This window comes from Sorghum bicolor, chromosome 3 (assembly GCF_000003195.3).
Source record: "Sorghum bicolor cultivar BTx623 chromosome 3, Sorghum_bicolor_NCBIv3, whole genome shotgun sequence".
NCBI classification, from domain to species: Eukaryota; Viridiplantae; Streptophyta; class Magnoliopsida; order Poales; family Poaceae; genus Sorghum; species Sorghum bicolor.
The window spans coordinates 63,230,299-63,351,868 of NC_012872.2; the positions used below are offsets into that span (position 1 = coordinate 63,230,299).

At 44.6% G+C, this 121,570-nt stretch overlaps 12 protein-coding genes across 16 annotated transcripts; 3 read left to right on the forward strand and 9 right to left on the reverse strand.

Annotated features, from left to right (window-relative positions):
- LOC8075605 (heavy metal-associated isoprenylated plant protein 28) lies at nucleotides 6,246-7,077 on the reverse strand. The gene is made up of 2 exons (XM_002458473.2): nucleotides 6,945-7,077; nucleotides 6,246-6,854 (listed from the first exon to the last, which is right to left on the reverse strand). The coding sequence occupies exons 1-2, from the start codon at nucleotides 6,948-6,950 to the stop codon at nucleotides 6,375-6,377; spliced, it is 486 nt and encodes a 161-aa protein (XP_002458518.1). The 5' UTR covers nucleotides 6,951-7,077; the 3' UTR covers nucleotides 6,246-6,374.
- Nucleotides 12,905-14,549, reverse strand: LOC8075606. Its single transcript, XM_002458474.2, has one exon. It carries the CDS (start codon nucleotides 14,077-14,079, stop codon nucleotides 13,297-13,299), a length of 783 nt encoding a protein of 260 aa, XP_002458519.2. The 5' UTR covers nucleotides 14,080-14,549; the 3' UTR covers nucleotides 12,905-13,296.
- LOC8079221 (phosphoenolpyruvate carboxylase, housekeeping isozyme) lies at nucleotides 22,468-29,969 on the reverse strand. Of its 2 annotated transcripts, none has more exons than XM_002458476.2 (11): nucleotides 29,800-29,969; nucleotides 29,267-29,473; nucleotides 28,089-28,480; nucleotides 27,645-27,729; nucleotides 27,258-27,480; nucleotides 27,037-27,140; nucleotides 26,868-26,958; nucleotides 25,613-25,767; nucleotides 24,422-25,420; nucleotides 23,670-24,056; nucleotides 22,468-23,089 (listed from the first exon to the last, which is right to left on the reverse strand). In XM_002458476.2, the coding sequence occupies exons 2-11, from the start codon at nucleotides 29,432-29,434 to the stop codon at nucleotides 22,793-22,795; spliced, it is 2,901 nt and encodes a 966-aa protein (XP_002458521.2). In that variant the 5' UTR covers nucleotides 29,435-29,473; nucleotides 29,800-29,969; the 3' UTR covers nucleotides 22,468-22,792. The 2 variants fall into 2 exon arrangements, with proteins under 2 accessions (XP_002458521.2, XP_021312776.1); XM_021457101.1 differs by having other exon boundaries at nucleotides 22,616-23,089; nucleotides 29,795-29,969.
- LOC8079222 (phosphatidate cytidylyltransferase 1) lies at nucleotides 34,032-42,537 on the reverse strand. 2 transcript variants are annotated; one of them, XM_021456871.1, is made up of 12 exons: nucleotides 42,259-42,537; nucleotides 41,136-41,232; nucleotides 40,769-41,022; nucleotides 40,493-40,644; nucleotides 39,054-39,195; nucleotides 37,752-37,908; nucleotides 36,814-36,861; nucleotides 36,645-36,731; nucleotides 35,191-35,319; nucleotides 35,053-35,109; nucleotides 34,580-34,663; nucleotides 34,032-34,472 (listed from the first exon to the last, which is right to left on the reverse strand). In XM_021456871.1, exons 2-12 carry the CDS (start codon nucleotides 41,211-41,213, stop codon nucleotides 34,383-34,385), a joined length of 1,278 nt encoding a protein of 425 aa, XP_021312546.1. In that variant the 5' UTR covers nucleotides 41,214-41,232; nucleotides 42,259-42,537; the 3' UTR covers nucleotides 34,032-34,382. The 2 variants fall into 2 exon arrangements, with proteins under 2 accessions (XP_021312546.1, XP_002458522.1); XM_002458477.2 differs by lacking the exon at nucleotides 42,259-42,537 and adding an exon at nucleotides 41,322-41,843 and having other exon boundaries at nucleotides 34,076-34,472.
- Nucleotides 53,479-55,091, reverse strand: LOC8079223. Its single transcript, XM_002458478.2, has one exon. The coding sequence runs from the start codon at nucleotides 54,571-54,573 to the stop codon at nucleotides 53,947-53,949; it is 627 nt and encodes a 208-aa protein (XP_002458523.1). The 5' UTR covers nucleotides 54,574-55,091; the 3' UTR covers nucleotides 53,479-53,946.
- LOC8079224 lies at nucleotides 71,347-75,012 on the forward strand. The gene is made up of 3 exons (XM_002456336.2): nucleotides 71,347-72,866; nucleotides 72,978-73,859; nucleotides 73,980-75,012. Exons 1-3 carry the CDS (start codon nucleotides 71,721-71,723, stop codon nucleotides 74,016-74,018), a joined length of 2,067 nt encoding a protein of 688 aa, XP_002456381.1. The 5' UTR covers nucleotides 71,347-71,720; the 3' UTR covers nucleotides 74,019-75,012.
- On the reverse strand, nucleotides 76,787-83,918 carry LOC110433909 (plant cysteine oxidase 5). Of its 3 annotated transcripts, XM_021456972.1 has the most exons (7): nucleotides 83,509-83,918; nucleotides 83,344-83,432; nucleotides 81,230-81,469; nucleotides 80,368-80,531; nucleotides 80,093-80,243; nucleotides 77,529-77,729; nucleotides 76,787-77,442 (listed from the first exon to the last, which is right to left on the reverse strand). In XM_021456972.1, exons 3-7 carry the CDS (start codon nucleotides 81,327-81,329, stop codon nucleotides 77,318-77,320), a joined length of 741 nt encoding a protein of 246 aa, XP_021312647.1. In that variant the 5' UTR covers nucleotides 81,330-81,469; nucleotides 83,344-83,432; nucleotides 83,509-83,918; the 3' UTR covers nucleotides 76,787-77,317. The 3 variants fall into 3 exon arrangements, with proteins under 3 accessions (XP_021312647.1, XP_021312648.1, XP_021312646.1); XM_021456973.1 differs by lacking the exon at nucleotides 83,344-83,432 and having other exon boundaries at nucleotides 83,614-83,918; XM_021456971.1 differs by having other exon boundaries at nucleotides 83,344-83,918.
- Nucleotides 88,438-89,780, forward strand: LOC8072098. Its single transcript, XM_021455540.1, has 2 exons — nucleotides 88,438-89,348; nucleotides 89,454-89,780. Exons 1-2 carry the CDS (start codon nucleotides 88,509-88,511, stop codon nucleotides 89,514-89,516), a joined length of 903 nt encoding a protein of 300 aa, XP_021311215.1. The 5' UTR covers nucleotides 88,438-88,508; the 3' UTR covers nucleotides 89,517-89,780.
- On the forward strand, nucleotides 92,892-94,804 carry LOC8072099 (protein DOG1-like 3). The gene has a single exon (XM_002456338.2). It carries the CDS (start codon nucleotides 93,658-93,660, stop codon nucleotides 94,582-94,584), a length of 927 nt encoding a protein of 308 aa, XP_002456383.1. The 5' UTR covers nucleotides 92,892-93,657; the 3' UTR covers nucleotides 94,585-94,804.
- Nucleotides 98,325-99,990, reverse strand: LOC8072100 (CBL-interacting protein kinase 30). The gene has a single exon (XM_002458479.2). The coding sequence runs from the start codon at nucleotides 99,904-99,906 to the stop codon at nucleotides 98,443-98,445; it is 1,464 nt and encodes a 487-aa protein (XP_002458524.2). The 5' UTR covers nucleotides 99,907-99,990; the 3' UTR covers nucleotides 98,325-98,442.
- LOC8079225 (PP2A regulatory subunit TAP46) lies at nucleotides 102,649-107,857 on the reverse strand. The gene is made up of 7 exons (XM_021456306.1): nucleotides 107,847-107,857; nucleotides 107,652-107,739; nucleotides 104,189-104,350; nucleotides 103,548-103,583; nucleotides 103,354-103,425; nucleotides 102,969-103,112; nucleotides 102,649-102,821 (listed from the first exon to the last, which is right to left on the reverse strand). Exons 1-6 carry the CDS (start codon nucleotides 107,855-107,857, stop codon nucleotides 102,999-103,001), a joined length of 483 nt encoding a protein of 160 aa, XP_021311981.1. The 3' UTR covers nucleotides 102,649-102,821; nucleotides 102,969-102,998.
- Nucleotides 107,310-111,457, reverse strand: LOC8079226 (CBL-interacting protein kinase 19). Its single transcript, XM_002458481.2, has 2 exons — nucleotides 109,678-111,457; nucleotides 107,310-107,690 (listed from the first exon to the last, which is right to left on the reverse strand). Exon 1 carries the CDS (start codon nucleotides 111,243-111,245, stop codon nucleotides 109,686-109,688), a length of 1,560 nt encoding a protein of 519 aa, XP_002458526.1. The 5' UTR covers nucleotides 111,246-111,457; the 3' UTR covers nucleotides 107,310-107,690; nucleotides 109,678-109,685.

A 121,570-nucleotide genomic window follows, 5' to 3' on the forward strand; every position in this document is an offset into this window, starting at 1 on the left:
AAGCCACCCAGCGGCCCACCTCCAAGCCACGCGGCCCAGGCAGAGGCCCAAGCCACCCCCTAGCCCTAAGCCGCGCGCGCTCCTGGCTCCCAGACGCCGCCGCCGCCGCCTCGATGGTAAGCCGCACCCTGCGCACCTGCCCTCTTCCCTCGGCGTGCGTGCCCGCGATTCACGCCGCGTGTCCGGCTGCGGACACAGACGTCGAGGATCGACGCCCTACCCTAGGAGCCCTAGTCTCGACGCCTATAAAACGCCGACGCCGCCTTCTGCTCTCCCTTGGCGCCGCCACCCCGTCTCCTCTTCCCTTGCTGCCCGCCGAGCCGAGCCTCCTTCGCGTTGCCTCTCTCCTCGACGTCGCACGCCGAGCCGCCGTCGCGACGCCCCGACGCGTCCCCGACCACGCCCCGGAGCTCTGCAACGCCGACCTTCGTCCCAGCGAACCGCGGGCACGCCATGGTCGCCACGTCCAGGACTGACGCACCCGCGACCCCATCGCCGAGCAGGAGCTTCGCCAAGCCTCGACGCCGTCCTCGTCGTGCCACCGCGAGCACGTCGCTCTCCCGCGTCGTCCTCGCCCTGAAGCTCTGCCACCACCGTCGTGCGCCCTCGCCCTCGACCCCGCGACGCCGTCGATAGAGCCACCGATGCCGCGCGCCGGGCACCAGCGCGAGCCCCTTCGCCGAGCACATCGCCCCCGGAGCCCGTGGACGCCCCGACGTCGAGCTCACCAAGCGCCGGAGCCGCCCGCCGCGTCAAGCTCCTCGTCCACGACGCCGTGCTGCCCACGGCGGCGCTCTACACCGAGCTCCACCCTGCCACGTCAAGCTTCGCCCTCGCGCACCCGTCGCCGCCGAGCCGAGCGCCGACGCCGAGCGTTCCGCACCGAGCAGAAGCCAGCCAAGAGCATCAGCAGCAGCACTTCCCCTTGCCGGAGCCGAGAACGCAGCGAACCACCATGCCGCCCCACTCCAACGAGCTATAGCCACGAGCAGCAACAGCGGCGCCCTGCCTCGACAGCACGTCATCGAGCATCGTCCTCGCCATCAAGGTCGAACCCTAGTCGACGCCGACGAAAACCCCTTTCGCTTTTGTACATCTTTCTATCATCGTTCATACTTGTCGTACACCTTTCATATGATCTATCTTTATCCATGCCTGTGCCGTGCCTTCGTGCCGGTCTATTTACCTATCTATCCATTTCTATCTCTTGTGCTATGGACGTATGTGCTACTCTGTGTCGTCTTGCGTCGATCGTGTTGCTAGTCGTTGTGTTGAGGTTCTTCATGCGTTGTTCTGGTGGTTGTGTGTTGTTTGTCGTTGTTGTGGACCGAGCCTTCGAGCCGGTCAGGGATCGTAGTAGGTTCGACCATTCGGTCGTGGGATCGTTCCACGGTGGCCGTAATGCCAAACCTAGCACGTTTCCCTCGTTTTAGTTGACTCTCTAGTGCTATGAATAATAGCGACCCTATTCTACCCACAAGCGTGGTCACCATGGACTTGCTGTCGGTGCGCCTCCTACCCACACCTGGCGAGCCACTCGTGACCTAGTTTAGTGGGAGACTAGCGGACGACAATCGTGGGACTTATGAAAGCCAACTCGTTAGGTGGAGCTCATGGCTGCGAGTCGCCTCGCCCTAGCCATCGGGCTTTACCTTGTTTTCGCGTGTTTATCCTAACCACCTCGTATGCTTGTACCACTTCGACTATAGCATTCCCTCGGACCTAGCGGTGACAACCGCATCACTATGGGCCTTAGGAATAGCCTTGTGTTGATTTAGATGCACAGTCGTGGTGCCCTACGAGTGAGTTTGGATCGTAGAGTCGTATCACTTTTTATCCAACCGTCGTTTGTTCCATGATGAGTTGGGTCGAAAGAACGTGGACTCCATTCTTCTTCTCTCTTATTCTCAATCCCCGTCGATCCAGTAAGATGTGGATTGAGCACCTTTTTGCTTGTTTGATGTTTTGTTTCCAATCCCATGATTCTCGCCATTGCTATGGCGAGCGGATCAATGGAAAGTGAAACTCGTGTCTTTTTCCGCCTTTTTGGTTCTTTGTGCTTAAACTCTTGTATGCTTGTATCTAATCGACCATAGCATTTCCTTGGTTCTCGCGGTGACAACCGCACTGCTATGAACCCTAGGGATGTCTCAGTGCATTTAGTGCACCTAGGTCGTGGTGCCCTACAAGTAGTTTAAGCACTCTTGTTCGTGTGTGTCACTCTTTTTGATTCCCCATCTCTTACCATGGCATAAGTATTGGAAGGAGTAGACCACTCGTCTCTTTTTCTCATGTTCCACCCTCTCTTGGCTCTCGCCAACTACAATGGCGTATGGATTGAGAGAGACCGGGACTTCTCGTGCTCATAGTCTTTTCGATTCCTGTCGATCTCTATGACACTTGGATCGAAAGACCGTAAGCTGTGGTGTTTGCTTAGAATGAGTAAGAGTCTAAGCCATTTATTGAAGCCGTACAGGTTGACTCAGTTGACCCGGGAAGTACCGGCTAGGCTAAGACTCTGACTTGTACTTAGTGAACAGCCATTCCCATTTCTTTAGCCTAGGGATCGGACATCCGCCGAGAGGGCTAAGTTGTTTTCCTTTCGGTGCTCTTTTAGTGTAATTGTTCTTCAGTGTTTTGTCGTCTCTTTTCGCAGTCCTTCTAAGTCTAGTGGTATGATTGTTTCGCCTTGTTTGTCGCTTTCGAGGTAGTTGCTTCGGGGTTAGCGTTGATCGGATCAGGACCCGTTGGAGGAAGGACATGCGGAAAGGAGGATCTCGGATGAGAACAACTACAAGTACACTGTGGATCTTGGAAATGTCATTCAACAGGTGCCACGTCCCACCCAACCTCGTAGAATCCTATTAGACATGCAATAATGTAGATGCTAGTGCTTTACTTTTATGCAAGTGAGCTGTGATAGGTTGCATGGTAGAAATGCTTGTGAGCCATTGCCTTGTTGCAACCTATGACCCTCGCACACCCGCTGTTAGGTTAGATGCTTGCATACTACTCGCTACTGCTTCTGCTACGCATTATATCTGTGATGTGATGCATTGTGGAGGATTGGATGTGAGTGGATAAGGCACGTGGTGCCAATGACTGGATAAGGAGATGATAATGGATTTGGGGAGATCTTGGCGTGTGTCTTGGGTGTGTGGTGAGGGTCGAGTCGACCGAGCAGGATCTACGACGAGTCTTGGGACAAGTCTTGCCGGGGAACGCTACCTGGGCGTTCTCCACGAGAGATACCTGTGGCGGGTACATGTGACAGGGAGAGGTCCCGGAGTGGAGTGTCTTCGTGGGACGAAGCGACGTGATGGGAGGTGCTGTTTAGCACGGGGTAATCGGGTGTCCCGTCGAGCGGGGCATCGGTTGGCCCCTAGTGAAGATGTCCTGTTCGGTCGCCCTAAGGACTGAGATGTTCTGAGAACCGGTTCGTAGGAAGCCTTGCACCCCACTCGCTCTTATGGGGAGGAGACGGATGTACGACCAGTTAGGGCGGTGCCACTACTACTAGGTTGTTGGTAGACAGTGTAGGGAGGTACGGGCATGAGGACCCACACCCTCCTAAGACAGCGTAGTGACCTTTGGGGGCCCGGTACTACGCCTCACAGTCTCAGCGTACCGGTGGTACTCCGGTATGGTCCCAGTTCTGAGTGGTAGGGTGGCATCGTACTTAGTTGGAAGGCAGCCCGGCATCAGCCTAGGTGGGGCGCTCCACCGATGATGGTGATCTTGTGGTTAGTGCAAACCTCTGCAGAGTTTCTGGTTGATCGATCGATACATATGCCGTCTTTTTGGCTATGGACCTTTCCTATGTTTCCGCTTCACTTGACTAGTGAGAGGAGTCCCTTCTATCTTTCTCTGGGTTTGTGTTGGATCCGGCGTTGGCCGCTGAGGCAAGGCACGAGCAGGAGTCGTCCTTGCCGCCTAGAGAGTGAGAGTGTGGTGAGATGTGTGTGATGGGATGGATGGATGGATGTGTGGATGAGATGGATTAAAACTTGATGAATTATTATTATTAAATACTGATGAACTTGCATAGGAAAAACTACAGCCATATATACAGGCCTCTTGATCTACCTTTGCATTCCACTTACCACAAAGCTTACGCAAAAGCATAGGGTGGGAGCCAGTGGCCAGTACAAATCGTACTGAAAATTGTTTAGCAGGTTTTGAACGTGGTCTATGACGATAACTACGGAGAATAGAAGGATTAGGTGGTCTCGTTCCTGCACTCAAGTTTGGTTCGGAGATGAAGGCTACGCCCGCTGATAAACTACGCCGACTCTGATGATTGTCCGTGAAGGAGGAGCCTTCACCGCTGACGCGCTACATCAACTCTGATAAAGACCCGTGTGTGTTTCCGCTAGAAAAACGATGTAATAGGATTGTTGACCAAGAGTTGTAAAGTAAATGTGTTGTAATTTTGTTCCTCACGATGTATGACTATGATAACAGCTGATATATGATAATGAGATGGTTCAATTTTTGAATTATCACATTATAATTCGAATCTGTGGATTTTTCCTTTTTGGAAAAATCTAGGTCGTTTCACTTGCTATGGTGTTACCTCTATGAGATAAATTTCTTCAGTCCCTTCACCATTTTATTGTGGTTAGATTTGGCCATGACGAAGGACTAGAGAGAATAAATTTTAGATCAATCTTCCTCATTTTCGGTAACAGAATGAAGAAGTAAGACACTAGAAAGAAGAAGTTTCTCAACTCCGTCTACATAAATGTTGTCTATCGTTCGTTGGGCATATGTTCTTAGGCCTTTTGATGTGTGTTTATTTGTGCGGTCATCCATACTATAAAGTGTCGAGATCTATAGCTATTCACAATGTGGGTACAATTTAGATGAAAATCAGTTTTAGATATTTGTGTAATTCAGAGTAATTGTAACGTGTTGATGTACCCAGCTGTTATCAATATAATTCTTCTTTTTATCGCAAAAATAAAAACTATCCAGTCCGAGAGAATGCAGATTGTGTAGTCTGGACGGTAGGAGCACTTTTCGCAATGTTCTCTCCTTTGGTTTGGGCCAAAAATACCACTAAGCGTCTTCCTTGTTCCTTTTGGCCATGAGTTTAGTGAAGTGGAGTATGAAGCTCAAGGAGAGAAGAATGTGAGGATCAAGTGTGAGATGTAGTGTTAGGGATATGTGTTCCTGTTGCCATTAGATACTTACATACAAGAGTGATCCCACTGTTTGTAGATGTGAGGCAGTAGGCAGCCATGAGAGTTGAAGTTCATGAGCCCGAGCACTTGAGATCATGTGTGGTCTTCCGATGAAGGCGGCCGGTGGCCTTGTTAAAGAACACGATTGTCAATAAAATTACTAGAAATTAACTTTGTTCCTTCATGAAATCGATCAAGTCGCACATGGATTTACCAATACATTAGCAGTGAGACAATCAGAGAACTTCTAGCATATAATTTCAACCTAAATCAGCTGTGATCGAGAGGGGGCTGTTAGAATAAAAGGTAATTGTAACAGATCTTTTCCGATGTAATGATACGGCTTGTTAGTTTTTCTTCTTCTGTTGTTGTATTTGACAGTTGAGATTTGCTCTTGTCATGAGCATCTCCAACGGTTTGCCATTCTAGTTTGGCATTTGTGTTATTTGGTAAAAAGGTAAAAATTACTCCTCCAACGGTTTTGCAAATGGGTTTGCTATTTTAGTAAACTTGGCATTTGAGAGGCCCCCCTTGGCATATTTGGGAGTTGGCTTTTGGATTGGCAAACGCTTGCGGCCGGTTTTTCTGCGTCAATTCCGTGTGCGGCCTGGTCTGTTTGGCGCCGTTTCCTTCGTCGGAGGGAGTCCTCGCGCCAAATAGAGTCTGCGCCGCCATTGGTTTACCGCGACTCAAAGACGCAGATCGAGTCTGCTACGTCGTTCCTCCCTGAACGCGATTGAAATATGCCGATCGAGTCTGCTACTTCCACCAGGAACGGTGTGCATCACGAGAAAGATGAAGGCGACGACGGACACGAAACTGCGATTGCGAGCGGCGGTGCCTCCGTTCGCGCGAAGGGAAACATGCGCGAAGAAACACGCGCGTGTGACAGAAAGACGCGCGCAAAGAATTGGCTGGGTCCACTAGGTAATTGCTAAGTCCAGAATGCCAAACCATTGGGGATGACCATATTTTTTCCTTTGCATTTGCAATTGGGAGTTGGCAAACAACAACAAATGCCAAACCAAAATTGCCAAAGCATTGGAGGTGAGAAAAGTCTGTCGTCAATCACATGTATATTGCATACTATATACGATAGCTTGTAATTCCAAGGCTTCCACACCGATTCCAAATTTCCAATTATACCTCTGAAATTTACATGTCTGACATGGGGATCCTGTCTGTGAATCACATGACGGAGCACCCCTGCGCGTTCTCGTCGCTGAAGTAGTCGGTGGCCCTGGTGCCGGCGACGGCCGAGTTGGCACCGTGGTGGTAGTATGCGCCGTACATGCGCGAGTCGTCGTAGCCATGCTTGTAGTAGTTGTACGAGGACGCGGGCCGCGCCGCGTGGCTGGCGTGCGCCGCCAGGCCTGCGGCGCCGGGCTGGTACATGAGCTGCTGGTGCGCCAGGACGTGCGCCGCGCCGGCGCCGGCCCCGCCGGCGGCCGCGCCCGCCGGAGCGTACGGGAGCGGCCACAGGACGGCGCGGCGGCCCGTCCGCCGCACCGCCTTGAGCACCTTCTTCTGCTCCACGTCCCCGTTCACCGTCACCTTCTGCTGCGCCATGTCGATCTCCACGTCGTGCACGCCTTCCAGCCGCTGCACCGCCTTCCGGATCTTCTTCTCGCACCCGGGGCAGTCCATGTGCACGCACATCTCCACGAGCTGTAGGTGATGTACGTAATTAAGACACATCAGGGATCCCAGTAGACTATTACTACAAGGAAAATGCATGAATATAGCGCGGAAACTCACCGTCATTCTCGTCTCTGGAGTTGTATGGATCGATCACTCCGGCAGTTCTGGTATCTTATCAGGCTGTGTTGACAATAGCGACGATGCTAGTACGTTGAGCTAGTGGTGAATTTGGTGATGAAATACAGGGTTGTTTCTGTGCCAACACGTTGTGCATCCCCCCGTATATACTCATCATCTTGTAACAGGTTACCGCTCCGGGAGGCATGTGCCATAGCTAATGGTCGGCAGGCCAAGGAGTTGACGAACAATTTTCTGTACTCAACATGCATGCACCGACTGCTTCCTTCGCGCTCCACCTCCGCATTCAATTCCGGTGCATAAAAAACGACACGCTGATGCCGACATGGAAACTCATGCAGGGGCGTCATGGGCCGGGAGCCCGGGAGCACGCACGCTACCACAGCCGCCCGCCGCCCGCCGCCCGCTGGCATGCGCGTTCCAGGACGAAACGATCGCTGCTGTGCGAGGACGAGGAGCCGACCGGCTTCGGATCCGGTGGCGTTTTTCATCTCGTGAGAGCAAAGCGCGGCGAAAATAATGGAGTCGGCCAGAAGGAGACGGCAGTTTTTTTTTTTCGTGAGAAACAGACCGGCACTTTTTTTTTTTTTTTGAGAAACAGACCAGCAGCGATGCGCCTGGCTGGCCAACACAGGACGGCGCCCGGCGGTGGCCCAACAAAGTTGGCTATATTTGTTTGCGGGCCTCCCATCCTAATAAACATGTTTATGGGCTGGGTTACAGCTCTGGACCTACTACACTCCACTCCCGTCCTTCAGCTCACTTAGCCTCGATTTGTGTTATACTGTAGTTATGTTCATCGGTTATTTATTTATTTATTTATTTATTTATTTATTTATTTATGGTGAGGTTTACAGATGGTCCTTTCGATGAATGGTAGGAGTATTATCGTTATAGCCTTTAGCTGCCTGACGTCTCATGTCGGATCAAATGAATCACACATTCACACTTGACAAGTTGACAGCTGACCACATTTGTGCAATGATGTTCCGTTCGGATCTGTTGGACTTCTCTACTTAGAGTTCTAGTTCCACGTGGCTTCAACATCATTCATATATTTGTTAGATTATTGTTTAACTTAACGTGAAATTATTCACATACATGTGACCGGGAATATTTGACATGGAATTTAATTTACTAAGTAGTACTTAAGGTGGCAAGGACATCCATATACTAAAATAACAGAATACAGTGGAGGAATAATTGAGACTTGACGCTGTGGAATGTCTATTATTATGTATGTACTATACATATTTGATTTAGGTAGTTGGATTTGTTTTGTAATAAATTTGGTCATGATAGATTAGGAATGAAATAAACGGATGGAGATGGGCTGGAAAACCCCTCTTCCGTTTCCGTTTTCTAGCCAATTAATCCAACGTGGAAACAAATTAAAAGAAACACGTGCTACTACCATGTAAGGACAACTTCAACGTAGGCTAACAATAATATTAGCCTCAGAATAAAATGACGTACTATATATAGCCTCAAAATAAAATGACAAGCCGTATAGATACATGAGTTTTGATTTTTGAAGCAACCAATCTTACATCGCATGCTACTCTTATTGTATCATAGTCACGTAATAGGCATGGTAGGTTTATAGTTTTTGTTTGGAACTTTAGCCTGTTTCTTTTTTCTAGTATGGTTTGCTTTTTTGTCACAACGCGCTTTTGAGTGATGGTTCTATCTTTTTGTCAAAGCAAGCAATTTAGATAACTGTTGCAAACGTAGAGGATAGGACCTCTACTGAAGCTATAATTTGGATAACTGTTGCAAACGTAGAGGATGGGACTACTAGCCAACTTAGCATTGGGAAGGCTAAGTATTTTCATGGACAGTCCTAGACAGTTTTCACTAGAGAAACGGATAAGAGCATTCCTTATACATGCAGTGCTGCACATTTGTGCCGACAATGCTACGCAAGGTGCGAAAGGAGTCCGCTCCCACGTCAGAATTGCACACATGTACGCAATTTCAAGTGGATTGCCAAAATGCCATCGGAAAAGCCAAGCTTTTCGTGTACTACATAAAGATCAATCAAAGTACTCTAAAGTGCACTTTTCCCCCAAATCTTCTAGTAGCTTTAGTTCAGGGTTAGCTTTCAATTTTTCCTCCAAGACGGCTCACTCCTGGTCGAAAAGAGGGGAAAGAAGCAATCACACAGTTGAGTACTTGACTAGTTGTACGAGCGGCTAATGTCTTGTTTGATCTCTAAAAATATAAGAATGGTGAGATCTAAACATTTGGATTATTGAATAAGATTATTTTAGAATCCAAATAGGTCTTGTTATCAATGTTCACCAAGACGTTACATGGTAATTTGTCAGACACATATCGTTTAGCGTTTATTTAGGTTATACACGGCTACTTAAATGGCCTGCACTGTCAATTAAACAAGATAGAATGGTCGAATAAATGGACACAAATGGTCACCGAGTTAATAGGACATTCTCACTATACAAAGACAATAATCACTGGTACGAGAATAAGATCCAAACATTCTCATCCCTTTTTCTTCAGAATTCAGATTCTATATTACTACTATCTACTTGAATCATTACGAGAATGAGATGTGAACAGAGTCCAATGCTTTTGCTAACTGTGTTGAGCATTATATTTCGCTGGTTTCACTATTCATAAAAGTGACAGACAAACCGTAGCCACATGCCGCCGCCGATAAGTTCTCTCTCTCTCTCTCTCTCTGAGCTGGTCAAGTTTCTTCTTCCCTAAACGATTGGCCAGCATTAATAATTGACATGTATCGACAGTAGCTAACCAGAGGATGACCAGCACAGATCGTTTTCTTGAGGGCTACATGTATCTTCCCTTCCTTGGGCTCTTCCCCTTGATTGCAGCGGAAAGCAACCCGTCTCCTGCATTAACGAAAACGGCCGATTTAATGGCCTCATCATAGTACCGGGTCCTCATCCCTAGCTTAACAAACCACCAGATCAAAGCAGAGAGTAGCAGACCCCGTGGCGTCCGTCCACGTCACGGGCGGTAGTGGTACTAGTGCGGCAGCATGGATATCCATCCAATCCCAGCCATGTCCCATCTCGATCGATGAGACATGAGACGAGACGGCCGGGGGGCATGCCGCCGTTTTCTTTTCTCGACGGGCGGGGCGCCGCGCGCGAGTAGCGTCGGACGCGAGCGAGCGCGTAGTTTCTCCTGTGCTTTTGCGTCGTTGCCGAGGAAAGGCAACACGCTAGCGCGACGCTACGCTTCCGAATGAAGCAACCGGGACGACCGAGTGACCGTAATATATAAAGAAAAAGGTTGTCGATTTCAGGCCTTGTTTAGTTCCCAACAAAAACTAATTTTTTTTTAAGATTGTCCGTCACATTTAATCTTACGACATATGCATAAAACACTAAATATAAATAAAAATAAAAACTAATTAAATAGTTTATCGATAAATCGTGAAATAAATTGTTTAATTCTAATTAGTTTATAATTAAATAATGTTTATTACAAATAAACGAAAATGCTAAGCAGTGCACATCTAAACAAGACAGTCTGCTGCTGCTGAACTGCGGAAGTCCGCCAGCATCACCAACTTTTGGGTTCAGAGTCGTCGGGCCCTTTTTACAGCCGGAAAGAGAAGGAAAGGAACCCAGTGCACGTCATGGCCATGGGATGAGCTTTTTGCCCCAGTCCAAGCTGCAGTGCAGGCGGAGTTGGGAAAAGAAAACTTTTTAGATACTACAGTATATTTATAATTATAACAATTAGTATCTAATATAAACTAATTAAATTTAAAAAAATTGTTTACAAAATATATGAAAATTATATAATTAGTTATATTTTATCTATATTTAATATCATATATATATATATATAAATATTCGATGAGATGTAAAGAAAAAATTTTGAATAGAAACTAAATAAGTCTTTACTTTAGTTATAGTACCTACGTGACACAAAAATCCACTCATCAATGTACTTGTACTAGCCGTCAGCATAAGACCACTTTTAATGGAGTCTCATCATAGTTTTATAAATATTAATTATGTTGATGTAGCATTATATTAATTAAGAGAGGATGACGAGAGTTTATAGGAGTAGAGAGAGTTTCATAAGAATAGCACTTTTTCTGCACTGTTTCTAAAATCTAGATACGTTGAAAACTGTAAAATGAAATTTCCATTGAGACTGATCTAATACCTAGTGTTTTTGGGGGGCTTCAGCTCTATAAACAGCTCTGACGATGGAGCTAGAGTCGTTTTGGTAAATCGTTTGGCAAAATAGCTCCACATATAGAGTTTCTTAAAATATGCTCTCACATGATGCCATGTGGGATGAGGTGAAGCCGAGAAAAGCCACTATTTTTGGCTCTTTCCCACCTAAAATTTTTGTGAGAGCATGTTTTTAGAGGCTTCATTAGTAAAGCCGTTTATTTTACCCATTTAACAGAAAATAGCTACAAACAGCTTCGGGAGCCGCTGGAGAAGCTCTACCAAACGGAACCTTATTAAACGATGATTCATTAAGTATGTAGCCCCAAATACAATAATCCATACTATGGTCTTGTTTAGATGTATTTTTTTTTAAATTTTGACATTGTTGTACTTCCGTTTGTATTTGATAAATATTGTCCAATCATAGACTAACTAGGTTTAAAAAAAAGATATGTCTCGTGATTTACAGTAAACTATGTAATTAGTTATTTTTTTTATCTATATTTAATGTTCTATATTTGTGTCGTAAGATTTGATTTAATAGAAGATTTTGTAAACTTTTAGATTATTTGTGTCGTAAGATTTGATGTAATAGAAGATTTTGTAAACTTTTAGGTTTTTGATCGCATGTAATGACATCGAAAGCCGGAGGAGGTTAGGCCCACCCGCATCACCGGTTTGTGTTGTGTGGGCGAGCTGTCAGCAGAGCAGGCCGCGCGAGCGAAAAGGTCCCCGCCCCGGGGCCGCGCCGCAGTCCGTCGCGCAACTCCCAACCACACGCGACGACGCGCGCGGGAGAGCAGTAAACCCGCGGCAAAGTAACTTTGCGAGCAATTAAGACTTTGTTTAAGTTCGCAAAAATTTTCAAGATTCCCCATCACATTGAATCTTTGGTCGCATGCATAGAGCATTAAATATAGACGAAAATAAAAACTAATTGCACAGTTTACCTGTAATTTATGAGATGAATCTTTTAAACCTAGTTACTCCGTGATTGGACAATATTTGTCAGATTAAAACGAAAGTGCTACGTTAGTCAAAAACTACAAATTTTGCGAACTAAACAAGGACTAAAGCCCGCAAAGCGCAGCAGCTAGAGGACGATGAGAAAGAGGAGCCTACAGCAACAGTAGTAGGCGTAGGGCTATCTTCTCCTCTTGTGGTTCCGTTCCAGCGTCGCGTTCCTTGACTCCTGACAAGTTGACGGTTGGAATATTTATCTCCCGGCGCTTTTTAGTAATGGCCGCGCGGATCTTTCGTCGGGGCGGGCATTGATGGCCGGTAAAAGCCCACCCGGCGGCCAGGTGCCCTGTCCCCCATGCCCCATGCCCATGCCCATTGTGATGAAACTTCCCAAAAGGGTGGTGAAAAGCGCTGGGCCAACCACACACGGAAATGTGACCGTGGCCATGTAGCAACTGCCGCCTTTTCGTTGTCTAGCCCATCGTCTTCTGCGCGCGCGGTCAACAGCATCATCGCCTTTTTTAACACACCGGTCTGTATGGATACGGGGTCTTTTCCTTCCATTCACTCACACAGTCACACTCTGATCCGTGCTGGTGCTGTGCAGTCTGCTAGCGCGAAGAGAATGCATGCCGAGCTCCATCTGCAGAGCATCAGCACTCCGTCGTCACCTTTTCCCAGACGCGGGTCGTGCGAGCAGCGAGCTGAAGCTCAGCACTTTGAGCAGTGAGCACCGACTCCCGGGGATCCGAGTTAAGCACCGGACTGGACAGGAGTGCATGGGATCGCTGATCGCATCACATTTGAGCACGCACGCTGGGTGTTTGCAACCTTCCCCTGCTGTTACATTTACACTTTTTTACACACATTTGCAACTGCAAGGTAAGGTACTACTAGCTAAAGCCAAGCTTTAGTAGCAAAGACAACAAAAGAAGGAAACAGACGAGCTAGACACAGAGAAAAAGAGATGAAAACAGAAGCCATTTCCATGTCGTCGTCCTCCATCCATCCATCAATCCATACCCTCTTTGGTTTGGTGTTTGTGTAAGCCTCACGCACGTACAAACAAGGCAGCCTTCCCAACCTCATCACCAGCAAATTATGCAAAGTCAAACCACCCCACTAGCTCTCCTATCCGATTCCGAGGGGTCTGCCTGCGCTCGATCAATCACGTCAGAACGACATCAGAACCGGCGGTCGGGGCAGACCGGCCACCGCTCCGCGTAGACGGCCGTCGACGGCGACGTCGTCGGGGAGGAAGGGTGCTGGCCGGGGAAGCCGAGCACGAAGCCCGCCGCCGCAGCGGGGTGCAGGTGGGCCGGCACGGGCACGGGCACGGGCACGGGGACAGGGACGGCGCCGACGGGGCCGAGGGGCCGGTTCTTGCGGCGGCCGGCGCCGACGGGGACGTTGCGGAGCGCGCCGCCCGCGGTCCAGTAGCGGTGGCAGTCCTTGCAGAAGTGGCGCGGCTGGTTGACGTTGTAGTTGTTGAAGTAGCAGAACTTGGTGTTCCGGCTCCGGCACCGCGGGCACGGCAGCGGCGGCGCCGACGACGCGGCCGCCGCGGCGCGGGCCTCCACGGTGTCCTGATGCTGCTGCTGGTGGTGTTGCCGCGGGCGCGGGTGCTGCTGCTGGCCTTTGCTGTCGTCGCTCTCGGACGCCGGCGCCGGCCCGCCCGCGGCGGCGGAGTGCTGCTGCTGCTGCTTGTCCGCGACGACGACGAAGTCGTGGTCCGACGCCGCCGCGGCCGCCGCCTCCCGCTTCACCATCGGCTGGTCGCGCTCGTCCGGATCGTCCCTCTCCCGCGCGAAGGCGGCCGTGCTCCTCGACGCCGCCGCGGCAGGCTCCTGCTCCTGCGTCGGCACCGCCGGCGGGGCAGTCTCGGCGGCGCACTGCGTGCGCGTGATGACCTTGCCGAAGAGCTTGAACCCGCCGGCCGCGGGGGCCATCTCGACGTGGGACAACATCTGGTGCTTCGTCAAAGCAAGGAAACACCAGTAAATGGAAGTGCTAGTAGTAGTAGTAGCAGCTAGAGAGGACAGGGAAGGGCTCTGGAGCGAGAGGCTCGGCGGTGACACAACAGGGAGCTAGGTGGCGGGGACGAAGGGGTCGTTGCTACTTAAATGCCCAGGCCCGTCCGTCACAAGACAGACCGCAGATGCATGGACGGATACACACATGGCTGTGCTGTACTGTACTGTGGGAGTGTGAGTTGAGTCGGGTCGGGTCGGCCGGCGTGGTGGTGAAACTGAATGGAAAAAAAAACAAAAGGTTACGGTGCGGGTGGCGCGGGCGAGGGTTCGAAGCTCTTGTGATGAAGTCAGTTCTTCGTGTGTGATTTGGGCGGATGGAGGCGTCGAGGGTGCGTGCATGTGGAGCTACAAGTGATTCGAGGAGAATCTGCCGGTTTTTATAAAAAGCGCTGTTGCGCGCGTGTGGGGTTGGGACGGGACGGCGAGGAGGGAGTGGACCGGGAGTAATCTGTTGCGGAAAAGCGAAGGCATGGGGGCGCTTCGCCCGAGCGTGGGTCGCGTGCCCTGCCTGATTCTCTACGCGCAGCTGCAAAGCCATGTAGGAGGACAGGACGAGGCTACGGTGGCTCCTTTCTGTACCTTACTCGTATGTGTGTAGATGGCTGTGTAGCACGGTAGCAGGGAGGAAAAAAATCGACCTAGAGGGCTCCTGGATCGATCATTTCCTTTGAGTATTGAGGAGAAATTTATTTAAGTTCATCTTCAATCAACTGCAATCCCTAAGAGGAATGGTTGAATCTAAACTAGTCCTCGGAGGAAAAAAAAAATCACCTACATGACTCTTGTTACTAGATACTCCCTCCATTATCATTTGTTAGGCGCAGAGGCTAGTATTGCACATACCAAGGAAACTCAGGTATCAAGGTTGAGTAGTAATAGTAGGGAACAATCGACCCTCGGGGCTCTTTGGATTAATCATTCTCTTTGTGTATTTAGGAAGAATTTAGTTCAATTCCTCCTTCAATCTACTCCAATCCCTAAAAAGAATGGTTGAATCCAAACTAAATCCCAGAGAAAAAATCGCATGCATGGCTCTTGTTACTAGATACTATATAGCCAAGCATTGCAAACAAGGTCTCAACATTTTTTGAATTGAAGCTCGTTAATTGAACGTGGACACATAAATTCCGAGGACTTCGTATTGGAATCATATAAGATATGGACATGTAAGCTTTGAGTGGAGTATAATTCGAATCAGACACGAACACATGAGTAGAGATCAAGATTTAATATCATCGCCTAGATGAGAGATTGAGATAGAGATCAACAAACAACTTCAGTAATGGGGGACCCGGCCCCTCTTATTTCCTCCTCTTTTGTTTAGGAGCTCCATTGATATCAAAAGAGAAAGAAGAAAATGCATGATAATATTAAACAATGAACTTTTGGACCTTTAAGATAGTGTACCTTTGTTTATTATACAATTTGTTGCAGGCATTCCCATTCTTTGGTTGTTCGTCTGCCTCTTCCCTTTATCAATTGGCGACCTACTGTATCTTTCTTGCCAACCTGATCTACAAGCTGTCTGAGGAATTGCAGCCTTGCAGGGGAGCTAAGGCACACTGAAAGTGATATGTTTGACAAATGCACGTCGAAATATGAAGTGACCATATGTGTCTAACTGGCCGGCCAAGTGATATATGGATCACTCCGTACCGCATTGATCGCGCTGCAACAAATTTCCCCAGCAACGGCGCCTAAACCCCTGCCCAAAACCCGCTCCCAAAAGCATCAGAGGAAACGTACGTGTAACCAACCCAAAAGGAACGGATGGTGGGCACTCCTGCGAGTACATGCTGTTTCCTTGCTTTTAACAAAGACTCTCATCTCTCTGGGCGATGCAGTGATGATCATATGCAAAAGGCTGCCACACCTCGGCTCGGCTTAAGAAATCTGCAGGGACAGTGCAGGAAAAGCAAATCCGAAAAGTGCTTTAGAGAAAGCCCTTGTTCTGGAAAAAAAAGGAACTTTTGAGTTGAAAGTCCCCAACTAATGGCAAATGGCAACTTAAAAAGGCTGTGGCCATATCACCTTTTGGCTCGGAAAGTGAAGTTGAAGCATATTAGATTCTCTACAACAGGCAACAGCCAGCACACATGAACCGTGACTCTCGCCGTTCTGGTGAAACGCAGCCTGCAGCTTTTCATCACTGAAGCCCTGGTGAAGGAGTTTTTCATGCCAGCATTCATTTCAATCATTCATTTGGGCAGTACAAAACTTTTTGACACTCTCCTTCTCTCCTGCTCCCTCTATTTAACAAGCTCAAATTTAACCAAATTCTATATAATAAATAGTATTTGTATTTATATCTTCAAATATAATTATCTAGTAATACATACTACTTTCTTGTTCCAAAATTTAAGATACTTTAAAATTTCTAGATTCATAACTTTTATTATGTATCTAGGCATAATAATATATATCTAGATGTATGCAAAAGTTGTGAATCTAAAAAAATCTAAAACGTCTTATAATTTATAGTACAGTAACTATTAATTAGCTAATTATTAGCAGAGGCTATTTAAAACCACCTACTAATATATTGGTAATTGCTAATAGGTGGCTGGCACATCATCTATTAGCAATCTCAAAGTTGCTAGTGCAACCAAATAATGCATATTCCCTCCGTCCTAAAAAAAATATTATTTTTTATTTTTAATATCTTATTTGACTATCCGTCTTATTTAATTTTTTATCTAAATATTATATATTTTATTATGACATATATTATCATTAAGTATACTTTAATATTTATTTATTTATTTTATATTTTATAGAATTTTTTGAATAAGACGAATGGTGAAATATGATGTCTGAAAGTAAAAATATCACTTTTTTGGGATAGAGGGAGTACTAGTTAGGGTCTATTTAAATTTGTTCCGTGGGCTCTACTTCACAAATTTTACCGTGAAACAATCCACAAAAGACCTTAAGTTTGTAGAGCACTACTTTAAGTGCTCTCGCAACTTTATCTTTTTTACCAGAACAAAGTTATGTGGAGCTGAATCTGTTTAGTAAAAAATATGGAGCAGTCCCAAATATCTCCTTAGTCTAATAACATGCGTGTCTACTACTATTAATTTTAGTTGCTAATTGTTAACATCAATAGGTTCAAAGAGACCCTTAAACTAGTCTCCTGGTTAGAATAAAGCAAAAGAGCGAGCACGGCAGTGGGCTTTCCCTGTCCCTTTTCTTTCTTTCTTTTTTTCTAGGTTCGTCGATCCCACTTCCACCGCATCCAAGCATGTGCCATTATTTTACCCAAAAGTCCATGGATGCCCATCCAACTTTTTGGTCTTCTTTAAGCTTTTGGAATAATCTCAATGCGGGTGCATGTTTAGCAAGGTTTGTCCACGACTTATCTATCATCTTATCATCAGGGCATGTGTGATGCATCAATTTTTCTTCTTTTGGTACTTTCCTATAAGCCCCTAGTTGAGAAACATTTTTTTCTAAAATGGCTCCATTTAACTAATTGAATGTTTCAACAAAGTCTAGCGTTAATTCTCAGGAGAAACACTAGAGAAAATGATAAATCCTAAGTTTTTTAAAAAATAAAAAATCTAACCGTCAATTCGATAGACTCCGGCCATCATTGATAATAATTGCTACCATGTCTATTTTGATTTTCTAAAAATTACTCACCTCAGACAACATAAAGTAACCTCCAAATCCGTAGTCAAATTACCTGCTCATGCCATTATAAAACATATACATATAAACTATGCAGAGGAGAAAAACTAATATAGGATCTACGGGCTTATTTGGTTTGAACGACCTTGGAAAAGCTACCTGAGCCCGATAGCAATCCCATGCGTCCAATTTTGCTTGCCTTTTGCTGGATGTTTTTGTTGCCTGGGCAAGGTATGTTACCTAGAACACCAATGAAACAAGCCCTGTATTCATATTTTTAGAAAATAAAAAAGAGAGAAATAAAGAACACGAGCATAATTAATTTCTATTAGTTATGGGTTCAAACATAGCGCAAAATTATAGACTAGTATGTACATCTTTGAAGCATCCGGTAAAATTCTAAATGTATATATCACCAATTGTTTGACGAGCCTATTTGCTTGAGCTTATGTGCTAAATTTGTCAATCATTCAATAGTGTTTTTCTCTCACAATAAATCAATAAACAGTACTTTTAGTCATGGCTCATCAGCCAAGCGAACAGATTAATCTACCAAAGTTTGTCACGGCCCTTTTATATGGGTTCACGAGGTTTTTTCTTTGGCAAGTATCCAAACATATATTTTTCTCGAATACACAAAAGGTTTGCGCATCTATGTATTAAGTAGAAGCAAGTTTTTTTACAAAAGCGCCAAGGCGCTGGCGGCGGAGGTTTGACAGGTGGTACAAGGATAATGCCCTCCCCGCAACACGACATGCTAACTACTCCCGAACTGAGATCTCCAGAGATCTTGATGGTCGACAGAAGTTGACCGACTGTGGCCGGGGAGCCCCTGAAGCAGCGCGCATTGCGTTCTTTCCATATCTCCCATGCTACCAAGGCGAATAAAGTGTCCGCTCCTTTACGTTTATCTCCGTGCCATCTGTGTCTCCAGCTCTCCCACCATGCTAGCCACTTATCAGCTCCGATCTGAGACGCGTCGGAACCAAGAGTGGCCAACATGGTCCACCAAATTTGCCGCGAGAAAGAACAGGTGGCGATGATGTGGTCGATGGTCTCGGGCTCCTGGTCACAAAGGTAGCACCGGTCTGCTGCCTCCAGTCCGTGCCGGCGTTTTTTGTCGGCTGTCCAGTGGCGTCTTCTGATGGCGAGCCATAGGAAGATTTTGACGCGTAGAGGTGCCCAAGTTCTCCATATCAGCGGGCAGTCGTAGACCGGGCTAGAGGCCGCGAGTAGCGCACGGTAGGCTGATTTGGAAGAATAGAACCCATATGCTGTCCAGCGCCAAATAAGCTTGTTTATGTGGTATATTCAGTACCATTTCCACAAAGTACTCCAAAGGAATACTTTATCTGGTTTATATATGTTTTCTTCTAACTAAAATGTAATATATTCCGTTTTTGCCAGAACGTTGGCTTCAAGTGTCAACGCGAACGTGGCTTGTTTACTAAGAAACCGACCTACTAAGAAAATGCAAAGGCACCTTCCACACTTTCCAATGGATGGCTGCCTTTACGACATAAAACAATCCAAGGCCTTGTTTAGTTTATCATGAAAACAAAAAAGTTTTCAAGATTCCTCGTCACATCAAATCTTGTGGCACATGCATGAAACATTAAATATAGACAAAAAAAAAACTAATTACACATTTTAGCTGTAAATCACGAGACGAATCTTTTGATCCTAGTTAGTCTATGATTGGATAATATTTGTCACAAACAAACGAAAGTGCTACAGTACCGAAAACTTTTCACTTTTCGAAACTAAACAAGCCCCAAAACAAGAATATATATCCTTTTCTTTCTCGTGAAAAGAGATAAGCTTTTGCCGTGCATTTTGCACCTTTGGCCCTATAAACACGGAAGTGTATGGTGAGGACAAAAGAAGGTGTTGCTTAGGTTGGAAAAGCCAAACCATGTTTGCCTTTTTCTTGTTAGTCCAAAAGGCAAAAAAACGATGCTTTAGGATTTTGCATAGTAGACCCCTGTTTGCTTAAACTTATCGACATTATTTTTAGTCATGAAATATTGTATTTTTTATAACAAATAAGCTTAAATATTAGTAGCACCTTTTTTTTCAGCCGGCGAACAGGTGGCAGTTGTGTAGATCTTTTTTTTCCCCTTTCAACCATGGACATGTTCCTTGCGTTCAAAAACCTTGGACTAAACTCGTGGGATGCAGTTTGTGTATATTATGGTATAAATAAATGGAGTTAGATGCTAACATTCTCATTTTAGGAACTTCCCCGTCCGTGTAAGCTTCTGCTTGTATGTAAGACTAGAGTCCACAACAACCCGAAGTTAAAAAGAAACATACTGTTATTTTTTGAAAACAATTCAACATGTCACATACAGATGTAACAGTACTAGTACTTCTTTTGATCAGTCGTCGCACATGTCATTTTGGACCACGCGGGAAGATTCATCAATGTGGAGTAGTAAGACCTGGGTAGTTTTTTTTGCCTTTGCCTAGTGTAGCATTTTCGTTTGTATTTGGTAATTATTGTTTAATCATGGACTAACTAGGTTTAAAAAATTCGTCTCTCAAATTACAGACAAATTGTGTAATTAGTTATTTCTTTTATTAATATTTAATGCTTTATAATACGTCCAAAGATTCGATGTGACGAGAAATCTTGAAATTTTTTTGAAAACTAAACCTGTCTAACTCTCAGTCAGTGCTTCTTTTGATCAGTCGTCCCATCCAGCATGCAGTGCACACAGATGAGTAGTGTACGTGCTCTTTCCTTTTCCTGAACAGCGGACTTGATTCGGCCAAGAGAAAATGTTGTTGAAATAATGTATGTACTACTGCTGGTTCATCATACAGAAACACTCGTCCAAATTAAACCTTGCTGTACAGTTGTACTCCTTTGTACCGTCAGAGTCACACTGTTTAGGACATTAAACGCTGTTATTCGTAGCCCGACCCGCAATCTGCATAGGCAGTGACATTGATTAGACGCTAGAGAGTGGATCCAGAGCAGTACGTGCGCGGTGGGCATTTCATGCTGGCGGTCCAACAGTGCTCCCGTGCAAGCAGAGCTGTGATATCTGTGAGTGAGCCTGCGTTATCTCCGTCTCATGTCTCATGCAGCGGTGCCAGTAGAGCCCTTTGTTTTCTTTCTCCGGCTCCAAACAAAAACCAACTGCGGCGTGGGGCCGTCGTCGTCGCCTCGGGTGCGTCCGTCCATGGGAATCGGATGGATCCATTGATGCGGGTGCGGGCAAGGCAAGGGCAAGAGAACGTGGGCGCGTCACCGCCAATAAATGGAGATCTCCGCCGCGGGTACGGCCGGCCCGGCGTCGGAGCTAGCGCGCGGAGAGCAGAGGCCAGAGGCCAGAGGCAGAGAGCATGGCCCGGTCCGGCGGTCCCCCCGCCGCTGCCGCTGCCACTGCCACGCTCTGGCCGTCCGGCTGTCTCTTTTTGCCGTGCGCGACTGCGCGTCAGTGGCAGCCGCGCGCCCGTCAGGCTCATCGCAGCGGCGGGGTGTCACAGTGATGAATGAACGCTGAGGCGGCCGGGGACACGTAGTCAACATCTGCGAGCAGATACGGTGCAGTGCAGTGCTCCGGAATCCGGTCGCGGCCCCGTCGTCGGTCTCACGCTTCACGATGACACGCTACGGTCCATTCCGCTCGCCGGGCGGTCTGCCGGCTGCCGCTGCCTCGTCGGCTCGGCTGCGGCTGCGCGGGCGCAACAGTCCGGCCGCCCGCCCGCCCCCAGGCGGGCCTGGCTGGCTGGCCTCCAGGGCATCGGCTGCCGCGATGCGCCGGTCCTGCCGGCTCGGGGCCGCCACCACCAGGGCCAGGATATCCATCAGCGATTCGGAGGGAGCGGAGTGGTACAGTACCTGTGTGAGAACGGTCGTCGGATCTCCCCATCTCCTTTTCGTGTGCTGCTGCTGTGGTTCGGGCACGAATGGACTGACCTGCTACTGCTACTGCTAGTAGACGTGTGCATCGACGGCACGGTTTGGTCATGCTCACCGTCGGCACCTACCTACCTCGCGCTCGCCAATGATTTGGCCGTGCTCACCGCGGTCCGCCGACCGCCGGCCCGGTACTGTGCAAGTGCGACCGAACATGAGCGAGTTATGCTAGTGTGGCAAGTACGAGCGGGAGCGCCGGGGACCCCTGAGACATGGAGCCATGCGACAAGGGACCAAGAGGGCAGGCCGCATAAATTCGAGCGCAACGGAAATGCACTACATTATCATTCGTAGACTAGAAGATACGGGCACTCAAACCGTATAAAGTACAATGATCGACTTTGGAATAACACCAGTACTACGCCACGACCGTTTTTGTTTTTTGTTTTTTTTGTTTTTAAAATAACACTGAGGATATAGAAGCAATCGGGCTTCTCCCTCCGTTGATCCGTTTTAAATTATATACACATCACTTTCTTTTATGCTAAACCAAATTTGATATATTTCTTTTTATAATACATATTAACATCTACAGGTTTAAATAAATACATTATTAGCTCTAGGTGACTTTTTTTTTCTTGATCGGAGCTCTAGGTGACTTGATGTTGTAGATGCTCCGGCCACGGGCTCCGGCCCTTCGCAGCTTCCAGGGGCGGCCGCTGCGCGTGCGTGATACACGCCGCGCTCCTCTCTACAGCCTGTCCGTTTGTCCACGACACAGTAGTAGTATTCAACAAGATACCGCACGACAGAGAAGATACAATACAATGATCCAAGCATTCAGTAGACTCCTCGGCACAAATAAGCCAGCATCCCAGCACCAAACGGCACAGCTCAAGAGTTATTTGGCCGCAACAAGATGACCTACGCATAACCTAACAAGTTATGATCCAAAAGCTAAGTGCAGGCTCAAGCAACATGGATATGCATACATAGGAGTTCGATATAGCAAATAGCATATAGTAATCCCATATCCAGGTGTGCACCCCGTACGTCTTGTTAACCGGCTCACGCCATGATCCCCTACGCTACGATAGATACATCAACTCAGAATAAAGAAAGGCACTCTGGATTCTTGTTCTTTCAGCCGGTGTTCTGCATTCCGGCAGCGATGCCCTTCATGGTGAGGATGAGGGTGTCCTCCAGCCCCGGGGCGTACTCGCTTGTGGTGTTGAGCTTCACGAGCTCTGAAGCCGGCTTGCCAATGTCCATGACGTCCTTCGACAGGTGAGGCCCCGGGTTCACCTGGAAGCCAGGGTCCCTGATGCGCTTCAGCGTGTAAGCTTGGCAAACGTTCAGCGCGGTGATGTAAGAGTCACGGATGCGCAGCCTCTGCTTCAGGTAAGGGTCGCCCTCCAGAAGGTCTTTGTGCCCAGCAACCTGAAATTCACAAGGTCACAATGCACTGGTGAGACAAGAAAAGGGTGTGGTAAATGAACATCCTGTATTCCTATTGCCAGAACCATTTTCTCCTTACCTAAACATTCCCTGCATGTAGTTGGGCAAGATGTGGCTATGGATTATGAATTAACTTAATTATCTACTCATTCAGATGCCAATGTTCAAGCCTGGTAGAGGCATCACATAGTCTACATGCAACTCTAGGAGCTGTATCTAAACATTCTCTGGAAGTAGTTGGGCATGATGTGGCTATAGATTACGAATTAACAAGGGCCTGTTTGGTTCCCCTTGCTGAATTTTAGCCAGCTAAACTTTAACACTTTAGTAGCTAAACTTCCAAACACACTGACTAAAAAGAAGCTAAAATAGTTTAGTCCCACTAGTCACCCAAGAGTAGCTAAAATAATTTTAGCTGGCTAAAATTAGCATGGAGAACCAAACAGGCCCTTAATTATCTACTCATTCAGACACACAATGTTCAAGCCAGGTAGAGGCATCACATAGTCTACATGCAACTCTAGCAGTCCATAACAGATGCAAGAAGATCTTAGACCATCACCTGTAGAAGAAGTTGCTTTGTTTCTTCATAGTTGGCTCTAAGACGCTTGCCAAATGACCACAAATCCTCTGAAACTAGAAGCTTGTCATACAGAGCCGCTATACCAGGATCACCTTTGGCAAACACCATCTCAACCAAGTCTATTGTAACCCTGAAAAATGGCCACTGATTGTACATCTCTTGAAGGGTTTGAAGATTCCGTATGTCCTTATCCAAGACATGTTTGAATGCTGCGCCAAAACCAAGCCACACTGGTAGGTGGAACCGAGTCTGCGTCCAAGCAAAGATCCAAGGGATTGCACGCAGTGATTCAATGCCTGCACTCGGCTTTCTTTTCGATGGTCTGCTTCCGATATTCATCCTACCATATTCCATCTCTGGTGTTGCCTATTTGAAAGAAATACACAAATGTCAGGATTGGTTACACAGAAAAATTGACCCATTACCAAAAAATAAATAAATAAATTTATAGGGTATACTACAAGGAGTAATGACATGACATGACAGTAAAACTACGTTAAAAAATGACATGACAGTAAAAAGACGATAATGAAACAACAGTAAAAAAACGATAATGAAACAGTATATTAACCTTCAGGTCTAGCAAGATGAATTCCCAGCTAACAAAAACAAGAGTGAAATGCCAAGGACTAAATAAAAGCTAGAATTAATCTCATAGTGGAATAACAACATAAAGACAAGTGAAGGTGTGTAGGAAAGGAAAACACAAGCAAAGAAAACTGAAGACTTACAAGGCGGAAATACTCAACAAAGCGTGGTTCTTCAAACACAATTGATCGGTATTCCTTTGTGGCAACAATAGCCATTTCGTCCATTAAAGCACGCCATTCTGGTTTTGGCGAAATTGGAGGATGCATACCATGTTCAAGAGTAGCAGCTGTGAAACGTTGCAGGGTTCTAAAGCACAAATGCTCCTCTCCAAAAGATTGTTCAATGACTTCACCTTGAACAGTTACCCTAAGCGATCCATGAATAGTTTCTGGAGGTTGTGACAGTATAGCAAGATGGGTAGGGCCCCCACCTCTTCCCACAGTCCCACCTCGTCCGTGGAACATAGTTAACTTAACCCCATACATCTTAGCAACATTAATGAGCTCCTCTTGAGCCTTGTACAGTTGCCAAGCAGCAGAGAAACGACCAGCATCCTTGCCAGAATCAGAATACCCAATCATCACTTCTTGCTTGCCATTGATCCTGTTTCTGTACCATTCAACAGAGAACAGCCGAGCTAAAGCTGCAGGTGCTGCCTCAAGATCTGCCAGTTTTTCGAACAATGGCACAACTCTCAGTGGTTTTTTCACATGACATTCACGCTGCAAGAGCTCGACAGCAAGAACATCCGAGGGAGCTGTCGCCATAGATATTACATATGCACCAAAGCTGTCTGAAGGAAGTTCAGCTAATACGTGGAAAGTATCTAGAACATCAGCAATCTCATCGGACTTGGGAAGGTCAGGACCAAATAACGGCCTCTTTCCATTAAGTTCTGAGAGTAGCCATTCTTGGCGTTTCTCCTCTGTCCATTTACGGTATGATCCGATGCCAAGGTATTCAGTTATAGCATCCATAACATCAGTATGTCGGTCAGATTCTTGCCTGATATCAAGTCTAACAAGGGATAGTCCAAATGTAGACACTTGCCGTAAGAAGTCAAGAAGGCTTCCATCTGCAATAGATTGATCACCACAGGCACAGAGAGATCTGTAACAGAGCTCAAGAGGCTCCAAGAACTGTAAGAGAAAAAAAGATTCAATCGAGACAGAATCCATAAAACATAAAATATCCTGAAACAGTTACAAAGATCCTTTATCTTGGAAATGATAGGATCCAATCTTAATATAGCACTAAAAGTATATGGTCAGATTAATTTTTTATCCTTGCCAGGAACATCAAAAGAACACTACTGTTTTCACTTTACATACCTGTTCAACATCGGTGAAGGTTGCTTCCTCTGGAATTTCAGAAAACCCACTAGCTAATAAATGGCGTGCTCGTTCACGCGTGTTGTAGAGTTTATCTCTGACATCACTCAGAATCACTCGGTAAGGTTCACTGGGGGGAACTTGTTTCCAGAACTCTGCATCCAGGAAAAGCATGTCAGCATGTATTAACTTCACCTAGTTTTGTCTAATTGGCTGCATTAATATAAAGGAATAGACAAAAATAGCATGCATCATATCATGCCTGTTGCTGCCAAAAATGTCATCCTAAATATCAAAATCTGCATGAAAACAGCAAGAATTTGTCTTTAAAAAATATAACTCCATAGTGATATGGTTCTTTCCAATATTAAACATAGTACAGCGACAGAAATAGATATCCACATGTCTCAGAAACAAATCCAGAGAGCAAAACATGATTCAAATGCAACCATGGCAAGAAAGCACATATATCAATGCAACTTCTGAGTCCCGATGACAGCTGTTTCTTAATATTACATTGCTTCATGATCATATTTATTAAGCTAACAGCTAAATACATTTGTTTTATTGCATGTTTCAAATCCTTCAATGCCTTTTTTTGCAAGGTAACTGTTTCTGATTCTTACAGTCCAACCCTTTTGGACTATGGATTTGCCATGCCTATTTTTCCTCAATTGCTGACGTGGGTTAGAATCACTTAGATTAGAATCCTGATCTGCATGTCTCAGATTAGTCTTCAGCAGCATAGATTCATGCAGTTTATTGTAATCCGAGAATAAACTATCAAACTGGAACCACATTTATGGTTACAATGAGGATCCATATTAATCATAAGCAATATGATACTCCCTCCATCCGGAAAAGAATGCAATTCTAGCATAGTACCAAGTCAAACCATCTCAAGTTTGACTAACTTTGTGCCAAAAAAATATCAATATTTATGATACCAAATAAGTATCATTAGATTTGTCATGAAATGTATTTTCAATTTTTCATAGTGTACCTACTTGGTGTCATAATTATTGATACTCTTTTCTATAAACTTCATCAACCTTTAGATTGTTTGACTAAGATTAGAACTAGAACTGCATTCTTTTCTGGATGGAGGTACTTTATAAAATGTATAACTATTTCATCCATTGGAAAGAACAGGTTGGCGACTAGTTTGGTTAAATATTTTGCAACAGATGGTAGGCAAGGATGTTGAAGATATAATATATAAGTTTAACAAAAAATATCATAATATAATCTGCACCTATATAGTGTTTTGTTCTATCTTTCTTGGAGGAACATTGTAACTCATCGACCTTTACACGTAACTCGTCACTGCAGCGCCACATAGATAACTGCATGCGACAAAAAAGAATTCTTGTGAGACTAATATCACTACATTATTCAAATAAAAAATGTGTCCTTATATTTACCTCAAACATCAGATCTTCTATCTGGGCATTATACAAATTAGCAGCCATCATTCTAGCCAACAAGCACACATCCCTTGTAACCTCTGGTGTGACTCTTGGATTCCCTGTCATGGACATCAGTTTAGAGCTATATATATACATCTTTCTTGTGAACTACAGTTGCATGATTCAGCACATCATCAAATATACTATCCAAAAAAGGGAGAGAGAATGCCATGTACCATCACGATCACCACCCATCCATGAAGAAAACTGAATGATAGGGGCATTATATGGCAGCCGCTCATTTATGCCAATGTTCTTAAGAGCAGTGTCGACCCTGCGTAAGAACTTGGGTACACCCTTCCATATGGTCTCATGAAAATAACTCATTCCAGCACGCATTTCATCCTGCGGAGTAGGAGGCGCCCGCCTGATTTCATCGGTTCTAAAGGCAGCTTGAATCTGTAGATAAGAAATGGAACAGGATATTAGAATCATATAAACATATACTCATCTGTAAATAAGATATGGAACAGGAGTATTTAGTGAAGGTGACAGTTTTCCATATTAACTACTACACAGATAGTATTATACAACACTAATACCAAAATATCTAAGCAAATTACCTCTCTTTGAAGTGCTTCATCAAGTTCCTGTTTCTCATCTGGAGTGATGTCCTTTGCATAAAGTTGAGTTAAACAGTTTCTTATCCTGCACATTGAAAGGTGAAGAATCTAAGGCATCGAAAGGCACATATAACATATGATTCAAGATGCCTCGAGATTTTTTTTTCTATTGCTATTGTTTCTTGTAAAAGGCAGACTACTGCAAAACCATGCAAGGAATGCTTACATGCTTACACTTAAAAAAAAAAGGCAGAAAATAAACATCAGGTTTTCTATGAAAGGGGTATGTGAAATTCAGTGTGAACAAACTGCATTGCCCTGGTGCTGTGGTGCATAGTGCATATAAAGAACGAACTGAACCAACATTTCTATATTGCATATATTCAACTCCATCGAATAAATCTCATCCTGAGATCTAACAATTCAGAAAGCTTCAAGACTAACCTGCCATGCTTTTGGAGCAGTGATCTCCGGACAGACTGAGTTGGATGTGCAGTCAGGACAAGGTCAACAGTTTGATTCTTGAGAGCATCTAATACCTCCAGAGGGGACTTCTTAAGCTGATGCATAAGCCTCTTTAATGTCTCCTCGATGTCTGATTCAGTTGTTGCTGAGTTCTCATCAACAAAGTCACCCTTCTTCAGTTTTATTCTCCTGCGGTATGCAATTTGTACCTCCTCAGCCAAGTTTGCCAGGATAAGCATGTGTGAGAATGACTTGGTTATGACAATGGAGTCTCCAGGATCCAAGCTGGTCAGCACATTCCCAATCTCATCCAGCATTTTGGGGTCAAGCTTATTTTCATACTCAGCAGCTAACTCATAGCATTCTTGCACCTATTCACAAGAAAGGGAAACTTTACAGCATTGCAAAAAGTATAAATTTTATCGAATGTAGAGTGAGTTGGTGAACAGACTGGAATTGCTGTGTAACGAATGAGCACAGAAATCAAGCCACCTATCAGAATGTTAAGCAAAGATTGGCTTGCAGATATCCAAAAAATGGGCAAGGAGATAGACTTACTTGAGTGGTAAAATGATAATGTAAAATAGTAGGTCTATGCATTGTAAAAAAAACGTGGCTTTTTACCATTTTATCATACTATTTATGCATAGAAAAGATAATAAATATGATCTGCAAACTACCTCCTATCAGCAACAACAATAGTTCAAAGGGCATAATAACTCAAGAGTATCAAAAGGCCATGATTATAGTGCAAGTGCTATACACATCATGATAACCCCACCAGTTTTGAACATCATGGTGATCTACCAATTTGATAAGCTAGAAAACACAAAGTGAGAACTAGCACAATATTGATCATCAACTGTAGAACAAATGGGTGGACCCCCAGTGCTACTACGATTTGTTAAATGCAGCACTAATTTCCATCACCAGAGTGCAATACCAAAACAGATGAGAAAAATATCACCATATAGAAACACACAACGGACAAGGCCCAGATGCTCTGTATGATTCTCCTGCTATCGCGACCCATGCATGCATGACAGTATAAACAGATTTTCAAGCATGATCGAGCTATCTACCACCTAAATCAATTGCCAGAATCGAAAAGGAACAAATAGCACCACGGGCAGGAATCGATTGGAGCATTTACATACCGTCTCCCTGATGTCCTCGCCGTGCAGGTCCTGTAGGATGTCGAGGAACCGGTCGAGGAGCAGGGCGTCGTACTCGACAAGCTTGTCGTCGTCGGAGAGCTTCTGCGGGGCCAGCAGCCGCAGCTGCGCGTCGATGGACGTCGCCTTGTCCACCGCATTGCGCGCCATCTCCCTCTCCCCAAAGGACTCCCCTTTCCTTCTCGCCCCCTGCAACAGAATCCACACAGATCAACACCCACAATTCCTATCAAAAGAGAAGAGAAAACCCCCCACAAATCCCTCCAATCCCACGGATTTCGACATGTTCTTGATGCGAGAAGAGGATCCACGCAGCCCTAAGCACACGGATTCCAACAAAGCACGGGGCTTTCTCGAATGCACAAAAAAAAAGTATGATCAAAACCCCACAACAATCACCCGTTGTAGGAGGCTAGGGACTGTGCCACTCCAAGATGGACAAATGCCTAAACAAGATCTAGGAACTAGAGTGCAAACCTACTGGATCGAAGGGAGAGGAGAGGAAAGCACCTCACCTGGCACAGGCTTTACTCCTTTCTTTCTTTTTTTCTGGGGGTGAGGCCCGGAGGCAGGACGGGGCGAAAGGGGAGGGAGGAGATCAATCAACACGACAAAAAACGTTCCTTTGATGCTATACCGGGTTTCCTGGGACGGAGCGGAGAGGGACACCCTCTCCCTCTCTCTGTTGTGGTCTGCTATTTATAGGACGGGACGGGACTGTCGCTTGTGCTGGGTGGATTCGTCGTATATCCCTTCCAACTTGGACTGTGGTGGCGAAGAAAGCCCATCCAAGTGGAGCGTTACTCCTCGGCTCTCGCCCACAGGTCTCATCATGGTGGAGGCCCGTTGGGGGAGCAAGAGCTTTGTTTTCCGAAATTGAGTGAATTTTCGTTTTTCCATTGCCAGCGAGCGACATGAATAATCTTTGCAGGAGGTTAGCTCTAGGGAGATATGTTCGATTTTTATTATGGGCAGGCTATGATAGACTTGGCAAAGAAGTTACCGTACACGAGCATCTTCAAGAGTTTGGCAAAACAACTTAAAATCCATATAATTTTGGTAAAATAAGAAATTTTTTCTTCTAACAGTTCGGCAAATCAACTTGGCAAAAATAGCAACTTGGCATATCATGACTTCCGACACTCAAAAATAGTAACTTGGCATATCAACTTGTCATCACGATTTCTAGTGTCGTGTTTCCTTCCCCCGCGCGCACGAAGCCTTTGCGCCTTTCCTTCCCCCAAGCGCACAAAGAAAAGGGTGTGTCTCTCCTTCGTCCGCGTGAAAAAAAGGTCACGCCACCGCCGTTCTTGATTTCTCCTCAATGCGAAGCTAGGCCGTCCAACATTCAGGTATGTGGTTCCCTCTTTTTCCCATTGTTGATCTTTATGACCAGCTAGGGTAGTCGACGTCTGCTAGGGGCTAGGGCAAGGCCGGCACTGTGGGTAGTCATTGTCCTTTTAGGATTCACGCTAGGTCCGACACCAAGAAATCGATCAATGAACTTATGATGCGCCAGCGGCATTGTTTGCGTGAAGGGGAGGATGGGAAGCATATAGAATTAGTAGCGCCGGAAAAAACCATCTTATGGGCCTTCTTTTTTTCCATTTTGTCAAGTCCAAAATAGCAAACTCTTAGAGATGGATTATTTTTTTACTTCCCATATTGTTTGGAAGTTGGCAAATCACAATATTTGCCAAGTTGATTTGGAGTCCAAAATAGCAAACTCTTAGAGATGGATTATTTTTTTACTTCCCATATTGTTTGGAAGTTGGCAAATCACAATATTTGCCAAGTTGATTTGGATATTAAATTTTATCTGTGGGTATTCGATGGGTATCCGCAAATGAGAATACATTTGAATATATGTCAAGTATATCATATACATATCATGTCGACTAGCTTATTTAACATTTAATCTGTAGCATTTGCATAGCATGTTGAACTACAAAGACGATATTTTTTGGATTACTGAATAAAAAGATCAAAACTATTAACTTGTTACTTCAGTTTGTGTAAGTTGTTTTATGTTATTTGTATGAGCATGAATGATTGAATGGTTAATCTATGATGCATTGTGGCTTGTGAGCTACTCTATATTGTCCTAGTGAACTCTAGGTAAGTGAGATTGATATATTTGCGTATTGTTTAACTATGAATTTATTATTTTATATCATAATAATTTTGTTATTTGATCTCTCTTGAACATACTGTATACCCAATAAGTACTTGATACCCGTCGGGTACCCATCGGGCGCGCATATGGAATCTCACGGGTATGCTCGGTGACGGGTAAATGCTTTACCCGCATCTTACTTGGCCCGCTGCCATTCCTATGCATAGGGTTTAGGGTCACGGCGGAAGAGCAAGTGTGGTTATCGAGAGTTCGAGACTCAGCAGGGAGCACGAAAGGAGTGATGCACGACAGCACGGAGAAGAACAAGGGTGATTGTTGGATGGATATATCGTCATATGACAGTTTGGTATGCTCCAGCTCCTTCCTTCTTACTGTTTTTTTTTCTTTAAGTTGCATGCGTGATTTCCAATCCAGAACTATGAAATTGAGTAATGGATACCCTCTTTCGCAAAAAAAAAATAAAGTAATGGATACCCTTTATCTAAATCTAAATCAGACAAATTTGGTTCTCTGACTGATTCTAAATGTGGTTTTCCATTTTATGGAAATAATAAGAACCTTGTTTGATCTTTAAAAATTCGCAATTAATTTATTTGAAGTTATAAAATTATGTAACTACTCCCTCCATTCTGAAATACAATATATCCAAAATTTCAAATTTTATCTTAAAAATTGTAACGTACGAGTATTCTTGATTACTTAACCATGTCCATACATGATTTCCATGCATACATTCGTGATTCGTGCATGCCTTTTAAATATCATATTGTCCAAACTGACTAAAGTAATTGGTAACCGAAATAAATGACATGCATACATGTCTTCTAAATCTGTCTTATTAGGAGAGATCACACCATTTTTTTATTATTTTATAAAATATACAAAACAACTAACAAAGCAGTCAGTGGAGCAAATGTTTTACCCGATTTCATGGTTACTTTACTCTTTAGCATATGTTTCCACATATGGACTCTCACAACAGTATATATGTTGTCCAAAATGCAACTATTGATATATTTCCATTTTAGAATAATGATCTACATACTACATACTTGTGTTTCCTCAAACTAGAATTATTTGCCTTAAGTGTACGTACGAATATGATCTACAGCAACAAATTTGTAGTACATTTTATGGTTATCAGAAAGCATCTTCCATATATGCTCAGCATAATCGGGTGCGTATCATGCGACAAGATATCATGGGCAATTCTCACGATTGTAAGATATGCTTTACAGATAAGCAGAAGCCATCCTTGAGATAGTAACAACGCTTTGCCCGGAGCGGATATCCAATGGTAGAACCGTTGCGTGTTGATTATTGTTGATTCGGATTCTTTTGACAACTGCTCACCACGAGAATTGACTTTCCAAAAAAAAAGGAAAGAAAAAGAATGAAGCAAGTCTGTGATTCAAAGTTCCCATTATCTGATAGTCAAGACGACGGATTTTCCACCTCCTTCGGAAGGCGCATGCATGGATGATTATATAAGTTGCACTTAGAAAATATGTAAAGAAGGCAAACATACTCCCTCTATCCTAAAATAGAAATAATTCTCGATTTTTTTAACTTTGACTAAATATAAATAAAAAATATTAAATATTTATAATACATAATTAGTATTATTAGATAAATTATTAAATATATAATCATAAATTTATAATACATTTATTTGGAGATATAAATGTTACACTATTTTCTATATAAATCTAATCAAAGTTGAAAAATTTTGTCCTGTGATGTAGCACGTGGATGCATGAAAGGGAGAGCAGAACATTTTCAATCAACCAACACAAGATTTTCTCTTTCTTTGTTCGCACAAAAAAAAAGATTTCCTTTTTCGTGGTAAGGCCGTCCCCAACACGGTGTCTAATTCCCTAGCTGATACGGAGGTGTGAGCATAAAAGAAAAATAAAAGGCATGAATTAGTCATTTATTATATGAAAGAGCCATGCTTCCTTATCACAATAAGAAAATTTAAACTTATTATAAAAATGTACTCAACAATTATAAGAAACTAGGTGAATTCCCCGCGCGTTGCCGCGGAATTTTCTTAAAAATCAATCATTATATACATAGCATTTCTATATGGTATTTAGTCTATTATGTATGTACACATATGAAGTTGACTTGCATGTATTTTATTGTATTAGATCTAGTAAAAAAATTGCTAAGCTAATAAAACAAAAACTAATATTTGATTACATTATAGAGAAATTAATTGATGATGAAACAAATAGCGTACGTACATGACTTATATGTGAATATATTAAAAATTTAAAGTATTTCACATAATATAATGACATGGTTAATTTTTATAATTAATATGGAATGACATGTACTTAATGGAGAATGATGTGGACATCTTACATGAAGAGATAAAAGATTTAGTGGGTCACTTAGTGGAAAATAATGTGGACACCTTGCATGAAGAGAGAATTCATCTAGTAGAGTTTAGCTTTATAAGAGTTATATATGAAAGGGCTAGCTCCCGAACAGAAGCTCTAACATCAGTTGCGACTTTATGGAGTGACATTAACTGGGCAATTGGAGACCCTAACCACGATGATAAATATGCCGTGAAGAGCCTGATGGCCGACAAAAGAAAGATAAGGAAACAAGAACTAGCCCTGCTTCATCTTATATTCTGTGAATACTCGAATATTTAATCTGAGGCCAGCACCACGAAGTGATAAGAAAGAATAAAACTTTCCAGCCCCCCTTTTACAAAGAGTGCAGAAATGATGACAAGGGGAGTGAATCAGGCAGCGTCAGTGGAGAATGAATAAAGCACCTAAAACCCATTCATTCTCTCCATTCTACCATTCTATACATTGGTTTGGGCAAGGACTCCGTACCACGGTACATTCATGCCATGCTGCTATACATGAGCTAGAGCTACAGAATGAGCCGAAGCCTTAAATACACAACATATCATGCATTTCACAAGCACGCTAACTCTCAGCTTTGCGCCAGTTGCCTGTCATGGAACATTTCCCCAAGTTGTTCGTATAGGTATTTTTGCTCCTCATAGGTTAGGTTTCTTATAATCTGAATGGAAAAAGAAGATAGAAATTGGTTAGAATGACAAAAGATAAATTGCTTAAAAAGGGGAGAATCACTCAAGATAAAGAAAATTAAGTAATAATGATCCTCACCTGATCCAAGATTATCTCAACAGAAAAGTTCTGAGGTGCAATGAACGATTGGTGGTATATGTATGCAAACACTGCCATAACCATCTGGGGAAATCAAGCAGAAATCTATGTTAAGCTAGTGTACAGACCAGACTGGTAGTTAAGTATGGGGTTTCTTCAGCTTGGCAGGATTTTTTTCCCCCAGCAAGTATTTCACAAACATCAAACACATTTATACTCAATAAAAGGTAACATGTATGCATAAAAGGAGAAATACCAAAACAATCCACAGAAATGAGGTTGCTACTGCTGCCATCATTAGGCTTAGACATTTGGTTCAATTGATTGTTCTGTAGCTCATGGTTAGATTAGCCACAGCACAAAGGCCGCCTCTTAAATTATTTCAATAGAATGAGAATGTTAAAAGCTTGCATAACCATAGGCCAGTAACATTTCCCTATCCCTATAGCTAAAATGTTTCGTGAGATACTTACTTGACAATCCATTCTATCAGTAATTCCACCATGCCCAGGTATGCTGTCACCAAAATCCTACATTTTTTATATAAAAAAAAAGATGTATCATTTTGAGTAAAACAATTTTATTGATGCAAACAATGAAGTGGTGTATACCTTTATTTTGAATGCCCTCTTGAAGCCACTCGCAAAAAATCCTCCAAATGGTGCTATTATCGATGCAAATAAACCTAGGGCTAAAGCATGCCACTGCACAGGCATAATGGCTAGTTCTTTCCATGGGAACTGTGAAGAGACGCATGTAATCAAACAGAGTACAAAATCAAACATCTAGAAACTCTAGAAAGATAACGCAAAACCAATGATGATGCAGTAGAGTAAATATCAGTAATTGTAGTATATATAAGTAACACTAATAAATAAAATAAAATAAACATGAGATGATATTAGCTGGTAAAATGAATCAAGCAAAACTCAATCTGCCTTTTCAGTTGAGAACATCAGAGTAATTATTAAAATCAACCAACTAGGAGGAACTAGGTGGCATTGCATATAAGAAGAAATAAGCACCAAAGTTCGAGTTTGAAGAAATTTGAACCCGGTTGGTGAATATGTACACCTACACCTCCCATCGAGTTAGATTTAGTTCTTTATTAGAATTTAGAAACAAGCTAGGGGCATGATTATGATTGTTTGACCATGGTGCAGGCATATCCAAGTATTTTCTCCATTGATCTATCATCAAGAACCAAAGTTCAAGAAGGTGCTAGGCGCTGACCCATAGCCTAGCGCTTAGGCTAGCCTAGGCGAGCCTAGGTGTTTCAAGGTGTTTCCATATCCATGCATATTTACTTCAAAGTCTAAAAAGAAAAGGAGAAATAGGAGACCAGTGGGCCAAGAATTATACAAGAAGGCCCATAAAAGCAGCCCAAGCCCAAGCCCAAGTCTGAACAGCAAACCTTATCCCTAACCTCACCTCCCAACCTTATCTATTCCCTGCTCACCACACGACTCGCAAGTCGTGACTGGCCGCACCACGCGACACCCCTCTGCCTCCGTGCCGCCCGCCGCCCCCGTCCCTGTCTCCTCAGTGCTCACCCCCCGTCCCTGCCTCCTCCGAGCTGCTCACAAGCCCCAGCCCCAGCCTCCTCCACGCTGCTCGCCGGCCCCAGTCCCTGTCTCCTCCGCCGCCGCCTGCATACACCCATGCCCGTCGTCCGACTCCGTTTGAGGTTGTTCCTCCCTCACCAGCGACCTCCGGACGCCTAGGGGTCCGCCTACCCCCATAGGCCAGGCGGAACCCCCTCGCCTCCCACTTAGTCGCGCCTAGGCAAAGCATTGTCTACTAGTGTTCTTAAAATATGCACTACTCAGACCATGTGCCACCCATCACAACTCACTGTATTATTCAATTGTTTATAATAAGATGCGTAATGTGTTCCATTGCAAGATGGTTATCTTTTATCCAATTGCAAGTTATTTAAACTGTGTTCTACACAGCAACATTAATAGAAGAGGGGTTATTTTGAGGAACATTTATGATTGGGATTGCATAGATGCCATCTTAGAGTACAGGATATAAACATTGAGCAAAAAACGTTTTCCCTCACCCAATGTGGCACCCACTCTCCCAATGAGTAATGCTCTGGCTTAAACATTGGACCAGGATCACAATAAAGCCACCCAGTTGACAGATCCTGAAATTATTTGCATAAAAAAATTAGCAACACAACAGCAACTTAGCCATACAACAATCATATTCTGAAGAAAATCTACAACCTTTCTTGGGCATGTCAACCATTGGGAATGGCCCATTACATTTGCTAACTGCCACATAAAAAAGGAAGTAAGCAACACATCTTGAACTAAAAACAAATAGCAACTTTTTTTTACGGACAGAAATTAATAGTGGATTGTTATTTAAAAAATCAACCCCTTAAGGGTTGTATTCAGGTGTATTCCCAGGAGAACATAAACCATGAGTAGCCAAATAAATCTTCACCTTGCAACATGTTTAAAACTTGTAAGGTTGATAATGAATTGGTTTTGTCCCACAAGTCATCTTTGGATCAAAGGCAGGTCTAGATTAATTGAAATGTCACCAGACGTTCATTATCAGACTGCAATAGTTCGAGTGTCTCTGACTTTCAGTGTTTCTACCTTTAACGGTTTGGTAAATATGGAGGCATGAATGCAACATTGAGTCACAGAAAATGCGCCGAGGGTTTTCTGTTTTTTATCTATGTAATGGACAAAAAATATCAAAGGCTTCAATACATATCAAAAGCTTCTGTGAGTTTCGAAAGGGAAAAGCACCTAGTACACGAGAAATACATGAGTAACATAATTGAAGTGCAAGTGATCAATGAGAAGGGAGATCAGAGTTTTGCTGGTGACTGATAGCTAACAAAAGAAAAGGTGGGTGCTTAGTAACCTGTAATTCAGTAACTGACCACACGTGCATATACAGGAAAAACATAAGTGGGAATACTATAACACACCAGGGACCAGGGAAACATTAGCATTAGAAGATAGAAGTAAAGCCTCTAATTTAGACATGTTTCCAAGTAGGCCTATACTTCAAGACAACGCGCCATTACACGTGCATAAAAACAAAGGCGTAAGGCTATAAACAAATGTCATCATTTCAAAAAAATAAAATAAACGTTGCTATAAAATTATCCTGATGAGAAATCGAGAATTGAACTAAATCTCACCAGAAATGCAGAGATGATAGTTGTCACTGATGCACCAATAAAACCTTCCCAAGTTTTCTTTGGGGACAACTTGATTAATGGTGTTCTCCCAAGAAAGAACCCAAATAAATAAGCAAAAATATCGTTGATCACAATAAGTGAAGCAGGCAAAAGAAACCTGAGTAAACATAAGATTGTAAGTGCACGGAGTTCATTAATTGTAGCATAATACAAATTACTTATGTAAGTTAAACAATCAGGACAAATATCTTCCACAATATATATTTAGAGATATGCATCACTGACATAGTCCCATAGAATAACCCAAACTCAACTCAAATTGAAAAAATAAAAGAGAAGAATACTTCCCATGAAGAAGTGCAAAAAAGAAAATATCAAGGCACAGAACTCAGACAGGGGCAGGGCTACAAAAGATATTCTGCAACATCTAAAGTGTTTACTAAGTCGTCCGACGAATCTCCGTTAGTCACAATTAGTCAGGTTTATTGGTCCATGGACCACAAAAATCCACAAATAGGCACTCCAACCTCCAAGGCAACTAGTGCAATTACAAATTTGATCGTTGAATTAATCATGATTAGTCATCTTATTAGCTTAGGGACAACTAGCCAGGAGAGAAAGTTGTGAGCTCGTCAGCTGGTCTTGGGGTTCGGCACTGGGATATTTTTGTTTTGGCCCACAAGTAAATGACCATGTTTGATGCTTGCTTTGTTTACCAATTTATGATAGTGTATCCCTGTGCAGTTTGCAGTTGTGCACTGGTGCTATAGTCTAGTAGCAGTACTTAACTACTTAACACTTGGCAAATACCAAATAGACTGCTCAACTAGCCGACTAGCCACCGACTAACCGGACCTGATCGATTAATTGGGATTAGTCAGCTGATCAGTGTACCCATATGGCTAAGAAATTAGAAAATGCTGGATGAAATTATAAGCCTTTGCTATCACACAAGCTCTTTCAGGCCAATACAGCCAACCGAGAGCGTGGTACCAATGTTGCTGAAGTAACAAATGCAGACTGTAAATGATGTAAAGAAGCTCAAGGTTACTATATTTTTTACAGCTGTAGAAAAAATAAGGCAATTAAGTCCAAAATTCTAATGAATCTGCAAGTTTAGAGCCGATGAAAGACAAAATTGCACAATTCCTTTTCCGTAAGACAATGAAATTTTCAGATGATGGTGGAAATACCAGATAAATACATGTCTAACCTAAACTGAACAAAAACAGCTAATCACTCCATGTATCCCAAAAAGTTGAAACTCTAAACAGGATATTCATAAAGAAATGAATCACTTACCAGAATATCCCTTCAAATATGTTTGCGACAGTGAAAGCAGACTGTCCAAAAACCGTTAAAAGTATCATGTGCGTCCAGGCATACTGTTTGAACTGATACTTGTATGTCTTTTTCTTGAGAGTCAAAATAAACCATACAAACCCTGGATCAATGGAGCCATAAATACTAACTTTTTGCAAGATACGAACCAGAAATTCATGATAAGCAGGTTAGTTGCCAACACATGCAATCAAGTGAAATTCATGACAACCAGAAATACATTATACTTTGAAGATAACTAGTATGTATGCAAGTATGTAACAGTAATCACTTAGGCCTCGTTTGGAAGCTAGTGTATTGAGGTGTATCGGGCCTCAAACCTGCCTCCCGTGCATCACAGCCCACGTCGGGGTGAGCTCCCACGCTCGGCCGAAACTCGCATTTGGCTGTGCAAGTATTGGAATGGGTCACCCCGTGATCCATGTCAATCCACGCGTGAGAGAAAAATCTCCACCCCAGGTGTGGAATCACGACCACCGAGTCGCGACCTCGGGTGCTCCTCGTCGCCTGTACACGGTGCTCTGGTTTAAATTATTTTCACGTAGTTGTGAACTCGACATGGATTGGGTGAGTGGGAGGGATTAACCCAATCCACGAGTGGGGCAGGTTACATGTGTATAGAATACACGATCAGCCAAACGAACCCTTAGGCAGGCATGTATGATCACTTAGTCACTTAGGCAACCATGTATGAGGGACGGAGTGGGGGGGTGGGGGGGGGGATTGGGGGTTCGGGGAGGTTTCCAGAAATATGTAAAATGAGGTGATATGTCCAATAATCAAATCTAATGGACATAAAATTTCCATCCGCTAATGTTCATATGAAGAATAACACAAAACACAACCGTGAATTCTCCCATTAAAATAAAATGGACAACTACTGACCAAACAACTAGCACAATTTGCGGAAAAACATTGAATCAATTATGGGATTCCTTGAAATAAATCTAGCATAGTTACTATAATATGTTAAATACTATTGATAGGAAAGGATAGGATATAGTCTGTTTTGTCCCCATCCACTCCAAACTGTAGGTTGTTTTGGTAATGTCCTAAGTCAAATTTCTCTAACTTTAACAAAATTTTTAGAAAAATATATTAACATCAGCAATACCATATACTTGAAAGATCAAGAACATTTCATGGTGAATTTTACAAAACTAATTTCACTTTGTAGATATTGGTGTATTTTCCTATAAACTTGGTCAACAATAGAGAGAATTGACTTAAGACAAAACAAAAATGGCCTACATTTTGGAAGTGGGGGAGTATAAGAACTTTTAACACAAGATCAAACTGGAAAAACAGAATCACTTTGAATATTCCAAATTGAATATGAAGTTTTTGTAACAGATTTACTAGAGGAAACTATTGCATGTTCCATGGGATACTGAGCCTACCTGCAATATAAAGAAAATAGCAGATAAACATCTGATACTTTATTAGGCCACTGACAACCTTATAAAGCAAGTGATCTGAAGTTACTGTATTCACAAGCTGCCGACTAAGAAAGCGTCCATAAGTGTACAGCATTGCCGTGAAAAAGAAGTGCCTACAATAGGAAATAACACTTGTGCATAAATGACACAAGAAAAAAACTGTTGAAAAGCATGGCAACTTTGAGATTGACAAATTTCTGTTTAAACTTAGTAGAATCAAAATAACCCATAGCTTACCAATTCAGTAGCCTGAACCCTGGCAGTTGTTTCTCTTCACTGGATTTTCTAAGTAGGTTGAAAAGCTCTCTTGCCATGTATATTTGAATCACAACCACCATAGCCCAGATATATAGATGACCCATATAAATAGTAAAGGCAAAGCCTCCAATCATCCATATTGTAGAATATGTACGGATAAGCATTGATTTATACTTGCTCTGATCATTAACAAGCAATGGCTGTCCATTAGCTCTATTCCCATCTGCGGTAGCCTGAAGAAAATGATCATGATTAATTACGAGAAAAGAGCACCTGAAACAGGCTGCTGCTCTAGCTTGAACCAGAGTGCAATAATAATGAGCAAAAGGAAGAAAAAATTACTAACTTCAGTTGGATGTTTGCGGCGTCTTAAGCGCCCTACATGAGAAGCAGAAACATCGCTAGAGCTAGTGTCCCCTTGCATCACTGGTACTCCAAAGTTACTAAAAAGAAAAAAGAAAAGGTAAACAGTCAATCAGACCAGATTTGATTACAAGATGAATAAAAATAGTGTAGAAATCAATGCACATACAGATAAATCAATGAGCATAGGATCAATTAAAATTCCTTGGAACAGAACGCTTGATGCTCTGCTAAAATCCAGGGGTACACTGACTGAACACCGGGCAACCAAATTTCACTGTAACACTAAATCCGAAGAGGTCTCAAACACAGAACGTGTGGACAGCCGTTTCAGCTGAAACAGAACCCCAGGCAGTTTCGGGAAAAAAAACACAAACAAGTACCCAAAAGGCAAACTACTTCAGATAATTGGAGCACTGATCCCAGGAAGGAATGTTTGGATTTCAGGGACAGCAAAGAAACTAACAAAACAAGCAATCATCCATCCAACTCCAACCAATCTAGGGTTCCTCACCCCACCAGCAAAGGTGGGGTGTTTTAAACGGAGGAGACGTGCAAAGGCGGGCTAAGCGCGGCCCCGCGAGCCATGGTACGGGGAGAGGAATGGAGGAAGGGGATTGGTGAGGACTGAGGAGGGACTTTGCCAAGGCGGGGAGTACTTTTTCCTCAGTACAGTCTCCCGCCGCAACCCAGAAAAATACGTATTGCTTCCTTCCCTGTGGCACGGGAAGTGCTTTGTCAAGCCTACGGGCCTTGCTTGCCTTGTCCCCGCACCCGCGCAACAGACAAGCACATCGCTCTCGCGATTATTAATGGCTGCGCGCAACCGCTCATCTAGAGCCGTCCCAAATCGTCTCAATTAACAACCGAGGCACCACCCTCCAGCTAACATAATTCGACGGGCGGACAGCTGACAGTTGCAAGTCCGTGATGAGATATTCCCCCAAAAGCAACGAGTCGCCGCCGGCGCAAACAACACCGCCGTGAACTAACCACCTTGGCGCCAACAATCCAGAGCAAGCACGCCATAAGCTGAAGTGCTAAACCGACGCAGGAATCTTGCCGGCGCAACAGCGAAAAGTAGCGTCACTGGGGGACGGAGATACCTCGAGGTCGCGGAGCAGGAGAGGGTGGCTCCGGAGGGGGAGACCAGGGGAGTACGCAGCAGCACCGCCGCCACGCCGGCGATGGGGGCGGCGCGCGTGGAGCGGGATTCTCTGGAGAGAGAGAGAGAGAGAGAGAGAGAGAGAGAGAGAGAGAGAGAGAGAGCAGGCGTGCTTCGGGAAGGGCGGAGAGGGGAAGAGACGCCTGCGAGAGAGTTGTGGCGCTCGGTCTCCCCAGCTGCTGCTCGTCTGTCGCCGCGGGAATTGGAATTCCTTTCTTTGGCCCCTCTTTGGCACATGGTTCTCCACGGCGGCTTGTGAAGCCAAAAATGCTTAAGCCCCAAAAAATTTTACAAAACAGATACAGTAGCACTTTCGTTTGTTTGTGACAAATATTATCCAATCATGGACTAACTAGACTCAAAAGATTCATCTCATCAATTCCGACCAAACTATATAATTAGTTTTTATTTTTGTCTATATTTAATACTCCATGCATGCGTCTAAAGATTCGATGTGACGGGGAATCTGAAAAAATTTGCAAAATTTTTTTGGAAGTAAACAAGGCCTTATTATTCGTTGATTAGGATGTCAATTAAATAAAAAAAGTTGATAGGGCAATCTAATTAAAAAGAGAGAGAAAATGTTTTCCAAAATAGAAACCATGCTTACACAATAATCAAGACATGAAGAGATGTGATAGGTAAATGATATAGAGAGAAGACATGTGATTACACAAAAGATATTTCGTAGAAACTATTCATTAAGAATATACTCCCTTCATTCCAAATTATAAGTCATTCCAATTTTATTAGGGAGTCAATACCTCAAGTTTGATAAAAATTTATCATTGGATTCTTCGTAATGATATAAAAAATTTTATTAGTAAGTATCATTGGATTCTTCATTAGTTATACTTTTATACTTTTATAGTATATCTCTTTGATGTCATTAATTATTGTAATTCTCTCTATATTTTGGTCAAATTTTAAATACCTTGACTCTTCAGAAAAAATAGAATGGCCTAAAATTTAGGACAGAGAGAGTAGTTTCTATACATAATGATTCCATTTTACAAGTAGTGACTCGTATAAATTAATAGGTAAAAAAACTAGTTGTAGTTTTCAACATCGAGACTCCTAAAAGTGAGTTTGCCAAATCAGATAATCAGATAATGGCCATTTGACCTAGTCGATTGACCTAAAAAAATCTACCTGATTTGATCCACCAGTGCGTTTGTCAAATTTCAGTTGTCGGGTCATGCTCAGGCAAAGGATTTGATCTGCCATTTTTTTTTAGAAACCTCGCGAGAACTATTTTCTCCTTCTTTAAATCACCGCGAGGAATAAAAGTATTATTCGCTTGTTTTAAAAGTCATGGCTAAAAGTACTATTCGTTAATTTATTAAAAGAGAAAAATACTACTAACTAGTTTCAAAAAAAAAAGAAAAATATTAATAACTAATAAAAAAAGTACGACTTATAAGACAAACGAACATATTCTAAATTGACCATGTATGTGTCTGAGGGAACTCCCATCAGGGAACGGGGCTCAAGTGCTATGCTATTTATAAGCCGAGAGGATAACTAGACAAGGGTGTTAGAGTTGATAGTGGGAATTAGGACCAGAATTTAACTTTTAGTCGCAATTCTTTGTTTGCTTCCTGGAGAAAATAAGTAATGGAATTCTTGTCCCTTGTTTGGTACGGGATTTTCGAATGAGGAAGTACAGGACAAATCATGATGGAAGGTGAGTATATAATTATCCTTCATTAAAAGCATATAATTCTCACATCTCTTTTTTTAAAATGACTAATAAGAGTTTGTCCTCTAAACTTTCATTTATCCCACCAAAACTTCCAATCTCACAAAACAAACAAATAAAAATAACTGAAATCCTACCTACAAATTGGTATTCTCTCATTTTAATTACCATCAAAACCATACCTGCCATAAATATCATGGTGACCTGTTGACACACAAGGGAGCCAATAAATTTTTTGTCGTATATGCTAGGATGTACTTATTTCATCTAGTTAACTATTTTGAACTCTAATCTAACAATTATATAGAAAACTATTGATATATATATATGGTGCATACTTATATTATTAGATTAATCATTGAATATATTTTATAATAAAGTTAACTAGAAATACAAATGTTGATAATATTTTCTATAAATTTAAGAAAGTTTTGACTAGTATGAACCCTATGTGAAGTGGCCAAAGGGCTCCTTTTGAAATGCACATATTCGTTCGCCTTGTTTTATCTTTTATGCTGTCACAAAAAAAAATGGCTGGACTGGTTGCAGATTTTGCGTTGATTTTGCTAGCGCCATGCATGCTTGTTTAGAAGCAGCGATCGCATTGGCACACAGCTGCGAATGCGATGGGCGCCGATAGCCATAATGTAGGTTCCAAGGAGACAGCGGGCCTCGAGCACGTTGATTAACATCTGTGTGGCGCCGCCGGCGAGTCGGGTCATACTCCCTTTGCCATCGCTGACCATTGACGTGACGCGCTGTGCATGTTTGGCTGTTTGCTCACTTCAAACTCACGCAGCTAGCAGATTGGAGATGAAAAAAATTTACATAAGGTGTCGAAAGGATGTCGGAAAGGGTTTTAGAAACTAATAAAAAAACAAATTACATAACTCGTCTAGAAACTGCAAGATAAATCTATTAAGCATAATTAATCTGTCATTAGGGCACTCACAATGCAAGACTCTATCACAGAGTCTAAGACAATTAATTACATATTATTTATAATATTTTGCTGATGTGGCAGTATATTTATTGAAGAAAGAGATAGAAAAAATAAGACTCCAAGTCTTATTTAGACTATAAGTTCACATTATTCGAGGTAATAAATAACTTTAGACTCTTTGATAGAGTCTGCATTGTGAGTGCTCTTAGCATATGTAGGTTACTGTAGCACTTAAGACTAATCATAGACTAACTAATTGCAAAGTTTGGTCAAAATTAATGAGACGAATCTTTTGAGCCTAGTTAGTCTATGATTGGATAATATTTATCAAATACAAACGAAAGTGCTACAGTGTCGATTTCCCAATAAATTTTGTAACTAAACAAGGCCTTGTTTAGTTTCGAAAACTGAAAAGTTTTCGAAACTGTAGCACTTTCGTTTTTATTTGACAAACATTATCTAATTATAGAGTAATTAGGTTTAAAAGATTCATCTCGTGATTTACACGTAAACTGTGCAATTAATTTTTATTTTTGTCTATATTTAATAATCAATACATGTGGCGTAAGATTCGATGTGACGGATAATCTTAAAAAGATTTTGGTTATTGGATGAACTCAACAATGCGCAAGGCCTGGTAGTGGCAGACCGCAGACCTGGTGCTGGATGCGCGATGTCTCACGCCCATGCGAAGAAGTATCGGTACCCCGTACCCGTGCGTGAACCCCTGCGGCTGCGGGCGTACAGCGTACCCCTACCGCCTGGGCTGTACACCTGCTGTGTTATCCTTTACGCCCCGTTTTGTAAGGAGGCCAAGCTTTCGTGTACACACATGGGACACACGCACACGCTCTCACAGCTCAAAAAGCGTGCCATTATCGAGGTGCTTAAGGAAAGTCCCCGCAACAACTTATATGCTCTGCATCGGTTCTCTTCGCTTTCGGTGTGGGGTGGACTGTGGAGCACGAATATAAGGCATTACATACACAGATGGGACGTGGGAATAATGTACTATAGTAGTATAATCGAATCGATGCCTGTCACGTGATAAGGGCACCTTTGGAGTTCCTACCTTCCCCAGGTGGCGAATGGGGGGCCAAGATGCGAGCGCAGAGGCTACATGGGCTAGCTGGGCCATGAGAGGTCGTCGCAAAACCTCAGCCCATGAACAGACGTGACAGTCTCACAGGCCTTGTTTAACTTAGAGCTAACTAAGTTAAACAGCCCTAAAGGCTCCCTAACCCTAAGTTAGGAGGCCATCCTGTCAAAAAAAAAGTTAGGAGGCCATGAATCACGGATTTCATACTTTACGAACTACTAGTCCGTTCCGCACGCCGGCGCAGCCGGCCGCCGCCGCGCTCTCCTCTGCACACGCTCCTCGCTCTCGAACTTCGCCTTCTCAACATCGCACATTCGCACCAAAGACAAACCAGATTTGCTGATGGCAGCAGTTGAATAACCTTTCGAAGATTATAAAAAGTTATAGTTGTAAAACAAGCGAGTTCTGATCACACCATTTTATTTTTGTATAATCAATTTTTCAAAACAAAACCCATATGAATATATAGTTAAATAACATTTTGTTGAAAAACAATTTTCTCGTGATGATATTGCAATTTTTTGGTTAAGCAGTGCAGCGTTCTACGTTAATGATCTATGTCCCACCTAAAAAATGTCCTAGTTTTAGGAGAATAATATTTCAGATTTAGCACCAGTATTAGAACAATAAAAATGTTTCATACATAGTACATTTCTTTTTGATAAAAGGATAATTTATATTCGGCTTCATCTATCAACTTATAGAATCAGGCTAATTATTATAATATTTCGTCCATAAACACACCCTCTAGCTGTAAATAAATCAGTTTACAACCAAATAAAAGAAAAACCAAAATGATGATTAAGTTTTGACTAAACATGACTAATATGTCTAGATGACAACCATCCATTGGAACCAAAGAACTGCAAAGCTGACTGATAATGGAAGTATGCAGCCGAGTCATCAACCAGCGAATGGCCTCGCACGGAGCCGCAGACGGAGTCACCACTACATGCGTGCAAAAGCGCGCCCACGATGTGCATGCACACAACGAATGGCAGAGCCGATCTGAGAGATCACGAGCTGAGCTCCCTGTTGTATAAATGTTCTTGCCAGTGAATCAATGCAAGTGTGGCTTTAGTCTATTCTTCTCTATGGTATCTATTAGCTCGGTTTGATCCCCTGCAAACCAGCGCTCATCTCCCTCTTCCGCTGCTCACCATGGACGACAACCCGTTGTTCGCGTTTGAGCCCTCCGCCCATGGCTCTCCCACCTCCTCTTCTGCGTCTTTCACCGCCCCACCCCGTCCTCAACCTCCAGCAGTTGCCGCCCTCATGATGGTGAAGATCAAGTCCCATGTGTCGTTGGTTCTTGACATCGTCCAACCCACCTACTAGGAGTAGCGTTGCTTCCTCGACTCCGTCATCAGGAAGTTCAGCCTTCTTCCCCGCGTTCAAGTCACCCCCACCGCCGCGCAGCTTGTCGATCTGGAGTGGACGATGAAGAACCAGTGCCTCGTGAACTGGCTCTTCAACACCATATCCCGCGATGTCATGCGCATCGTCCGCGTCCCCGGTGCCTCTGCCTTCACGATCTGGAGTGCCGTCGTCGACCAGTTCCACGACCATCAGCTCCACCGTGATGTATACCTAGAGGCCGAATACCTGAGTCTTTACCAGGGTGACCTCAGCATCACCGACTACATTGCCAAGCTGAAGGAGCTCGCCGACGCTCTTGGCAACGTCGGCCAGCCAGTCTCCGATGATCGGTCCTAGGTCCTCAACATGTTGTGCAGCCTCAACGACAAATACCGCCACTGCATCGCCACCATCACCTCCAAGCAACCCCCTCACGAATTCCTCTCCACTCGCTCATTCCTCCTACTAGAGGAACTTTACGCCACCAAGCATGGCAAGATGGCGGCGCAACAGGCCACGGTCGCCCATAGTGGTCGTGTGCCGCCCTGTGTTGGCGGGGTCGCGAGTGTGGATTGAGTCTATTCTTCTCTACTGACGACTCTAGATGTTGTCCTTCAAGGGTCAACCGATCCCATAGATCATCATGTCACTGCAATTTTGCCCAATATTGTAGCTAGTGCGTTTCCCTGGAAAAAAACTTGCAAAAAGAACTTTAGTCTCTATTTGTCAAAACTACCTCATTTCTTGTTATCCAAGCTGCCCAAAGTTTCACACATACATGATAGGAACAATTAAATTATACCGTCGAAGATCTCACGATTACTAAGAAAATAACATGAAATACACATATACGAACAATGCACGATAAGTGATGGAAGATGAGTGTCTGGAACTTTGGATTTGAAGTTGAAGCTAATGTAGGTTTCGGGTCTTGACTGTTTTGCTCTGCTGAACATATTGTAGGTTCTTCGAAGCGACCAATCATGGATGTGCCAGTGAACAGATAAAGATCGAGTTCGCCTCAATCTCGGTGAAGCTGTGAAGGTGACTTGGTCGAATTTAAAATTTTCCTATAAATTGATTTCTCATGGGTACTTCTTTTGTATACTGCTCCGTACAACTGAACAGAAACTACCATGACAGGCCCTCCCCGCCGCGAGGCAAGTCTTTTCTTTTTTTTAACTGCAAAAAGGAAACTGAGTGTGCCTTCCGCTTCTGTAAGGGGCTGTTTGGTTCGTTGTTGAGTTCAGCCTGGCTTGTATGCGGCAACCAGGCCCTGGCGGTCCAGGCCGAACTCATGCAGGCAGCCATTGTTTGGTTGGTCGGTTGATTAGAGCCTGGTTGGGTGCATCACTTGTTTGGTTACCTGTTGCTTTGCCTTCCTGCTGCATCAACTCTCTCATGCACGAGTCACGACGCATGCTCATCCCAGCCTGGCCCGATAGAAACGGAAGTGATCGGCGTTTCTGCGGGGCCTGGCTCAGCGAGGTGTTTTGCATGCGGGTGGCCTGGCTCTGGCAGCCATACAACATACCAAACACAAGATTCCTGCACCAGCGGATGCATGCACGCGGGTATCAGGCCAACCAAACACGCCCTAAACCAATGTTTGGGCCTTGACTGACTTCGTATATGCCCATCCAGTGATCCAATACCAGCTCACGGCCTAGAAGTAGTCTTGGGCCGGGACAAGACGCTGGCAGTTGCCACATCAAAATAGCGTGTCGATTTGCATTACTTAGTTTATGTTAAATATCGCTTTTGTCTCATGTCGCATTCGTCCCCTTATCTTCGTGAAGTTGTGACGGCATATCTAGGCCAATGAGAAGGATTTTTTTTTCTGTAGCACACAAATGCGGTGTTCGTCTGACATAACATTCACTTATTGGCTGAAAAACCGTGACAAAAGTATTATTTATTGATTTATTATGAGCTAGATGAGCTATTATATTGGCTTGCATAGTTGACGAGGAACATCTCGCGAGTGACGAGGGCACCATGCCACGCGGCAAACAGCTCGCTGAAAAGAACACATCAAGGAAGGAGTACAGTAAAATAACCACAATCCTTGGATTTCAAACTTGCCAATTTTTTTTTCTAAAAAAAAACTTCGCGCGGAACGATCTACTGTATGTTCTCGCTGGAAATGCTGGTGTGTGCTACAGCTGTTATTCACAAGTGCGAGTGGACGGGCGACGGGTACGGGTGCCTGACAAAAGAGGAAAGGAACTGAAGTGTCTCATCTGACGAGGATTATGTACGCTAATTAATTAGCGGCACTGTCATGTCAAATCTATCGCGAGCTAGCTATAGCTATAAGCTGGTAACCGTAGCTAGCACTAGCAGGTCCGGCCGCTTCGATCATCACCCAGCTTTTACCCTGGAAGCAGTTGGGCTCCCCACAGCTTTTCGCCAAAAGGCAGGCCACCATTCAGGCACATGAGCTCCATCCAACTCGGCTCTCGGCGGACGGGCGGCACCAAAAGGTGACCTGTCCAGGGAGGGAGACGAGCCCTCACCTAGCGAGAGCTTGTTGCCGTCGAGCCTTGCATTGTGCGCCGGCCGTGGATGATGGCCATGATGGTGCCTGTGGTCCACGGCTCATTTGCGCACATATATATATAAAAGATGGTTTGGCCCACTCGGAGCCCCAAGATCAACACCACTTTTGAGCCACGGCCCACCCACACACCATATGCATCTTATTCTTATCTCCCCCAACGCGCAGGAAAATCACTTGTGTGCTCACACATGCGTGCACACGACGACCTACAGTATATTAGGCCTTGTTTAGTTCCCAAAAAATTTTGCAAAATTTTTCAGATTTTCCGTCACATCGAATCTTTAGAAGCATGCATGAAGTATTAAATATAGACGAAAATAAAAACTAATTGCATAATTTGGTCGGAATTGACGAGACGAATCTTTTGAGCCTAGTTATTCCATGATTGAACAATATTTGTCAAATACAAACGAAAATGCTTACAGTACCTGTTTTGCAAAATTTTTTGGAACTAAACAAGGCCTAAGCTAAGCCATTAGCCACCTGAGTTGGCAATGGCCGCTAGATCTCTCAAGATCTCTCTTGGAACTTGAAAGGGGGACGGGGGCCGCGGCCGGCGAGGGGAGGCCAGCTAGTTAGGTCGACAGCTTCACGTTTCCGGTACATGTTGTTGCAGGCACACGAGCTAAAAGCTAGGGCCAAGCCAAGGGCCAAACCCTACATATATATATTTGGGAGGGTGTATGGTATGGCTGTACAACTAATATAAAGGGAGCCTACTACACGGCTACACACAACAGTTCAGTTAGCACGTATCCATCTGAAAAGAGCTCCGGCCGGGACACATGCAAGCGCCCAATCAATTCTCTTTTCTTCTTTTTTTTTATCAGCAGCTTGGCAGTTGCTTGCTTAAAGGTCCCCCTTTATTAATCTGCATATCAAGCTACCACACCACTGCTCCTCCATGCATCCACTTGGCATTACAAAACTAGACAGCACACAGCTTCATCATCAGTCATCACATCAAATGCTTATTATTAGTTCCATCAGAACTTGTCAAAAATTATATAGTTGCTCCAAGATTAGTCACCAGTTGGTCGATCTGAATTTGGTTACCAGCTGTTGCTCGATCTCATCAGTAGTCATCACAGCAGTGGAACAGAAGCAGAGAAGAATCAGAAAAACGAAAGAAATGCACCGAACTTCCCTTTCTCTACACAGCAGATTGATTAAAAAGGTGGGGAACTCGATCGTAGCTTTGTGATTATTGGTGAACTGGCGTTTCAATGCACTGTTTCCAAAACAAATCTGCTAACAGAGCATCAATGAAACGAACAATGAAACAACCTCCACAGTGCATGAGTTTCACCTTGATGTTTCCTAGGCTGGGCAAAACATTTAATTACTGCAAAATGATTGGATCACATGCAAGATGGTGAAATAATTTAGTCCTCAGTGGGGATTTCATCATGTTTCACCGCGTGGGAAACAACGCCAGCGGAGTTTCACCATAGTGAAACTACTTCCTTCTCTCTCCACTTCGTTTCATGCAAAAAGTGCAGTTTTGCTGACATGGCGCTCTAATAAATGTGCATGACATCCTGATGAAACCCCCACAGAAACTGGCCTTAGTGATCGACGGCCAATGTTTATTTGATAATCATTATATATATATTCCACGAATTCCAGAGCAATCATCATGCAAAGATTTTTCTGCATTTAATTCGTTATGAGCCGGGCAGGGGGCGATCGAGCCGAGGTATGCAGCGCGGCGCCCGCCGGTCGACGGCGTCGTGCTGCCTACGGCCGGGCCGGGCCGGGCGCGCGGCTTCTTTTTCGAAGCTAGGCGCGAAACTACTGATTATGCACCCCATTAGGGCAACAAAGCGAGCTTCCAAATCCAATAGTAAATCCATCAAGTAGATAGCTAGCACTCTCCCTGGGGGAAATTGAAGGATTAATAAACTCGGTGAGTGCGTGTGTGTGGGGGGATGGTTGAGTTGCTGCGAGATCGATAATCATGCATGGGTCGACACCCGGGCCACAGCAAAAGCAATCTCCATTTGGGCCTCGCGACATGTACTATATTCTAGCATGTGTATCGATCCATCTCTAAGCTCGCATGTCATATATATCATATTCCGAAAATACTATATACTTATTAGCTACTTGGGCTATACTTTAGCATGACCTAAGTAGCCAGTAGTAAGCAGGATGATTCGAAACCATATATATAGGAGTAGTGTACTATATATATGTCCTCTAACTAATCCATCGATATCATATAAAAAGGCTAATGCATGGGCAATTATATTGACGAGCTAAAGGCAAATAAGGATCGGAGCAGATAGATTCATCTGGTAGCTGGTTAATTAGTTTCTCATACCAATGTACAGTGTACGAGTACCATATATTTTCCAGTCAGAACAAACCAAGCTTCCCCGGCCTCGGAGTTCAGATAAGGCAGCCAGGTGCATGTGTTGAGTGGTCTGTAGACGTTTGATTGAGAGAAAGACGCACATTGTACGTGCCCATCTTTACGTCAAATCCATACATTGCTCCTGCAAGGAGGAACCTTTATACTTTGCCACTTTTCCCCCAAGTGAAAGCTTAAAAGACAATCGGCACTAGCTATATCTACTCTTCTCTGGAGTAGCTAGTACATCTCTCTATCTACAGAGACAGAGATGTAGGCTAGCCAGGCCAGCAACAGACAACCGTAAAACCTTGCCGAAATGAAATCATCAAACGCAAAGCGAAGCTCCGTCCTAACACATGGCCAAGGCAAGAGGATCTGGATGCAGAGATTAATTCATATACGCAGGCACGCAGCTAGCATCGATCATGCATGCCAGCTCCATTAATTAAAGCGGCGGAGAGAGAGAGACGGGACCGGGCGAGAGGTTTATCCTTAATCCCCGGCCTAACAGTGTTGTTCAGTCTTAGTTGAGCTGCTGGTCGCTGCAACCAACGAACGAACGACGGTTGTTGGGTGATGTGCGTCAATGGCGCCACAGCACCGCACGGCCTGAAGCCGGGAGCTCCGTCTGTCCATCATCGTTCATCCATCCATGCTCTGGAAGTAACTCTGGTCTGTGGTAGTGGAGGACTGGAGAGCGGATGCATGGGGCCTTGCCGGCAATCATTGGTCTACTCATTGATTGCTAGCGCCTCTCAGAACTTTCGTCTGCTCATCATGCATGCATGGTTGGATGGCCAGGACAACATGCACGCACTCGCAGGGCCACAGCCCAGCAGCAGCTCTGCTCGACGGCCCTCTCTCTGCTCTACACTCCTGCCTTGCAGTTGCAGCACAAAAGGGGAGGGAAATATGGAATGTAAGCTGCCGTGCACGGAATTCTAAAATTTTCCAGAGGAATTTACAAGTTGGAGTGCACCGGTATCAAGGTTAGGCTTAGAGCTGTTGGTAATTGGTATTAGTACTACTACTAGCAGAGTAGCACTGCCACTGCTCCACTTTCTAGAAGAAATGGAGGAAACAGAAGAATGAATCAGAGCTCCTGCTATCCTTCCCCTATTGTGAAGAAAAGGACGGGAGAAGAAGACCCATGTATTCATTCATGCGATTTACAGTACACCTCTTTCTTTTGCTAGATAAAAATATATATACTCGCATGCACAATCTATCAACAACAGAGGATTGATTGATAATATACAACTTCATTACCTAAACCATCAATTGCTGTAAAGAGAAGGAACATGGCAAAAATTGTATCTTTTTCTTCACAGGGACATGATTCATCTTGTAAAGGAGGCCGAGCAGGGGAGATGAGGATTATGATGGTGGTGGTCTAAAGGAGACGGGCCGGAGAAAAGATGGCAAAAAATAAAGGCCAAAGGGCAAAGCAGGAGGAATTAACAAAGGAGAAAGCCAGGAAACTACCACTACTACTACTACTCCAGTACGTAGCAATGAAAACCCAAAAGAAATGGAGAGAGATAGAAAAGGTGGGAGTAGAAAGAAAAAAAAAAGAAACAAAGACACCTTGCTTGAATGCTTGATTACAAGTCATCCTCGGTGATGCTCTCCAGGTGCGGCCGCCACACGGCGACGCGCCCCCGCCGCCGGTCCCTCGCCGTGGAGGCCTTCTCCTTCATGATCTCCGACAGGTACCTCTCGTTGGCCAGCAGCCGCTCCTTCTCGTCCTCCGCCGGGGCGGGCGCCAGCCCGGCCGCGGCCCTGCTGCTGCAGGCGGCGGCGGCTCCTCCGTCCCGTGCGGCGGGATGGTCTTTCCTCCGGCGTCGCCTCCTCGCCACCGAAGCAGCAGCCGCCGCTGTGGTTTGGCCGGCGGGCGGCGGCGGCGGCTGTTGCTTCGCGGCGGCGGGCTTCTCGGGCGCGGGCGCCGGGGCGGTGGCCATGACCGGCATGAGGAAGTAGATCTTGCCCCTCTGCAGCTCGGCATTGGGCGGCAGGATGACGGGCTTCTGCACGACGATGGCGCCGCCGTCGGCGGGGCACGTGGACGGCGGCTTCCGGAGGACGTGCTTGGGGTACGCCTTCATGATCTCCCCGGCCAGCACGGGCCCCCCGCTGATCTCCTCCACGCGCCCGTTGGAGTGCACGATCCGCACCACGTCCAGCGCCCCGCACGGCAGGATGCACGCGATGCAGCACTTGATGGTCTCCATCGATCGATCACTGTCGCCGCTTGCGCGCGGACCTCACCGATCCCTCTCGCCTTCCAGCTAGCTGCTGCGGCGCGCGCTAGCAGTTCATATATGCGCGCGGCAGTGAGCACGGAGCTAGAGGTCGATCGAGGAGGAAGAAGGGAGGGATCGGAGCTGGGCGGTGCGCGCCGCGCGCACGAGCTGGGCTTTGGTTCGCGAGGCTCGATCCGCTGGCTGGCCTTTTGTATATGTTGGGTCCTTTTGGTGCGGGTATGTCCGAGCAGCTCGGTTTTATATAGCTGCACCTTGTTATTAGGATACGATACTGGCTCCTGAGCCCGAGCTAGCCGGAGAATGAACCAAGGGGATGCGCGCAGACACGGAGTATTATTTGTACCAGACGAGACGAGCCACGGGCGGCGAAGGAATTGGATTCTTGTTGGATCAGTCGGCAGCTGCCGCTGCTCAATGCTGTAGCAGACTACTGCCAGTCCACTCTACAGTCAGCAGTGGCAGCAGCCCCAGGTCCTCGTCCTCCCCTCTTTATTCTACTGTTTCCACTGCTGGCTCTCTTGTTGGCTCCATTCAAACGTGGTGGGATGGATGGGAAGACGTGTAAAAGAGCCGAGTAGGAAGTGTGAAAAATTCAATCCGTCTATCGCTGCTGTTCACTCTGTTTTGCCCTTTCATGCATCTTTCCTCCGATCGTCCTTTGCGCCGCACGCTGATCGTAGTAGTGGTGGTGGTGGTGTCTGGTGTGGAAGTGGGAACCCCCTCCTGGCCCAAATCATTGCCACTCCCTCCTCGTCCTTTGTACTTGCGTCACGCAGGGGGCTGGCTCGATCTCTCTCGTGGGCGCATCATGCATGTGCTCGAGGTGAACCGGAGAGGATGGCCTGCCTGTAAAACCTGGGCCTGGACTGGACCACGCTCCGCGCAATGACGTGGAACCAACATGGAACGCAGGCAGGCAGGCAGGCAGCCGAGACGGGGGAACAGTGCGGGGAGCAGCAGTAATATACGTGCCTGTACGTGGTGCGTGCCATATGAATGTGCTGTGCTGGTGGCCGGGTTTGGGCATGGACCGCGCGCGCGGGGCTAGGCGCAAGGCCGCAAGCAAGCATATCGGCTACTAGCTCGTGCCGTCGCTGTTGCGATGAATGAAGGCCAGTTGATGGTGTTTCCTGCTGCAGCGACCTGCATGGGGGCTGGACAAGTACGTGCGCCGCTGGTTAGGGGGACAATTAGCATCGTACAGTATCGCGCAAGAAATGATTGTGCTCCTCCTCCGCGAGAGTGTCTGAACCCAGATTATGCACGTCGGTCTTGGGGTCATTCTACTACAGATGCAGGCCGGGGCCAGACAACGTAACGATCGTTACTCAAGCGAGGCTAAAGCAGAGGGACCGGCCGTGATAGGCTCATCGATCAGAGACTCCGCAAGTTAATCTCCATGCATGATTGTGCACGTATTTTGTCATCAGTGTGAGGAATCATATGCATGCATGCACCGCTTCCTCTCAAAAGTGACAAGTAATATAATACTAGTAGATACATTTGTAACAATAATAAACTATGGCATTAACACAGGTACGTCGCAGGCCGCGATTGGTTGCTTATACTAGCTACAGAGGATATATACAAATTAAAGCTATCACTAACAGCCAATACGTACATCCATCCACGTACGAACAATACTCCTATAATATACTAGTAGCGATAGCAATCATATGATATTCCGAGACCGTCCAATACGTCCGTGTAGTGTTAGGAGGGGCAGAAAGGGATTGGGGGCCATACGAGATAGAGCGCGAGGCCACACGCAACGCCGCCAGCGTCTGTAAGAGCACTCCAGTACACAAATCAGCATAGTTTTTATACACATTAATTATGGCGTCACCTAAGCATTTTGCTGATGTGGCAAGGTAGTTATTGAAGAAAGAGAGCAAAAATCATAGAAACTGGGTCTAACTTAGAAACCATGTCTACGCAAAATCCAAGACATGAAGTGATATGATTGGTTGAGAATGGAGAGAGAATCAATGTGATTGGATAACAAATTATTATATAAAAACTACTCATTGGGACCATAGTTTCTATACATAGTGTCTATAGAAATTAATAGAGTAAAGTCCATCACCGGTCCCTAAACTTGTTTGGGTGTGTCATCCCGGTCCTTAAACTCACAAAACGATTGTTTAGGTACCTAAACCTGTTCAACCTAGTTCCTAAACTTAGAAATCTCCCATATAGGTCCTCAAATTTGTTCAGTTGTGTCATCCCGGTCCCTAAACTTGTTTTTAAGTCATCCAGATCAAAGCAGTGCGAATCTAAAAACTCTATATAGGAAAATAATTCATAACTTTTTCATATGAACTCAAATGAAGATAAACTTTATATCAAATCTGTAGTAAGCAATGCGATCTACAACTTTGTAGTTGAAAAGTTTTTAAATTGAAATCTTTTGGGGTCCCAAAATATTTTTTTGGAAAGTTTTTAGATCTAGAAATTTAAAATTTAAAATTAAATTTTGTGATATTAAACGACTTTAAATAAAAAACACTTCAACTTTAAAGTTGTAGAACACATTAAGGGCTACAACTTTGATATAAAGTTTGTCTTCATTTGAGTACATATGAAAAAGTTATGAATTATTTTTAATATAGAGTTTTTAGATCACTTTGTTTTAACCTAGATGAGACTTAAAATCAAGTTTAGGGTCCTGAATGACACAACTGAATAAATTTGAGGACTTAAACGGGTGATTTCTAAGTTTAGGGACCGAGATGACACAACTAAACAAGTTTAGGGACTGAGATGATACAGACGAACAAGTTCGAGGACCTAAATGGTCGATTTGCGAGTTTAGAAACTACGTGTAGTTTGGAGTGCCCTAAACGGCTAAACGTGTACATGTATACCATCCTGCTGCTTGATAGGCCCCGGGAACAGCAGCGGTCGTCGTCGATCTGCTGACTGCTGCTGCTCGTGGTCGTGGACGTGCGGACAACGCTCTGGGTTAGCGCGAGGCCGATCGTTCCGGGCGTCCGGCACCGGCACCGGCACAGCAGAGCAGAGCAGAGCAGAGAGAGCTGCGCGGAATGTGACGGCGAAACCGCTGCGGAGGGGATCAGGGGAATGAAACGCAACGCAACTGAGCGAGATTCTCTGCGCGCGCGGAGGTCACGTGCCACGGATACGCTCCTCTGCTTTGCTTGCTTGGAGCTGGACGGACCGGACCCCTGACTCTGTACGGCCCCTCAAAGGCAGGTTGATTCCCGACTTGATAATTTGCACATGCGACCGTACTCTGGTAAACTTGCTTGGTTTTTGCACGACCAGGATGTTCAGATTTTAGGGCGCCATTGACACCTGTTCGACAAGGATTAGGAAAAGCGTGACTATTAAGGCAGCTCGATTCTCGTGCTGCCTTGCGCTACTAGGTCAGAGGATGTCGAGCCACACCAGATGCTGTGGGGCGGTACGGTAGTAAATTTGCAGAGGAGCGGCCTCTAGTTCATGACACGTGGCTTGTTAATCGGGCATGCCTGTGCTCGAGGCCCCGTATAGTATGTGCGTGCGTGTCGAGCGCTGAGAGGGGACGGTGTGCAGGACACGAGCCGCGCCGCGCCGCGCCGCGCTTTGGCGTGGTCGGCAGGCAAGACAAGCCCCGCGTCGGGCGAGGCGCGTGGATCCTCTCCATGTTGGGACTCGCGAACGTGCAGCTGCTCCGCTGCTGCCGGCGCCTCCCCCTACTATTCGGAACTGGTGGACGACGGGGCGAGTTTAATCAGCGAGTAGGCTTCAGTCTTGGGCAGCAGTTGGCGCGTGACGGATCGGATCAGATCGCACACTGGCACAGTGCGCGCGGCATGCCGATGCGCACTTGGACTCCTGGCATATATGTGCTTCACGACAGCGACGTCGAACTCTGTTTTTCGTTTTTTTATATTAACCCTCGTGGCGCCGGCCGACCGGCCGTGGTGTCGTGACTCTACAGTGCACAGCAGAGGCTCTCTTCTCTTGTCATTTCTAACCCGACATGGTTACGTGGCTAGCGAGACATTTATTTTTGAATACACAAAAGATTTATGCATCATTATAAGTAGAAAAGTTTCACCTATAAACGTCGTGTTTATTGAAAACGCTAGCTCTAGGAGATCTACAGGATGACAACTGGAGTGGCTGGACTCTAGCGTGAATTCACGTTTTGAAATTACATAAATTATATATAACCAGGGTATGGCTAGTGGGACGCTCCGGAGTTTTGTTGGAACAGTGCCTCCCTTACTAATTATAGGAGAATATTTCTTCTTGTTTCTTTTCCGTTGACGCGCGTGTTTCATTATTAATTAAGAGGATAAGGAGAATATTTCTTGCTTTAGGAGCAGGGCAACGCTTGTGTGCGACGAGTATAGATGCCCATCGGGCCAGGCCGCGCCGGCCAGGCTCGGGCCCGAGCCGGGCACGGGCTGTAGCGTGCCGTGCCGATTTGGCCCACGTGCCTGTGCCGTGCCTCAGCGGCCCGCGTGCCTGGCCTTCGGCCCAAGCACGGGCTGACTTCGTGCCGTGCCGGCCCGCGTAGCCCGGTGGCCCATAGCTCGGTTTTGTAAAAAAAGAAACCATACAATGTCAATGATCACTTCACCAACATAATGCCACAATCAATTTTTTACAACTCTCAACTTCTCAGATTTACAATCTCAGTCTTAAATCATAGAAATGACATAAAAAAACATGTAACATAATGCCAACTCCTAAAACTCGGACCGTGCCGTGCCGGCCCGCGGGCTCAGAGGTTGGCTAAGCACGGCCCGCACCACCGGGCCGGCCCGGCCCGGGCCCACGAGTTACCGTGCCAGGCCGTGCTCGGGCCGGGCCAAAAATGCCGTGCCGTGGCCAGGCCGTCGTGCCTCGGGCTGTATGGCCATCTATAGCGACGAGACGATTCGTTGGATGGATAATTCGGCAGATGGGCGGATTAATGAGCGCAGCATCTGTCACGTCCTCCGCTGCTGGTGAGAGGGGAAAGGAGAAGGAGAGGGCTCCATTCCATGTCAGGAAACCACAAAGCACATGTCATGCGTTGCCGATTAGAGAAAGTTAAAGACGTGCGTGCGTGGATTATTGGAGCGTTATCCATCGTCCATGGTCGTGCAGCCATATGCGTGCATGCGTCGAGTCGCCACAGCGAACAGTTTGGTGGTGAGGGTGCTAGCTAGTAGTAGAGGGCTAGTTGAAAAGAGAAGCGCGAAAGTGATCCTCCTCTCGACACTAGAAAGTCGACACGATATGGGCCGAGATAGGCAATACAGTAAAGAGTACAGTTGTGACAAAAAAATGCCGTTCAGTGGCTGCACACTAGCATCGGTAAATACTTATGTTTCGGCACCGCCAAATCAACGAAGATCAAGCATGATCTTGACCAGACAGCTGAAGAAACTGCGGCGATCGAACCCAAAAACTACAATAAAACACGCGCGCTGCACCGCACGCATAGCTAAGTTACCGGCAGATATAGATTTCCATCTGGCACTAACACGATGGGCCAGCCCGAGCACGACACTAAAAAGCACGGTCCAGGCACGGCACGGCCCGGTGGTAGTGTCGTACCTGGGCCGCAACTTCGGCCCGCAGTGCTGGCACGGGCACGGCACGATTATAGGCTGGCACGACGCTGGCACAATTATTTGCATCATCTGATTTTTTGAGGATAGATCATGACCATTGAATGTATTCTAAGTCATGTATATAAGCATCACACAACCCTTTCAAACCTTAACTCCCTAGTCGGCGACGCAGACACATCTTTGTTGCAGCCACTCTTTCTCCCGCCTGACTATACGACAGCGGTAGCGCTCATCTTCTCCTTGAGGCAGAGCGCAACGAGCTTCTTGACTTCTCCCGAAGCCACGGGCCGGCACGGGCACGATGGGCCACAGTGCCTATCGACACGGCACGGCACGGTTAAGGAGCCATAGTGTCGTGCCTGGGTCGAGAGTTTGGCACGATGGCCCGAGACGGCACGGCACGATAGACATAGTGCCGCATAGTGCCATGTAGTGCCAGTGCCGGGCCGCCCGTTTGGCCAACTATACCGGCAGATCAGTCCAAATAAACTGCACGTCGTAAATGTCGAGCTGAGCAAAAAGCCGAGGCGGCATGCATCAGTGCTGGCTGCTGCAGGATCGGACCAGATGATCGATCGGTCCACACCGCTCGCGTCAGGCTGAAACGACAGCGTCCGAACCGATAATCGGTGTCTCTTTTGGGCTCGCGATTCCGCTTTTTCTCCTGCCAAGATCTGCCGTGGCGAATCGCAACTCTGCCCCAACCAATAACACTAGCTAGCTTCCACGTACGTACTCCCTCCGTCTCAATTCAGACATCTTATTTTACTATCTGTCTTATTAGAACTTTTTTATAAATGTCTTCTATTTTGATATGACTTATTTGATCATTAGATATACTTTAATAATAGTTTATCTATTTTAGAATTTGTACAAAAATTTTAAATAAGACAAACGTTTAACATGAATGGTCAAAGTCAACATCAACAGCCTTTTTAAGACGGAGGGAGTGCGCTTGCTTTGCTTCCCTATCGGACCGTACAGGTTACACATCGCCTGAAACCTTTTTGTTTCGTCGTCATGACTCCTGAGCCAAAACAAAATTTCGCGCAAATAGTGAATGCAAATACTAATAAGGATGAAAACGGTCGGAAACGGTCGAAAAATACCGAAATTGTTTTCTACTTTTACATTTGAAATACGAAAACGAAAACGAAAACGGTAAAGTCGGACACGAAAACGAACACGAACTTACGAAATATCGAGAATTTCGAAAACGAACCAATTCGATCGGATTTATGTCGAACACGGTCGATATACGAAAACTCAATACGAAATACCGATATATAGTACCAAGTGCATGACTAAAAGTATATATAGGATCAAGTTCAAGTGCATATAATAATAAAAAAGTACATGCTCTTTAGTCTTAGGTATTTAATACAATAGCCCACACATAAATACAAGTCTAAAATAAGCAATTAATAGCTAACAGGAACACAACTAGCCACTAGTAAAAAGAACGCAGATGCATGGTGAATAGTCAGTAATTGGGCTGTGTGACCCTACAGTTGACTAAATTCGGTTTAAACCAAATTTTGAATTCGAAATATTTCATATTAAAAGTAGAAAAGTAGAAAACGGTCGAAAAAAATATCAAAACCGTTTCTACTTTTATATTTGAAATACGAAACATCTAAAATACGAAAACGAAAATGATAAAGTCGAACAAAAAAATACGAATTCGATCGGATCGAATATAGAAAGCGGTTCGGTTCGGTTCGGGATATTTCCGTTCCGTTTTCATCCTTAAATACTAATATAAAGCAATACTTCTCTTGATTACGTGAGCTCTTGTCCTCTCGATGAAGAAGTATGCGAGTTGCGAGTGTCCGGCCTGTAGCATGACCACCCGTTAGACCAATCGATTTGTAACGGTTGGTGCGCTGTCGAGATTTGCGAAAGCTGATAAGACGATCTCTGCATGAGCTTCATTCTTCGTCATATGCGACAAAATGGGTCAGATGAGAATGATATGAGATGATTGCGTGCGTTTGGTTTTCTTTTATATCCTTCTCTTTATTTCGTCTTTTCTTGAAGAAGTTGTCTACTAGGATGGAGTAGTACTGTTGCTTGCCCTCGCTCTCTCTTTATTAGGGCAAGTTTAATACTTTGTTGCTTGCCCTCGCTCTCTCTTTATTAGGGCAAGTTTAATTCGCATTCTGGAAAGTTTTGGGTACTATACTGCTATGTGTAACTATCTATAACAATTAGTGTTTAGTCATGAGCTAATTAACTCTAGACTCAAAAAAATCGTCTCGCAAAATACATATAAACTATGCAATTAGTATATTCGATAGAATAAGATGAAAAGTTCTTAGGTAAGAACTAATAAACAAGGCCTTATTTGTTTCTCTTTACAAAGCGGAAGCGCAAACAGTGCACTAAGGCATCCTAGGCCTAAGCGGCTACAGTAAGCCCTTGATGCCTTGTCATGCATCCAATTCAACGTGTTGTCCATGTCGATAGAGCTCCTTTTAGCCAGTTGTGGATCGCTGAATCATCCATATGCATGATGCATCTCAGCTCTACTTATCGGCACCCTGATGCTCTTTTAATTTCCTTTAGACATTGTTATTAGTCTCACCTAATAATACCAACTGACAAGATCGAATCAGTGTGACAGTGTGCATGGCACAACAAGAGCCGACTGGACCACCCGTCTGTATGTCTGTCGATCGTTATGTATCTTGGCGTGCGTGCATCAATGCGTGCATGCATGTATGTATGTACGTACGTACACATGCACGAAAGCAATATGTACTGTGCTGGAGTCGTCGCGCACAATGCAGTTTGTCCCTGCCATTGGAAGGCGAAGGGGGACCGTACCGGGAGGCGGGAGCCAAGCGCTAGGGGTGGCTTAATCAGCCAGATAGCAGGTCTCTGTGGTCACAGGAGAGGAGACCCAACTTCTAGCTAGGCCTTGTTTAGTTCCGAAAAATTTTGGGAAATCGACAATGTAGCATTTTTATTTGTATTTGACAAATATTATCTAATTATAAACTAACTAGGCTCAAAAGATTCGTCTCGTCAATTTCGACCAAACTGTGCAATTAGTTTTTATTTTCATCTATATTTAATACTTCATGCATGCGTCTAAAGATTCGATGTGACGGGAAATGTGAAAAATTTTGCAAAATTTTCTGGGAACTAAACAAGGCCCTAATGACAGATTGGTTGCATCCATAGCCTTGTTTAGTTCATCCCGAAATTCAAAAACTTTTCAAGATTCTCCGTCAGATCAAAACTTCTGTCACATGCATGAAGCACTAAATATAGAAGAAAACAAAAACTAATTGTACAATTTATCTGTAATTTACGAGACAAAACTTTTGAGCCTATTTAGTTTATAATTAGACAATATTTACAACATACAAACGAAAATGTTACAGTATCAAAATTCAAAATCTTTTCGGAACTAAACAAGGCCTCATTCATTTCCATCGGTATGTTCCTTCACTTCACCATGCGATGCAGGCCAGGCCACGAGAAGCTGTCTTAGGCCACGCATCAGGGCCCGTTCAAATACCTGTGGGCAACGTGGAACCCTATGGAGACGTTCAAATTCGCTCAAGCTTTGAGTGCGAGTGGTGGTCTGGTGCATCGTCGTCGTCTATCTTTGGGTCTTGGCCATGGACCCTGAACTTTCAGGTGAGAACGATCTGAACCTATAAATCTTTTCTCAACCTGGATGCTACTTTGCCTCTTTTTTGACGTTGACAAAAGTTTTGGAATACAACAGCGTTTTTTTTATTAAAAAAACTCCCTGAGAAGTGTATGTATAGGGGAAAAAAAAGAGAAAACTGTCCGTAGATAACACCAAGTCACCAAGTATAATTGGCCTGAGACCGTAGACGTACGTGAACGGAATCTACTCTCCCGTACGTGTAGCCTCTTCTAGACATGATGACGTTACAGTACCAGCGTTCCAAATCGCTGTACAGTGGACCGGGATCACATCAGATGATACCGAAAAACGCGCTGGTGTGCTTTCATCTCCGCGTCATTGCACACAAACCTGATGAACAGAGCACGTCGATCGACACGATCTGCTAGCAATACTAGCCTGACCGCCGCCGAGACGATAACGGGCAGCAGCAGGAGACGCTGCTGCAAAATCGTAACACGCCGGCGGCCGACCTGATGAATCGTTAGTCACATCCGCGGCATGGGAGAGCCTGCCGAACGGCACGGGCATCATCAATCAGGTGGTGTGGGTGTCAGCGCACAAGGCGCGCGGCTACAGCGAATTGACTCGTCCTGGTATATAGCTAGATATTCCTGCAGGGAATCCGCTTTAGAACGCGCGCACTGCACCGTGAAGGCTTGAGGCACGCACGCACGGATCGACATGGCCGCCAATGATTCCTCGGCCTGGCCCGATCGATCTGATCCCGGCTGTGATTGTGCCGTCGCTGTCACCGGAAAGCTGGAGACCCAGGACCGGTTGCGTCCGCCCAGCCGATCTCACCCCGGTAGTATAGTTTCAACGATGATATGATGCACACGGCGGGCTGGTACACGCATACACACGCGGCCCGATCGATCGATCTCTCCCTCATGACTCATGAGGCGCCAATTATGGGTTCCATACTTCCATAGGATTGGATCACATCCAGAGACCAGAGTCCATCCCCACGACGGCTGCCGTCGCAACAGTACGAACCCACATGATGCACGAGACGATCCAATCTTATCCGACCTGAGCCATGGTAGCTAGGCACGGCAGCCGTAGAATTCGCAACCACCTTTTCAGCGCCCTAGAAAGAGCACCGCCGCCGCCTTCGCTTTCGTCCGCAGCTGCCAAGATACGCGGCGAGCGAGCTGATGAGTGTAGTGCGTGGTGGACCGGCGGCCTGGGTCGATCGAAATGCATGCATGCGTCGATCCACCCAGCGCGCGCGCGCGCGCGCGGCGAAAGTCAAATGGCTGAACAACGCCCGCCGGGACTAACTTTACAGCAGCGGAGTTTAGTGCTCCGCTGTCGCGGTCAATCGCCATTAGGCATGCAGCAAAAGGGAGGGCATCGATTGGAGGCTGATGAGCGCCTGAGCGGCTTTGCATCAATCAACTCGATCGAGGTCCACTTCAGCACTCACGGCGAGCTGCTGCTATATTGGGGCATGCCAATGTGGCCTACCAGGAGTTAGCGCTGGCAGCATCTCCTTTTTATGGCGGATTGAAGGGTTGAAACGGAGAGTTTTTTTTTTTTTTTTTTTTACTTCGGCGCAACTCACATCTGCTTTTCGCCGAGAGTGATGGCATGGGAATGGGATGGACCTGGACTGCTTGGGTTGGGTTGAGTAGGTGATGATGATTCCTTCCTTCTTTCTTTCACGTATCAACTGTCCCCGTTCCTACTTGCCATAGTTCTCAACTTTTAAAAAATAATAAGGCTCCTGTAGTTCCACTCGAGATCGTGGTGGGGCGCGTACGTGCATGCCCGCCCGCCCGCGCGTGTGTGTGCGTGGGCGTGTGGCCGTGGCTACCCGCGCGCGCACGAGACAATAGACCCGCGCCTGCGCGCACGCCTCAGAAAGTGATGTGGCGTACAAGTGTTGGAAATTTGGCAGCGCGAGTTTTGGCTTTCGGAGTTTCCATGGCGTCGGCCCTACTACCCCAACCCAAAGTAAACCCACTAGTGCTCCCCTGCAAATGTTCAGTGCACTAGGAGCAGCGTCCCCAGGTCGTTACGTCCCTGCACTAGGGGTACCATCTTATTATTCTTACAAGTGCGTCTTTCCTTGCTATTACGTCTGGATAAGGACTTGATTTGGAACACCGAACAACCGTGCCGTGAGTGCCCGCCTGCTCCTCTTGTTCTGAACCATTTCCCTAATGGGAGGGAATATGTGCGTCGCTACGAAAAGTCTGACTGTGTACTTCATGCCTTCGTGTCACGACCTCATTCCCGTACATATTCGTTCTTCTTTGATTTTTCTCCATTTCTCAGTGTGCCACACCCACACATCGGTGTCTACCTAAAGCTAAAAGGCAACGCTGCACCGCACATCGTATCTGCTCGCTGCTCAGGACCTTTTAGGCTAGATCTGGCGGGGCCTGCGATTGGGTCCGGTCACCTGTCGTTCACCAATAGCCAGGGCCTTTCTACCGTTGTTGGGAGTCGTTAGGCCAGCCACGCCAAAAGGAGACTTGTGAATTTTCCTAGTGCGCATGAGCCAGTCATGGGACCAGACTCACACGACACTGCAACATGGCATCCCAGACGTAAAATGTCACTAGAATCAAGGTCGCGGAGATGCTATGTAATGTGAATGAACAATGGTTACATTACACTGATCAATCAAATGTCTGAGCGAGGACCAGTCGCATGATTAAATGGACAGAGCAGATACGGAAACCTATCCGAGCTGAAAGTCCAGGGCCCAGACTAACTTTTGGGCCAGCCTCAGAAATTGAACGTTTGTTTGCCCCATTTGTCGGGCCACATCCGAGGACTTGGGCTCATCTCAAACCCACGGGCCGTCTTCTCTTCTTTTGAGTTTTGCTACCGTTGTGGAATCGTTCGTTTTTTCTATTTTTCTGATATGGCCCTGCATGGGCTTCACATACCATTGGGCCAATTCAACGGTCCAACTGGAACAACTAGAACAGTTTGAACATGGAATCATTTTATTCTTACTCATCATTTGTTCTCTCTGTCGTTGTAGACAGAGTATTGGTTCTCTCTGTCTCGGTCTTTCTCATCATTTTGTTGATTTGTACTGTACTTCGATACCGCACTCCCCGTCATCGTCATCGATAGACTTTACAGAGGTCTCTAAAGTCTTAAAAACTTTAGACGAGAGATTCCAAATCAGGGAATCTTGTAGACTAATTTCGTGAGAAGGAAGAGTCCAAAGACCTAATAATGCAGCTCACTCACAGGCTGGAACTAGCACCAGTATTAATACAGGGGCGGGCCTCCGATCCTCGATCTTTGCTTCGACGTTACGCGACGGATGTGGTTTCATGAACACCAGTATGAATACACGGGCCTCCCCTTGCTGCAGAACAAGAGAAAGAGAGAGAGGTCGAGTTGGACAGTTGGAGTGGCATGCACCCGATCGAGGCTGATGACAAAAGAACTGAAGAAGCACACACCTTCAACACATATGGTGCCATGGCGGATTGATTGGAGCACGCACCTCATCACTCGTTCTGCCAGACCAAAAGGTAGCGAGCTGAAGACGAGAGCAGGTACCAACGTGTGGAATATTGAGATGGTTTGCTGGAATATTTGAACATGGCCGTGACGCATGTCGGCATGACCCCTGAATTTTTTGTTGCCCGGATCGATCGGACTGCTGCTGGCTCTGAATTTCCTTCCTCAGTGAAGCGCCTAGCATCCGTGCTCTTAGCTTTTTTTTAACACTCCGGTTAAGTTACTTAATCAGCAGTGTAGTACCACGAAACAGAGTAGTAAACACTTGGTGCCAGTACGTCAGCGCCGAGTGGGCACGCAGTGAGACTGTGAGAGCTAGCTAGACACCAGGGGGGCCAGGGCACCTACCCCTACTAGCCGGTACAGTACAAACGTAGCTGAAAGTGATCGGCCTCAACAACCGAGCACGACACACTGGCCGGTGCCACTCGTACCGTACGCCGCGTACGGGCTCTCCAGCAGATGGGGCGCAGCTACTCGTGTCGCATACTAGTACAGCCGTAGAAGAAAAAACGGCCAGTTCAGTGGAATGGAAGCCTGCAGGTAGGGTACGGGCGCGGACGCGGCCACGGCGCACATGGCGCGACCCGTCCAGTCCTGCCGAGAGAGGGCCACGGCCACGGGACCGCCCGCGCTGCCGGCCGGCCGACAGGAGTAACGACGAGCGCGCGCTAGGGATCGGAGTCGTCGGAGCCGCGAGTCCGCATTTTTTCACACGGTCCATGGCATGCCCCGCGCCGATCTTGAATTCGTTCACACGCCACCTCGAGCATATGGATCTTTTTGCCCGTGCATGATGCGCGCTCGGCACCGCCCCGGCAGGGCTCGTGCGATCGTGCCTCCCGTTCCCCTGGCTCTGGCTGCCGCACCGCACTGACCACATCTCTCTGAGACTCTGCCTGTGCGGCTGTGCCTGTGCCTATCTACCGAGCTTACTCCAGACATGATCTGCTGAGCATACAATGCGAGGATTGATTGGCGTGCTTGTACTGCTATGTACGTGTAGCCGTCTCTTTTGGTTTATACCTTGTCCGGGGCGACGAATAACGTCTTCCGTCTTCAGTAGATACGGATTATGTGTTTCACTACCATTGCTCTTTAGGCCTTCACACTGGTACTACTTGCAGCAGCAAGAAGAGTGTCTTAAAACCTTAAAGTGGTACTAATCCTGTACTAAGTCCGAAGTTACTTGGTAATTCTGTACTTAGATGTGAATGAGCTGCATGTGATCTACTGATCTTCCCCCAATTCTTGACCACTCAGCAGTTTGAAGCCAAGCCAAGCATGAATGCACGTCAACACGCCATCACCTCATTGTCAACTCTGCCTAGGCTGGAATTGTGGAGTATGCAAGCAAAGCGACCGACACCTACCACGATTCGTCAAATGCTACCACTAGCATTATAAATTTATAATCTAGGCAAATTAGCCTCCCCTCGAGGAAGGCCATGCAGAATCTCAATTTCAGCACTATGAGGATGACGGATGTCATGCACGTATGAATTATGATCATATCCTATCATCTTCTGATCCTCTGAAGTCCCAGATGTGGACACATGCATTCGGAAACCACTTTCTGATACTCTGAATATCTCATTAGACCAAAGTTTTTGAATTTTCTGGCTCTTTTGGTTGAGCCATAAGGAGAATGTGATAATTAATATCGTCAGCTATGCAGTATTTTGGTAGTTATGGAAAATACGAAATGACTTTTGTTTTCAGGGTGCAATGTGATCCGGGGAGTAGAAGTTCTCAGAATGTTGAAGTGGACACAGCATGCTTAATGCTTTCGACTTTCAAACATGAGGTGCGGATATTTCTATTACAAGTTACGCTTTGTTCGGTTAAGGTGGATTGAGCCTAGGAATTATTCCCACTGATCAAAGTTATAGAAATTAAATAATAAATCCGACTGATAATTGTTCTAGGTGACCATAATTGTCTAATTTGTATGGTATTGATTCGCAGGAATAATTCCTACCCTCATTCCAAACTAACAGGCCCTTAGGCCCTGTTTAGTTCCCTGCCCAAATTTTTTCATCCATCCCATCGAATCTTTGGACACATGCATGGAACATTAAATGTACATAAAAAAAATAAACTAATTACACAGTTTGGTTGAAAATCGCAAGACGAATCTTTTAAGCCTAGTTACTCCATCATTAGCCTTAAGTGCTACAGTAACCCACATGTGCTAATGACAGTTTAATTATACTTAATAGATTTGTCTTTCAGTTTCCTAACGAGCTATGTAATTTGTTTTTTTATTAATATCTAAAAACCCCTCCCGACATCCTTCCGACACATCCGATGTGACACTAAAAAAATTTCATCTTCAATCTAAACAGGCCCTTAGAGCAAGTGTAATGAATGGCTGTAAGCCGGCGAAATCTGACATGGCAGGGAGCGTAAAGGAGAGAGAGTACAGAGCGGACATCTCGCGAAACAACGACCTGAAGCGGATGGATACGCACAAGCTCCACTTCCATGGGCTGCTCTACTGTTGTGCTAGCTCTGCAGTGGGTGCATGTGCGGCCGCTGCCGTTGCTGCATTTAATTGGAATCCACGCTGGACATTATTTCGCCCATTGGCAAGCAGTATCATTGTGCTTGCTCTTAATCGGAATGGGGTGATTCCAGAGGGGGGGGGAGAGAGAGAGAAGAAGACAAGCCACAATTATGTTTAGGAGTAGTGACGTTGGGTTAGGGATGTCTACGTTGGATGTTGATACTCTTGTGCAATTTGAGGGTGGGCGTGCCTACAATACGGCGGACTTTTAATCACTTTTCATTACGCTTTGTTGCTAACATAAAGTATGGGAAACATTTGCTTAGTGAGTGTTTAGTTTCCCTTTATCTTAAAAAACTCTGGGTTTTGGTCCATCGTTTGGCAAAAAGGTGGCTATTTTGGATTTTGGCTTTAAGAGTGAAAAAAAATTGAAAAAGCTTCAAGAGGTCATAACGAGGACAATAAATTCTACATTTCAAGTGAAAATAAATGTAACTCTAAAAATTTTAGCATTTTGCATCTCATCGTTCTAAAGTAGTTGACATTTTGCATTGCATTTCTTAGGAACTAAACATGCCCTTAATTTTTTTTAAAAAAGCCCCAGCTGCGTCAATGGCCGCCGCAGATCGAGTTGTTCCGTGGTCACTGGTCAGCCACATCGTCCTCGCGCTGGCTATCGGAGAAAACGACCTGATCCGACGTGATCTGGATGCGATGACGGAAACGAGCAGTCGACGCCGACATTGCATCTAACGGTGAGTGACAAGGACGCACCTACCGAGTATAGTTCGTTAGCTGCTGCAGTTTTCGCAGTAATGGCGCGAGACCATGATGGCAGCCGATCACCAATGGCGGCTCATAACCCTACATGACACGGGTGACGCGGAAAGAGGAACGGATCCTTGCCAATCCCCAGTTGGGAGCGGATGGAGGCGCATGTCTCTGTCGCATTCCCCAGGCCGTACGGTGGAGCGGAGTTCTCTCACTTGTTTGTTCCTCTGCAAGAGCACCTCGGCTGCTCCGTTGTTATTTATAGTGACGAGTACGAATCGTGCATTAGGAATCCAAGGGAGGACAGTTGTTACTAGTGCAGCATGGATATGGATAGAAAATTAGTGCTAGTACTACTATACAAATCGTGGAATTACAGACTTAAACTCTTATCTGTTCTCTCGTAATAAATCAACAAACAATGCTTTAACTTAACAAACATCGTATCCCAGGCGACCAAATCCCCTGCTCAACAAGACCAGACTTTGGTTGACGGAGACGGCAGCCTGCGCCAGCCTCTGCCTAACTCGGGCCCCCTTCCGTCGCCGTCCGTCTGAAGCACGGCGGCACAAAGCCAGTGGCCGGGCCGTGCTGCCGTGCATCGGTGCATGTGCCGAGTGGCCATAGAATACTACCGCGCGCGCCACCTTTTTAGGCGGATCGCCCCCAGAAAGTCTCGCACTCTTCCCCCGCCGAGTCTTTGACGCGAGCACCCACGCCGCACGGGCAACACGGCCACGCCAGCACCGCCCGAGTCACCATCCCGGCGCCGCACGCGCAGCATTAACCCTGCCGGGCTGCGGCACTCGCACTGCACCGTGCGCCGCCCAACCGCACCGTGTCACTCCGCACTAGTGAAGTGGAGCCGCTGAGGGCGGCTGGCTGGGGCCTCGCAGCTCCGCGTGACACTCTATTATTTTGCGTTGCGTCCATCGGCCGCGGCACGGCAAGGCGGCGCGGCCAGCGGGATACAGATCCTTCTCTCCGCCTCTCGCTTCCAACGCTCGCGACCGGCTCCGTTCCCGGCGGCCGAAGCGAGGCGCGAACCCCCTTTCTGTTCCGTGGCTCCCGAGAGAGCTCCTACGGACGGGCGATGCGGGCGGATCGCGCGATGGGTGACGGGGGCGGCAGCAACCAGCACAACCAGCGGATCGACCTGGGCGCGCCGCTCCGTTCGGCGCGCCTGGCCGACGCGCCGACGCCGCCGCAGTACAAGGCCGGCCTCGACTCCGGGCCGCTGCGGCACCCGGGCGCCGTGCCCTTCGCGTGGGAGCAGCGCCCGGGCCAGCCCAAGAGCGTCCGCACTCGCCGCGCGGCGCCGCCGACGCCCCCGCGGGAGACTTCCTCCTGGACGACGCGCCCCGGCGAGGAGATTGGCGGCAGCAGCCCCTACCACGACGCGCTCGGGGAGCTCGATCTCCAGGCGCTTCGTGGCGGCGCCGACCGAGGCTCCCGGACTGTCGTCGCCGCATCGCGCAAGGTGGTGGTGGTGGTGGTGGAGGACGAGGCTGCGGTGGCGGCGGAACCGACCAAGGAGGTAGTGAAGAAGGACGAGGCGCTCCAGGTGGCTGCGGTGCTACGGAAGCAGCACGGCGAAGTGGAAGATGAAGAGGACGAGGAGAGGTTCTCCGACGCGCTCGACACGCTCTCCCGCACCGAGTCCTTTGCCATGAACTGCAGCGTCAGCGGCCTCAGCGGGGTTCCGGACCCCGGACAGGGCGCCGAGCCAGGCTCGCGGGGCTTCATGATGGACCGCTTCCTGCCGGCCGCGCAGGCTGTCGCCGTGGGCTCCCCGCAGTACACCTTTCGGAAGGCCGGCGCCGCTGTTGGCACCGGCAACGATGGCCGCGAGCATGCGCGTGCGGCTGCGGTGAAGGCAGGCGCGGGCAATGGCGAGGATCGGATGAGGAGAGCGCCTGTCCAGCTCCCTTACCAGCACCTGCCGCCCAATTACTTGTCCTGCGCCTATCCAAGACACGAACAGCATGAAGAGGAGGATGAAGAGGACGACGATGGCTATGATGTGCATAGTACCCGGGGGTTTTCAGCCAAGGGTTGTGGTTTGCTCCCTAGCCTATGTGTGAAAACTTCCTTGTTGCTCTTGAATCCAATGCCTGCAATGAAGCGCGGCAAGAAAGTTAGAGGCTGGCAGTTACCATGCAAAGGCAGGGGGCAAATGGCGCAGAGTCCGCTTGCCCGGAGCTCGCAGAACAAGCACCTGGGATGTGATTCCAACGGGGTACTAATGCCAGCGCGCATTGCATGCTTGTTGTATTCAGTTTTGTACTTGTGTTTCTTGTGCTCATTCTTAGGAACGGTTGTTCTAACCATATGGATTTTTGTGTGACAGCAATCCTGGGAGGGCGTGTATAAGCATAAGTTGGAGCAGAAGTATCTTGGTCAAGGAGAGGATGGTAGGAGCAAGCTGACAAGTGAGTCGAATCAGCTTACTTTCTGGAGTGATTCGCCGACTGGGGATGGATCTTCACCATATTATCATTCCATAGCTGGTGGCATGTCTCCTTATCGCAGCTATCCTGTTATGTCACCATCAAGTAAACCAAATAGGTCGTCTGGAACAGGAGATATGGATGATAAGGCAAGTAGGAGCAATGGTTCTGGTTCATTCGGTAAAGACCATGATCGAACCTCATTGGTTGGATCAGATCATAGTAGCTTTAAGGGATCAAGTTCCATGAGCTCAGGACCAGATGGAGTAGTGCATGAAGATTCAATGGATCACCATGGAGATACTGATTCTGACACATGCCACTTAGGTGTGCTGGTGGATACAAAGGCAGCTTTGAATGCAAATATATATGACTCTCAGCCTGGAAGGCAAAAGATAGTTGGAAGGAACTCAATTGTGAAAGATCAAGTCAATGATCCACTGACTGAAAAGATCTCTGAACGTAGCGAACCCACATTTACATTGGATGGTGGAAGAGATTTGCAGGATGATGCTAGTCATGAGTTACCACAACAATTGGAAGACAATAATGTTGCCAAAAAGGAAACCATACCATTGCAATCTCTGCTCCCTTTACCTGTCCCAAAATCACCTTCAGAGTCATGGCTTTCTCGCACTTTGCCATCTGTGACGAATAAGCCACCTCTGCCATCTTTTCTTGGAATTCAAGTACAATCAAAGAAACAAGCTCCCTGGGTGACAATGCAACCAAAGGAGAATGATCATAAACCTCCCAGGCCACGACAAATAAGATTCGCAGATGTAAGAGTTAACTTTCTTCTACTCTTCACGTATCTCTATGTTTTACTCTGTTTTGTCCGTTTACATGCTCACGTGTCATGGAGCCATTTCTGATATGTGTGTGTGAACTTATTTGTTTAGGTGGTAGAAAAACCAACTTCATTGGATTCGGAGATATGAACTCTTCTTGTAAACCAGTATTTATCCATTCACGGTGTTGATGCCTTGAAGGCTATCAGGGTCATCATATACTTCACCGGCATTCAACAAGCTCCCCAGATGTGCCTCCTCTTTTTACTGCTGTGGTCACTTTGATGCAGCAGCTGGTTACCACTTACCATGTTGCTGGACTATGGTCAGTATGTGTCTGGTAGGTGGTGGTTTAGGTTTGGTGTAAATCTTATATTCATACAGGATGACTTCAGCTTTCTTCCTTACTGTCCATAGTGAAATCATGTAATAGTACTTCATACCAAATAAAGCTTTAGGTATTGCAATATGTAATGCATCCCAAAGAATAAAATACCAAAACAGATTAGGCTTCCATTCCTGATACATTTTCTATTCATAACTGTACCACCTGGATATGTCAGTACTTGTGCTTGATAGAATCATAGAACTGTATCTAGTGCCATATTTTGTGTGTAATCAGTTGTGTCTGACAGTAAGTTCATTCAGCATATTGCATATCTAGTAATTTTATTTGCTACATTGTTGTCGTTGGTTGACATCGAGATAGAAGATTATATAGCAGCAGCAGCAGCAACGTTCCAACTGTAAAGGTTCTCCAGAAAGTGTTGCCGTGTGATGAGCAGAAGAATCTTAAGAATTGACGCATGACACATGACCTCAACACTTGATTATCGGATGAGGGTCAACTGCCGAATGGATTGTACTGCTGTTCAACTAGAACACTCCAACCTCACACAGATATTTTTCTTGTGCTCTGTAAACATCATATCAGTTCTGTGGACAACTTATCAAAAAAAGAAAAAAAGGTAAAGTGTAGACATAAGACATGTGCTATACTGCTGGAGTTGGCAGCTTGAGTGGTTCTGGAGCTGGAGGTGGTCTTTGCTTTAGGTCTTTTGTGTCGTGTAGAAGTTCCTGGTTGGTTGTTTTTCAGCTGTCCGCTGTTAAGGTGTGTAGTTGAGTTAATTGATGGATGTTTTCACTCTGTGCTCTCTATCTGAACTTGTCTTTTTGATTATGTATTGAAAGATGAAAGATAGATGCTCTGCCCTAAAAGGCTAAAACTCTAGGTTGCTAAACTTATTAAGTGGTGTATCGCATATCTAAAATAGAGAAGAAGCACCGCGGGTCCATTTTTGAACCATATCGATCGATGCATCACTGCGGTGCACTTAATAAATTTAGGGACATAGAAATGTACTTTTAAAAGTTGTAGACCTAAATGGCATCCTTGACAAGTTTAGACACCGGTCATGCATTTAACTCAGTTTCGGCACTTTGATTTTGTTCCCCGGTGAGACGCAGATAATGATATCACTGAGCCTGAGCGCGTCCACTAAAACAAAAAGCATTTTTTTTATCTGGAATGCAACTTCGTTAGATCTTTTTCGGACCAAAATTAGGTAAGTTCGAAGTATATGTTTCCATTACTGCACGAGATGAGATGCTGAACCACTTCAACTTTTCCCTCATATATACAAACAAGAGATAAATATGCTAGGGTGAAAGTACTATTTGTTGCTGATGTTTGTTTTTGAATGACTGACAGATTCGGCAGATAAGCTCAATCGAACATGTTAAGATGGTGGTAATAACTTCACATACCTTCATCCTAAAAAATAATGTAATTCTAGATCATCGCCAGGGTGAAAAACCATGTCTAAAAGTACTATTTGTTGCTGATGTTTGTTTTTGAATGGCTGACAGATTCGGCACATAAGCTCAATCGAACATGTTAAGATAGTGGTAATAACTTCGCATACCTTCATCCTAAAAAATGATGTAATTCTAGATCATCGCCAAACATATAAATTTGACTCAATTTATGAATGGGATGAAAAGTAACAAAGTATTACGAAAGGTTTAGGACACGGGAAAAAGAAAGGAAGAAAATAAGATTCCAACCATGACTTAATCAAGGGAACTATCTCTTTTTTGCCCGTTGTAGCATCAGAGTAAATTCATGTGTGATATACTGATATCCACCGAAGACGCAACCATGACTTAATCAAGGGAACTATCTCTTTTTTGCCCGTTGTAGCATCAGAGTAAATTCATGTGTGATATCCACCGAAGACGCAAATCCTTGGAATATTGCATTATTACGTACAAACCAAAATCTCCATGAAAAAAAAGGCACTTGAAGCTGATCCTCGAAAGACAGAAGGACTTGGATAGACGAAGGGAGAGATCCACAAACATGCCACCAAGTGCCAGAAATTCGCAACAAAAGGGCAGGTGAGACAGAGATGGTTCAGTGACTCTTCTGCGTCAGAACCACATGTTTAAGACTATATAAAACTCTAAATAGGTACATCATGAAAATATATTTTATATTTAATATAATAATATTATTTGATATGTTTAGTTTTAATATACTTCTATAGGTTTAGCTAAATTTAGAATAGTTTGATTGAACACTATTCTTGAATTGCATTTATTTTAGGAAGGGAGAGTTGCTCGCAGGTGCTAAAGTGAGCACAGTACTTCTAGAAAGTTTTAGGCAAATTTCCTTTTTCTCGAAGTGACTTTTTTCGTTACTGAGGCTTTGTTTAGTTTCTAAAATTTTTCAAGATTTTCCATCACATCAAATCTTTAAACACATATATAAAGTATTAAATATAGATTAAAAAAACTAATACAAATCTTTTAAGCCTAATTAGTTTATAATTGGACAATAACTACCAAATACAAACAAAAATGCTATAGGATAAAACCAAAATTTTTCTCCAACTAAACAAGGCCTAAGGGGAAAGTGCTCATAACGGGCAACGAGCAACATGTTCAACTATAGTGCTGTCAACGGACGTAAATGAAACATGGAGATGATGCGCACAGGTTTGTTTACGGTTCGTCCCCCGTAATTTACAGTCTTGCCCAAAAATAGTAGTGCTGCTATTACACACAGACAAAATGGTTCCCCCACACCAAATTCTTTCTGAAATCACCAAATGGAAAACCTTGTCCATTGATCTCCCTAGTACACCATGACAATAGCTATGCTAGACTATGCTCAAAAGTATGTGCTCCACGGTCTTGATCTGATAAGAGCTCCATAACTAAGGTCAGAGAATACTCCAGCAGTGGGACACAATTAAAATGGCAGCAAAACAAAAAAAACATCCATTGTTCTGTAAAACTGCTGTTAAATTATCACAGATCACTTTGACATGTACAAAGTAAACCGTAGGCTGCACATGACCTGATGAAGCTTGCAATTGACACTACAAGCCTGCATCGTCTTTCAGCTGATTTGCAGTTTGGTGGATTCTGTGCTCCAAGGCAAATCATCTCCTAATTACAGGGCCTTTATACAGACCTCTCGCAACAACAAAGCCTTCTGGGGGCTGATGGTCCTCCAATTCCTCCAACCAAATTACTTGTGAGCTATCTATCTCAGCAGGCAAAACAACTGGTAGGCAGAAATTTTAACCAAAGTTAGAAAGCTCAGCAGAAACATAACAGTAAGTTTAAACCAGTTTCAAGATCTCCACATACCAGGTGGTTGATTCATTAGAGACTTTCGGAAGTACGAACAGTGCCGCCCATCCTCAGCGGAGTACGGTGGAGAAAGGACGTCAAAGAGAGCACAAGGTGTGATGGCTCTGAAAGTGTGGATGTTACCACCTGCATTAGGGTAAAGAATAGTTGTCTCTGGAGCAGTCATTTCACAATCTTTAACAAGCTTGGCTGGCCTCGCTGCAAATTCCAATGGGTAAGCCATTACATCATGGGACAAGTAGTACAGAAAAATATATTTATAAAGAACATGTGCATGGTTAGTCAAAGAAACATAAATAGGATCTTTGTGATAAACAACCACATCTATAGCCCATCCAGCACTCATTAAACAAATGACAGAAAATACAGCTTTGCCAAATTACACAGAAGAAACTAAAACATGTCTACCACGTGGAATATACCTCTACTTGTTAAGCTCTAAACTCAACATTAAATCAGCTCATACAATTGACCAGGCTAACCAAGTGACAAACTCAAATTTCCTAGTATCAACTAGCAAGAAAGTGTGAGTAAAAGGTGGCGGCAGTAGAGTGCAAATGAACAGTCACCATTCTAGGCTTTGATGAAATACATATTTTTCTTTTGGCAAATCCGAGCATTCTTAGTGACTGCACATTGGCAGAGTGCCGATGTCTGTCCACCAGACTAGATTTTGATTAATGATGCAGTTTTTTGAGCAAATCAGAGTATTCTTAATGATCGTAGATCACATGGAACCAAGGCCAATACTGAAAATCAGGAGAATTCAGCTAAATAAGTTTGGGAATTTGGTGTTTCTACCCCTGCTGTACAGGTTAATGATGGCTTTACCCCTCTTTTTTACCTTTGTGATTTTACCCTCGTGTTTTCATTTTGAATCTGCCGTTTACTCTTTTTTAACTTTGTGATTTTATCCTCGAGTTTTCATTTTACTGCCGTTTACACCTGCTTTGGGATGCTGTTAGTGGCTGGGAGATTAAACAAATAAAAGAATAGAAAAGGGATTGAAACAAGAAGAAAGTTCAGGCAGCGGCACGGCGTGGTGTTGTGCTCGGGCCTGTGGCCTAGGCGTGTGGCTGCAAACAGGTCCACAGGTGGGCAGAGTGCATGACAGCCTAGACAATTCGTGCTGTGACAAGCTCAATTTTGATATTTATGAGGTTGAATTGTATGGTGGTGAGCTTGATTTGGATGGTGGGGTACTACAAGTGGTTCAGAGCTAATTTTTATTGGTCACTCTGGTCCGCTGCTTGTGCTAGAGATGATTCCTTTTCTGAAAAGCAAACTACTCTAGTTCCTGCAAATAAAGTTTCTTTCAGTCAATTAACACTTCTGTGAAAATAAATTTTGCACAGATTTATAATAATAAACCGAATGCATAAATTTGTGTCTAATTTTTTTGCCAATATCCCTACCAAATATGGCATAATTTTGATCTTGAAATAGGGGTAATTCACAAAGATCTCTAACAAAACAGGGGTAAAATCACATGGGTTTAGGGGTAAAATCACAAAGATCTACCAACTTGTTTTTTCGTCCAAAAGTTAACACCGTCAACTAGACTTCACGAATTAGGGGCAAACTCTTCCTTCAGTTTGAAAACACGAGTAAAATCACAAAGTTTAAAAAACGAGGGCAAAATCAGCATTTCTTTGAAAACGAGGGCAAGAGCGCCGAAGCTCCAATTAGTTTAAGTAAAATGTAAAGTAATATTTATGCACAATAAACATGAAATGTCAAAAAGACAATCTATAGCATGATATAGCCTAGGCCTACAAAGATGGTAGGTAAGAATGTGGGTCTGTAGGACTGGAGTCCTCTTCGGCTCAAATTTGGATGCCTAATTCTTCTTTACAACACCACCTAATTCCATAGGTTGGCTGAGTTTCTATTAACCTATTTTTATTTTTATGATTTAGGTAAGTACTCCCTCCGTCCCTAAAAGAATGCAATTTTAGAACAGTGATATATTAAAGTGTCAAGTTTGACCAAATTATATAAAAATTTACTAATACTTATCGTACTAAACAGACATCATTGGATTTGTCATGAAACGTATTTCCATAATATTTTTTTTTTTTGAATTCATATACATTAATATTTTTACCTATATATTTGATCAAACTTTAGGCGCTTAAACCAAGAGTACACCTAGAATTGCATTCTTTTTGGGACAGAAGTAGTATTGGATAGTGATTTGCATTTATAAAATTTATGCACTATGAGCTATAAGTTTGTAACTCTGTTCCACTTGACATCTGTTTGAGACACATCCTTGGATCACTATGTCATCAAATCAGCAAAACAAATCAATGAACTCAATAGATGTGCAAGAAACAAGAGATAGTGAAGTTCCATTTCCTCGGATTCATGAACAAACAAATCAACTTCAAACTGCAAGTTTATGCCTTTTCGTTCTTTTCCCAATGCCCCCAAAATTGCATTTCAATTAAGTATATTCTCTGACAAACAAATAATACCACAATAACCAATGGCATGCATTTCCACAAAAAAACAATGACATGCATTAGGAAGGAACCAATGCAAATGTCAGAACTCACATTGTAATTGATCAATTGGATGATCAGGCACGTCAACCCAGTCATAAGATTCAGCATGCAGTCTTCCATAAAGAAGCTTGCTAAGTACAGTCATTCCAGGATGATTATGAAGTGGAATAACTGAAGAAGGTGGCATACAAAATATACCCATCTGCAAAATCATATATAAATTTAGCAAATCCTGAAGCACCACAGATAAACTACTTTGTTTGACCTACTGAAAAGCGCACAAAATAAACATATAAATGAAATAATGAATGAATAAGAGATCTTACAGAGAAACTTTCAGATTCATGAATGTGCAAATATTTGATTGGAGCAGCGAACTGGTTAGCCCCATTACGTCCTCGTCTCCCATTTGATGGACGCGTAGTACTAGTCCAATTGCGTGCAATTTGTGCTTCATTATCTAGGCCGACATCTAGAGGTCTTATCTCATCTGCAAATAGGAGCAGGGGTCATATTTTAAGTCTGCCAATGCTCTTATCTAACAGAACGGATCAGAACTCAATGTTAGAACTGAAATAAAGTATAGAGCAGCAGTGCCAGAACACAATTTTATATCATATATGCAAGCCAAACGCCTTAATGAAATCAATAAACCAAGATGTTGTTTCCTTTTGGAGGGATTCAGCTGTAGTGAATCTGTTGCCATCATATACAGTAGCAAATAAACATAAAGGATTGAGTATACAGATTTATTTACACTGGAAGAGATAAATAAACCCATCAAAAGATTAACACCAGCATCAATTTTTTTTTGCAAAAACTCAGTTGTGTTTGGAGAGACAGATTCAAAACTATGAACCCAATTCCCCATACCTAAAGCTGGCAGTACTCAATTGAAGTTCAGTTGTGTTATCAATTATTCGCAGCGAGTTGGAACATCACCATGAAATTCATAGTCTGACCCACCAACAAACAAATTAATTAAACCAATTGACCAATGCCAGTAACTGAAAGCTACTGATCTAGAACAGGCAAACAACACTGTTTATGAAGTAACATATAAAAGACAAGATCATGAGTTGTCTTGTTTCACCAGAAAAAATATGACATCATGGTCACTATGAAAAACACAACTAGGCAATATTAAAAGATACCAATTATTCCAGAAGATAAACAAATTTGACTCACCTAACAGTGCACGGACTCTCTCAAGCGCCTCTTCAGATATGGGACCTTGTGGAGAAAATGATACTTTACATGCATTAGAGAGATTCTTTATTTTTGGCATCTTGCACTTCAATGTATTCTTGAGATGATGCCAATTATCAAGCTTCTTAAAGCTCTAGTTTAATCCTCAACTGAAAGGCCGAAATACAGGTCAATTGATCCACAGACGTGTTGTTGGACACTGGTTGCCTATCCTTGCACCTACCAAAGCAACAAGAGTACATTCCATGAGATTATCCACGAACAGTTTCCTCAAAACAAAGACAATGAAGAAAACAAAGGAAAACCTGTATGGATATCACTGTATTTAATAAATGATTGATTGATATATAAATCATATAAAGTGTAGTTTAGAATAGTATAACAAATGCAGACTTCATATTAACATGGATGAAGATTAAGTACACTGCAAAAACATAACCACCACACATCAAGATGAGGTGATTTAATGAATTATGATGTGATGCACTCTTAGTAGAAGCCGCTATGTATTCAAGTCTACAAGAGAGTAGACAACATAGAGATTTGCTTGTTCTACAACTTGATGTCATCCTCCCCCCTTTGGGAGCACTTACCGAAAAGCTAAAGCAATAAAGCACATATACCCTAGCAGATGGTTGGCTATGTAAAATGCTAATCTAAGTCCTCCAGTCCAAAAATATAATCACTATAGATTGTAAACACATAAACTATATCAATACACAAATCTACAGACACATCAAACAATAATACATGAGGGAAAATAAAAGATCTCATGTAGAAAAATAAATGAAATGTGATACTCCATGAGCATATATGGATTCATAACTGCTCCCCATCTAATTGCCATAAGTCCAAGGTGCAATCACTCGCAGTGGCGGAGCTCGGTTGACAATTTAGGTGGGGCACACTAGGGCCACAATCTTTTGAATGACAACTTAATATACAGTACATAGATGACAAACTTATATTTAATTTAAGATGATAGTATCTCTCGTTAGAAAATAGCAATGCATATAAATGTAATATAATAGTCTGTTCATTCGACAAACGTCAAATAAACTAAGGACCAGTGCTAGGACCTCTCCCATGGCATGTGCCCATGGCCGCAGCTAGCTCCAGCGGTAGTCACCTATTTGCTACCATTTGTCCATCTCCCACCGCGTCCTACATAGTCCATAACCTTGATGGTTGTTGACCTACCCGACTATGCCTTGCATTAGTGCTGAGCCGCTGACGCAGATAGGCACCATACCGGTAGCCTCTAGCCTAGCAGGCTAGTGTGACAAGGGGTGCCACGACAGCCACAACAAGGGCTGCCCTGATGGCTAATGCGCAGCGCGGTGATAACGTGGTCAGGGATTGGGGGATCTAGAGCTAGGCAATGATCGGTGATTCTTCGATGTTGGGTTGATGGGCTCTCTTCTCCCATTCGACCTTTGGCCTTCACTCATGTGTTCCTAGGCTTCTCTGGAGAGCATGTTTATTTCAGTCTAGCCAGGAACCCTAGACACGCCGCCGGAGGCCGAATGATGTCGCTCGATTGCCGAGCTTGACGAAGAAGACAGTAGTATAGGGGGCTTCCGCCGGCAGTAGGTGGGGCAGCTGCCCCACCCTGCCGTATGGGGAGCTCCGCCTCTGATCACTCGTTTGCCATAAGCCCACAGAACATGATCACCAACACCATTACAAAGATTATTTCGCATGGCTAGCATTTAACCAAAGTATCAAACATCTGACATACCAGCAGGATCACATTAGACCACACAACGGGAACTGGCAACTTCCAATGGTTATACACATTAAGTGGCTCAATGTCAGGAAAAAAAAACTACTACCACACGTTCACTGCATTATTGATTATATAATAACTGGCCAAACTGTAGCACAATGTTTGCAGAATTAAGCATCAAATGATGTTAGTTGAGTGGAAAGATAAAAAGAAGTTGTCATGATTTGGAAGGGTTTTATCACGTTATTCAAACAAATGATCCATCATTCGGTAGTCTAATACTCTAATTCCAAAACCAAATCCCTTGTCGAATAATCTCCAAATCTAAGGGCACATCAAGGAGAGGAACAGGGGAGCTGAATACCTATGGCTACCGCCTGACACGAGCCTTCTCGCCTTGCAGGCCGCCGTCCTCTCTTGGCCGGCGTGGCCGCTGGCCTGCTGCTCCGTCTCCTAGATAGGGTTAGCGTCAGCGCATGCACGGGGTTGAGGTGACGCGCGCGCAACCTTGTGGGGGTCGGTAGGGCACCTGGGGAAGTCGACTGGGCCGCTGCTGGAGTATGGGCAGGGCACTTGGGAAGAACGCAAAACCGAGGCAGATCCCACCCACGCACCTCGAAGGCCAGAGCCTCACCTAGGCAGCACGAGACGAGACGAGGCCCGAATCCCTCGGGGGGGATCCGAGGAGCAGCGTCGGCGGATTGGGCGCGTGCGTAGGGATCGGCGAGCGCCACCGCAAGCGGCAGCGTGTCGTGGCCGCCGCGTCCGATCCGACGCCGCGAGGCATCAGCAGCGCCTCCTCGCCATGAGGGGGAGCGCGCGTCGGGGAGGAAGGGGCAGGGGCTTACTGTGGTTGCCTGGTTGGGGAGGCGCCGAGGAGGAGGGTGGTTTGCCTGACCGGGTGAGACGATGCCCTGGCCCGAAACGGGTCCTTTCTGTAAGCAACTTCTGCTGCGCGTCATCTTTTTTTTTTATGAGCCGGGAGTGGAGAGTGTACTAGGTGGTGGGGGCCGTGGGCCCCAGCGCCCAGCGGCATGGTCGCGGAGGCCAAGTGCCATGTACTACTAGAACCACCCGTCGACATGCGACGGCCAAGCCGGTGACATGACATGCGGACCCCTGGCGCGGGTCACCCGGCCCTCCGTAGGCGCGGTGCTGGTGGGATGGGAGAGTGCTGGCCAGGACATTCTGCGAGGTGGTGCACGGACCAGGTCCAGGAAGGAGGAGCCGCTGTTCATGTCCCGGCCCTCGCGTACGCTGAAAGGGTACGGTGGGTGGCGCGCACGCGGGGCAGGGGCGGCTGCGGGCTGCGGCACGTGAGCCCGCAGTGGCGCAGGGCGGTGGGGTCCTGGGGTGGGGACTTGGGAGCAGCCGCTTCCTGTGATTGCTGCGGCAGCAATGCAACACATGCACTCATCACAGCGCACGAATCTTGCTGCTGCAGGCACTGTTGCAGTGCAGCGATGAGAAGCGAGCGCGACCCAAAATGGTCTGGCGTGGCACCTATAACGCCATCTCAGTCTATGACATGTGGGACCAAATCAGCATGGGACCAGCATGTCACGGGATGCACGAGTCCAAGCTAAAGATTACAAGCCATTTCGAACTGTCGATGTGCTTTGGGGGAACACAACAAAACTAGCCATCCGTGCCCCATTGGAACGCATTCCTCGTGCCACCGCACCCAGCACGCATCGCGACCTGCCGCTGCCGCCTGGCGGGGGGCCTCGTCCTCCGCGCGTTTGCTTCCGCTGTCTCTCGACGACGACGAGTCCTCTCGGGCCCGGCCTCGGCCTCGCCCTTCCCGTACGGCGCCGAACCCCACCCCCATTGGCCAACGGCCATTGCCTTGTGGTAAAAAAAAAAGGAGGAGGACGGTAGTATCTAGGCCGGCGGTTTCAGTGGAGCACACTGTACGATGCGGAGCCAGGGCGCAGGCGAACAGGTGTCGCGCGCCGGAAACGGACGGCGAGGAGCGCTGCGTCATGTCGTCCCGCATCGGGTGGCGGCCGCGGTGGTTGCTGGTTGGCCGGTTGGGTCGCCGGGGGGTCGGGGGTCAGGAGGTGGGATCGAGATTCGAGGGAAAAGGAGTGGACGCGCTTCGTTGTTCGTTCATTGAACTTGAACCTCGCGGTCATGGGTCGCGCGGGACTTCGGAGATGTGCGCTCGGCCCCAGCGGCAACACCCTGCCCCTCAGCCGCTGGCTCCGTGACATTGGCATGGCACGTTGGGTGGTTCATCGAATCGGGATGATGCACTGCTCCATTTGCGGTCAATGGAGTACCGCGAGGACAGCAGCGAACATATACAGTTTCTAGAGAACAGATGTAGATATACTTTTACAATGTTATTTGGTATATTTAAGGACACTCATAATGTAAAGGCTTGTTTAGATGCAAATTTTTTAGATTTTGGCATTGTAGCACTTTTGTTTTTATTTGACAAAAATCGTTCAATTATGAAGTAATTAGACTTAAAAGATTCGTCGTGTGATTTACAGACAAATTATATAATTAGATTTTATTTTTATCTATATTTAATACTCCATGCATGTGCCGTAAGATTCAATGTGATGGGGAATTTTGTAAAGTTTTGGATTTTTGGGTGCATCTAAACAACTCTATCATAGAGTCTATGACAATTAATTACATATTATTTATGTTAGTTTGCTGATATGACAACATATTTATTAAAAAAAGATATAAAAAATAAGACTTCAAGTCTTATTTAGACTTTCAGACCACATTGTTCGAGATAATAAATAATTTTAGTCTGCATTGTGAATGACCTAAGTATTAACTAGCATAAATGTCTAAAACTCCCTCGCTCCCCTTTTAATTGTCATTGTTGGTGTGCGTGCCACAAGTTTGACTCGATTTATAGAAAATACATACAACATTTGTATCTCCAAATAAATTTATTAAAAAACTATACTCAAAAATATTTCTAATGATACTAATTATATATTATAAAAATTAATATTTTTAATATATTGACAGTAGTTGTTTTTTAGAAGCACAAACAACAATTAAAAAAGACAAACGGGATATATGTTATAAGCTGACGTACAACTTTTTGGGAGGTCATTTGAGCTGTCCTTGTCAAATATAATGAGCTAACTAATTTTATTGGATTTAATTGGGTTGGCCGATCTCATTTGAATTAAAATCAAATAAATTCCAAGAGCCACAATAAAATACTAAGTATAAGACCAATTTTAATGGAGTTTCATCAGAGTTTTATAGGTATTAATTATGTTAATGTGACATATTATTAATAAAAGAGAAAGATAAAAAAGGTTTTATAGGAGTACAGAGAATTTCATGGCTTCTGCATTTTTTCCAAAATCTAGGTATGTTGGAAACGGTGGCATAAAATCCCCCACTGCAACTGACCTAGGCCTTGTTTAGATCTAAAAAAGTTTAGATTTCGTTACTGTAGTATTTTCGTTTGTTTCTGGTAAATATTGTCTAATCATAGACTAACTAGGGTCAAAAGATTCGTCTCGTGATTTACAGTCAAACTGTATGATTAGTTTTTGTTTTCGTCTATATTTAATGCTTCATGCATGTGCCGCAAGGTCTGATGTGACAGTAAATCTTGAAAACTTTTTGGATTTCGGTGTGAACTAAACAAAGCCCTAATAAAAGCAGAAATTCCACATGAAAGAATGAGTAATATTACTAAATATGGCTAACACATAATAAATTCACAAACACAACCCAATATAATTTTTATCTGAGAGTATTCTAGAATATTGGCACACAAACACAAGCGTACAAACTGAGTCAAGTTCGCTAGCAAAAAGGGTGAAGATGAATGGTATATTTGGATTGAGAGAATATAAGGTTTCCATGACAGTTTAGAGTATTGATTTTCGTAGGGAATGAGAAAGATGCAAATTAAGAGTCAAGTTTGTCCTACGATAAAAAAAAGGGTGAATTAAATGATAAGATGTTTCGTTGTTATGCCTTCCTAACAACGGAAAGAGATAAGGAGGATATTAGATAGTTCCGATAAAAATCCTATAGACTCAATACCCAATCCAAACTTGGTGTAACACGTCGTTAGAATAGGGAGCTTTATGTCCTCTTTGGCGTAACTTTTGTGGCTTTGGTTTCACGCTGCAATAGATACCAGACAGAAGAAGCCGGAGGTAGTGAAGTCCAAAAATGCGACTTCATTAGCTTTAGTTGTTTTAGAAGAGTGAGAAACTTATCTTTCCGAACAATGTCCGCTACATTATACAGATAGTGAAATGTTAGGGGAAACAAATAGTTGTGCCAAAGAACACCTTAGAGCATCTCCAATAATTTTTAAAACAGTAGATAAATCAATGATTTTTTGCAAATCAATTTAAAAGTAACGGACATATTTGTTGGTGTTCTCCACTCATTTTTTGAAATGCTGATATCTAACTCCTAAAAGCTAAAAGACATTTATGGATAACAAATCCTAAAATATTTTCAAATCATTTGAGCTACTTCCATACTTTTTTTCTCTCTTCTATAATTGTATTGGGAACTATATCATTTCTTCTTCTAATATTTCCCACATCCTTTCACCTCTAGATTGATAGATTAGATACGCACGCGTATTTTTCAACGTATTTGGATCGATCTTCTAAAGTGTGGAAAGATTGGAAGTTAAAGATGTGTTGCATAGACATTTTTTAATCTTACTAAAAATCAAAATTATGGGTGTGTTTTGAAAACTCTTGGATATGCTCTTGTTTGCTATTCGTGAGGTATAGCAAGGCCCGGACCCCCATGCAGCAAACTGGCCAGGGGCACACAACTACTCTTGAGCTAGTTTAGGCCTTGTTTAGTTTCCAAAAATTTTCAAGATTCTCCGTCACATCGAATCTTGCGGCACATGCATGAAGCATTAAATATAGACGAAAACAAAAACTAATTATGCAGTTTACCTGTAAATCGCGGGACGAATCTTTTGATCCTAGTTAGTCTATGATTGGATAGTATTTGCCACAAACAAACGAAAGTGCTACAGTAGCGAAATCCAAAATTTTTCGCAAACTAAACAAGGCCTTAGTAGAACTTCTTTACCTGATTCTGAAGCTCAGTCGGAGAGTTTTGTAGAGCTTTCTCTTCCTCTCTTCCTGATTCTCGAGCTTCACTTGTAAGGTTTTGTTTAGATTCAAAAAGTTTTTAGATTTTGATATTGTAGCACTTTTGTTTTTATTTGACAAATATTGTTCAATCATAGAGTAATTAGACTTAAAAGATTCGTCTCGCGATTTATAAGCAAACTATGCAATTAGATTTTATTTTTATCTATATTTAATACTCTATGCATGTGCCGTAATATTTAATATGACGAGAAATCTTGAAATTTTTTTTTGAATTTTAAGGTGAACTAAACAAGGCCTAAGTGATCTGGGTAGGGAAGCACTCGAGCATTGTAGAAAGCACAAGGGAATTAATTTTAAAGTGATAGTCGTGATTGAAGCCGTGGGAAGCGGTGGAGATGGGAGCTTTTTAGCTGCCTCCAGTGTAAATGAAGAAAGGATGTGGTATCCAAAACCGGTCCGAAGAAGCCGGATGCGGGAGCTCAGCCAAGTTGGCGCTATAGAAGACTTCTGCTCCATCGCGGCGCCACGGACCGCGGCAATGGAGTCCGACACCGAGCGAGCCGTCCCCAACCTCTCTCTCGCCTCTAGCCCTAGCGGCCACCTCCAGCAACAGCAACCGCTTCGGCTAGTCAAGTCCACGGCGTTCAAGCGGGAGGAGCGCCGCAAGCGCAAGGACCGCAAGCGGCAGGAGCGCCTCGCTGACGAGCTCGCGCGGTGGCAACCTCTCGGCGCCCCGCCGCCCCTCCCGGCCGCCACCGGATCCACGTCCCCATCCCGAGCGCAGCCCGATACGCCTTGGCCCTGTGACCCGCCGCCGCCTCCAGACCTGGCGGAAGCAGACTCCTGGAGCTGGGGCCCGCCCGCCATACCCTCGCCGACGCCGCCGCAGCCCACAGTCGAAGTGGCGGCCGCGGTCCCCTTGCACCCTCAGGCCGTCGCTGTAAGGTCCTGCCGCGCGTTCTTCGCATCGCAGATCGAAGATGACGAGGAGGAGGAGGAGAACGGGGGCAATGCGGCTCGATTCTTCAGCGAGCTGCTGGGCAGTGACGCGGCGCTGAGGGGGTTCTACGAGGCGGAGCGGGACAAGGGGCAGTTCCTGTGCCTGGTGTGCGAGGGGAGCGGCGCCAGGGCGGGCAAGAGGTTTGCCGGATGCGCCGCGCTCGTGCAGCACGCCGGGTCGATTGCCCGGACCAAGAGGAGGCTGGCACACCGCGTGTTCGCCGACGCAGTCAGCCTGCTGCTCGGATGGGGCGCAGGCCGGATCGCTCCTCCCGCGGTAAGCATCATGTTCTCTCGTTGTGGTCCCGCGCCCTTGGATATGCGCTCTTGTGCCAATCTGCCAGACTGCTGAATGATTCGGTGTTAATCTTCTGAAATGCAGGCAGACAATGACAGCGATGGCGCTCCTGATCAAGTTGATCACGTAGAAATAGAGCTGTCGTGAGTCGTGATTCCTGATGACTGCAGTCTAAGGCAACAAGCTTTTTGTTGTTTTCTCATAACTACGTGTTTTTAGAGTGGAGACTAAACAGTGTGTAGCATGGTTCAATCATCTTGACCTTAATAATCATCACATTGCTTCGTATCTGATTCTATCTCGACCTGATGGGTTGCTGCTTTGCTGGTTTACTCCTGGTCTATTGTTGGTTTGCATTTTTTAGAACTTCGTGAATTCTCATGAAAATGTATTTCGGGCTTTTGAAACAAATATTAGATCTATATACGATATGTTTGATGGATTGGCTAGGATAAGCAAGAGGCAGTTGCGGTTGCGTGCTCGGCCTCAAGAGGAAAAAGGCTTTGAACAACCAAATTAAGTGGATTAATTCTGTCTTGCTTAGTGTCAAATGAATCTGCCGAGCTCTAAATAAAGGCGGCACTAATAACTTCACCGACGAACTCCAATACAAACCAAGAAAACACTATGCTACTTACCTGCAACAAAGTAATTCTTTAGCCACTTGTGGACGCCACTTATTCTCCTTGCTTTTTCTACCGTGTGTATTTCTCGTCCACAAGAAGAACAAGTGAATACCGTGTGCAAGGAGAACAAGTGGCGTCCACAAGAGATGAACATGTTTGTCACAAGAGATGAACATGTTTGTCAAAAAGAATAATGGAGGGGCTGGGAAACGATCACGGTCACTGTTTCCGTTTTCTCAAGAATGCGAAGATATGTTCATGTTGATTGTCATCCCATGGGGAATTAGAAGTCCCATAAACTGGTGACGCAGATTGCAAAATGCTTGGAATGCGGACAGAGGCTGCCGATAGTCCATCGTGAAAACATCATCCTTTATTTTTTCCAAAGTGAAGTATCACACTCATCATCCTGAATACCCCCAGGCTGCCCGGTGCCCGCTGGAGCAATAAGCTGGAAGTTCTTCACAGAGGCAACCAAGCTGTTTAACTGAACTGTGTATTTTAACAGAAGTTGCGAGCCAAAGCTGTCGTATTGGTGACATCTAGAATCAGAATATCTAAAGTTTAGGCGCATTCAACTCTATAAAATGTATGAGCACCTTAATAATGGGGCGATGTGTCCAAGAAATTGAAAGGTAGTGGAATCGCATCCATTTTGGGCACTACAAGAGCAATGCCTCACTTCTTCTGTTTAAAGCTACAGACGCAAGCTCCACATTCCACTCCACCAGCCATTTCCATTTCTTTTAAAAGCGAATCAATTGTTGACTGACGACGCAGCTCCAATCAAGACAATGAAGATGGTATACGGTCAGGATTCGATGGGGCCTCACCTGCTTGAGCGAGAAGAGGAATTTATATTTTTTTTCAACTATTCCCTTTTGCACGAACAAAAATCAATGCCAACAATATATACATAACTGTTCTTGAGCTTGACATGGAAAGACCAGGAAAACAAATGTTTCGATATGTCTTAAGGGTAAGGTTGTCTTTTTTGCTTTCATTTAACAGCTAGTAAATTGGTAATAATAGTACAAAAGGGGGAAAAAGAATCAGAATTAATGGCAGTGAAAGGAGTGCATAATTTTGGGTGGCATGTAAGGGGTAGATATAGCTTTGAGCTTTTGTATATAGGACTTTTCTCAAGAAAATACTCCGTTGTACGGTTCTCGACTTCACCGGAAACATTTGCAGTGATAACTTGTTTTTTTTATGAAACGGTGAACTTGTTAGCGTTATGGTTGTTGAAACAACCTAAAAGGCCTTATTTGGAATACAAGATTTTTTTTTTCATTGCTGAGATTTTCTTGTGAAACTGAAACAATTCCCGTCAAATTCATATAGATCCTCATGGAATTTTTGCTTTCCAAATGAGCTCTAAAAGGTCAATAAGAAAATTGTTGCTTTATTATTTGCTACTAGCTTTCTCTAAAAATAATTGTCCTTGTAGTTCGTTCTAAGTAAACTTTTTTAGTATCATTAAATTTACAGAGAAAGTTATCAGTATTTTTCTTTTTTTTCCCCCTTAGGCGTGATTTCATGGTTGATTTCTTGGCCCAGCCTGAAAAGTCGGAGCAAGCTGGGCCGTCAAGGCCAGGTTGCCAACAAACTACACTGGTGTAAGGCCCTGTTTAAATTCATTTTTTAAATTTAATATTATAACATTTTCGTTTGTATTTGGTAATTATTGTTCAACCATGGACTAACTAGCCTCAAAAGATTCGTCTCTCAAATTACAGGCAAACTGTGCAATTAGCTATTTTTTTCATTTATATTTAATTGCTCTATAAATGTGTCGCAAGATTTGATGTGATGGAAAATCTTGATATATTTAATAGGGATGGAAACAAATCAGGTTTATATATATGGAATAAGATTCAAATAACACCTTTATAGCATTCTAATTTGAATATGGATAAAAATATACAAAACTGATATCTTGGATTCAAATTTCTATTAGGATATTTACTCAATTCAACTCAAAGTGTATATTGCTAAATTCAATATATATAAATATAATGTTACTATTGAATTCATTGATAACCAAAGTGAAATAAAATCAAAATACACTTCTAATAATCTATAATATTAGAGTGTACTAAATTATAATGTATAATATTTAAGTACATGATAGGTTAAGTGAAGAAATTCAAATAAAATGGTAGGCCGCAAATAATCATTTTGCTTAACAAAGTCTTTGTAATTACAAAAATATCACACAAGTAAATATTAAAGTACATGGGTAACAAGGATAGCTCATAAAAAAGCAATACAACTCTCAATAAATAAATACTTCCTCCATACCCATAAAGAAAGTCGTTTAGGACAACGACACGATCTCCAAAGTTTAATTTTGACTCCTTATTTTTATAAAATTATTTTATCAAAAAGTTTTTTGGAAAGTATTTTTCAAGATAAATATATTCATATGGTTTTATATTTTCAAAATCAACAACTTAAAAGTTATTCATAATTTATATTCTCAATGTTTGACCCAAAATTTATCCAAAACGACTTCATTTATGGGTATGTATGAAGTATGTAATAATTAAATTTATAATTAATCAATTATGAAATTATAAATTATAAGTACAGAACAATTTATATCGGTAAATAAATAATAAATAAATAAAATTATTAAATATTTTACAACAACAAATATATTAGGCTAACTAAACTAAAAATACAAAAGATTAATACCCACGTAGTATAGGAAAAACGAATACGAATATATATATCTTTATTACAAAATTTAGTTCATCCCAAAATAATAAGATATTTAATTTTTTTGATATTAAGTTTGATCACTCGTCTTATTTAAAAATTTGTACAAAATTTATTTCTTTTGTCATGGTTTGGTTTATTAATAAAAGTTGTTCAATAATGACTAAATTTCACTATGTTTATACAGATTTTTTGAATAAGATGAGTAGTTATATTTGGGATCAGAAAAATCAAGCATCTTATAATTTAGAATTGAGGGATTACCAATTAACCAATGTTAGATAATTCGAATATTAATTCTTAAATTTCTATCCCTAGTCTTTGGGCTTCTACACAAACGACAAGACAGTAGAACAGAACTACTCCTGCCATCGTTTTGCACAAAGGAGCCACTGCGCGCACGCACAAACGACCGTACCTGCACTGGACTCGCCCCGGAACCGGAAGCTCTCGATCGGTGCACAAGGATGCACCGCCGCCGTCCCCTCGTCCGCGATCCGGAAAAGGTGAAAAGCAGGGCGAGGGCCGAGCCGCCGAGGGGAAGGGCAGCCGGAAGCGCCGTTCCATGACCAATCTTGCGTGTCATCTTCCCTGTCCTTTTGCCTCCCAAAAGTTTCGTCGCCGACATCAGATAGAGATAGAGATCCACGGAAGCCACATCATCATCACGATATCGAAGACTCGTTCTCAGGCGTCCCGACCCACAGATTACACGTACCGCAGAAACAAACAAGCAAAATCCGACGAACCATAGAGTGATTGAGAAAGGATCGAGTCACAGGACCTGCCGAAAACTGAAACGAGGGAAAAGGGTCAAAAAAGGCATGTGTACATGAGTACGTGCTCATCAGCATAGTGGGTACACATAGGCCATGTGCTTACTCTCTCGTCAATAAGTCCAGTAGTCTCACTGCACACAGAGTCTCTTCTTGGACGGGATGGACATGGCGCGCTACGAGTCGTGCTACCGGCACTGGATCGCGGGCCAGGAGGCGGGGCTCGCCGAGCTGGAGGCGGCGTCGGCCAATGCCGCCGCGGGCCGGGCGACGGACGCCGAGCTGCGGGCCGTGGTGGAGCGGTGCATGCTCGGGTACCAGGACTACGCCACCCGCAGGCGCGCGCTGTCGCGGGAGGACGGCGCCGCCTTCTTCGCCCCGCCCTGGTGCACCGCCTTCGAGAACTCCCTGCTCTGGCTCGGGGGCTGCCGCCCGTCGCTCACCGTCCGCCTCCTCTACAACATATCCGGGGAAGGCCTGGAGGCGCAGGTGGAGGAGATGCTCGGCGGCCTCACCCACGGCGTCATCCCGACCGGAGCGCTGGGGATCACCTCCGCGCAGCTGCTGCTCATCAACGACCTCCACAGCCGGACGGTGCACCAGGAGAACGCCCTGACGGATCGCCTCGCCACCCTGCAGGAGGACATCGCCGACCGCCCGCTCCTGCCCATCGTGAGGCAGCGCGGCGAGCTCGCCGCTGCGGCGGCACGGCAGGGCGGCGCTGTCCGCGGAAGCTGCGGCGGCGCGGTACGCCGGCTCGGGGTCGGGGCGGCCGGGCCAGGAGGAGGCGCGGACGCCGCGGTGGACGCGGCGCTGGACAGCTACGAGGCCGCGCTGGCGCGGCTGCTGGTGGAGGCCGACGAGCTGAGGATGGCGACGTCGCGGACGCTGGCGACGGAGATCCTGACGCCGCGGCAAGCGGTGGAGATGCTGGCGGCGGGCAAGCACCTGCACCTCGCCGTCCGCGAATGGAGCCGCCGCAGGGAAGCAGGAGCAGCTGCCGCGCAGCAACAGCTTAACGGGCCGAGCGCCGGGACGGCCGACAGCAGCACCTCCGCCACCGTCCGCCGGATCGGAACCCATGAATGAAAGGCTTGCCATTCCTCCCTCTCACCCTTTCCCGTGTGTAGCGTGGACACCAGTCACCTCTCTAGTACCGCCTGTATGTGTTTCTATAGACCCATCAATCGATCACCCTAGTGCATGCCGTCCATTAATTAAGAGTATGTACAAAGTTGGTGCATGCATTTTTAAATTAGCCGCCTCAACTAATATCCTATATTCCACCATTTGTGTGTTTGCATGAGTATCTGATCTCTCTTCTTTGTTTTGCCTTTACCGTTTCTGCGTCTTCCGAACCACACACTCTCTCTTTATATACACGGCGTGTTTCCGTTCTTCCTAGACGAAGAAGCCGTGGACGTCTTATCTTCTCTGTGTTTTTTTTTAACTCTTTGTTAATGGCTGCCGCCACCCTGCGGCGCTCACCTTCGTTTCCCGTTCCTTCTCTGTATCCGGCGTAGCTACAGTGCTGCACGTACGTGGTCGACGGGGACGGGTCCGGGCCGCGGCGGGACGTGAACACCCAGCGGGTCGTCTCTCGCGTCGCCTTCGGTGCCCCGTCATCACCGCCGATCGAGCCCGGCGAAACGAGGCAGACTGGCGCACCGCGCACAGACGCGCACACACAGGCCAGCATGGACCATCGCTGGCGATCTGCGTCATGCCGTTTGGCCGTGGACGGCGTTGGCCGGGCCGGCGCATGTGGGGTGGGCGAGGTTCCGAGAGTACCGGGGCAGCCGCCAGCTTTCCGCAAAGCGTGCTTGCATGCGTGACGCGTGGATCGTGCATCGTGACTCATGGAACTTCACTTTTGTTTGCGCTCTGGCTAATTTATTTACCCTCTCTGAGGGCTGTGACCATCTTGACAGAAGTGAGGAAGAGCAGGCTGAGAAAATCATCGTCGAATGGTGTCGATATCAATAGGAAAGAGCGATTGAGATGTGCAATGCGTTTGCAAGCATTTCGCCGTTCGATTTATTTATTTTAGTAAGCTATTTGGGACTCTGGATGCATGTAGCCCTATCCCCGTAAACTGTACTGATTAGAACCAAAACAACCTCGATGCATGCCTTTTATCAACGCCACTGTAAACCCTGCACACATCGCACACAATGCAAGCAATAAAACTCATACTATATAAACTGGAGGATACCATGTATCTACACCAGCGTAAATATGTCCTGTGTCTGATAACCCATTTGATCTATCGTTCATGCATGGTTTGTAGTTTACAATGATCCGGGTGTAAAAAACACCGGCATCTCGTCTATTGAGCAGTGCTAGAAAGTGCAACACCTTGTTGACATGCAAGCTTTTCGTCCCAACTGCCAAGCATGCTAATTGCTGCTAGCTAGTTCAACTAGCGTGCAATGTGACCATAAGGGTTGGATGCCAATGCATTGGAAACCTGCCAAATATGCGGTGCTAAAAAGTAGTAAAACTTTTGGTTGATGCTCAAGCTTTCTTCCCAACTCATGCCACAAGAAATTAGTCTGGCCAGTGTGATATTGGTCACAAGGGTGCAGAGAACCTGCTAGATGGGAAGTGGTAGAAAGTGAAACTGTAACTGATTTACAAGAATTTCTTCTGAACTCATATCACATGAATTGGTTTCACCTGCGTGACGATGGGCACGAGGTGTTGAAATCAAGGGTCTAAGAACCTGATGGATGGCGCAGTACTCCTGGTTGAGCTTATTACAAGCGAGGCTTTGTCTATCCAGTGTGATAGTGGACACGAGGGTTGAGTGATAGTACATAGTGAATATGTCAAATGTGCAATACTAAGTGAATCATTTGGTTTATGTGCATGTATTTCTTCCCAACTCAGGCTTTGTTTGGATGTTGTCGGATTCACTTTAATCCATGTGTGTTGGTGTGGGTTGGGGTGGAATTTAGTTCAAATTCCACTTCAATCCATCTCAATACATGTGGATTGATGTGAATCAGACTACATCCAAACAAGGCCTCATGGTACAAGTCTGGTTTATGTGTGATACATAAGTCGCAAGTCCGGTGAGTAGGATGATGAGCATGAGGGGTAGGCGTCAAGGCGCTAGGAACCATCAAGATTGGCGTTGCTAGAAAGTAAAACTCTTACTGTGCAATCAAGCTGCTCATGAGTTAGCTAAATTGGGTCTGTTATGTAATCAGGGAGAAGAGCAAATTATGAGCTCTATCCCTGAAGGCGTTCATGTATGTGTTGCTAACGACATGTTAGCATCTGAGTAATGGAATCCACCCAGTTTTAAAAAAAAGTAAAACTCTTACTTGACGTGCAAGCATTTATCTGCCTCATGTCACCGAAGGCTAACCAGGACAATGTGATGGTGGGGACAGGGTTCAGTCATCCATGCGTCAAGAACTTGTCGTATTTAGTCATCCATGCGCGAAGAGAACTTGTCGTATTTAGTCATCCATGTGCTAAAAAACTTGTCGTATTTATTCATTCCTGCACCAACAATTTATCATATTTGGTCATCCATGTGCTAAGAACTTGTCGTATTTAGTCATCCATGCACTAAGAAACTTATCATGTTTAGCCGTCATCCAGAACTTGTCACATTTAGTCATCCATGCGCTAAAAAACTTGTCATATTTATTCATTCATGCACCAAGAATTTATCATATTTGGTCATTCATGTGCTAAGAACTTGTCGTATTTAGTCATCCATGCACTAAGAAACTTATCGTATTTAGTCGTCATCCATGCACCAAGAACTTGTCGTATTTAGTCGTCCATGCGCCAAGAACTTGTCGTATTGATAGTATTGTCATGTATTGCTATGTGTATATCTAACTAACGCACTCAGTCCTTGATCCATTTGTCATCCTTGGTTGCGCTTGCCCACGGTATTCCGTCGCTCGTGCTTAAGATCCGGGATTGAGAGAGGAATGGGTATGGCCAGTACACGGACTCGAGGTCTGCAAGATCTGACTTGTCCACTTGCGCGAGGTGGAGAGACAACCATGAGTGGGTGAGAGGATGGTGGCTGGGAGAGAGGGCTTTGGTTGAGGGGGTGTTGAAGTTGGAGTTAGCTTTAAAGTGGGTAGACCTTTTACACTAGTACAAATATTTTCACCAATGGTCCGTGGAATAAATAGGCTCTGTTTGACACGGCTCCACTTAATTAGTGAAGCTATTTTTTGGCCTTTTGGGGCTTCAGCTCCATGAATAACTCTATCGGTGGAGCTGGAGTCATTTTGGTAAACCGTTTGGCAAAACAGCTCTTTTCTTAAAATGTGCTCTCACAGAACGCCACATATGATGAGGTGAAGCCGGGAGAAGCCACTATTTTTTTCTCCTTCACACACCAAAACTATGTGAGAGCATGTTTTTAGGGGCTTCATCGGTGGAGCCATTTTATTTTACCCCGTTTGGCACAAAATAGCTCCAAACGGCTCCTAAAGCCGCTGGAGAAGCCATGCCAAACGGGGCCATAGGAACCGTCGGTGAACATGGGCCTTGTATTTAGCGGCGGTTTGTGTTACAAACCACCCGTGAAAACCATTTTATCTACCAGATCTATTATGAACCAATAATGATATATTATTATTAATGTTTTGTCACTACTAGAGGGGAATGCTTAATTTCTCCTATATCGATCCCTCTAACAAAGTGGCAGATCATTTGTCACTCATCCTATATGTTAAATTTTATGTTTTTAGTAAATCGTTAGTATCTAACCGGCAATGATATATTATTACAAATGTTTTGCCAGTTCAAGAGGGTCATGCTTAATCCCTCTCCCACATTGATCCCTCTCATATAAAGTGGCAAATCATTTGCTAGCCACCCTTAATAGTGTCAATAGGTTAAATATTTTGTTTTTAGTGAACCGTTAGTAAATGTCGCTGCGAAAATCTTTTATGCAGTGGTGGCAAATCAGGAACGTTGATTGGTAGCATGCCTCGGTACGAGCACGGGAGCCGGAGGCGGCGAATCACCGCCCTGCCACGACCACACAATGTCACCTAACGACGGCTTCAGTTCCTCCCTGTAGAATTCGCGGAACTCGAGCGAGTCACCGCCGGTCTTCCTCATCTCCACCACGTGCACCGACGGCGCCACCTCGAAGATCTCTGCCTCGAGGGCGAGTGCACCTCTCCGACAGTCCTGTCTGCCCTCCATCTCGACTCTGCCCCCTTTGTTCAGCTTGACGCTGAGCTTCCGCGTCTCAGCGATCTCCTCCAGCTTGGACACGATCGCCGCCGTGGTTTCTCTAGAAGAGAACCGTGCCTCCAACCTGTGCTCCTCATCGAACATCTTGGACAGGTCCAACCCACTCGATCGTGAGATGATGTCAAAGGCGTTCATACTTGAAGGCCTCACGGCGACGGTCGGCGAAGACACCGTCACCTTGGACCGCTTCCTCTTCCGGGTGTCCTCGTCGTCGTCGTCGTCGTCGTCGTCGCCGTCCTCACGCTGGTGGTGGCACTTGCAGGCTTCCTTGCCCAGCGCCTCGGAGGTCTCGCTCGAGACGTCGGACTTGCCGGTAGTGCGAGGGCAGAGTCCTTTCTGGAACCAGGGATTAGCCGTGATCTTGGCGATGGTGATCCTGGTCCTGGGGTTGGGGTCTAGCATCCTGGCAAGGAGCTTGCGCGCTTCGACGGAGAACCACGGCGGGCACATGTAGTTGCTCTGCGTGATCTTCCGGTACAACAGCATCAGGTTGGTGTCGCTGAACGGGAGGTAGCCTGCCAGGAGCACAAACAGGATCACGCCGCACGACCAGATGTCCGCCTTCGCGCCGTCGTAGCCACTCTTCAAGAGGACCTCGGGGGCGACGTACGCCGGCGTGCCGCACGCCGTGTGCAGGAGGCCGTCGCCGCGGAAGCGGGCGCCGCTGTCCTGCTGCAGCGCGCTGAGCCCAAAGTCGGAGACCTTGAGGTCGCCGCGCGCGTCAAGGAGGAGGTTCTCGGGCTTGAGGTCGCGGTGGTAGACGCCGCGGCTGTGGCAGAACTCGACGGCCGTGATCAGCTGCTGGAAGTACCGGCGCGCCACGGGCTCTGGAAACCGCGCGCTCTGGGATAGGCGCGCGAAGAGCTCGCCGCCGCTGGCGTACTCCATGACGAAGTAGATCCTGGACCGCGTGGCCATCACCTCGTGGAGTCGGACGACGTTGGGGTGGCGCACGCGCCGCATCACGTCCACCTCGGTCTTCACTTTCTCCGCCATGCCGGAGCGGTGGACGGCATCCTTGTCCAGCACCTTGACGGCCACGGCCTCGCCGGTGGCCACCTTATGGGCCTTGTACACCTTGGCAAAGGTGCCGCAGCCGAGGAGGCGGCCCAGCCTGTACCGGCCCATGATCAACTGGGAGTCTTGGTTCTTCTCCATCGTGGCCATCGGAAGCAAAGGAGGTTCTTGGTGTGGACATGGGTGAAGGTCCGGCCGGGCAAACGGCCGGACCGAGTCTGTGTCGTCGCTCTGAGCAGCGGTTGAGATGGTGGGTGACCATTGGCAAGAGAGGTTGGGGTCTGATATGCTCGTGAGATCTGAGGCTAGGAGGTGCTAGGCGATTACTGTCCAGTAGTGTTGGAGGGAAGGAAATGACTAATGAGGAGTCCTGTTTCACTAATTTTAGAAGGGAGAAACTCTGTCGGAGGCAGTGGTTGGGAGAGAAGTGTTTTAGGATCTCCTCACCTTTTTCTAATTTTAGAAGGTCGTCGGTTACTTAGTGGCAGGCTCATGGACTAAATTAGCAACTTACAAATTGTTGTTTTTTGGTGTGGGAAACGTACTTACAAATTGTTGTTATGCTCTTTGCTTTTTAAAGCTAAATCGTCATTCCCCACTTTTGTCAATTCTAAAGCTATGATGTTTGAGGTCACGCACTCATGTTATTCTAGGCCTTTTATCATCAGTACTTTTGTCCTAACAAGTGGCGATGGACTTCACAGGTGGTATTGAAAAACTAAGATGAAAAACATCAGAGTATGACAGAGCCTATGGTAATCTGCATAGTAACCATAGTGTCATTCCATTATGTCAGGTAAGTTAAAAGGTAAATAGCTCTGGTTTTCTAGGATGTCCCTTTGGATTAATAGGCCTCCCTTATGGTGAATAACTCTGCAAGTGTCGTATCAATTCTTGGACTCAAGCATATGTGAATTTAGTTTTTTTTTGTTGTTGGATTCAGGAGGAGGCGAAGGGCACGGGTAATCACTAGCTGGTTGTTACAGTTACAAACTTACAATGCCCACTTGTTGCTAACATCATGCTCAAAGACACATTAGCAATATCAACTTATTCTGAGTATTCTGATTTGGTACCACAAAAAAAAGAACAAATAACTTGAATCAGTTTGCTGCAGATCTATTGAAACTCCCGTAGACATTCTATCACAGGAAAAGGAGGTAGTGAGAAATTATATGGAAAATTGGTGTCTTATTTTTTATTCCTTTCTGTTTCAAAGTTCTGAAAATTTTAAACTTGTTACTGGCGCAAGACATGCAAAATAATTCTAAAACTCACCCTGCCGTTTTCTTTTTTGTACTTTTGGTCTTGGAGAAGTGAAATGCTCGGCCTTGTTTAATTATCAAAAAAATTTACAAAATTTTTTAGATTTTCCGTCACATCAAATCTTGCAGCACATGCATAAAGCATTAAATATAAATAACAAAATTAATTAATTGCACATTTTACATGTGATTCGTGAGACGAATCTTTTGAGCCTAATTAATCTATGTTTGGACAATATTTGTCAAATGCAAATGAAAGTGCTACAATGTCCACATTTTGCAAAATAATTTGGAACTAAAGAAGGCCTAAAGTTTGTTATAATTCTAAAACTCACCATGCACATAGATTGCTGACTGTTAATATCTGCATTCTGTTCAACACTAAAATAGTTTATCAGTTATTATTCTTGGTATTTTCCTACTATGTATGAAAATAGCCAAACAGGTCTCGTGGCGACAATACAGGATGAGCCACAAGTTTTAGGAAAACTCAAAAGGTCACAACTAACTGAAAGTTTCAAATTACCTTTGTACTGAACTTTAGATGTTTCATTGTACTCTTAATTTGGAAGCTCTGTCATTTCTTCTTATTATTATGAGCAAATTGATTTGTTCACTATCATATGAGAGTGTGTATCATATATAGTTATATTTATTTAAATAAATATGCACATTGAATACGTATGATGCTAGAACACAACTCAAGTAGAATGGAGCTTTTTTGGTTGATCGTATTCTTGGTGGTGCTAATTGAATATCACACATGCATAAAAAGTGTTTTCTCATTGCAATACATGGGCAACTAATAAAGAACCTTCTTTATTTTATTTTTTGAAAGAATTTTATCTTATTTTGGCACAGGCACACTACTAGTTGCTAATGGTTATCCAACGGTCCCGTGCAGAATATAGAAATAATTTACCAAGTTAAGGACGGAAATCAGATGACAATTGTTATAGCGTGTACAATGCTGACACGTTGTAGCTCGATCGGAAGCATCTAGTGGTGGGAAGCTCCATCTCTGCATGTGCATTTTTGTGCATTATAAAAAAAACTTGTTGCTTTTTCCACGTCAAAACATAAGTCTAAGGTCCGGCTCAGTCTCACATGGGCTAGGCTACGGTGTCATTGCATTGGGTTTTGTGTGTTTTCTTATGCTAGTCTCAATGCATGTTTCATGAGAGTGTCATGCATATTAAATAGGGTGCTACATAAGAAAAATTGCTGACTTGACAGGGTCATTAAATTAAGGAGTTTCATCATATGAGAGAGGAGTTTCACCCCATGAAACTCTTGTGGCTCGGTTACCTAGTTTATAGTCTTGATAACTGTGTCATGAAACTATGCATTGAGACTGACCTTAATCTGCATCAAAAGATCATCTTCTCTATCTTAAGTAGAATGCCTAGGGTCTGTCTAGCCCTCAGCAGATTGAGTGTTTTTATATATACTAGGTAGCGTGCCCGTGCGTTGCTACGGGATAACTAACATTTTATCTTTAAAACACATGGATCGCACGATAAAATAACAGTACTGTAAAAATTAAATACCAATATTAAAACAACATTATCTCAAAATATAAAGTTTATGAGATCAACACAGTCACGGAAAATGTGGCATCACAAACTCACAAACTCTACTTTATAGACATTTCTATAATACGGCTAAGATAATATTTAATAACGGCAGAAAGAAATCTCCAATATCCATTTCATTCATGCGCCGGAATCAACATTGTTTCCTTTGAAGTTTACATCCTAAATTTCATATCTACCACTCTCAACCAGTATATTGCTTAATCTGCAATTACATGATATGCTTATTAGATTGAATAGATGGATCTAGATGAAAATGGTTAATTAATGATCGAAATGGTTAATCAAAGGCTAAGCCATGTATAGGAAATATTGGAAACCAGACTAACATTTGTCATGGTTGAGTGCTTACCAGTAACCATTGAAATAGTTTTCCATGCAACTATGTATAAGTCCTTGCTGAACTGGTCAACACAAAAAGGATATTGACTCCTGAACTGGTTTCTAGAGTTGCATCTCTGAGAGGTAGTACCACTGCTAGGTGGTCATACCAAACCTGAAAAACATATATACAAATCTACTAATGGCTTTGATATGTATATCAATGCACCGTTCATGAAACTATTTCACTGAATGAACTTGGCAATGAGCTTGACTTGAATGGAGGAAAGGCAACATATTTTCGAGACATGATAGCCTGAGATCCCAAATTTTCTTTAGAAAAAAATAGTTTACTGAAATAATTGACCTAAGATGCTACTGAGAAGAAATTGCCAAATCACTATCATTGGCATTACCTTTGCCTTCCTTTCCTTTACAGCTAGAAGCATTTCTTCTTCCTTCTTTAGCATGTCGAGAAGATCAAACGCCTGTATATGGAAATAAAAAGAATAATATAATAGTAAATCAAATGTTACTATGAATGCAAGTACTACAATTCTTTAAACAGAAAAAAGAACTCAACAATAAGTGTTATGGAAAGCGAACTAACCTTGCAGAGAGCCAATGAGATGGTAGCTAACCAAGCCTGCATCATACTAAGAGGAATTCAGAACCAGAGCATATGTTCTCATTGATATAGAAGCAAATGCAAGGTAAGAAAAGTTGGAAGCAAACATTGACACGATATGAAAAGGCACTAACAACAAGATTCCAAAATAATTATTCAGTCATGAGAAATAAAATAGCATAGAAAGAACACTGTGGGCTAAAAAATTGAAGACCTTGCAGTGAGGATTTTACTGCTATGGGATAATTTGATGGTAACATTGTTTCTGTGTCACTGACTGACTGAAGAGAACAAAACATCCTCATGGGCTTGGTATGCACAGAGCATTACAGGGAATGTGTTTGACAGACTGCAGGTATCTAAGAACCTAGCTACATGCAGCAAATTATAAAGCTCCCTACAGCCATTAGACTAAATAAATTAAAATGCCACCATCAAATGGAAAAGCTTTATCTTTTAGAATATCACAAGCTTATTTTAATTTGAAAAATAAATAAAATCTCTCCTTTCAAGAAAAGCAAGACCATACTTATGACATACACATGCCACAGATCATTCTGCTTTGAAATATGTAAAAACCTAAAACATATCATGAAAACAGCTTCCAGATGTGGGATGCTGACCTCTCTTTCTTCCTCTCCATCATCCTCCAGGTCATCTTCCTCTCCAGCTTCAATTGGGGCAGATAAAGCAGCTGCTCTCAATGAGCGTCCACACCTTTCTTTGCTCTCTCTGATCTCTTGGAGCTTCGTTTCTGCAGCCTTTTGACATTTGAACCGGGCAACCTAGGAAAGAAACAATAAACATAAATAGTAAAAAAAATGCAGTTAACAAAGTGCCAAAATCTGTCATGTCCACAATCCACTCATCTTCAAAGTACTCACGAAAACCTTAAATTATGCAAGCTTTTTCTTTCTTGCTAATCCCAGGGGACAGTTCCAATCACTCATTAGTCTAATTAGTAAACTCACTGCTGCCTTTCATTCTTTCTTTCGTTTAAAGAAAAATTATTGCTTTTCTTTAAAGAAAAGGATAACTAAAATCTTCAGAGTGTAGATTTTGTTAGGCATGTTTATGCATTTATGGCATTGCTTCAAGACATGATTATAATATCTTCCATTTTTGGGAATCTAGAGTTTACTTTATTTAACATAAATTAAAAGATTCTACAAAATAACGCACCATCATATGATACTTCAGAAAAGCTTAGCAAGTGCATCGAAAAGGTCCTTTTCTTGGGCCTGAGTCAAGGCACAAAATGTCATCAAAGCACAAGAAATATTTGACAATTTATTATAAAACGTAGATGATATTTGACAAGTAAATAAGTTTTAAAGGAGAAAACATTAATCACCAAGTCTGGTGTGTGGTGTCATGAACAAAAGAAAATAAATAATAATTGTCATCTTTTATACAACTTCATCTTTTTTATGAGATTCATTTAGTGCAGGAACAAATTAGCATGTGAAAAATAGAAAAAAAAAAGGCAAACCAAGTGTAGCTGCATGGTGATGAAAGAAATTTCTCACCTCACATCTGCTGCAAGGAAGAGAGCAGGGTGGTGTGCAGTCAGGGTTTGGAAATGCAAACTATTTCTGAAGCAAAACTTCATATAGCTAGATAAGTAACAGGATTCATGATACATGATGGAATGGTGAGGCATGGATCTCCTTAGGTGGAATGGCAAAGTACTATTCCTTGTTCTAATTGGAATGCAGCAAAGGAAACTGCAATTTAACTTCCAACTTCAGTGGTGTGCTATTCCACATGGTTATTGCTTAATGACACAGGGGCAAAAATTCAGCTGCACATCCATGCATCTTTAAGAAAATCTTTGCTCACTTCAACTTAGTATGTTTTTTCTATGTAGAAAATAGAAGGGCTTCAGAGCTACACAAAGCAATGACCTGTTCTCTATGCTATTTATGTGACAGACCTATGTTAGAAATTTATTAGACTAATTCAATTGGACTACTAAAGCATATTGGGAATAGGACTACACAAAGCACTAACCTGTTCTCTAAAGCATACAACCAAAACAATTATAGATAATACTCACTGTAAAAACAATATTTCTCCATGATGCCCAAATTTCTTTGAAGAGTGCCCACATCTAGCGGATAATGTCAGTCCAGCAAACCTGCCATTGCTTTAGAACATTAATGTAGTGTTCTCTCTCAATGCTTAAGAGGCATAAAACATTTCTCACATATTTCAGATGTTAACATATGAGAATCTGCAATGTCTGTGTGCCACAGAGGCACGACAACTATTGCACTTGCCAAATCAACTATTGCACTTGCCATTAACTGAACCCGGTAAATTGCAAAAAGTCCAAGAAACATGGTTTCACAGTAGACAAAGTTTTACGGTCTTGACAAGCACATCGAGCTGTTAAGTAACTCAAGTTGGACAGACACATGGAATTGGAAAAAAAAAAAGATGTCAACAAGAAATTGGGAACGATATGCAGGTATAGACATGGCATCGCAGACAAGTTATCACAAGGAGATTCAGATTTAAACTAAAACCAGAGCTCACATCCTCCTGAGTTTTTCTTCTTTAAAGAATCACATCCTCCTATATAAAATTCAACTGATGTCAAATTGATGCAGAAAGCACGAAGAAAAGTTGCTGGCTTCGATCAGGCGTTGCATATAGCAAAAAAGCTGAAGAATATAGGGTATGCAGTATAATGATCTTCGGTTATCATATATTCATAAAGGTACAATACCGACAATAGCAAGAATGTAAGAAATGCAATATTAAGCAAACAAGCATGTCACAAAATATTTTATTCAGAACTACGAACCATATGTTCAGAAACCAAACCTACATGGTTTTGGCTCTCAAGAAATAAAATGAAGCAACTAATTACAATTCACAGACACTATTGCAAGAAATTAGGAAGCCATGCTGCCAACAGTTTATACTGGAATCATTCTCGCATTGAGTACTAAAGAATTGAGCAGAGTATAAAAGCAACTAACCAAAGATCTATTAGCTTCTACGGAACATTATAGCTGATCCAAGAACTAATATATAATCGTTTCTTGGCATTCGGACATTTGGTTCGGTACAGGTGGATGCAACTCTGAACAAAAACAACAGGAGTACTTGTAAACCCAATCTTTTTCTTGGGTAAACTTTGAGGCAGGGTCGAACCGAGTAAAGAACATGCTCGTCCACATGTAAACCAATTTTTTTCGCAAAAACAAAACAGAAAAAGATTGTAGGCATAGTACATGTATCGGCGAGGTTTTAATAAGAAGTTTAGAGTCACCCTTATCAGACACATCCGCGGTCAATCGCTCACATGTCAGTGTCACAAGTGTGCTTATCGGCGAATCTAGAGAAAAGAACACGGTCGCAGATACGACGGCGACATAAACCTCCATTCACGATAATAATGCGATCTTTATCTCTGCAGGCGCGCAGCAACAAAAATGGCCCCCAACTCCGAGCCCCGCGTAGCCGCACACAGCGCTTTCATGGTGGGCCCAGCAGCCCACGCGCGCCGGTGGGGGTAGGCCACACGTGCACGACTAGGGGCCGTCGCACTTGCTGCCAATCCGGCGGCCTCCCTGTCTCTAGACGACTCCTGCAGAGTCCGAAACATCAGCGCCTCTCCAAATCGGGACTCCATACAATTATGCGGTATCAGAAATCGAAGATTCGGAATTCCAATCAGGCCGGAGCTGAGCATGTGCGGACGTGCCGGTCCAGGATGCACCCGATTCATCGTTGGAGACGATAGAATAGCATGATGATTAATCAAATTATTATTATCCTGCTGCGCGCCTACAACCAATAATAGAACTACACTACACCACCCGCGATACAACATTCAGCAGCAACTTAGCCTCAAATACAGTCTCCCTCCTCCATGGCGGGCATATTGTTCGCCCTCGTGGAGAACAGAGCTTATTCAGTCATGAGATATGGAGCTCAACCATCTGCGGAACCACAGTGGTGTGGAACTCGTCACGATTCTTGTTCCGACTACTACGATCTCTTCTGGTCAGCAGTGCTATGCTCAACTATGTCTCATTCTCATGCCGCTCCTCCGAATGTCACTTTTGTTACCAATAGCTCCGTGCGAAGTGTTGTTGTTAAACTCAAAGCCTGCAATGAGCCAAGGAAACGATCAGATGAAGCAATTGATTCTAGTGTCCTGTCACAAGTTTTAGAAATTGTATAAACATCAGTCAAACAGACCGTTTTATTTATAACCTATCAGAAAAATTGCACTACATAACATTACCCTGAAAGGTTTAATACTCATGCCCCATCTGCCATAAAGAAAGTATAAATCCGTAACCCGTTGATTACTATAATACCAAACAAACCTATAGGTGAACATTCAAAATATTTCCATGTGCTGGGAACTAATAACTACTCCTGTATGATCCCAGTGGAGGATAGTATACTATCGGATTCACTTATTCATGTGAAAGAATATTAGGCAGGATGATTTAAGACATATTGGAAACTTCAGGTTTCATGAAAGGCAATTGATAGAGAAAAAGGAGCTCAAATGACATGTTTTTTTGTGTGTGCCTGGAAGGATTGATCATGCTAAAATTTTCATTCAACTAAGCTGACCAAGAAATCAGCAACTCCTAACTGTGGCTGTAGATATGCGGAAGATTTGGTTGTGTTAGCTCCTAATTGTGGCTGCAGATATGCGTAAGATTTGGTTGTGTTAATGTGATCCATGTTTTTTCATTATAATTATGACTGTATTTGTCAAATTAAGTGATCAACATGGATACAATAAGGTAGATGCTATCATTAACTGCACATAGATGATGATTATGGATCAACAATGCAACAGTGAAGGGAACATTACGTCACCAGAGAGGAAATTTAACATAAAGCCACCAACGTACAAACCCCACAATCAACTCCTGACATACAATAAATGGTGAATACAACCTACTGCCATCATCGCACAAGTAAACCTGAATAACTCTAATGCATGAAGAAGTCATAACATCACTATAATTTATGATAGAGGGATAAAAGCGATACACCACATAAATCTGAATTGTTTATCTACAGAGACTATAAGACGTTTGGTTCCCAAACAAGATTATTTACACTACCAGCACAAGCTCCAAGAAACTTGGTTGGTCAGGAGAGCCATTTTGGCTCACTGCTGGTAGCAAGCAGAAACGTTGGAAATGCTTGCTAGCATGAGAACCGAGACAAAACTAGCCAAACATCCAAGCGCAGCAGCAGCATCAAATCCTTGCTCAGCAAGGGTAGGCAAGGTTTGGGTGAGGAACCAAACGCACGCTAAAGTTCCCAAACTTGGACTAGTATGCTCGAAAGCTTCTAAGAAAAGGTTTCCTTATAGAATAAAATGAACGAACCCCTCCCTTCTTTTTCATTTTTATAACATTCAGTAAAAAAGAGGGGGTATATTACTCACATCTAGAATGATAGATGCAACAGCAATATTATGGAAGTAATATTGGTGTAAGAGCATAAAATAAGTTCATTGTATTTTTACTTGTGATCTCAAAAGGTGTTTCAACAGAATGTGGAAAATCACAATAGAAGCTTATAAAAGTGAAGGTGTGATAGTTAAAAATGACTTGGTCCAACTAATAGCTACAATAGTGATCCAATCAAGCTAGACGGAACAACTAAACAATTGGGACACCAAAGCTAACTTGTTCTCGTGACATGTGTTCATAATGCATGGATCTTAGTGAACTCAGCATGTGACCTATACCTAGAAATAAAGAAATCAATTGTTCAGCAACTGCAGAACCACTAGAACATGATATATAAATTTAAATTTTGATCAAGTGATGATGCATTTCAAGTAATCATTGGGCAGAAAATTTCAGACCTCAGTTGTTTCCAACATGCAATTATCAAAAACTAGTATGTTCGAAGACTAGCAAGAGAATCTGGGCCAAGAAATTCATCACTGTTCACATGGAATTAGCAATGCAAACATATCATGCCTGAATTAGGATAAGTAGAACACATGTAAATTTAAACTACAGAGGTTGGCTCATGCAAATAAATATTATTAAAAATATTATTAGGAATGGCATCAGTAACATCATAAGAAAAAGTGAAGGAAATTTACTACCTTTCGACCTACTCAGCATCGGTAAGCATACTTGGAGCTCGGACCATATGGTGGACAAGGTGCTGCATCCCTGGCTTCAATTCCTTGTTGCAGAAGTCCTCGTACTCTTCGTTATCCCCAGCCTTCTTTTTTACCTCCACCATTACAAGGGGAGGTGTGAGTTCAAATACCTCGGCACCAATTGTTAATGGCCCCTTAACTCCTTCCCTTGTACCCTCCAGGCAGATCCGCCAGTCCTTCCTCCGCAACTTGAAGCTCTTCAGCTTTGCAATGTCCTCCAGTTTTGTTATGATATCCGACATGGGCTCAGCCGAGATGAACCTCACTTCATCCCCTTTCTCCTCAAATAACCCTGATAAGTTAAATCCCCTTGAGAATGATATGATATCAAATGCATTAAGGCTTGCTGGACGTGGGAGCGAGCCACGGGGCCTTTGGCTTTCACCAGATAACACTGAAGCAGGGCAGGATGAGATCGACGAGTCTGAGTCAGACCCTGATTCATCACCATCAACCTTTGGCGGAGGTAGAGGTGGTGGTGGAGGTGGCAATGGTGGAGGAACAGTACCAGCAGGTCCCATATCCAACAGGCCATCCTCATCATCTATAACGTTATGCAGCTGGTCATCCTCGATATAGAACTTGACAGGCTTGAATCCTTTCTTGAACCAGCGGGACTCCATGATCTCCGGCAGAGTGATCCGAGTGTTGGGGTTAGTGTCAAGAATGCGCGTCAGCAAGCTGGTAAGGTCTTTGGAGAACCACCTCGCACAGCGGAACTCGCCCTTGTAAATCTTCTTGTACATGGCCATGATGTTCTTGTCATGGAAAGGGAGATACCCGGCCATGAGCACAAAGAGGATGACACCGCACGACCACACGTCGGCCTTGGCGCCGTCGTACCCGCGGCGGCCGAGCACTTCGGGGGCCACATAGGCCGGCGTGCCGCAGAAGGTGTGGAGCAGGCCGTCGGGACGGAACTGGTCGGCGACGGCGGAGAGTCCAAAGTCGGATACCTTGAGGTTCCCACGGTCGTCGACGAGGAGGTTCTCGGGCTTGAGGTCCCGGTGGAAGACGCCGCGGGCGTGGCAGAAGCCCACGGCGGAGACGAGCTGCTGGAAGTAGCGGCGCGCGTTGTCCTCCCTGAGTCGGCCCTTGGAGACGCGGGAGAAGAGCTCGCCGCCGCGGACGAGCTCCATGACGAAGTAGATCTTAGTCTTGGTGGCCATGACCTCGAACAGGTGCACGACGTTCGGGTGGCGGACGCGGCGCAGCACGGCGATCTCGCGCTTGATGTGCGGGACGAGCCCGCTCTTGACGGCCTTCTCCTTGTCGAGCACCTTGATGGCAACGCTGTCCCCGGTGCCGACGTGCCGCGCGAGGTACACCTTCGCGAAGGTGCCGTGCCCCAGGAGGCGCCCCAGCTCGTACTTCCCCATCAGCAGGCCCCCGGCGGCGCCCGCCCCGCCGCCTCCTCGCTTGGCCGCGGCGGCGGCGGCGGCGGACGAGGCCGGGCGCCCCGCCTTAGGCGATGGGTCCGACTGCGGCGGCGGCGTGACGGCGGCCATCGGACGGTGGGAAAACGAGAGCGGCGATTGGATAGTGCGGCCGGCAGCGGAGGCAGACAGCTTCTTGTGCGATAACAATTCTGTGCAGCTGCGCTGCTCTGCTCTCTCTTCGCCTCTCTCTCCTTCTCTCCGTCGCGCAGTACCCTGTCGCGTTCTTATGGCCCTCCTTTTTTTTTTTTTGATCGGGTCTTATGGCCCTGCTTGGGTGGGCAGATTTTTCTCGTTTCGTTTGTGTACTGTTTTTCTCCGGAGCCCGGTGTGTGGGTGCTTTTGCTTTATGCCCTCGCCGTTTCCGTGTTTTGCTGAGCTGGGTCCATGTCGGCCGTGGGTGGTGCTTCTTGTTGTACCGCTTTTTTTTTATGCGTGTGGTTGCATTGGTTGGGTTTTTTTTTTCGGTTGCATTGTTGGTCTTTTTACAACGTCTACCTGAGGCCGAGTGTTTTGGAAAAAAAAAACACAGTTTTTTTACTGGTCCTTGTCAACCGCTTCTGTTGCATTGGATTGATTGTTTTTAAGGGGGTGTTTGGACTGCTCTACTCCACGTTTTTTAGCCAAACAGTTTCAGCTCCACGCACTCAGTTTGAGAAAAAAATATGGAGTTGTGAGAGCACCTCAAGAGGTACTCCACGAACTCCAGTTTTTTGTGGAGCTGCTCCATAGTAGAGTTTGTGGAGCAGAGTTCGTGGAGCTAGCACTGGTGCAGTGGTCAACAACTTTTTCAAAGTTTGAAAAGCTTCTTCACACTCGGATGACCACACGAACTTGGTATCATTCTTTAGCAGTGTTGTCATTGGTTTAGAGATCTTGGAGAAGTCAGGGATAAATCTGCGATAATACCCCGCCAATCCTAAGAAACTCCGAACTTGATGTACTGAAGTTGGTGGCTTCCAGTCAAGAACTTCTTGAACTTTGCTTGGATCTACTGCAACACCTTCAGCTGACAGGACATGACCCAAAAATTGAACTTCATCTATCCAAAATTCAGCTAAACTTAGCATATAACTGATGTTCTCTCAGGCGAGTCAACACTATCCAGAGATGCTCTTCATGTTCTTCTTTAGTTTTGGAATAGATGAGAATGTCATCAATGAATACCACCACGAACTTATCTAACTCTGGCATGAACACTGAATTCATCAAATACATAAAATGTGCTGGGGCATTTGTCAGACCAAAAGACATGACCAGATATTCATACAAACCATATCTGGTAGTGAATGCCGTTTTCGGAACATCTTTTGGTTTAATCTTAATTTGATGATACCCAGATCTCAAGTCTATCTTCGAAAATACCTTAGCACCAGTTAGTTGATCAAAGAGAAGATCAATACGGGGCAAAGGATACTTATTCTTGATTGTTACTTCATTCAAAGGACGATAGTCCAGACATAGCCTTAAGGTATTATCCTTTTTCTTCACAAAGATTGCCGGACAACCCCATGGTGATGAACTAGGTCGAATGAAACCTTTATCCATCAATTCTTGCAACTGAGTTTTTAATTCTGCTAATTCTTTTGGTGGCATTCTATAAGCTCTTCTAGATATTGGTGCTGTCCCTGGCTTGAGCTCTATTTCAAACTCCACATCACGATCAGGTGGCAGACCAGGTAAATCCTCTGGAAACACATCAGGAAACTCACATACCACTGGAATGTCCTTGATTTCCTTGACAGAGATAGCACATACTTGCTCAACTGCTCTCTTAAGGGTAGGAAGATGGATAAGAAGTTGAGACTTGCTATTAGGTAAGTTGACCTTGATGGTTCTATTTAAGGTGTCTATAACTACACCTCTCTGGCTCATCCAGTTCATACCCAAGATCACATCTATACTTGGATCTTTTAACACTATCATGGATGTTGGAAATATATATCCACCCAAGTCTATTGGTACCTGATGTACCATTTCCTTAGTGCATAGTCGACCCCCAGGTGACTGTATAAAGAACTCATCTTTGGTTGCACCAATAGGTATATTATGCTTTTCCGCAAATGTTCTATTCATGAAAGTATGTGATGCACCAGAATCAAAAAGTGTAAGCGCTGAGTGTTGGGCAACAGGGAACATACCAAGCATCACTGGTTCTCCTTCAGGTATAGCTTCAACTTGAGTGTGGAAAACCCTTCCTGTTTTCGGAGTACCCTTACCCTTCTGCTGATTCTGGACATTACTTTTGTTTTGATTTGCTTGCTGATTTCCAACTTGCCTTGGTGCATTGACATTTGGAACATTTTGCCTTGGATGTGGACATTCACGAGCAAAATGCCCACTCTTCCCACAATTGTAACAAGGATTGTTGGCAGCTTGTGGCACGGGCGGACGAATGGCAGGAGCATTCGGCTGACGTTGAACATTGAACGGCATTGTTGGCCTTGCAAAATTCCTCTGCATATTCTGCTGCTGAGGCGGCTGATAAGAAGGACGATAAGATGGGCGAAACTGCTGAGCTGGATGATATACGAGCCTCTGGCGCTTCTTGTTGCCGCCAGATGATCCAGATCCTGAGACAAACCCCTTCTTCTTCTTAGCCTCCTTATGTTTGCGGTTCTTTTCTTCACTGGAGATAGCAATGTTCACTGCCTCATGATAAGATATATTGCCACATGATGCCATCATCAGTTGAAGCTTTGTATTCAAGCCTCTCATGAAACATTCCTTCTTCTTTTCATCAGTGTTGACTTGCTCAATTGCATATTGGGACAGATGATTAAACTTTCCAATATACTGCATGACTGGTTCATCCCCCTGACGGAGAGCTAAGAACTCTTCGAGCTTCATTTTCATAACTCCCTTGGGAATGTAATGAGCCCTGAAGGCTTCCTTGAATTCTCCCCAAGTGATTCGGTGGCGAGCTGGTTGAACAGCCAATAAGTTTTCCCACCAAACCCCTGCAGCTCCTCTCAGCTGCTGAGCGGCGAAAGTTGGCTTCTGAGTTTCAGTACAGTTGATGAGACTGAACTTTTGCTCCATAGTGCGAAGCCAATCCTCAGCTTCAAGAGGTTCATCAGCCTTTGCAAATACTGGGGGACGGGTATCTGTAAAGTCAACATATGTGGTTTCTTCTCGGTTATTGCGACCACGGCCACGCTGACCAACATTCTGGTTTTGTGCTAACAGAGTGGTTGCATTGACCAATGCTGCAATTGCATCAGCCAAAGAGGGTGGAACTGGTGGTGCATTAGGAAAATCATCCCCACCCTGGGAAGAACTAGCTCCAAGGTTGTTAGCAGGCATCTGTTTAAAAACACATCACACTTTGATTAACATTCTTACTTAACCACCATACATCATGACATACATAACACAAGCACGTTCATCTTATTTATCATACAAGTCCGCTCTCGGGCAGGACTACCGAAACCACTATTTTACATAACTTCCCATACTAGAGGTTTTCTGACTAACTAAGTTACAAAGTCAGAAGATCACACTAGGTCATACTTCTTGCCTACTCAACACCTAGTCGTCATCCATATCCGACCCACTGGTGGTAATATCCTCATCTGGAGTGGGAGTTTCTGGTTCTTCTGCTTCATCCTCAGAAGTATCACTATCCACTTGGATGACAACTGGTCCTTCCTCTGCTGCGTCAGGAGCCTCGGGTGGGTTGAGGGCATTATGCAGCTGGTGCACCTCCTCATGGAGGATGTTGGTATACGCCTCAAGATTGACCACATACCCCGCCATATGGTACAGCTGAACTTCCATGTTGATGTTGTCAGTGAGCATCAAGCGCAGATCATTCTTCATAAGCCTGTAGGTCCTTGGCGAAGGAGGACCTCCGCTAGTGTCACTCCCGTTTCCATCGCTGGAGTTATCAGTGCTGCTGTCGCTGCTGTCGGAGGGTGGCGGATCCCTTGATGCCAACTGGTGCCTTGGGACACAACCTCCGGTGGACTTGCGAGCGGTTAGGCGGGTACGAGCCATCTGCCAAAATATTTTTATTTTGAATATTAGAACTATATATGTTCCAAGGTTAAAGGATAGAGTTTTATAATTAGATAGACATATTACCTCTAATTATTAACAACTTTAAGGAGGAAAGTTAATTACATGTTATCAATAATGATGCATGAAACGTACTTACGAACAAGGCATACATCAAACAAATAATTAACTTTAAATTAGTCACTTGATATAAAAGTGCATAAACTTTCCTTTCATAATTAGGGCAATATTATAATATTATAAGCATCGTTCCTTGTATATAAATATCACCATAATTATACTAAGAACATATCCATTTAGATAGAAGGATAAGTCTAAAGAATGAATTGAGAAAAGTTAGAAGCATAAGACAAGCTTAGAAGCAATTTGAACCCAAACTAATTTGAAATTTAGTTTGACTCAAAAGCTTTTGAAGTTTTCAAAATGAATACTGTTATACTTTCTAAGGGAAACCTGCTCTGATACCAGCTGTGGCAGAACCTTCTGAATTAAGTGGCCCACATACACCCATCGTTGTCTCAAAGACTTCCGATCGGCGTGTACGAGTTCCAAATGACTCAAGAATTCTGTCGGGTGTCCTCAGGAAACCCGAATCATCCACGTTACATTCTTTCCAGGAATTCCCTCATCAAGCATCACAGTATTACAACATTTCATAGATAAGAGAAATCAGAGTAAAAGCGGAAAGGTTACATAACATAGATTGAAACTTAAGTTCAACGGTTACAAACCATAAGTATTTAGTACATAAAAGGTTCGGAACTATATTACATAAACCATAGATCACACAACAAGTTTTACTTGCCCAAGGTCACACATCAGATTCCTCATCATCACTCTCCTCCACAAGAGTAAAGTAACAACGACCATCAAAAGGATTATCAAAAGGTTCACCTGCAACAGGGGTTAATAAACCCTGAGTACAAAAGTACTCAACAAGACTTAACCGACTATAAAAGAGATGAAGACTCAGGTATGCAGGCTATAGGGATTCAAGGTAAAGCTTTTAGTAAGATCAAGTATTTCTTTCGCATAAAAGCTTACTAAGAGTAAAACCTACTTTCAAGTTTTAATTCAAGGTTATCATTTATGACTAACCAAATTATTATCAAACTTTCATAAGCAAACCATATCTTGATTATACCAAAGATTCACTTATTACTACGATGATGGTACGAGGATTGAGGCTCCATATCCGAGGAAACACGGCGATTCGAATCGATTAAACCCAGCTGGGGATTCAGTACCACACGACATATGTAGAACTTAATCTTGCATATGTCAACCTTTTCTATAGATCCTCCCATACAAGAACGGGTCCAGCGTCACCCGAGAGTACAGTACACCACCATCCTACAGCCAATCTAGATGTTTCCCGGTCATCTCAGATCCGTAAGGTGGGTACACGCTACTCCCGCCATCTCTCCACTCCCAGTACGCGGTTAGCCGTTCTCAAGTATCGGAATAGCTATAGGTAAGGCTTACCACCGCATGTGGGCTGTACTCAAAGGTCTCAATCACAACAGGCCAACAACGGTACGGTCCTTAATCGACACAGTTGGAGACACTACTTTAAGACTCCATTCTTAAAGCAAGTCCACCGACCGGTCTCAAGTTGAACATTATTGACCTTAAAGGTATTCCACAACAACCCTTCAAACTTTCTCATTTGAAAACTTATCTAATAAGCAGGGCTAAGCATACTAAGTATTTTCATAAAACAAATATCAAGGTTAATATGGAAATCATCAAGGTAGATAATGCAGTAAATAGGATTCACTCAACTCCTATTCACCTAATGCATCATATTAACTTAAGTGATATAAATAACTTTATGAAAATACAAGGATAGGGTTTAATGTCTGGGGCTTGCCTTGACCGGAAGGGAAGTTCGGCAACTCAGCAAAGCCCGAAGGATCCACAAACTCGGAAGCAACCCACTGAGGATCAGATTCTTCCGGAGCGTATTCTATACGTAAAAGTGCATATGCATGATTATGATATACTCATGGCATGATAAAGACAGGTTACATGTTCTTGGATGATAACAACAAAAATATGATTATCTCGAGTACAATTTACCTTCATGGTAAAGAAACAAACTAATCTAGCTATTAAAGCATGGATTATTATTAAACCAATTTTATCATCTTTATTAAACAATGTTGTGAAACCATCATACCACAAAGATCATTTATATGAAATAAACCATAACCAGGGAGCATATCATGCTAAGTGACCACTGGTTGTCAATCAATCCAAAATACCACTCAAATCCTAAAAGGACTAAATATTTCTATTTCTTTTATACTTATTTTAAATAGCTTTATTAAGAAACAGAGCATACTTTATCAAAAAGAGTTGAAATTATTCCTGAAGCTAGATAACAGTAACACAAGTTCACATATTAAATTTCATGATTTTTGGATATACCTATAAATTATTAAAATTCATGGAAGATTTATTTATTTATTAAAAGAGGTAATTTTTACATACATGCAAACTACCAGAAAATAGAACTAAATATTTTTCATGTGTTCTACTCATTTTAAGGAAGCTATACAAAAAGTTTCACTATTTTTGGATCACTACACAATTTAATACACAATTTCAAATATCAAGCAAAAACTGCACAAAAGAAAAAGAAAAAGACACTGCGCAGTGGGCTGCTTTGAAACTGGGCCGCAGACCGGCCCACTGCTTCCGGCCCGCATCCGCGCTGCGCACGCCCGCGCCCTCTCCCTCTCTCTCACGCGGGACACTGACAGGCAGACCCCACCTGTCAGCTCCGTCCCTTTCACGCGCGGCGACACTGCCGCCGTTCCAGCGGCCGGTAGAGAGGCCTTCGGCCCTCGCGTGCGCGCGCATCGGCTTCGCCTCGAGTTTACGACCCCATAGGTACTATTCGCAGAGGCTCTACCTCCCTCCTTCTACCTCGGCCGCGAGCATGGCGGACGACCATGGCGGTCATCCGTAGACCGGACACTAGAGCTCGGTAGAGCGTAGACAAGAGGAACAAGGAGCTTCAAGGAGGTTTAGGGAACACGATGCTCACATCACCACGACGGGAGAAGCAGTAGAGGAGCTTGGCGACGGTGGCCGTGCGATTGGGCGGGCGCTCCGGCTCGGCGGCGGTATTCTGGTGAACCTGTTCGTGCCCAAGGAAAAGTAGCAAGCGCATGAGCATCAGAGTGACAAGGAGAGGTAGGAACACCAGTTAAATTGGCGTGAAACCTTCGAGAACGGCTCGGCCACGGAGAGAGCTCCCACGGCGGCGCTCTGTCGCCGGCGGAGAGAAAAACATCGAACTCCGGTGCTCTGGTGTGAAAGAAAAGGGAAAGATGGGTTCGGGAGGTGCGCAAGGAAGTAACCACTTTATGCCCACGGTGAATTTGGATGAGGATCACTGGTTTCGATGAATTTGGATTGGAATGGGTCACTGCTCGTCGGTGCTCCGGTGGCGAAAATGGCGTCGGTGAGCGCAGGATGGAACGCCACGAAGCAAGCAGAGGCGCCAGCAGCTGCTACTCGATGCCACGGAGACGGATGCGTGCTGGGACGAGGTGACACGGCGCTCACGCGCTGGCAAACGCCGGCCCAAACTCGGCGGTCCACCGTCGTGAACAGGGGCTAGAACTTATCCCCCCCCCTCCCCCAAAAGCCCCTCCTGCCTTTTTGCGAAAAACAACCAAAATTTGAACAGAAGTCAAATTTCTGTCAAAATAAAACTTGTTCAGAATTTTGAATGCTACAAAACCTCTTTAAAGGTCCAAGACTGATTTCAAATGGAAAGGGATGAATTTGAGCCAAACAGTTGGAAATTCAAAACTCAAATTGGGAAAAATTCCAATTTTGAATTGGGGCAGATTAGAAATTCCAAAATTACTTTTGATTTTCCAAAACAACTTGAAAAACTCCCAACATGAAAGTTGTTCAACTTTTCAAGCCCTACAACTTTCATGTTGACCATTTTTCAAAATTCCAAACATATTTTGAATTGGAGATTTAAGTTTGAAAAGGGGACACTTTCCGGAAATCTGTATTTTTAAAATTACTTTGAATTTTGTACTGAAACTTCAAAAACTCAAAACACCAAAGTTGTACCTCTTGACAAGACTTACAACTTTTCTTTTGAACTCAACTTCAAATTTTGCTTAGTTTTTGAATTGCACAAAAGGGGGCAGATCCAAGGTTTTAAAATTAGGGTTTTCCCCCCTTAAGCTCTCGGAAACCTTTCACACTAGAGTTTTAAATACCAACACAAACATCCATACATAAAATAAACACACTTAAATTCTTAAGCACATTCAACCAAATTTAAACTTATTTTAAGTTAATGCATCAGTGTGTACTTAACAAAAATATTATGCAATACTCATGATGACATGATCCGCTTTTAGTTTGCTTAACACCAGAGTGTTACACCAAACACCCCCTAAGAGTCCATCAGTTCAAGTTTCTGAGGAACACTATTTCATACTCCTTCATGCTAAGGTTTCGGTCACGATGGTCTCCTTTTTCTTATCTCTCTCTGTCTTTTGTGGTGAGCTTTATCCGTGGGTACTCCCGCTCCAACTTGGTCCACTCACCTTTACCGCTCGCCTGGGCTCCTAACCACTCGACAATTGTCCGGCCTACTTCATCGAAGCCCCCCTTCTAAGGTCAGACTTGAAGAAAATGAACAAGTGAGTTTGGATCTGCTGGCATCGGTTATGGATCACATGGCTGCGAAGAAATTGAATGCGGACAACAGGTGAAACACTCAAGTGCCATATATAGCCTTTTTCGGGGGGGGGGGGGGGGTTTAAAGAGAGAGGTAGGTAGGTAGGTTACACTAAAAAAACTTAATCAGTTGAGTATACACAATTCACATTGTTTTGTTCTTATTTTTTAAAAAATGAAACTTTTCTACCTGTTTTTTTGTTTTCAAGCTTTAGCCTTTTATCTATCTAGTATAATACTACTATCAAAAGCAATGCACTGTTGGAATAAAATCATTCTTCCTCTGTCCCTCTTTAATTGTCGTCGTTGGTGTGCGTGTTATAAATTTAACTTGATTTGTAAAAATATGTGTAACATTTGTATCTCCAAATAAATTTGTTAAAAAGTTAGATTCAAATATCTTTCAAATGATACTAATTATATATTATAAGTATTAATATTTTTAATATATAATTGCCGGCAGTTGTTTTTTGAGAAGCGCAAGCGACAGTTAAAAATGTACGGAGGGAATATGATATATTCGGTGCAATACTAGCATGCTGATTTTATTTAATTAGGTCAGTCTCAATGCATATTTCATGGAAGTGTCATGCACATTAAATAGGATGCCATATAAGTAAAATTGCTGACTTGACAGAGTTATTAAATGAAGAAGTTTCATCAGATGAGAGAGGAGTTTCGTCCCTATAAAACTCATATGGCTCGGTTATTTAGTTTATAGTCTTGGTAACTGTGTCATGAAACTATGTATTGAGACTGCCTTGTAGCGTAAGCGACAATTAAAAATAGACGGAGAGAATGTGCTATATTCGATGCAATGCTAGCATGCTGATTTTATTTAATTATCTCGCTAAAGCAAAGTTGACTAATAAGCAGCAAGCCGGTGCCTCTCTTCGTCTACGTGAACACTCCATTTCCTATTCACGTCTCTGAGAAGGCCCGTGCCGTTGTTTCGGGAACCCCCTTTCCCCGAGATTACTCCATCGGTCCATCACTAACACTAACAGCGTATGCATGCTAGCTGTATCCTGTATCCCACATGGTGCTCGCTCATACATCACTCGCTGCAGCCCCCGTTGCTAGCTAGCTAGCTTGACTCCTTGTTGAGCATCACCTTGACGCACGCGTCAGGTGTAGTGTAACCGTGTAATCCAGCACTTTTTCCATCGTTAAGCAAACGAAAGCTGTACCACTGCCGCCACATTATTGAGTTTTTTTTTAGTATGTAATATATCGGGGCTGGGTGAGGTGGCCACACCGCGGTACGCGTGGAGCGCCGGCAGTGGTCGAGCTGGCGAGCGAGCGGACAGGTGCGACCCATAGAGGGCAGTCATCAGGGAGGACGGTGGTGCGGTCGTCGCGCGCAGCTGGGATTCTCCTCCTACCACCCATGGCCTATGGGGTGCGCGGGCGTCGCCTAGCGTCGCGCGGCGCGGTGCCACGCCGGGAACCTGGGGGACGGCGCGTGACCGCGAGGGAGACGCCGGCGCGTCGCGTGGTGACTGACTCGTGAAGTCGTGAACGGACGGCCGACCAAGCGAGCTCGTACGTTGGCGTGGGGAACTGGTGCCTGGGCGTGGGGGGCGATCCCTGCTAACGTCGTAGAGAAGTCGAAACGCACCAGGAAACCGTGTGCTCGCAGTTGCAGCTCGCAG

Bases quoted from the DNA above. Each gene is read 5' to 3' on its own strand.
- LOC8075606 (XM_002458474.2), bottom strand. From the start codon at position 14,079: ATGTTGTCCCACGTCGAGATGGCCCCCGCGGCCGGCGGGTTCAAGCTC.
- LOC8079221 (XM_002458476.2), bottom strand. From the start codon at position 29,434: ATGGCGCGCAATGCGGTGGACAAGGCGACGTCCATCGACGCGCAGCTG. The intron at 27,141-27,257 runs GTACATGGCATT...TGTCCATGACAG, and splicing joins GATGGGTGGTGATCGTGATG to GGAATCCAAGAGTCACACCA. The intron at 25,421-25,612 runs GTATGTAAAGTG...TTTCTCTTACAG, and splicing joins CCTTCACCGATGTTGAACAG to TTCTTGGAGCCTCTTGAGCT.
- LOC8079222 (XM_021456871.1), bottom strand. From the start codon at position 41,213: ATGCAAGGGGACACTAGCTCTAGCGATGTTTCTGCTTCTCATGTAGGG. The intron at 36,862-37,751 runs GTGAGATTTAGT...TTTATGTGGCAG, and splicing joins CTATCATCTCTGCATTTCTG to TTAGCAAATGTAATGGGCCA. The intron at 34,473-34,579 runs GTGAGGATCATT...TTTTCCATTCAG, and splicing joins TTGAGATAATCTTGGATCAG to ATTATAAGAAACCTAACCTA.
- LOC8079223 (XM_002458478.2), bottom strand. From the start codon at position 54,573: ATGGAGACCATCAAGTGCTGCATCGCGTGCATCCTGCCGTGCGGGGCG.
- LOC8079224 (XM_002456336.2), top strand. From the start codon at position 71,721: ATGCGGGCGGATCGCGCGATGGGTGACGGGGGCGGCAGCAACCAGCAC. The intron at 72,867-72,977 runs GTACTAATGCCA...TTTGTGTGACAG, and splicing joins TGGGATGTGATTCCAACGGG to CAATCCTGGGAGGGCGTGTA. The intron at 73,860-73,979 runs GTAAGAGTTAAC...TTATTTGTTTAG, and splicing joins GACAAATAAGATTCGCAGAT to GTGGTAGAAAAACCAACTTC.
- LOC110433909 (XM_021456973.1), bottom strand. From the start codon at position 81,329: ATGCCAAAAATAAAGAATCTCTCTAATGCATGTAAAGTATCATTTTCT. The intron at 80,532-81,229 runs GTGAGTCAAATT...TCCTATTTGCAG, and splicing joins GAGAGTCCGTGCACTGTTAG to ATGAGATAAGACCTCTAGAT. The intron at 80,244-80,367 runs GTAAGATCTCTT...ATGATTTTGCAG, and splicing joins ATGAATCTGAAAGTTTCTCT to ATGGGTATATTTTGTATGCC.
- LOC8072098 (XM_021455540.1), top strand. From the start codon at position 88,509: ATGTGGTATCCAAAACCGGTCCGAAGAAGCCGGATGCGGGAGCTCAGC. The intron at 89,349-89,453 runs GTAAGCATCATG...TCTGAAATGCAG, and splicing joins GCCGGATCGCTCCTCCCGCG to GCAGACAATGACAGCGATGG.
- LOC8072099 (XM_002456338.2), top strand. From the start codon at position 93,658: ATGGACATGGCGCGCTACGAGTCGTGCTACCGGCACTGGATCGCGGGC.
- LOC8072100 (XM_002458479.2), bottom strand. From the start codon at position 99,906: ATGGCCACGATGGAGAAGAACCAAGACTCCCAGTTGATCATGGGCCGG.
- LOC8079225 (XM_021456306.1), bottom strand. The intron at 103,584-104,188 runs GTCAGCATCCCA...AGTATGATGCAG, and splicing joins ATGGAGAGGAAGAAAGAGAG to GCTTGGTTAGCTACCATCTC. The intron at 103,426-103,547 runs GTTAGTTCGCTT...TTCCATATACAG, and splicing joins TCTCATTGGCTCTCTGCAAG to GCGTTTGATCTTCTCGACAT.
- LOC8079226 (XM_002458481.2), bottom strand. From the start codon at position 111,245: ATGGCCGCCGTCACGCCGCCGCCGCAGTCGGACCCATCGCCTAAGGCG.